The sequence below is a fragment of the Eschrichtius robustus genome, chromosome 12 (assembly GCF_028021215.1).
Source record: "Eschrichtius robustus isolate mEscRob2 chromosome 12, mEscRob2.pri, whole genome shotgun sequence".
In the NCBI taxonomy this organism is placed as follows: domain Eukaryota; kingdom Metazoa; phylum Chordata; class Mammalia; order Artiodactyla; family Eschrichtiidae; genus Eschrichtius; species Eschrichtius robustus.
This window is the reverse complement of record NC_090835.1, coordinates 38,650,175-38,793,131: the sequence shown is the minus strand read 5'-3', so window position 1 is coordinate 38,793,131 and position 142,957 is coordinate 38,650,175. Positions and strand designations below refer to the sequence as shown.

Sequence of the window (142,957 nt, the reverse complement as noted above, 5' to 3'; positions counted from 1 at the left end):
CTTATGTGGAGGCCCAATCCTAGCTCTGGTCTGTCCACTGCTGCCTCAGTAGGTGGAAGCTGTAGGATGGGGACAATAAAACACAAAATGTTGGCTTTCATTCCTGGCTCTGCTCCAGGGCCTCCCTGATATGAGGGAAACATGGGCTTTGGCTCTCAGGGCACCTCTAACCTGCTCTGTAAGCCATGCTGGGCCTCAGCCTCTCAGTCTCTGAAATGAGGGTGTAGTTCTAACTAGGTGGTTACCCAGAGTTCTCTCTCCAGGCTGTGATATGTGCGGGGCAGGGGTAGGGGAGTCAACTCAGGTCTGTTCTTGCCATCTCTCAGCATCTGCTCCTTGGTAACTGGCTCCCCCCAACACTGGAAGGGGGCCCTGGGGGACATCCTTAGCCTGACATCCCCTTCAGCCAGGTGAGCCTGGACCCTGGAGGGAGGGAAAGCATCACAGGGTGGCCCAAGGCTGAGGTCTGAGGGACCTGTGAACTGTGAGTCCCAGAGCTTTGGAGGGTAATGGGTGGGGGTGGGGAGAGGAGCCCTCAGCCCAACAGGATTCATCCTGACCTTACGAGTATCTCCTCTACTCACCATCCAGCCCAAACTCCTTGTTCTTCCTTCCAGGAACACCCTTTTCCCTTCCTTCTCTTGCAACTTAGGTGGCATCTCCTCCAGGAAGCCTGCCTGATCCAGGCGGTGACAAGTCCATTTTGTGGGTCCCACAGACCCTGTGCTACACCTACCCCAGCACAGTTTACTCTGGATACCTGACTCCCCCCCCATCCCCCATTCCTAATGCTGGACTCCCCTACCCCTTCCAGGCTGGAGCTTAATGAGCATCTGGTGACAGGGTGGAAACAGCACCGGGGGCGGCCACACCCAGTGCTGGGAGGATACCATGCCTGAGGCAACATAAAAGGCACTCCCTTCGCTAACCAGAATTGGCCCGGAAATGAATAAACACACATCAGAAATTATGGCACCATTCCTGTGTTCCTCAGTCAACATGTCTAAAGATAGTCATGCAGGGCAAAACTGATAGGAAACATTCCCTGCCCGGCGCTGAGACATGGGTTCTTGTGACCCCTATTCTGCCTCAGGACATTGGGAGAGACTTCTAGGGGTTGGGAGGAAACTTGAGGGGTCCTCCCCGTTCACCTGTTTTGGGGGTGGGTGTGCAGCAGTCAACAGTTGGTTCTCTGCTGCCATCATGTGGCCAAGCTGTTGGCTGCCCCCAGGCTGGCATCTCCTCTGAGGTAGCCTTGGTCTTTGACAGCAGGCATCCAGAGTGCCCCTTCCTCCCTCGCCATCTGCTTGGTCTGTGGGAGGGGGGCAGGCAAGCCATGTGGGGGAAGTCAGCTAATGGAGCCTTGCAGTGCCGAATACAAGCGCTTTCTCAAGGTGAATTCACAAGGCCTGGCCCAAGTTCAGCTAAGGACCTACCCCACTGCCCTTGCATGTGTCACCTTGAAGGAGTGCTAGCCACTTTGCTCTCTTTGGGCTCTCACTCCCCTCTGAACACTACTCCAGAGAACTAGTGCCAGCCTCTTTCTCCAACGCAAAGAGATCATCCTAGTGACAGCAGGGGGACCTCTGTAACCACAGTATGACCATGTCACTCTGCAGCTTTAAAACATTCTGTGGCTCCCCACTGCCAGACTTTTACCTGGAGTTTGAGAACCCTAGGCTTTAAAGACTCCTCCAGCTTCACTGTTACCCAGTCGGACAAGGTTCTTTACCATACCAGGTTTCATACCAGGTTCATCCCTTTGCACATGCTCGTTGCTCCACTAGGAACACCTTTCCTGTTTGCCTGTTGTCCCTTCCTTGCTCCCCAAACAGGTAAACCCCGCACTCCTAGGTGCCTCCTGTCCTAGGTATACACACTTATCTAATTGTGACTATCTCTTCCCACCCCCACCCAGAATAGGTGCTGAACAGCAAGAAGCTGGAAGCCCTACAGGGATCAGGGTAGCCAGCAGGGACACCTGGAGGCTGACCGCTGACCAGAAGAACACCGGTAGCAGTCAGAGACAGCTAGCCTGGCATCACCCTGGCCCCAGAGGCAGTGGTTTGGTGCACTTTCCAGGATTCAGGGAAGGAACAGAAACAGCAAGCAGACAGAAAAGAGACCCAGGGCATGTGGGCAGTGTGAGCAGCACCCACCAAGCCTGTGGCTGCTCCATAGGGGCTTTGGGGTCTGGGCAGGTGGCCTGCTGCCACACTCATTCTAATGTGATCTGGGGTGGGGCCAAGGGCAGGGGCTGTGCTGCCATTTCCTGGGACAGGAAGTGACTCATTCCAGTGCATCCTTGGCCTACGCCACCTACACAGACACATTCTCCAACATGGGTTGGTTTTAGTGGCAGAGTATCTTGGTCCAGCACTCAGAGACTGCATGAAGGTGATTCACTCTATAGTCTGAAGACCATATTCCATGGACACTATTCTCCCAAACACTTCCTAGGTCTTCTGTTTCCCTGGCCAATGAGATGGTTCAGTTGTGGCATAACTGGGAGAGCCCCCAGCAGGAAGGTAGAGGCTTTCTGCACTGTGCCTTGGGCTCTGTCCTAAGAAGGTCTCATGGTAGAGTGAATGGGGCTGGGCCTTCACTGCTGAGCCTCCTGGGATGTTCATGGTGACCCACGTAGGCTGGGCCATGCCAGGGAACAGGGTGACTGAAAAGGGCATCAGCCCTTCTTAGGGCAGGGTCCATTCCTGCCCCAGAGGTCAGCTGGGTCTTCTTTCAGGTCCTCTGGCTCACTCCTGGGGGCCATCCTGAGGAATGTGCTGGCTGGAGGTAGGGAAGCTGAGGTGGACAGCCTTCATGAGGAACCCTAAGCTGGAATAGTTTCCCCAGAGGTCTACAGCTATAGTGAGGCTGGACTCTAAATTTGTGCTGAACACTGGGCCACCTCACCAAGGGCTCCCACCCATGCCCGGGCTCAGACTCTCTCCACTTGACTGTCCCTGCCTTACTCAGCTCAGCCCCTGCTGAACTACAGCAGTCCATTAAGCAGAGCCACAGTCAGGGCTCCCAGGTGGTTGGGTGGTCCTTCAGGCCATGCAGCTGGGAATCCCATCTAGGAGTGACAGGGGAGGCACCAGGGGCTCAGACTGAGCGTGGGGTGGGGCTTCGTGGGAGGTTGGTCGTGGTGGGGAAGGCCAGTGGGGTCCTAGAGAACACTTTACATGTGGCAGGACTTCAGCTGAATGATAACAGCCCCAGCCCAGGGGCCGACTCTGAGCACACGTGATGCTGCGCATGGGGAAGCATGGGCAGGGCCTAGGGAGGAGGGTCCAGCATCTGCATGTGAGTGAGAGTGAAGGAACCAGTGACAAGGCCCCACAAGTGTGTTCCCCAAAGCACTTTAATGCACACACCAACCCACAGTCCCTGCCTGCTGCCTGGGCCAGAGAGGCCAGCCCCACCTGGAAGCTCCCATGGCTTCCACAGCCTGGTGTGCCTAGGAGGGCCGAGCCCACACACATTCTCATCAGTATGTGAGGGGCGTGAGGATGAAGAGGCGGTCTTCTTCTTTGCGGATCCAGCGCATCAGTTTATGGATGGCACTGACGGCCGACGCCTTGGTCCCCAGGGGGCTGTAGCACATGTAGAGCTCAAAGGCGCCTGTCACCTGGAGGAAGGGGGCACAGGGTGGTCATCCAGATTAGACAACCCTCGTGGCCCTTGCCCAGGACCCCGATGAAGCCCAGCCTATCCCAGGGCTGCCTTACCCAAGCCAGGAGGTTCTCGTTGGGGCCCGTGTAGTAGATAGTCTTGAGTGGGCGGGAGGCATTGTGGGCGCGGCTGTGCAGGTACTGGTAGAGGCCCAGCAGCCGCTCCTGCTCCTCTTCACTGGTGTACGGGGCCTCGATCTCAGGGCTGGAGATGGGGGAGTAGGTTCGCAAAGGAATGACTTCCACTGGCTTCTCTGGAGATCCAGAAACACCTATTCCTAGCCAGGGAGACTCCACCATGTGTCCTACCCTCCAAATGCCCCGCCACCCCAGGACAAGGCATTGTCTCCTCACCACTGAAGACTCCCCAGGACAGAGCTGGGCCCACCCAGACTGGAGCCCTGTTCTCCCCTCTCCCCCAAGTTCATGGCATCTATGGTGACCCTCCCTTGGAGAAGCCAATCTGGGTTTAGGTGTCCTAGACAGAGTGACAGGTCTGAGACGGAGGAAAAGTGAGCCAGGAACCCTCTGGACCAAAAAGGGGTAAGAGGATAGAAGATGCCTCATCTGGCCCCAGCCCCTCTGTTGGAGGAGGAAGTGGAGGAGTTCTGCATCCTGGGCTGGACCAAACTGACCAAACAGAGGAGACCTCTGTTCCAGCTTCCTTCCCTGGGTGTACTGGGTATTTCAAGGCCTTATGGGAAATGACTGTAGAGAGGTGTATGCTGATGGGGAGTAGGGTGATAGGGGATTTGGGTCCCTGGTATCAGAGTCAAACAGACACAGCAGGTCGGTCCATTCCCAGAGGGGTCATCAGCTTCAGGACTGCATCAGAGCTCAGGCCCAACCGGCCGCCCCCCACCACGCCCTTGTCTCCCTCAAGCAGTGTCCCCAAGGCCCTCCCTCACCTGGTGAAGAGTCCTGAGCTCTTTGACTTATAGAGGAAGTGGCGCAGGTCAGGGATGCCCACTTGGGCAACACTGTAGTAAGGTGTGCGCAGTGCCTCCCGCAGCGCCAGGTGCGCTCCGCGCTTCCGCAGGCGCTCCTGAAAGCGGCGGCGGCAGTCAGACACTGCAAAGAAGTCCTCACGGTCGGTGGAGACGAGCAGCAGGCAGAGATCCGTGTCAGGCTCTAGGTAAGAGATGTGTGCATGGAAGAAGCCGGCTGCGTTGAATTTGGGCAGGCACACGGGCGTCCAGGCCTCGCCCTCGCGGAAGGACGAGGAGGAACTTATGAGGTTGAAGAGCAGGTGCAGGTCGATGGGGTGCAGGAATTGGTCCTTGCGGCGCACGAGCGCCACGAGCTGGTTGCGCGCCAGCAGGATGGAGAAGACGAGGCTGCGGGCGCGCGCCTGCTGCAGGCTAGCACTCACGACGTCGCGCACGGCCGCCGCCAGGGGCAGGCAGCGCGCTGCCCCCATCAGGAAACTGGGGTCTCGCGCCATGAGCTGCAGCAGGTTGTCCGTGATGCGCTCAGAGCCCGAGAGCAGGCGCCGCAGGTCATAGTTCTGCTTCTGCTGGAAGATGTGGCTCAGCTGCGCGCCCGTAAGAAGGCTCAGGATCTGGTAGTAGATGTAGAGCAACTCTTGCGCCAGTTCTTGTGCCGACTGCCGCGTGCGGGCCACCGCCACCAGCACCAGTGGGCTCCGGCGCACAAATACTACCTTGTAGCCATCTGATGGGGCGGATGGATAGGGGTGGTGTCAGCTTCAGCACCTCTCCGGAAAGCCCTCCCTGATTGGCTTGCCCTAGCACCCTCAGAGCCCCGCTTTCCCACGCAGCCTTCCACATCCTCTCCACCTCCCCTCATAACTGTGCACACAGAGGGGGCTTCAAGATGAAAGAAAAACAGATGCCCAGGGGCCCCCTTCTCCCCTTCTTTCCCCTTCCCTGCCACTTGCTTCACAGACTGGGACCAGCTAAAACGCAGGAAGCACTTCAGAAAAACACACATTCTTGGGCTAAGTGGTAAGAGCTGGGTGGGGCTCAAGACCTGGGATTTTTTGGTCACCTCCCCGGCTTCTCACCTTCTCCAAGGGCAAAGCCCATGTGCGAGCCACCTTTGGCCCTCACAACAGCCCTATGAGGCAGTCAGTGTTGTTTTCCCGTGTTCAGATGAGGACCTGGGGCTCGCTGAAGCAGAGGGACTACCCTTGGTCACACAGCACATCCCAGCCCTCTAGTCCCTGGGAGTCCGAAACCTGGTATGGTCTCTCCTGGCCAGGGAGACCTCCCGGCACCCCCTTCCTGGTGGCTCACCTGCATGGATGGAACGGATGGCATTCTTGTCAGCCTCCAGGAAGGACACCAGGGCCACCATGACACCCATGGTGCTGGAAAGTGCCTCCTCTGACCCATACCGGGAGTACACAGGCTTCCCCGCCTCGCTCAGCACGAAGACATGCTTCTGGTGCAGGCGCCATGCCTCAGCAGTCTCCTCCTCATCCCCTTCACCAGTGCCCTCCCTTGAGGGCTCTGTGGCTGGTCGCCCAGCTGCCCCTGGGGACTCCGGCCAGTCCTCAGAGCTTCCTGGAAGCATCTCCTCCTGCAGGTCTCGGGCGACACCCGTCAGCTGGGTGCTCAGCTCACTGAAGTCCTGGCTGATCTGGCGCATGTCTGTAGGCAGCGGTGGGGGACCGCCAGCACCCTCCTTGGGGCTCTCCCCAGAAGCTGCCCCATCCTCTGATTCAGTCAGGTCCTCGTAGGAACGGGCATGGACGAACATGGCACCCTCCTGTCCGGCACCTGCCAGCCAAAAGCACTGGTGTTTAGAGCGGTAGCTTCTGGCAGACCACCTCACCAGAAAGGTGCCCAATATAGTACACTGTTTGTCCTGATGAGGCAAGCCACTGTTCCCTCCGGCTACAAGTCATGCTTTGCTGTGACTTACAGCCCACCAGCCTCCTCCCCTCACCCTGGGAATACGACCCCAACCCCTCAAGGCTGCGGTGGTAGCCAGTATCTGCCTGTCCCTCTCACTCTCATCTCACAGCCCTTCGTGCATCTACTCTTTGGATATCCCACCTACCTCAGGGCCTCTGCATCTCCTGTTCCCTCTGCCTGGAAGGCACTCCCACCTCCTTGCATGCCAGCTCCCTGTCACACTTCAGCTCACAGCAAAGATGTTAGTTGTCCCTGTCACCTGACCCCCAAACCCAGGCACTCTATCATATCCCCGTCCTTGACTTCTCTTGGGGCACTTATCAGTTATTGCCCTTCTCCCCAACTGCAGTGGGGTTCCCCCTCATGGGCAGGAACCTGGTTGTTCACTGCTGTGTGCCCAGCACCTCGCCCTGTGCCTGGAATAACTCCTGTGCTCAGCAAATCTTTCTCCCTGGGAGAAGGCTCCCTGACCCTGCGCGAGGACCCATGGCTCCTAACCCCCTCCACTGGAATGCTCTCAGTAGCCTGTGGCTCCCCCAAGGCAGGGACCATGTCAGTTTTCCTTTACTGATTTTTTTTTGGACAGAAGAGTTCAAGAGATATGTTTTGAGTCCCTATTATGAGTTCAGCACTGTACCAGGCATTGGGGATACAACAGCTCTGTGCTCAAAGAGCTCACAATCTTGTGGACAAGAGAGATGGGCAATACATACACACACAAATAAGACTACAAAATAACTAAGATAAAATAACTGCACATGTTCTGTGCAGAGCATGGTCAGAGCAGGCCTCTCTTGTGAGGAGGTGACATTTAAGTTGAGAGCTGAGGGAGGGAGAAGGAGCCAGGGAGGTACCTGTAGACACAGGAAATAGGAGGAGAGCCCACACTGGTGGCAAGACAGCACAGGGCAAGTGGCACAACATGAAGTGGAGAGGAAGGCCAGATGCACACTGAGCCTGGATCCCTGCAGTATCCCCAGCACATGACAAATAGCTAACAAGTGAGTGAACACATGCATGAATGAGTGACAGTGAAAGAGTGGTTGGGAATCCCGATTGCCCTGGAGGCTGCTCTAGCTGTAAGCTGGCTGGGGCTGCGCACCCTGCCCGTACCTGGCTCCATTCCCTGGGCCAGTCCTGGTGTGGGGCTCTCAGCTCTCTCCACACTCTGCCCATCAGAAGGAGCCAACGTGCCATCGGGGCCTTCGCTGCTTCTCTTCCTCTGCATGTCAGCAGCCATCCCTTGGGCTCTCCTGTGGGGCAAACAAAGGCATCATTGAGTGTAAGGGGGAAGGTGCTAGTGGCAGGAGTCACTGGCATGATTAAGAGTGGTTAAGTACAGGAAAGTATCCCTCACCAGGACCCAGCTAACTCAAACCTCTGGGGAATGGGTTCTGAATATTCCCTTCCAAAGAAGCGTGCTGTTCTCTTTCTGATTATAAAAGAATATATGGGGGACTTTCCTGGTGGTCCAGTGGTTAAGACTCTGTGCTCCCAGTACAGGGGGCCCGGTTCGATCCCTGGTCAGGGAACTAGATCCCGCATGCCGAAACTAAGAGCAGCATGCTGCAACTAAAAGATCCCTCATACCACAACTAAAGATTCTGCGTGCCGCGATGAAGATCCTGCCTGATGCAACTAAGACCCAGTGCAGCCAAAGTAAATAAATAAATATACTTTTTTTTTTTTTGGCTGTGTTGGGTCTTCGTTGCTGCTCGCGGGCTTTCTCTAGTTGCGGTGAGTGGGGGCTAAGCTTCGTTGTGGTGCGCGGGCTTCCCATTGTGGTGGCTTCTCGTTGCAGAGCACGGGCTCTAGAGCGCAGGCTCAGTAGTTGTGGCGCACGGGTTTAGTTGCTCTGCGATCTTCAGGATCTTCCTGGACCAGGGATCAAACCCGTGTCCCCTGCATTGGCAGGCGGATTCTTAACCACTGAGTCACCAGGTAAGTCCCTGTGTCAGGTCTTAGTTGCAGCGCTCAAGCTTCTCTCTAGTTGTGGTGTGCAGGGTTTTTTTCTCTCTCTAGTTGTGGCACGCGGGCTTAGTTGCCCCGCGGCATGTGGGATCTTAGTTCCCCGACCAGGGATCGAACCCACATCCCCTGCATTGGAAGGCGGATTCTTTACCCCTGGAAGTTCCAGGGAAGTCCCAGTCCCTATGTGGATTCTTATGTAATCCTGATCACTCTTCTCTGAGGCAGGCACTCTTGTCAGACAAGCTTTATAGATGAAGAAACTGAAGCTGAGAGAGTGTAAGTACATTGCCCAATGTCACGACAGGAAAGAAGCGCTGGAGCTGGGAATTGAAACCATTCTGTATCCTGATATCTTCCACTGTACATCCTACCATGAACATTTCTCCATTCAAAACTGAGTTGACAAATCAGTTCTTTTTGATATTTAGACATTTACTATGAACGAAGTGAGTCAGAGTAAACAGGCCTAAGCCTTGCTTTTCTCCTTGCATTCTGTACCTTTTGAATTTGGCACCAAGGCTCGCCTTTCCAGTTAAAAACAACTATGGACATGTCAGTTCTCAGTGCCCATTTGATGGACACTAAGGACAAACTCAGCCTGATCTCCCAGTCCTTCCACAGCCTCAGGGCCAGGTGGAGGTGGCCAAGAGTGGATGTCAGGGATAACGAAGTTGGGTGGCTCACTTGGGATCAGCCTCTACGGTTCCTTAATGACAGGCTGAAGGGTCTTCATTTGGCAGGCAACAAACAATCCATAGGAGAGGGGTTCCATCTGAGGCACTAACCCTTTAGGGAAGAGAAATTTGGCTGGATGGGCTAGATGGGCAGCGAAGACTAGTCAGAGACTCACGAGGAAGGCACTGCAGGCAGGCCAGGGGCCTGGGAGGGACTGGTGTTACTGTGAGCAAAGCAGACTCTGTCCCTGCCCTCCTGGAGCAGAGTCCATAGGGAATAATTGAGGCTTGTCCCTTACTAGCTCTGTAACCTTGGGCAAATGACTCCACCCTGAGCCTGGCATGAAGTAGGTGCTCAAAAACGTTCATGAGAAGAGTGATTTCAAAACAGTGTCACCAGCACTAGCATTTGTGTGGCCCCCGCTTATCTGTGTCTAAGAACTCTCTCTGACCACAAGCTCCTAGCAGGCAGCTCCTGCAAGTGTACCCAAAGAATTGATTTTCAAGCTCTTCTTTTTGTCATCTTTGTTGTAAGCTATGGAATCCTTTCTTCAAATTAATCTTGTAAAGCAGTTCAATGTGCAAAACAGCCAGACAGGGAGGCAGGGCCAGAGACTGGCCTGATGGCCACGCCCCCACTTGTCCTGGAGCACCACAGGGTTAAGTGGGGGTTGGGTACCACTGGTCAACAGCATCACCCCACACAGAGTGCGCTTCGAATAATCTTCAAAGGAAGATTATTTGGGAGAACATCTACCTTTTGGGATTTTCTAGGCCACCAATCCTGTCCATCAGGACAATCAAGAGTGATGGTTCCCAGCAAGGGCCGGAGCCCAGAAGACCAAGGTGTGGTCCACCTTTTCTGATGAAGAGTAATTAAGAAGCTGCATGCCCTCAACAGGAACCCGGGGAGGCATCCAGAAAGGTCTCCTCTGAGACTGAGACCAAGAGGAGCAATCCAAAACAGGCCAAAACAGCCACCGCAACACCACGGAGCCCAGGGCAGTGGGTGCTAAGGAAACTAAGGCATGTCCAGATCTTAAGCAAGAAGACACAGGCCACACGAGAACCTTGTAGACCATTATTTTACAAGCTAACCTAAAAGCCCGGGTGGGGTCTGCATTGCTGTGTAAAGAGAGAGCGACCCCAGAGAGATGAGTCTGTCCATATACAGGCAGAGGGCAAGCTGCTACTGCCAGTCCCGGGGTCGTGGCCAGGGCTTCTGGACCTGGCTCCTTGGATGGAAGCCTGGATTGGTATGTGCTTTTTTCTGAAGAGAGGGTCCAGAACAATTACTTTAAATGGGAATGCCCTACATTTCTATGTCTACTCACTTTCCCACTCCCCTAGTGGATAGCTTCACATCTTCTCTCTTCTCAAGCTTCCATCATCTTCTCCGATGCTCGCCCTCAGCACTATCAGTGATAACCTTACCTTCTATTTCACTGAGGACATGCAAGTCAGCAAAAGAGAACTTCCAAGATTCCCACTACCACCTCACCTCACCTGCCAGACTCTGCCTTCCTTCTTCTTACTAAAGATGAGCTGCCTGGGCTCCACTAATGCCTCCACTCCAGCCCCTCTCACCCACCCAAGCATATGGCTTCAGCAGCTGTCCCTCTCTCTCTCGGATCATCAGTGTCCCCTTCTGCCCTATCCATCACCAATATACTGATGTTTCTTCCATTTTCAAAACACCTTCCCTTAGATGTGTTTACTCTGTTATAATTCATTGAGCTGTACTTATGATTTGTGAACTTTATGTTTGTTTTATTTCAATTAAAACCTTAAAACAAACCTCCACTTAACTCTACATTCCCCTCTAGGTACCACCCTATTTTTTTTTTTTTTTTTTTGCTGTCCTTTATAAAACAAACAAACCTCAAAACAGTAAACAGTACTTGGAGTTTAATTAGTCACATAAGCTAGGCTATGCTGTGTAACAAATGAGTGCCAAAATGGTAGAGGCTTTACACATAAAGGCTTTTTTTTTTTTGTTTTGGCCATACCACGTGGCTTGTGGGATTGAACTTGGGCCCCAGGCAATGGAAGTGCAGAGTCCTAACCACTGGACTGCCAGGGAATTCCCTAAAGGCTTTTTTTTTTTTTTTTGTAAGCATTTTTTAATTGAGAAATAATCGATGTATAACATTATATTAGTTTCAGGTCTACAACATAATGATTCAATATTTGTATATATTGCAAAATGGTCACCACCATGTCTCGTTAACATCCATCACCACACATAGTTGCAAAATTTTTTTCTTGTGATGAGAACTTTTAATACCTACTCTCTTAGCAACTTTCAAATATACAAGTATTATTAATTATAGTCACCATGCTGTACATTACATCCTCAGGATTTATTTATTTTATAACTGTAAGTTTGTACCTTTTGACCACCTTCACAGATTTTGCAAGCATTTTTAATAATCTCTAAAGGATAATATGTATTAAAATATTTACAAGTTCCTAATTTGACAGGCTGACTCCATTATATACAGCAGGGGTCCCCAACTCCCAGGCTGCGGACTTCTATCTGGGACATGGGCTGTTAGGAACTGGGCCGTACAGCAGGAGGTGAGCAGCAGGAGAGCGAAGCTTCATCTGCCGCCCCGCATCGCTCCCCATCACTCGCATTACCGCCTGAACCAAACAATATGGAATGCTTCAGGAATTTGCGTGTCATCCTTGCGCAGGGGCCACGCTAATCTTCTCTGTATCGTTCCAATTTTAGTATATGTGCTGCCGAAGAGAGCACTAAAGGCTTATTTTTTGCTCACGTACTGTGGGTTGGGTAGCAATTCAGAGCAGCTCCCTTCCGGGCAGTGATTCAGGAATCCAGGCTACTAGCATCTTATAACTCTGCCGTCACCTGGCCATGGAAGACAGGGCTGGAGGGTCATGTACCAACTCTTAAATACTTCAAAGTCCAGATTGGCCAGAACTAGTCATGTGGCCAGAGGGACTGGGAAATGTGGAGCGCTCAGGTGTCTCTCCACTTTTCCCATTCACACTTGAATCCATTCCAACTATTACTCCAGTAACACTGCTCCCTCAAGGTCTCCAGTGACCTCCAGGATCATCTCACTTCACTCAGCAGCCACAATGATTATTTCCTCTCTCTCAAAACACTTTCTTCTCTTGGCTTCTGGCACATCACTCTCCTTTCATGGTTCTCCTACCTCATGGACCACTCCTTCTAAGTCCTCTTTACAGTTCTTCTTACTGTTGAGGGTCCAAGATTTCAGGTCTTGGACCTCTTTTGTCTTCATTCGATCCCTTGGTGACCTTATTCAGTCTCATGGTTTTAAATTTCACTGATACATTAATGATTCCAAATTTTATTCGCAGCCCTAATCTCTCTTCTGACTTCCAGAGGCACACACATTTAACTGTTTACTTGATGTTTGCCCTTGGATATCTTATAGTACCTCAAAGTTATATGTCCAAAACTGAGTTCCTGATCATCCCCTTAAAAAGTTGTTCCTCCCAGAGTTTTCTCCATCTCAGTGAAAGACAATTTTGATACTTCCAGTTATTTAGCAAAAAACCTTGGAGGCATCCCTTATGCCTCTCTTTTTCCTGTAACTAATATACCAAACCACCAGCAAATCTTGTCAGCTTTACTTCAGAATACAGGTACACCCAGAAAAATGTCTCTCATTAACCTTTGCCACATAGAACGCCTCTTGGTTTTTAATACACAGCTGTGGTAGCCAGCCTTCAAAATGGTCCCCAGTGATCCTCAACTCCCAGCATTCAAGTCTGTATACTCCCAACCCACACTGAGCAGAACTAATCTATGTCACCAACAGGATAATGTGAAAATGACAATGTGTGACTTCTGAGGCTAGGTCATAAAAGACATTGTGGCCTCTGCTTTGTTCTCTTGGATCACTCTCTCTAGGTGCAGCCATCAGCCATCAGTTGTGAGGACACTCAAGCAGCCCTAAAGAGAGGAGCTCATGGTAAGAAACTGAAACCTGAGAACAGCCAGTACCAATGTGCTAGTCACGTGAGCGGGCAGTCTTGGAAGCAAATCATCTAGCCCCAGTCATGCCTTTGAATGACTGCAACCTCATGAGAGACACTGGGCCTGAACCATCCAGCTAAGATGCTCCTAAATTCCTGACCCTCAGGAACTGTATGAGATAATAAATATTTATTATTGTTTTGAGCTGCTAAGTTTTCGGATAACTTGTTACACAGCAATAGATAACTAATACAACAAACTTGTACTGATTGAGCTTATGTTTACATAGAAAAAAACTATTATCAACACTTGATCTATATTTTTTAATAAAGGAATGTGCATTTAAAGCCTCAAATTACATTTCAAATAGAACTGATAGAAGATCATTGAGTGCCAACAAAAGGGGTTTAGTTGCATCATGGCTATTTGCAGGTACTGAAAGAGGCCATGATGCTGTATCAAAGCAACACTGTTTGATGAGGAGGAAATGTTTTAAGCATTTTGTATCCTAACATTATAATTTATTTGGCATATATTAGGTATGTATTTTCCTTGTGTTTTAGTGCTATTTTAGAAAATTGGGGATTTGGGGTTGATGAAGGAAGCATTATACTTTTTCCCATTTAAAATAATGGGGAAACACATAAATCAACTATACTTCAATAAAATGTTAAAAAAATAAATAAAAAGTTAAATGACAAAAAAAAAAAAGTGGGAAACAGATACTAAGTTAGTGATTCCAGACAGAATGTCCAACTTTCATGGAACAGATTACTGATGTTCCATGGGGAAATGCCCATATTCAGAATCTGACCACTTCTCACCACCTCCACCACTACCACATTGGTCCAAGTCAACATTATCTCTCTAGCAGATTGTTGCAAGTCTTTTTTTTTTTTTTTTTAACATCTTTATTGGAGTATAATTGCTTTACAATGTTGTGTTAGTTTCTGCTGCGTAACAAAGTGAATCAGCTATACGTATACAAATATCCCCATATCCCCTCCCTCTTGCATCTCCCTCCCACCCTCCCTATCCCACCCCTCTAGGTGGTCACAAAGCAGCGAGCTGATCTCCCTGTGCCATGCGGCTGCTTCCCACTAGCTATCTATTTTACATTTGGTAGTGTATATATGTCAATGCCACTCTCTCACTTCATCCTAGCTTACCCTTCCCCTTCCCCGTGTCCTCAAGTCCATTCTCTACGTCTGTGTCTTTATTCCTGTCCTGCCCCTAGGTTCATCAGAACCTTTTTTTTTTTTTTTAGATTCCATATATATGTGTTAGCATATGGTATTTGTTTTTCTCTTTCTGACTTACTTCACTCTGTTTGACAGACTCTAGGTCCATCCACCTCACTACAAAGAACTCAATTTTGTTTCTTTTTATGACTGAGTAATATTCCATTGTATATATGTGCCACATCTTTATCCATTCATCTGTCGATGGACACTTAGGTTGCTTCCATGTCCCGGCTATTGTAAATAGTGCTGCAATGAACACTGTGGTACATGACTCTTTTTGAATTATGGTTTTCTCAGGGTATATGCCCAGTAGTGGGATTGCTGGGTCATATGGTAGTTCTATTTTTAGTTTTTTAAGGAACCTCCATACTGTTCTCCATAGTGGCTGTATCAATTTACATTCCCACCAACAGTGCAAGAGGGTTCCCTTTTCTCCACACCCTCTCCAGCATTGCGACAGTCTTTTAACCAGTCTCCCCACTTCTGTCCTTGTCCCTGTACAGTCTATCCTTCTCACAGCACTCAAAGTGATCTGCTTGAGACAGAAGTCAAGTCACGTAGTTCCTTTGCTCACTAGTCTGTAACGGTCACAACTCACCCAGTGAGAAAGCCAATTTCCTCACAGTGGTGCACAAGAACCACTCTGTCTACACGCGCCACACCCCACCCCCCAAATTACTTCTTCAGCCTCATCTCCTGTTCTTTCCCCTACTTGCTTTGCTTCAACCCAGCCACACTGACGTTAACGGCTTTCCTTGAGTATACTGTAAATGTAAATCCTGAGTATTCCTTCACTTCAGAACTTTGCTCTTGCTGAACTTTCTGCCTGGACCACATCTCCCTACTTTTCCCCCTGGCCCCCACCTCACCTATTCCACTACTTGGCCAAATATCTACATGACTCACTCTGTCACTTCCTTCAGGTTGCTGCTCAAGTGTTACCTTATCAGAGTGGCCTTCCTGGAATATCCTGGATTCTTATCTCCCTTGCCCTGCTTTGTTTTTCTACATTGAAGGTAACCCTGTGAGCTGTCGAAAATTTCAGAATGTCAGCTCCATACTCAGGAAGACTTTAATTAACATTTGTCAGACAAATAACTTTGTAAGGGAGAAGATGAAAGATCCTCAGAGAACACCCAGCTCCAATGTAGCCTTGGGAGACTCCTGCCTGTAGGGAAGACTTGTCCTTGGTAGTAGTTAAGTGTTCAGTAACAATGGCTCTGGAGTCAGAGGGACCCGGATTAACCTGGCTTGGTTTTATAAATCTCAGCTTTCTCACCTACGAAATGAGGATGATGACAGCACTGATTCATTGGGTTGTGGAAGGATTAAATGAGATAATCCATGTAATTTGGTTACCCTGGCACAGAGTAGGTACATATACACTCAGCTGTCTTTAGCATATCATGATTATTCTTATTCAGACCATGTGTACCTGCACTTATACACAGATTCAGTAATCTCTGCCATGTAAATCAGTCCTTTGAGAGTTTGCTAATCCTGAGCCAGGCCCTTAGTGAACAGGACATGCTTCTGACCTCATGAAGCCAGGTGGGCTCTGGCCTGAAATGACCCATCTGTGATGCTGGGACAAAGAGATGCCTTTGGGCCTAGGGCTGGGAGTTCCTCCAGGCTAACTGGCTATTCATCCTGAAGTTGCAGGACAGACCATTGGTTCCCTGCTGCTCCCAGAAGTCTCTCCCAAGCTGAACTCCTTTCTACCACATGCCCCTGCTCTGTGGCCTTGCGCCTCTGGCTCAAAGACCAAAACAAGATCTACAGCAGCTTACCCCTGAGGGCCCACTACCCACTGATCCCAGTGGGCTTTAGGTAACTGCGCCCAGCATGGCTGAGTACTACCCAACATGGTACCTGCATGTTGTGAGGGCAGGGTCAGCTGGCTGGGGCTAGTGGACATCTCCTTCCGAACAGTTCTCCAACCACCTGAAATCATGTAGTACCTCAATATCTCCAAGGCCAGTATCGGGGTCCAGCCAAAAGCCCTGGTGAAGCAAACAGTTCTCTGGACATTTACACTGGAAACTAGGCAGGGAGGGTGAATGACTCATAGCAAAACCCACCCCAAACCTCACTGGAGCCATAACCTGTGTGGCTGAAGCTCTTGGGTGGCTGGGCCTGAAGCAGTTAAGCAAGAGAGGTCTCTTGGTACCAGTCCCAGATACTCCCTTGGGGCCCCTTCTCAGGCAGCCTCTCTAGAAGCCCCCAGGGCTTGCTATTTTCCCTAGAAGTGCTCTGCTGTGCCTTTGAGCAATGTCACCAAACAAGTTAGCTCAATCAGCCCTTCTGGTATGCCTCCCTCCTCTAGGTGCCTGGCCTGGAGGGAGGAAGGGACTTGCAAGAACCACCCCCCCCCCCACTACTGGGTCCCTACCACTCTTGCTCCCTCTTCCTGCTTAGATAGTGCCCTATCCTGCCTTGACCCTTTGGGGAGTGGGCTATCTGGGAGGATGGTGCCGGGATGCATGGATGTGTGGCAGACAGGGTCCAGGTGAGGCTGTGCTGTAACTGCTTCAGCAGGATGCCTACTCCATACTGAGAGTATAGCTTGGTACTTGTCACTGCTAGTGGTCACTCCCCTCTCTGACAAAGGCTGCTCACCCTCCCCAGCAAACTCGAGCCCAGAAAGTGTGGCTCAACAGGTACAAGAGGCAGCTTGGTTATCTGAGCCAGGGCACCCTTGAAGGCAAAGTCCTAAGCCTCAAGACACTTTCAGGAGCTTCCTGCTCACCCCACAGTCAACCTCTGCCAGTCTTTGAGAGCACTCTGCTGGGCCGAATGTGTGTGCGTTGGGGCTACAGGACTTTGCCCTTCCAGCCGAAGGAAGAGTTCCAGGCCTCGCCTTTTGTATTCCCCAGCTGGGAACCGGCGAAGGGACGCCAGAGAGACCCAGTCCTTCTACCGCAAATGGCAGCGTAGACGGCAGGCGCCCCTAGTCTTCAAGCCCCTCCCTTCAAAGATGACAGCTCTCCAGTCTCTCGGCGCCCCCAAGCCACGTGGGTTGGCAGTCGGACTCACCTGTTTCTCGGGGAGGGGGAAGGGGTCAGGAAGCACAGAGATTGCCGGTCACTGCCCTCTGCCGGACCCCCGGGAGGGCACGGGTGTCCGGCTGGGCCCGGACTGATGGTTCAGGTTCGCGGGACCACGGCCCCCTGCGGACGCAGACATGGCCACAGCACAGGCCACCGCTCCCTCCCACCGCCCCTTGCCCGGCTGCCGACTCAGGAAGACAGCACTCGCCGGGCTCTGGCGGCGGAGGCCCGGCTCCAGTCGCTGGGCCTGGCCCTGCCCGCCCCCGATGTGCATTATGGGAAATGTAGTTCGCAGTGCACGGCCGCCGCGAGGTGGGGCGGGGCGCCAGGTCCCGGCAGAGACCTGGGCGGGGCCTGACCCGGGTCAGCGGTGGCATCATCCCGCACCGCCTTTTCCAGAGTCCCGGCCAAACTCAGGCACCTCCCCAAACCCAAAGCCTGGGGTGGACCGCAGGCCCAGACTCCCCAGCTCTTCCGCCCGAGCCAACAAGAGGTTTATTTAAAGCGAAAGAAAGAGACTGGCATTTTTTCCTCCACTAATTGTGGAAGGACAGTGCAAGTTTGCGGGCTGGATAAATGTCATTAGTGGACCCGGCCACACTGACTGTAAAGGATGTAGGCACACCAACTGCTGCTAAAAGAACACCCTTTTATTTTTTTAATATATATATATTTTTATAAATTTATTTATTTTTGGCTGCATTGGGTCTTCGTTGCTGTGCGCGGGCTTTCTCTAGTTGCGGTGAGTGGGCTTCTCACTGCAGTAGCTTCTCTTGTTGCGGAGCACGGGCTCTAGGCACACGGATTTCAGGAGTTGTGGCTCACTGGCTCTAGAGCGCAGGCTCAGGAGTTGTGGCGCACAGGCTTAATTGCTCCGCGGCATGTGAGATCTTCCCGGACCAGAGCTCGAACCCGTGTCCCCTGCATTGGCAGGTGGATTCTTAACCACTGTGCCACCAGGGAAGTCTCAGAACATCCTTTTAGCCACGTTTTAATATATCAGTATGAATCTCTAGAGTGGTATTTCTCAACTCTGCACATAGAATGACATGGGGAACTTAAAAAAAAAGATGAATGCCTGCATACCACCCCTAGAAAAAAACAGGAAAACATAAAATCAACAATTTTACTTTTGGAGAGTAGTTTAAAGAAATAAAATTAGGGATTAACAACAATACTGCTCATGTTTCTCTGAAGCAATTAAATCACTTAATAGCCTCATGGTTAATTCACCCAACAGTTCAGGGATGAAGGAAAAAGTCTGAACTCACTCCTTTGATTCTCTCTGCTGCTCCATCACCCCAATGCAGTGTTCTGTTTCCATCTCAGCCCTACACTGGAATTGAGGGAGAGCTCTGCCCCTGGGCTTTTCTCATAGTCTCAGACAGCTGCCACTTGGAGCCTACCGCCACAACACTGGACTGTGACTGACATTGTGACAAAGCTGTGGCCTTTTACCAGAGATGGCTTTGCACAGGGCTATTAGACCCTCGCACATAGTTTAAGGGGAGCTTTCTCCTCCCTTTTATTGATAGTTAAGAACATGTGAGAAAATGCCCAATTCCTTAACTGTCTGTTCCCCTGGGAAGGAGAGAGGCGGAGTCTCTCCCAGTCTCCACAGGTCACTCAGTATTTTCTCTCCTTACTAGCTCAGGAGGACAAGCTCCCACCCTTAGAGTAAATATCATTTATATAGTTTTACTCTCATTAATCCTGCCATATTACATTATAAGAGTTCAAGCCAAGAAGGTCTCATATTCTCTGGTTGATACAGAAATATCCTGGCTACATTCCATTAACCAGAAGCTGCAGCCCATAGAATTGATCCCCATAGAAGACAAATTTAAGTTTTTTAACATACCTAACCAATCTCCTCAACAGTCTCCATGTGACCTCAGGGCTTATCTGAGTCCCACTCTTGCTTTCAAGCACATCAGCTCTACCAGATAGCACCACTGTCATTTCGAAGTATTGCATCTCCTTAGTCAAGCAAGTGGCCATTTACCCCATGGGCTTCTGGCTAACTCTTGAGCCTAGGACACTCTCTCAGAGCAAACCGTTGTGGCTACTTACGAAACGTTTTAAGGTTGTGATTTAAAACTCTGTTTAAATCAACCTATTGACCTATATTTGAATATTGGGACAACCCTTCATAAAGGTCACTTTTTACTGATAGAATTACCAAGAAATAAATCTAGGTCTTTTGGAATAATAACACATGTCAATTCTGTGATGGCCCTGCTGCCCTGTATGACGCTGCTTCAAGCCTTAGGCTTTGCCACAAACAACAGGCTACCGTGCACCTCCAGGTCAGGGGCTCCTCAAAACCTCAGCTTTCTGTTTTGTCTAGGCCCATGATTTTCATGGACCCAGCATGTCATCTCCACAACAGCAGTAGTGAGGACTAGCTGGAACTGGAGCAAAGGTAATAAGACCTCTGTTCTTCCCCAGATGTCTTTTCTTTCATAGCTTGAGTGGACATTTCAGAACCTGAGGTGCTGTGAAAATGTTGTAGCTGAAGTGAAAAGACCCGATTGTATCCTGAGGCTGGGATCTGTTACCAGCCCTGTTGCTATCTTGCTGGTGTGACTCAGGGCAAATTCTTTAATGACTCTTTCAGCATCTTCAGCAGTTTCTCCCTCCTACAAATACAAGATTATATAATATGAAGTATTCTGAGCTAATAATAATAGTCGGGCTTCCCTGGTGGTGCAGGGGTTAAGAATCCGCCTGCCAATGCACGGGACACAGGTTCGAGCCCTGGCCCAGGAAGATCCCACACGCCACGGAGCAACTAAGCCCGTGCACCACAACTACTGAGCCTGAGCTCGAGCCCGCAAGCCACAACCACCGAGCCCACGTGCCACAACTACTGAAGCCTGCGCGCCTAGAGCCCGTGCTCCACAACAAGAGACGCCACGACAATGAGAAGCCCACGCGCCCCAACGAAGAGTAGACCCCGCTCACCACAACTAGAGAAAGCCCGTGCACAGCAACGAAGACCCAGCGCAGCCAAAAATAAATAAATAAAATAAATTAATTAATTAAAAAAAAAAAAGAATAGTCAGTTCTTCCCTGGAAATTTTGAAGAGGTTTTCCTTCCTGTCTTTATTACTTTGCAGTTCCTGGTAAGGCAGCTGGTTTTCCTGTTCTGCTGGAAAATTTCCTCTGTGGCCCTTGTATTATCTGTATCTCTCCTGGTTCCTGTCTCTCATCTTAACATTTGATCAAGTCCCTACAAGTCCCTACTTTTGATGCTGAAGAGTCATGGCCCCAAGTGTGACCAAGGCAACAAAGAACAACAGGCAGCACAACAGTCTTCCTCTTTGCTGGGTTCTTCCGTGTGAGAATTTAGGGGCTGAAAGTGAGTCAACCTACCTCTGCAACTGGACGTTGTGCTCCCCATTCCGGGTGAGGGCGCTGTTCTGGGTCAGCTATTCTAAATACTCATATTCCTGGTCTTAGGCAATATAAACAATCTTCCAAGTACTATGGGCCAATGTAAGTTAAAAAAAAAAATTCTAGATGCTTCCTCTGAAAACTCAATAATCACCATAAGGAAAAGGGGAAAGTAGGCAGGAGCATGAGCCTTGGAGTAGGACTGACCTGGGTTGGAATCCCCCCACCCTCTACTTTCCAGCTTCAGCAAGTTAATCTTTCTGGGCTTTGGTTTCCATAACTACAAAAGGGGATATCATACAGTTATTGTGAAGATTAAATGAGATAATGAAGTGTCAGCACAAGGCCAGGCAAAGAGTCGTGATAAAGGGTAGCAATTATTATTGCCCAAGGAGCATGGGCATAAGGCAAAAATAATTAGTTCTTTCATATGTTTACCTCCTTTGAGGACAAAGTACTATCTGATAAGGGAAAGAACCACCAACAATGGCCCAGTTTGGGAATCAAAGTCAAAGTACCCACAGCTCTGTGTAGGTATTCCTTCTCTTCCCTGAAACCTCTTAGTGCTGGTGTGCCCCAGGCCTCAGGGCTGGAACTCTGCTCTCCTGTCTATTCTAACTCCTTCATTCCCTAGGTCATCTCATCCAGGCCCATGGCATTAAATACCAGCACCAGCGATATGTTGATACCTCCCAGATTTGCATCTCTAACCCTGGCCTTTACCTTGAACTCCAGATTCATGTAGCCAACTGCCAACTCCACATCTTGTCTACTAGGCATCAAAAACAACCTATCCAAAACTGAGCTCCTGCTCTTCCTACCAAAATTGCTCCTCTGACATTCTTCCCTCTTTCCCCTCATCCCAGTCCATGTTTCCTGTTTCCACTGTGGCCACATAGGTACAAGTATTATCCTTCTGTGGTTTTATTACTGCAACAGTCTCTTAATCAGCTGGCCTGCTTCTGCCCTTCCCACCTACAGCCTATTCTCTACACAGCAGCCAGAGGATCCCGGTTACATGGAAGCCATGATATTATTCTGTTTAGAGCCCTCCGACAGCTTTCCATCTCCCTCCTTACAGAAACCAAACTCATTTCAGCAGAGATTGTATATCTTGTTTAGTTTGTTGTCTGTCTTCAGTAACCACCCCCACTCCCATCTCCACCAGAGCAGCAAAGTTTTGCTTTTGTTTTTTAAAAATATTTATTTATTTATTTTGCTGTGTCGGGTCTTAGTTGTGGCACGCGGGATCTTTGTTGTGGCGTGCAGGATCTTTTTAGTTGCGACATGCAAACTCTTAGTTGCGGCATGCGTGTGGGGTCTAGTTCCCTGACCAGGGATCAAACCCGGGCCCCCTGCATTGCTAGGGCAGAGTCTTAGCCATTGGACCACCAGGTAAGTCCCCAGAGCAGCAAAGTTTATCAGCTTTGTTCAAGTTCCTGTGGCCCCAGCACCTGATACAGTGCCTGGCACACAGCAAGAGCTTCATGCAGTTCTTGAATGACTTCCAGACAAGATGTCTGAAAAGTGGGAAGGTAACTTTAAAGACTACTTAACTCAACAATCTCTTTTCCCTACAGATAAGTCTTGCTTTATTTTAGAATGATTTATAGGCTTTTCTTCCAGCAGACTTCTTCGATTCCATGATGTTGAATTCAGGCTATAAAATCAGGTTACCTTCCCTGAGGGGCCACTACCTGGCGATACCAGGTAGCTGGAACCAGCAAGCATTTCAACAATGTAGACGATCCACCTGGAAGCTTGGAGCTGGCCATTTGAAGAACAGTAGCTGTAAGGAGATTCTGGACGTGAGCTGCAAACTGAAAGTTGTGCTGCCCCGTTTTCCACTAGATTGCTGATTTGCAGATACTTTCCAGTTCCTCTGTGACCTCGCACAAGTCACTCTTGGCCAGATGTATTGCCCGAGCTAGCAAGGCTCTGTGTAAACTGAGTAGATTTTCCTTCGTAGGTAGGGCTATTAAACCTTTAACACAGATGACACCCACCTGGTATTCCTGAGTCGGTAATACCTAACTTGGAAACCCATCAGAAGGAAAAGGAGACGAGCCTCTGTGACTACTGCTTCCCTATCCTATGGGAGGGTCGAAAAACAGGCTCTTGTGTGGGCCAGAAGCCCCTGCCTCGAAAGTCTTAGGCCGGAGACGCCTCCCTTCCATTTCCTTCACATTAACGGAAAATAAGTCGTCTTCAAGCTACGCAGGCCGGGGCCATATGTGCGCTCTGGCGGGGAGCAAAACTCGAGAAGGCCAAGCCACTAAGAAAATGCACGCCTCGCTCAACTCCAAAGACCGAAAAAGAACTAGAACCCGTGGGCCAGAGGCCAAACCACAACCCCCAGCAGCCCCGGCGGACGGCGGGGAGGAGGAAGGAAGGGCGCCCTCCCATTGGACGCCGACGACAGCGTGCCCTTACGTCCCGCTCGCGCAGGCACGCACCCCCCCTCCGCCCCGCCCTCCGCCCCCCGCGCGGGGTACGCCGGGAGTGGAATCGGTGCGACCGGCCGCGGTACTCCATCTCCCGGCGGGCAGAGCGCTAAAGGCGGCGGCGCCTTTGTGAAGGCAGCGGCTCGGCGCGGAGGAAGTTCCGGTCTCCGCGGCGCTGGGTCGGTGGCAGCGGCCGAGGATTAGGAGGAGCGGGCCGCGGAGGCCGCGCTGCCTCGGTAAGGGCTTGGGGCCGTAGAGAGGGCGTGCCGGAGCCTGGGGGAAAAGATCCGGCCTGCCAGGCCGCTTTGGACGTCGCGGGCCCGCGCGGGCTAGAAGCTGCGGCTTCGGTGTCGCGGGGCGGCCGCGGCCTCGCTCAGGAAGAGAGCCAAGTGGCGGTGTGGTGAGGGAGGCGCCGCCCACGGGAGGAACGCCCCAGAATGGTCGCGGGCCCGGGGCGGGGCCCGGCGCGGCGGTGGAATTACCGGTCCAGTCTCGGGGCGGTCGGCTGCGGTGTTTGTAGCTGGCGCGTGGTTGCGGTTCGGTGCTCCTGGTCTGAGGAGCTCCAGGCAGGCGGCCCTTTCTTCCTCCTTTTTTCCTGCTTTTTAAAGATTCTGATACAGTTCCGAGGCATCGTTCAAGAGGGAGCTTTTTTTGTGCTTAGCACGTAGCCTCACCCTCAGACCTGGACAGACCCGAGTGAGCTCAGCCGGACCACAGTGCTCGAGAGCTCGGAGCCCGGCACTCGGGGCTGTAGAACCTGGAGCCGGGGGAGTGGTCTCGTGGGTCCTGCACCCGTTGGGCGCATGTAGGAGGAGAGGGAAGTTTTCTCATATTCGCTCTTTAGGTTCCTTTTGGCGTTGTAAATCTGTGTTTTTCTCTTAATTTTAGAATTGATGTTGTGCTTATGGGCTCAACTCTGGGCGTGCATTTTTTAATAAAACAAAGGGCCTTGTTTTGTAGGGTACATAAACTGTAAGAGTACTTGTATTTTTTGCACATTCCAGGTTTGCTTGTGAAGGTCAGAGTTGCGGGGATCTAGGTGGAGTTCAGTAGACTTAGATGCGCCTGGTCACCTGATTCATTTCTGAACTCTGGATTGTGCCCTAGGTTTGTTAGTTTTCAACTTCCTGTTGAGTAGTGCCACCAATGTGAATGGTTTAATAATGTCAACATGAGCAAACTTGTGAGGACTATAGGAGAGATATCAAGAACTGATAAGTGAGGGTAGGACTGACAATGGTATGTTAGCATTCTGGTGAAACACACAAAAGTTGGACCTGAACCTTGCCTGGTTAACAGGCATCTAACTAGGTACCTAACCTATAGAATAGGTACTAGGTCTCTGTTTCTGGACATTTGTAGCAACCTTCTTTATAGAATTCTGTTACCAGAATTGGGTTTACTTTTGTTGCCTTTAGGAGCCTAGTTTTTTGTAGCCTTTCAGAGGAGAATTGTCAATGGAGAGGTTACTAAGTGAACTCTCCAGTCTTATTGAAGATACATGGGCAAGGTTATACTCTTCTGCCAGTGTTTAAATGTATGAAATGGTGTGTTAATAATCTAACTCAGAGTTGTGTTAACATTAAAGCTATTGGAAAATTCTTCATTTTAAAAAATTTTTTTTAAACTTATTTATTTATTTATTTTAGGCTGCGTTGGGTCTTCGTTGCTGCCCGCAGGCTTTCTTTAGTTGCGGCGAGTGGGGGCTACTCTGTTGTGGTGTGCGGGCTTTTCATTGCGGTCCCTTCTCTTGTTGCAGAGCACAGACTCTGGGCGCGGGCTCAGTAGTTGTGGTGCACAGGCTTAGTTGCTCCGTGGCATGTAGGATCTTCCCAAACCAGGGCTTGAACCCGTGTTCCCTGCATTGGCAGGCGGATTCTTAACCACTGCACCACCAGGAAATTCCCGCTATTGGAAAATTCTGAAATTTTAAAGATGATAAATCATGGACTCTTCTGGCTACGTTCCAAGTGCTTAGAATTTATTTTCCTGATAGACTTCCACAGTAGTTGTTCATCTCATTCACTTAGTTAACGGGGCATCTATTGGGTGCCTTTAATAACCTTGCTATCACACTGTGGGACTCAGTAGAGCAGAGTGGGTAACTGTAGGAGCTCTCAAATCTGGTAGGGTTTGAACCCCTGACTCTTCCACTACCTGAGTGACATTGGACAAATTACTTAACTTCAATTTCCTCATATGTGAAATGAGGTTAAGAAATGTAGCCACCTCGGTAGGTTGTTTTGAGGTTTATGTAACCCTTTTAGAACAGTGCCTGGTGTGTGCAAAGTGTTCACTAAATGTTAGCCATGGTTACCTTTTTAAGAAATAGCTTTGTTGAGATATAATTCACACACCATACAGTTCACCCATTTAAGGTGCTTAATTCAGTGTTTTTTCGTATATTACGTTACTTTTTTTTTTTACAAAGTTGTGATAAATATTTTTTTTTACATACATTGTAACAAAATTTGCCATTTAAGCCATTTTTATGTGTAAAATTCACATAAAATTCAGTGCATGAGTTACATTCACAATGTAATGAAACCATAACTATTATCTATTTCTAAAACTTTTTCATCACCTCAAACAGAAACCCTAACCATTAAGCAAGTAACTCCTATTGCCCCCTCCTTCTAGCCCCTGGTAACATCTAATATGTATTCTGTCTCTGTTTATTTACCTGTTCTGGGTAACCCATATAAGTGGAATCATACAATATTTGTCCTTTCATGTCTGACTTATTTCAGGTAAAAATGTTTTCATGTCATAGCGTGTGTCCAAACTTCATTCTTTCCTTTTTAATTAAAGATTTTTTTAAAAACTGAGATGTAATTGACATCTTCATTCCCTTTTAAGGCTGAACAATACTCAGTTGGTGTGTATAGACCACATTTTGTTTAATCGTTCACTTGCTAGACAGTTGGGTTTTCACGTTTTGGCTGTTGTAAATAATGCTGCTGTGAACATGGGAATACAAATATCTCTTCATGTCCCTGCTTTCATTATCTTTGGGTATGTACCCAGAAGTGGATCATATGGTAATTCTGTGTTTAGCTTTTTGAGGAACCACCATACTGTCTTCCACAGCAGTTGCATCGTTCCCACCAGTAATGCACAAGGGTTCTGATTTCTCCACATCCCAACGCTTATTTTGTTTTTTTGTTTTTGTTTTTGTTTTTTTTTCAGTAACCACCTGAATGGGTGTGAAGTAGTGTCTCTCTCTCTCTTTCTTTAACCATTTTAATGTGTACACTTCAGTGGTATTAAGTACCTTCACACTGTTGTGCAACCATCATTACCATCCAGCTTCAGAACATTTTTGTCTTCTCAAACTGAACCTCTGTACCCATTAAACAATAACTTCCTATTCTCCCCTCCCCCAACCCCTGGTACCCACCATTCTACTTTCCATCTCTATGAATTTGCTTGTCCTAGGTACCTTATATAAATAGAACATAAGTTATACAATATTTGTCCTTTCATGACTGGCTTATTTTATGTAGCAGAATGTCTCCAAGGTCCATCCATGTTATAGCATCTATCAGAATTTCATTCCTTTTTGAGGCTGAATAGTATTCCATAATATATATATACTACATTATGTTTATCTTTTCATCTATTGGTGGGCATTGGGTTGTTTCCACCTTTTGACTGTTGTGAGTAATGCAGGAATGAACATGGGGGTGGGTACACATATCTCCTCGAGTCCCTGCTTTCATTTCTTTTGGATTTATACCCAGAATTGGAATTGTTGGATCACATGATAATTTTATTTTTAATTTTTTGAGGAACTGCCATATGTTTTACACAGTGGCTGCACCATTTTACATGCCCACCAGCAATGCAGAGGGTTCTGATTTCTCCACATCCTCACCAGCCTCTGTTAGGTTTGTTTGTTCGTTTATTTTTGTTTTGTTTAATAACCATCTTAATGGGTGTGAAGGGTATCTGGTAGTTTTGAGTTGCATTTCCCTAATTGCTAATGATGTTGAGAGTCTTTTTATGTGTTTATTGGCCATTTGTATGTCTTCTTTGAAGAAATGTGTATTCAAGTCCTTTGCTCATTTTTGAGTCAGGTTGTCTTTTGTTGTTGAGTTTTAGTTTTCTGTATATTCCGGATGTTAATCCCTTATCAGATATGTGTATTGCAGATATTTTCTCCCATTCGTGAATTGCCTTTTTACTCTGTTGATAGTGTTCTTTGAAGCACAGAAGTTTTTAATGTTGATGAAGTCCAGTTTGTCTTTTTTTTTTGACTCTGCTTTTGGTGTTATATCCAAGAGATCATTGCCAAATCCAATTCATGAAGCTTCCTCTCTGTTTTCTTCTTAGAGTTTTAGATCTTAAGTTTAGGTCTTGAATCCTTTTTTTGAGATAACTTTTGTATATGGTGTTGGGTAAGGGCCCCACTTGATTCTTTTGCATGTGGATATCCAATTTCCCTGTGACCATTTGTTGCAAAGACTGTCTTTTTCCCATTGAATGGTCTTGGCACCCTTGTTGAAAATAACTTGACCATGTATGTGAGGGTTTATTTCTGGGTTCTCTATTCCGTTGTTCTGTATGTCTGTCCTTATACCAATACCACACTGTTTTGATTACTGTAACTTTATAGTAAGTTTTGAAATTAGGAAGTGAGAGTCCTCCAACTGTGTTCTTTTTCAAGGCTATTCAGAGACCTATGAAATTCTATACGAATTTTAGGATGGGCTTTGGAATCAGAAGGTCTTGAGTTTGCATTTTGGCTTTTCCTCATATTAGTTATATTGTTTGGGGGCAAGTCTCTCAACCTATTTGAGCCTCAATTTCATAGTCTCTAAAGTGGGGATTGTAACAGAACTTACCCCATGGAGGACCTGTGATGATTAAGTGAGAGAACCCATGTAAAATGAGCAACTGTGGCAGAGTCAGTACTCAGCTATGCCTGCCTTTATTACTCTTGTTTCAGAGAGTAGGAATAGACATACTCAGAAAGGTCCTTTCCAGCTTAATGTTATTGTCATTTTAAACACCTGACCATAGTAGCAGTAGTAATAATATTTAATACATTGTTGCTTTAAAATTTTTCAAAACTTTTTTTTGGAAGCATAATTTACATATCATAAAATTCATTTATTGTAACAGTTCAGTTTGATGCAGTCATCACCACTATTCAGATTTAGAATATTTCCAACACCTCAAAACATTCCCTAGTTCCTGTTTGTTGTTAATCTCCACTTCCCACTCTTAACTGCAAGTCCTAGCATCCACTGATCTGCTTTCTGCCTCTGTAGTTTTTTGTTTTCTAGAAATTTCATATAATTGGAATGTCTGGCTTCTTTCACTTGTAATCTTTTTTGAGATTTATCCATGTTGCATTCCTTTTTACAAGTATATCACATTTGTTTATCCATCTACCTGTGGATTGACATTTGGATTCTTTTCAGTTTTTGGCTATTATGAATAATGTTGCTGTCAATGCAATTGCTTCTGATGCATGATCTCATTTACTCCTTACAGTCATCATATGAGGTAGGTACCATTATTATTCCCCTTGTGTAGGAGGAGAGCTTTGAGGCATATAGAAGTTAAATATAACTTACCAAGGGTACATAGAAAGCTAAAGTTTTGGGCTTCCCTGGTGGCGCAGTGGTTAAGAATCCTCCTGCCAATGCAAGGGACACGGGTTCGAGCCCTGGTCTGGGAAGATCCCACATGCCGTGGGGCACCTAAGCCCGTGCACCACAACTACTGAGCCTGCGCTCTAGAGCCCGCTAAGCCACAACTACTGAAGCCCGCGTGCCTAGAGCCTGTGCTCTGCAACAAGAGAAGCCACCGCAATGAGAAACCTGCGCACTGCAGCAAAGAGTAGCCCCCACGCACCACAACTAGAGAAAGCCCGTGCGCAGCAATGAAGACCCAACGCAGCCAAAAATAAATAAAAAAAAAAAAGAAAGCTAAAGTTTTGTCTTCCTTTTTTTTTTTTTTTTCTCTTGGCCATGCTGCGTGGCATGCGGGATCTTAGTTCCCCAACCAGGGGTGGAACCCATGCCCCCTGCAGTGGAAGCATGGGGTCCTAACCACTGGACCACCAGGGAATTCCCAGAAGCTGGAGTTTTGATTCAAACCCAGGCAGTCTGACTCTAAAACATATTCACTAGGCCAATGGTCTTGAAACCTTTTCACTCTTGAACCACCTAAAAGGATTAAAAAATTTTTAACCCCTAAAATTTCGAAAAAATTGTTTACCGCCTTGTACATTTCTAAGTTGGCATCTTAACACTTCTGTCATAAATGGCTGCAAAGGATGTATTTTCTGGCATAATATATATACTGCATATGTACTTTAAATATATAGTTGACAAAACCTTGGAACTGCAGATTTAATTTATGGAAAATGTCTGCCATATAGTTTAATTGGCAAATCAAACTTTAATGTCAGTCATTTAGCCAAACCAGACTGCATCAATGGGAACATTCCAAATCCCAATGATTTTTGAAATAAACTCTTAAAAAGAGTAATAACATTTACTGAGCATTTATTTATGAGGCACTGTTCTAGTGAATTTACATTGTCATTTTATCCTGATAATTATGAAGTAGACATTATCTTTATCCTGATTTTGAGAGAGAAGTAAACTGAGGCATTAAGTTAAATAACTTGCTTAAGGAGCTACGTTGTGCAGAGCCAAGATTTGCCTCCAAGCAGTCTAACTGTGAACCCCAGCAGAGTATGTCCAGAGACTGCACTCTTGTCCCTTCACCACCACACTGTGCCTTCTTATAAAACTCACTTTTAAACTAGGAACCTGACTGTAATTTGCTGGTGTAAGGGACCAGGATATAATATTTAAAATCTGGGAAATTTCTATTCACAAGAAAAAGCAGCTCTAATGAAGTATTTAAATGTCTCCCTATAGTAGTAAAGTCTCATTTGTACATGAGCTTGAGATTCCTGTGGGATAGCTAAGTGGCCATTTCTGGCAGGCATTTGGACTTTATAGGGAAGTCTAAGCTAGGGATGGAGATGTGGAAATTATCATCATAGAGGTGGTAGGGATAGTGGTTAAATTGGGAATGGGTAAGATTGCCCAGTGTCTTAGCTTGGGCTGCTCTAACAAAATACCCTAGACTGGGCGACTTAAACAATACAAATTTATTTCTCATAGTTCTGGAGCCAGGGAAGTTTTTTGCTTTTTGGTGGTTTTTTTGGCTGTGTTGGGTCTTCGTTGCTGTTCGCGGGCTTTCTCTAGTTGTGGCGAGTGGGGGCTACTCTTTGTTGAGGTGCGTGGGCTTCTTATTTGTGGTGGCTTCTCGTTGCAGAGCATGGGCTCTAGGCGTGAGGGCTTCAGTAGTCGTGGCTTGCGGACTCTAGATCGCAGACTCAGTAGTTGTGGTGCATGGGCTTAGTTGCTCCACGGCATGTGGGATCTTTCTAGACCAGGGCTCAAACCCGTGTCCCCTGCATTGGCGGGTGGATTCTTAACCACTGCGCCACCAGGGAAGTGCCGGCGGGGAAGTTTAAGATTAAGGTGCCAGACAGTATGGTTCCTGGTGAGATCCTCTTGATTTGCAGACAACTGCCTTCTCGCTGTATGCTCACATGGTAGGGAGAGAGAGAGAGCATCTCTCTTTTGTCCCTTTTTAAAAAAAATAAAATTATTTATTTATTTATTTATTTTTGGCTGCATTGAGTCTTCGTTGCTGCGTGCGGGCTTTTCTCTAGTTACAGCAAGCGGGGGCTACTCTTTGTTGCGGTGCATGGGCTTCTCATTGTGGTGGCTTCTCTTGTTGGAGAGCACGGGCTCTAGGCGCGTGGGCTTCAGTAGTTGTGGCTTGCGGGCTCTAGAGCGCAGGCTCAGGAGTTGTGGCGCACGGGCTTAGTTGCTCCGCGGCATGTGGAATCTTTCCGGACCAGGGCTCGAACCCTTGTCCCCTGCATTGGCAGGTGGATTCTTAACCACTGCACCACCAGAGAAGTCCTCTTTTGTCCCTTCTTATAAGAGCATCAACCCCATTGCTAAGGGCTCTACCCTCATGACCTAATTACCTCCTAAAGACCCCATCTTCAAATACCGTCACATTGGGGATTAGGACTTCAACACATGAATTTTGGGGTAACACAAACATTCAGTTTAGTCCATAGCACCATGAGACGGCATCAAGAACCATGCTGGGGAACAGAATAGAGGCTAGGGGATTAGCAGTATTTGGTGGACATTGATTTATATGTTGAACTAATATTCAAAGGTTTTGTATTGGGTGTGTAGGTGTGTGTTTTGCATGAGAGAGACTTGAGTATGTTTACAAACAAAAAGGAAGTAGTCAGCAGAGTGGTAATATAGGTCAAAAAATGAGTTAAGTGATAGAGCAAGGTAAGGGTAGATTCTTCAGACTATAGTCTTTAATCTATGGGTACACAAAAACATCCAAGAGAGACTATGGGCATGTATATTTTTAAAGGAATCAATATGCAGAACTTGCCTTCCATAAATACTCTTCTTAAGAATGATCTGGGGACTTCTCTGGTGGTCCAGTGGGTAAGACTCCACGCTGCCAATGTGGGGGGCCCAGATTCAATCCCTGCATGCCCGCCGCAACTAAGGAGTCTGCGTGCCACAACTGAAAGATCCCACATGCTGCAACTAAAGATCCTGCATGCCATAATGAAGATCTGGCATGCTGCAACTAAGACCTGGTGCAGCTTAAATAACTAAATAAATATTAAAACAAAAAGAATGAATCTTGCTTCTGGATGTAAGAACGAAAACTCTTAAAACTCTTAGAAGAAAACATAGGGGGAAAGCTTTATGCATTGGATTTGGCAATGATCTTTTAGAGGATATGACACCAAGGGCACAGTCAACAAAAGGAAAAATAGACAAATTGGACTTCATCAAAATTAAAAACTTTTGTGGTCAGTGGACACTATCAACAGAGTAAAAAGGCAGCTCACAAAATGGGAGAAAATATTTTCAAATCACATGTCTGACAAGGGATTAATATCCAGAATATATAGAAAACTCCTAAACTCAACAACAACAACAAAAAACCTGAATCAAAAAATGGGCAAAGGACTTCAATAGACATTTCTCCCAAAAAGGATATACAAATGGCCAATAAGCACATGAAAAGATTCTCAACATCATTATTGATTAGGGAAATGCAAATCAAAACCACAATGAGATACCACTTCATACCCATTAGGAAGGCTGTTATTAAAAAACAAAACAAAACAAAAAACCAGAATAACAAGTGTTGGTGAGGATGTGGATAAATTGGAACTTGTGTTATTCTGCTAGGGCTGCCATAGCAAAATACCACAGACTAGGTGGCTTAAACAACAGAAAATTATTTTCTCACAGTTTGGAGGCTGAAGTCTAAGATCAAGGTGTCAGCAGTTTTGGGTTTTGATGAGGCCTCTCTCCTTGGCTTGCAGAAGGCCATCTTCTGTCCATGTCCTCACATGGCCTTTTCCCTGTGCATGCATTCCTGGTGTCTCTTCCACTGATGCCAGTCCTGTTGGATTGGGGCCCTGCCCTTATGGCCTCTTTCAACCTTAATTACTTCCTCAAAGGCCCTATTTCCAAATACAGTCACATTGGGAGTTAGGGCTTCAGCACATGAATTGGAGGGGGGCACAATTCAGTCCATAACAAAACCATTGTGCACTATTTGTGGGAATGTAAAATGGTGTAGCTGCTGTGGAAAACAGTATGGTGGTTCCTCAAAAAATTAAAAATAGAATTACCATATGATCCAGCAATTCTACTTCTGGGTATATATATCCAAAAGAACTGATCTCAAAGAGATATTTGTACACACTTGTTCATTATTCACATTATCCAAATGATGGGAGTAACCCAAGTGTCCATAAGTGGATGAATAGATAAAATGTACACGCAGTAGAATATTATTCAGCCTTAAAAAGGCATGAAATTCTGATAGATGCTGCAATATGTATGAACCTTGAAGACATTATGGTAAATGAAATAAGCCAGAAAGAACAAATATTGTATGATTCCACTAGTATTAAGAGGTACTTAGAGTAGTCAAAATCATAAAGACAAAGTGGAACGGTGGTTGCCAAAGACTAGGTTAAGAGGGGAGTGGGGAGTACTGTTTAATGGGTACAGAGTTTCCGTTTTGCAAGATGAAAAAAGTTTTGTGGATGGATGGGGATGATATTTGCAAAACACTGTGAATGTACTTAATCCCTCGTAACTGTATACTTGAAGATGGTTAAAATGGTAAACTTAAATTATTTTTAAAAAATGGGTCTTGTTGATTCTCCTTTTCCACTTCCTCTTTCTTACTAACCCTTCTCCCACTTTACCAAAAAGTCACCTTTGCATTTGAAATCTAACTGAAGTACACTGCCCCAGGGAGGATACCCTTTAGGACACCAAACAATGTTTATCTCATCCCCCATTGAAGGATATTTGGGTCGTTTCCATTTTTTTTTTAAGCTATTATGAATGAAGCTGTTGTGAACATTTTTGTAGAGGTCTTTTATTTTCATTTATCTTAGGCAAATACTTCAGAAGTGGAATTGCTGGGTCATAGGGTAGTGTTTCTCAGGCCAGTTTCTAAAGTGGTTGTACAGTTTTGCATTCTTTTTGTGTGTGTGTGTGTGAACTTTTTTTTTTTTTTTTAATTTATTTATCTTATTTTATTTTTGGCTGCATTGGGTCTTCATTGCTGCACGCGGGGCTTTCTCTAGCTGCAGTGAGAGGGGGCTACTCTTCCTTGCCATGCCCGGGCGGCTTCTCTTGTTGCGGAGCACAGACTCTAGGTGCACAGTCTTCAGTAGTTGTGGCTCGTGGGTTCTAGATCGCAGACTCAGTAGTTGTGGCTCACGGGCTCTAGAGCGCAGGCTCAGTAGTTGTGGCACATGGGCTTAGTTGCTCCGCGGCATGTGGGATCTTCCCAGACCAGGGCTCGAACCCGTGTCCCCTGCATTGGCAGGCGGATTCTCAACCACTGCACCACCAGTGAAGCCCTACAATTTTGCATTCTTTTGAGTAGTGTATGAGTTCTGATTGCTGGAAATCTTTGTGTATCTGATTTTGTGAATCTTTTTAATTTTAGCAATTCTAGTGAGTGTGTATTGGTATCTCATTCTGGTTTTAATCTTTTCCTTCTGACTAATAATAGGGAGCATTTGTCAGACATGTGTCGCAAATATTTACTCCCTGTTCTGTAGTTTACCCATTCATTTTTTTAACAGTGTCTTTTGAAGAACAGATTTTGATTTTAATATTTTTCTTTATGGCTAATGCTTTCTGGGTCCTTTGTAAAAGTCTTTGCTGATACCAAGCTCAAAAATATTTTTCCTGTGTTTTCTTTTTTTTTTTTTTGCCGTGCCCCTTGGCTTGTGGCATCTTAGTTCCCTGACCAGGGATTGAACCCAGGCCACCACAGTGAAAGCGTGAAGTCTTAACCACTGGACCGCCAGGGAATTCCCGTGTTTTCTTTTAGAAACGTTACAGTTTTAGCTTCTACATTTATGTAGATCCACTTTTAATGTGGTATGATAGGAGGCAAAGCAAATGCCATCAATGGGGATTTAGGATATGATTCTGGAGAGGAAGCCTGAAAAATCGCTATTACATTTGAGGAGGAATCTTTTTTTTTTTTAATTTATTTTATTTTATTTACTTATTTTTGGCTGTGTTGGGTCTTCATTGCTGCTCGTGGGCTTTCTCTAGTTGCAGTGAGCGGGGGCTACTCTTCGCTGCGGTGCATGTGCTTCTCATTGCAGTGGTTTCTCTTGTTGCTGAACACGGCCTCCAGGGCGCGTGGGCTTCAGTAGTTGTGGCTTGCGGGCCCTAGAGCGCAGGCTCAGGAGTTGTGGTGCACAGGCTTAGTTGCTCCGTGGCATGTGGGATCTTCCCAGACCAGGCATCTAACCTGTGTCCCCTGCATTGGCAGGTGGATTCTTAACCACTGCGCCACCAGGGAAGTCCCGAGGACAAATGTTTTTAAGTGTAATTGAAATGAATACACTTACATTTTTTTAATGGGAATTTGCAGGGGTTGGGGGAGCAATGGTGCTTCCAGCAGTCACTAATTCTAGGTCCAATAGTGCATATTAAAGTTGCTGCTGTTTAAAAACTCATAGTTGGATCATAGTTGGGTAGGTGCTCACACCAATCCTTGCCTGTTGGTGCCCCCTTGATCCTCTTAGCTGAGTGTCCTGTTTGGCCCAAAGCATTTACTTTGGAAAAAATTAAGAGTGTTTAAAGCAGGAACAGGCTGCTATATACCACAGCTAAAACTAATGGAATAGTACCCCTGGTTCTGCTTTGTTGGCTTTTGGAACTGAAGGAATGAGTAAGAGGGGTGGCCCTGGGTATTGGTTTTATTTTGCTGGAGGTAAATTTCTTGGACATGTGCAGAATGGACCAGAGTGAAAGTATTTGCCGAGAATTTTTTTTAAAATTTATTTATTTAATTTATTTTTGTCTGCGTTGGGTCGTCATTGCTGTGCGCGGGCTTTCTCTAGTTGCGGTGAGCGGGGGCTACTCTTCGTTGCGGCAGGCGGGCTTTTCATTGCGGTGGCTTCTCTTGTTGCAGAGCATGGGCTCTAGGCATGCGGGCTTCAGTAGTTGTGGCACGTGGGCTCAGTAGTTGTGGCTCGCAGGCTCTGGAGTGTAGGCTCAGTAGTTGTGGCGCACGGGCTTAGGTGCTCCGCGGCACGTGGGATCTTCCCGGACCAGGGCTTGAACCTGTGTCCCCTGCATTGGCAGGAGGATTCTTAGCCACTGCGCCACCAGGGAAGTCCCGCCAAGAATGTTTTTATTAATCAAGAGTCAAAGGCAGAGGAGGCTCAGAAACAATCAGCTAACATCATCATTCTAACCTTAAAGGCCGCTGACCCTATACAATGGGGAGGCTTTATTCCCATACCCACTGGTTGGTTTCCAGGAAACCAAAGTCTTTATGTTCTGGGGGAGTATAATTGTAAAGCTGAAAATTAAAGGAATTGATGAGAAGGGCATCACTAGGAGTGCAATCCATAGTTTAATGTGATGCTTGCCATCTCTCAAGATTAACTGACCCCTGTTCAACCACTGTTCATGTGAAATTACTTTTCAATTCAGCATTCAAAACTCTCATTTGAGTATTATACAAAGTGAAGTAAGTCAGAGGAAAACAAATATCTTAGCATATGTGTGAAACGTAGAAAAATGGTACAGATGAATCTATTTGCAGGGCAGGAATAGAAACTCAGACGTAGAGACCGGACGTGTGGACATGGGGGGGAAGGGGAGGGTGGGATGAATTGGAAGATTAGGTTTGACATATATACACTACCATGTGTAAAATAGCTAGTGGGAACCTGCTTTATAACACAGGGTGCTCAGCTCAGTGCTCTGTGATGACCTAGATGGGTGGGATGAGGGGGTAGGAAGGTCCAAGAGGGATATATGTATACATATAGCTGATTCATTTCACTGTACAGCAGAAAGTAACACAACATTGTAAAGCAATTATACTACAATAAAAACTAACAAACAAAAGCCTCTCATTTGACTATTTACTACTACCACCAAGATCTACACCTGCAGCAGCTTCACCTGGACTTACATCTCAGCCTTACTCACCACAGGGGCCCTCTTACTCATTGCTGTGTTGCATCTGTTAGGGGTGGGATCTGGGCATTTGAGGTGGCAGGCCTTCTCGTTCTCACTTGCATGTTCACCACCAGGTACAGTTGTGTAATTAGTGTTATAGTACCACTTATTTTCAGAGTTAGGTGGTATGGCAGGTGACGTGTTATACATTCCTTAGTGGATTCTGACTTTCTTGGCTCCTGTCTTGCTGTGTATATCAACCAATATCCCTCTGGGTTCTGATGAGCTTCAGCATTTAAAGCCTTAACCTGACATTCAGTTTATCCCGCAGTGCCAGTTCTGTTTACCAAAAGTAGCCCTGGCTCCATGCCAGTAACTCAAGAGTTTTTACCCATTTAAAGTTTAAGGATAGTTTATAACATCATTTCAGCCCCAAGACCTGTAATCATTTGCTTTGCTGGATTAAACTGTCTGAAGAATTCCAGCTATTCTGAGGAAAATTTTGGAGGGAACCACTACTAGATGTTTTTACATATCTTTGGCCCCATTCCCACCAGCAGCATATGAGGGTTCTAATTTCTCCAGATTCTTGTCAACTTATCTTTTTATTAGAGACACCCTAGTGGATATGAAGTGGTATCTTACTGTGGTTTTTTTGTTTGTTTGTTTGTTTTGGTTTTTTTAGTTTTTTGGCTTATGGGATCTTAGTTCCCCGACCAGGGATTGAACCTGGACCATGGCATTGAAAGCACCGAGTCCTAACCACTGGACCACCGGGGAACTCCCCTTATTATGGTTTTGATGTGCATTTTCCTTATGGGTAATGTTGAGCATTTTTCCTGTGCTTATTGGCCTTTAAAAAGTTATCATCTTTGAAAAAAGAAAAAAAAAAGTATCATCTTTGGAGAAATGTCTATTCATAGCCTTTGCCCATTTTAAAAATTGGGTTGTCATTTTGCTACTGAGTTATAAAATAGTTCTTTATGTATTCTACATAAGGTCCCTTATCAAATATGATTTACACAAGTTTTCTCCTATTCTGTGGGCTGTCTTCACTTTCTTGATGGTGTCCTTTAAAGCACAAAATTTTAAATTTTGATGATATCCAATTGATCTATTTTATTTTTCCTTTTGTTGCTTGTGCTTTTGGTATTCATCTTATCCAAGAAGCCATTTCTTAATCTAAGGTCATGAAGATTTATGCCTGTTCTAAGAATTTTATAGTTTTATCTCTTAAAACGTTTAGGTCTTTGATCCATTTGTGTTAATTTTTATACATGACATGAAGTCGGGGTTAACTTTATTCTTCTGCATGGGGACATCCACTTGTCCCAGTATCATTTGTTGAAAAGACTGTTCTTTCTTCATTGAATTGTCTTAGAACTCTTGTCTAATACACTTGATCCTAAATGTGAGGGTTTGTTTCTGGACTCTCAATTCTGTTATATTGATCTTTGTTTATCCTTATGTCAGTGCCACACTGTCTTGATAACTGTAGCTTTGTTGTTTTTTTTTTTAACTGAAGTATAGTTGATTTACGATATCGTGTTCATTTCAGGTATACAACACAGTGATTCAGTTTTTCGTATACACACACACACACACACACACACACACATTCCTTTTCAGATTCTTTTCCCTTATAGGTTATTGAAAAATACCGAGTATAGTTCCCTGTGCTATACAGTAGGTCCTTGTTGGTCATCTATTTTATATATAGTATTGTGTATATGTTAATCCCAACCTCCTAATTTATCCCTCCCTGCACCCCCCCTTCCCCATTGGTAACAATAAGTCTGTTTTCTATGTCTGTGAGTCGCTTTCTGTTTTGTAAATAAGTTCATTTATATCATTTATACCATTTTTTTAAGATTCCACATAGTAATGATATCATATGATATTTGTCTTTCTCTTTCTGGCTTACCTCACTTAGAATGATAATCTAAATGTTGCTGCAAATGGCATTATTTCGTTCTTTTTTATGGCTGAGTAATATTCCATTGTATATGTATATACTACATCTTCTTTATCCATTCATGTGTCAATGGACATTTAGGTTGCTTGTAGTTAAGTTTTAGAATCAGGAAATGTGAGTCCCCTAACTTTGTAGTATGTGTTCTTTTCTATTTTGCACAGATGATACCATATTACAAATAATATTTTGCACATATTTTTAAACTTAATATATAATAGTTTATCCTATATAAATTAACATAGCTGTTTCATTTTTTGAGAGTTGCATAGCATTTCAGTAGTACAAATATATTCTGTTGATGTAATTTAGATTTTATAATCTTCTGCTATTACAAACAGTGCTGCACTATGTACCTTTGTAAACATGTCACCTCAGATTGTAAGTTTCTAGAGATTGAATTCCTAGAAGAGGAACTAGAATGTCAGAAGTAATATGCATTTAAAATTTTGTGAATTCTACAGTTTATGTAGAAGGAAAACTATGGAAAACTGTAGAATTTTTCATTATGTTATTGATGTCTAACTTTATCCTGTTTTGGTTAGAGAGGATACTTTGTATGGTTATTTATCTTATAAAATCTATTGAGGCTTGTTTGTGGCCCAGCAAATGGTCCATCCTGAAGAATATCCCATGTGCACTTGACAAGATGTGATTCTGCTATTGTTGGGTGGAGTGTTCTGTATGTGTCAATTAGATGTGTTTGGTTTATTGTGCTAAGTTCTCTGTTTTCTTACTTATATACTGTCTGGTTGATCAATTCATTATTCAAAGTGAGGTTTGAAGTTTCCAACTGTTATAGAACTGTCTACTTCTCCCTTCAGTTTCTTTCAGTTTTTGCTTCATATATTTTGAGGGTCTGTTATTAGGCTTATAATGTTTATGATTTATTTTCTTGTGTTTTTTTAACCTTTAAATTAATATATAATGTCCTTTGTCTTTTGTACCTTTTTTTTTAATGCATTTTAAATTTATTTATTTATTTATTTTGGCTGTGTTGGGTCTTCGTTTCTGTGCGAGGGCTTTCTCTAGTTGCGGCGAGCGGGGGCCACTCTTCATCGAGGTGCGCGGGCCTCTCACTGTCGCAGCCTCCCCTGTTGCGGAGCACAGGCTCCAGATGCGCAGGCTCAGTAGTTGTGGCTCACGGGCCCAGCTGCTCTGCGGCATGTGGGATCTTCCCAGACCAGGGCTCGAACCTGTGTCCCCTGAACTGGCAGGCAGATTCTTAACCACTGCGCCACCAGGGAAGTCCCCCTTCCCTCTGTTACTGATGTCACAGATAACATCTTTATAAATTGTGTCCCATTAACCTAGATTAATAATTGTTTTTTATGCATTTGTCTTTTAAATCATGTAGAAAGTAAAAACTGGAGTTAAAAATCGAAGTTACAATAATACTAGCTTTTATAATTGCTCTTGCTTTTTCAATCTTTACTGAATATCTTTATTTCTTCATATGGCTTCAAGTTACTGTTTGACTTTCTTTCATTTCAACCTGAAGAACTTTTGGCATTTCTTGCAGGGCCCATCTACTGGTAACAAATTCCCTCAGCTTTTGCTTATCAGGAAATGTCTTGATTTCTTCCTCATTTTTTTTTTTTTTTCCCCACGCCAAGTGGCATGCGGGATCTTAGTTCCCTGACCAGGGATTGAACCCGTGCCCCCTGCAGTGGAAGCACAGAGTCTTAACCACTGGACTGCCAGGGAAGTCCCTCTTTCTCATTTTTGAAGGAGAGTTTTGCTAGATATAGAATTCTTTTCCTATACCATTTTTGCAAAGGCTATATTCCTTGTTAAGTGTGATCACTGACACCTGTTCTTTTAGCCTTTGTTCATCTAATGTGTTAACCAAGATTTCCTTGAATACTAGGAGCTCAAACAAATAAAACAAAAATGAACAAAAAACACACCAACAAAAATAAGAGAAAAAAAACCCCACCTCTCTTTGTTTTTGCAGATTGGTTCTGTGCTGGGGCCATTCCTTCAACACTTAGCTAGGCTTGCTCTGAACCTAGAGATCAGCCTGAGGTGAAAGCTTAGAGTCTTCTCAGGTTTTGTCTGATCATGTGTCTGGGTATGCTTGTGGTGTTCTAAGTTTTCTCATATACATGGTGCCTTGGAATGTCCTAACTTCCCAAAGTGTTTTCACCCCAACCTCTCCATATCTGTGAGTCTGTAGTCTGCTTTGCAGCTTTTATTAGCAGTGCCTGCCGCTTTTCACCCCGGAGTTCTGAGTTAGGTAGAACAGAGGCAAGTACCTTGCATCAGTCTTCAGATGGCCCCCGTACAGACTAGAACAAATGTACACAATAATTTACAAATCAGGTTTCCCTTGGGTTTAGGGAGAGAGCTGAAAACTGGGCTGCCTTCAAGACAAAAACCACTGCCATGCTGGGGTGGGGGTGGGGCAAGGATCAGTAAAAACACCACAAAACTTTCCTATTATTTTGAGGATGACTTTTTCATTTTTTATTCTTTTTTAAAAATATTTATTTATTTGGCTGCGCCTGGTCTTAGTTGTGGCACGTGGGATCTTTGTTGCAGCATTCGGCATCTAGTCCCGCTGACCAGGGATCGAACCCAGGCGCCCTGCGTTGGGAGCACGGGATCTTAACTACTGGACCACCAGGGAAGTCCTGAGGATGACTTTTTCTTGATTGAGTGTTCACTTGCTTGTTGTAAAGCTTTGACTGTTTTCTAAAGCTACAACAAAGTTGGTTCAGACTGCTTGTTTTTTGATGTTTCTGTGGAGGAATGAGGTTTTGGAATTTCATAGTCTGCTGTTTTGCTGACATGTGGGTTGTGTTTTCACTCTCTTGATAGTGTACTTGGATTCACAAAACGTTTTCAATTTCGATGAAGTCTACTTTATTTTTTCTTTTGTTGTCATAGTAAGAAACCATTGCCAAATTCCAAGGTCATAAAAGTTTGTCTCTTTTGGGGAATTCCCTGGTGGTCCAGTGGTTAGGACTTGGCTCGTTCACTGCCTAGGCCCAGGTTCAATCGGGGAACTAGGCCCCCACAGTCCTCGTGGTATGGCAAAAAAAAAAAAAAAAGTTTGCCTCTTTTTTAGTAGCTGGAGCACAGGTCCTGTGATGATTTCTCAGCCTTAGGTTACATGCCCATCTTCAAAGCAATCACTGTGGTGAGGTAATAGACTATTCTTTTCTTTCTTTTTTTTTTTTAATTTTTATTTATTTTTTGGCTGCTCTGCTTGTCATGTGGGATCTTAGTTCCCCCACCAGGGACTGAACTTGTGCCCCCTGCATTGGAAGCTCGGAGTCTTAACCACTGGGCAGCCAGGGAAGTCCCAGTAATAGACTATTCTGATTGGCCAGGCTGAATAGAGTAGGATCAGCCGCACAGACTGAGAGTGGTGTTTATGCTAAGGTGCTGTTTCCGAAAAGGAAGAGAGAATGGGTGCCAGAAAAATTAGTAAATATATTATGAAGCATTCTTAGTACATTGAGAAGTTGATGGTGCCCTAGAGTGCACATTTTAAATTTAAAATGTATTTTTCTTGCTATAAATTAATATGTAAATGTTTTGTTTTGTTTTTAAAGATCTGGCATATATTTCCTGACTACTTTTTTTTAAAATTAATTAATTAATTAATTTATTTTTGGCTGTGTTGGGTCTTCGTTTCTGTGTAAGGGCTTTCTCTAGTTGTGGCAAGCAGGGGCCACTCTTCATCGCGGTGCGCGGACTTCTCACTATCGCGGCCTCTCTTGTTGCGGAGCACAGGCTCCAGACGCGCAGGCTCAGTAGTTGTGGCTCACGGGCCCAGCTGCTCTGCGGCATGTGGGATCTTCCCAGACCAGGGCTTGAACCCGTGTCCCCTGCATTAGCAGGCAGATTCCCAACCACTGCGCCACCAGGGAAGCCCAATATGTAAATGTTTAAAAGTGACTTCCAGGGCTTCCCTGGTGGCGCAGTGGTTGGGAATCCGCCTGCCAATGCAGAGGACACGGGTTCGGGCCCTGCTCTGGGAAGATCCCGCATGCCGCGGAGCAGCTGAGCCTGTGAGCCACAACTACTGAAGCCTGCGCGCCTGGGGCCCGTGTTCCGCAGCGGGGGAGGCCACTGCAATGAGAAGCCCGCGCACTGCAACGACGAGTGGCCCCCGCTCGCCACAACTGGAGGAGGCCCGCACGCAGCAACGAGGACCCAACGCAGCCAGAATAAATAAATAAAATTAAAAATAAATAAATAAATAAATAAAAGTGACTTCCAAAAGTATACCTGCTGATGTGGTCCCTGATAAGCCAAACAGGAGGAAGTTGGTTTAGTCTTTACTTCATGTTCCAATGTACTCATTTTTTGTGGTTTGTTTTGTACAGGTACTGTGATAACCAGAGTTTGGTAGCAAGGATCTACTTATTGGACCCTCTTGACATATAAAGAGATGTGGGGGGATTCTCGATCTACTAACAGAACAGGACCTTTTCGGTAAGTCTTAAAATTTGAATATTGAAATGTCAGTTTTTAATGATACAGTATAACATTTTTGGCCTACCATAAAGAGGGATATTTTCTAGAAATAGCTCTGATTTTTTAAAAATAGAAACTATTTAAAAATTTTCTAGTCATTTCTAAAGTGATTGTGAGACTAAATACCCAGCATGCCAAGTGTTTTAGCATTTTTAAAAGCATTAACAAAATCCCCCAATTTCTAAAAATATTTTTTGTCTCTTTTAGCAAAGTAATACATATTTGATTAATAAGGAAAGCTAGTAAAAAATGTACATAAATGTTGATAAATGTATATAAATGTTTCATTAAATTCAGTAATTTATGTCTAGAATCCAGAGCTCTGTCTTTCCTGTGACACATTGTGTTTCAGCTACCAAAAATAGTTCTGAGAAAGACAAATTACTCGATGCAATTTTCTAAGCTGCATTTCAATTTTAAATGTTACTAGGTACAAAGATAAGTGGAGAAGGTGGTACCGTTCAGTTGTAAATGGATTATATTTTAGATTTGTGGGGAGTTAATTTTTTATAGCCAGTATAATAAACACTGATGATGGTATTTTAAAACTTTTGCATTGTGTTTACAATTGGAATATGATTGTAATGGCTTTAGTTGGTATATGGCAAAGAAATCTGACCTTTAAAGCTATACATTAAAAAATATTTATGCTCCAGGGAATTCCCTGGTGGTCCAGTAGTTAGGACTCCACACTCTCACTGCCAAGGGCCTGGGTTGAGTCCCTGGTCAGGGAACTAAAATCCCACAAGCCACGCGGTGTGGCAAAAAAAAAAATTTATGTTCTAATTGAAACTTCTGTTACTAGTAAATTTTCTTTTTGATTGGCAGTCTGCAGGATCTTCTTGTGCAAATTCAACAGATGTTTTATTATTTTGAAGCTTGGGGTTCCAATGAAAAATTTAGGGAGAGAACTAAGTTTTAAAAAATCCATATAGGGCTTCCCTGGTGGCGCAGTGGTTGAGAATCTGCCTACCAATGCAGGGGACACGGGTTCGAGCCCTGGTCTGGGAAGATCCCACATGCCGCGGAGCAACTGGGCCCGTGAGCCACAACTACTGAGCCTGCGCGTCTGGAGCCTGTGCTCTGCAACAAGAGAGGCCGCGATAGTGTGAGACCCGCGCACCGCGATGAAGAGGGGCCCCCGCTTGCCGCAACTAGAGGAAGCCCTCGCACAGAAATGAAGACACAACACAGCCAAAATAAATAAATAAATAAATAATTAATTAAAGGTGCTAATAATTTAACCAAAAAAAAAAAAATCCATATAATATTTAGTAAAACTAGTTTCATGAATAAAGGGGTCTTTACTTTTTGCTTAGCAGTCTTTAAATTAAAGCAGTGGTGGTGATGCTGGTTATGTTTTTCCTTTCAAAATATTAAGGTCTGGATCAGTGGTCAACAACAACAGGTTGTACAGCCTGGAGCTTGTTTTTGTTTTATTGGAACATAGCCCTGATCATTCATTTACAAATTGTCTGTGGTTGCTTTCATGCTGCAATGGCAGAGTTGACTAGTTCTGACAGAAACTGCAAAGCCTAATGTAATTACTGTCTGACTCTTTATGGAAAAAGTTTGCAGATCCCTAGTCTAGATTAGTGAGTTTGTACTTTAACATTTAAAAATCTCTCCTTTTTACTTATATTTATGGATAATTATTTGTAAGTAAGGCTGTTTCCTGTAAGCCTTCAGGAATGTTAGGTAACTTTAGCTCTATTGCATCACTTAAAAATTTTTTTCAGAACATTTTCTCTTTGAATTTATTATTTAAAATTGTATTTCCCCACCTTAATTTTAGTTTAAATATAAGTCATTACATGCTATTTTTTAAGATCTTTGACCAGAAAGAGATATAGTTTATATAGCATAACTTTTGGGGGGACTAATTTGGGTGAAAAAGGTATCTTGCAGGAAAATAATTTTGTATTTATTTTAACAACTCGTCTTCTTAAAATTTTTTAAAATTTGGTTGAAAATGATTTTCATAGCCACTGCTATTTTATACTAATAGAAGTGTTTCTTGAATAGTCTACATAAAATACAGTTCTAAGAACCCTAGTACAGTGGTTACTCTAGATCTCTTTGATCTTCTCCACTTAAGAGGGTAAGGTAATCCTTAGGGTAGTATTCAAAGACACTGTTGGATGTGTTCTGGTCAGAGAACATGTAGATTTAGATACCTCAGCACTCAGCCTGTGAGTGTCTGCTGAGGCTTAAGTCTTCCTGCAAGCTAACTATTGGGATTTTTTTTTTATTATTAATTTTTTAATTTTTTGTCTGTGTTGGGTCTTTGTTGCGGTGCACGGGCTTCTCATTGCAGTGGCGTCTCTTGTTGCGGAGCACGGGCTTTAGGCGCGCGGGCTTCAGTAGTTGCAGCGCGTGGGCTCAGTTTTTGTGGCTCGCAGGCTCTAGAGCGCAGGCTCAGTAGTTATGGCGCATGGGCTTAGTTGCTCCACGGCATGTGGGACCTTCCTGGAAGAGGGCTCGAACCCGTGTCCCCTGCATTGGCAGGCGGATTCTTAACCACTGCGCCGCCAGTGAAGTCCCTAACCATTGGGATTTGAATGATTTTAAATATGGGTGACACCAGAATTAGTGGTAATGTCTTAATTTTAGTGTTATATTGTATTATTTATGAAGAACATTTAAAGTTGCTTCTCTTATGATGAACCCCATAGATACAACTAATGTTAATAGGAGCTGATGGAAGTTACCATGTCCTGAAAATCCATTAAATATGCATCATTCAACTGTTTAGGTTACTATTGTTAAATTCCTATTACTTTTTGGAAAGGGTTTGGCATTGTAACTGTTTCTCTTGCACTGAGTAACCCAGAAGCGGTTGTCTGTTGAATCTTTCTATAGCAGTGTAGTCTGAGTTCAGAAGGGTCATGTAATAGAACCTGTATATTCTGGAAGGAGAGAACTGAGTTGGACTTGATCTCTTAATACTTTTGTTTTACTGCTAAAAAGGAGGTAACCATTCAGATCATTTCATGTTTTCCTTTTTCATGCCCTTCTCTCCCCTCCCCTTGAAGCTCAGTATCCTAGGTACCTAATTGCCTATTTAAATTTCCTAATCTTTTACCAAAGTCAAAACATATAAAATGGTCTGGAGCTTAAGACAAAGGGAGGAAGTTAGGTAGTATGAAAGATTGGGCCAATTCTCATTTATCTCTTGAGTTCTGTAAACTGAGAATGCGAATTTAATACTATGCTTATTTTAAAATATATTGTATTACCATGAAAAATTAGATGAGGCATTAGAATCTAGAAAATCAGCTTTTTTTTTTGGGACCTGGTGATAATGCTTGAAGGCCTAATGCTCTCTCTAGGTCCCTTTCAGTATTAAGCTCCTGGATGCCGTTGCTTGGTTTAGTCGACTTAACACATGCTTTGTGGCATGATTCATGCTGCCTTCTGAGATACCCTTGAGTAGTTACAATAATAGGACCCAGGTGAGAGCAGTTCTAGGTGGAGCCACTGTAGAACGAGGATTTAGATGCAGCCAGGGCTGATGCTCAGCTGGTGAACACTGGTGTACTCCTAGTGATTTACAGCCAGTGTTTCTTCATTTTGGGCCTGCATCCATTCTGACTGGGTGGTGTCCATACTGTGGCTGTAATCAAATATTTTGGAATGTTACTCCTGTATGCACCAATGAGAAAGACACCTCCTGAAACCTACTGTATAAAATTTACAGTGCATTGGTTTTTCTGATGTATAGGAATCATCATGCTGATCTTGGAATTCTAAGTTCCCTGGCTATAGGAAATGGAAATTTTTGTAGAGTGTCACCGTTGCTAGCTTATCTGGTGTTGCGGATTTTCCCTGTTGCAGGACTGGGTGAAAGCTTTTTCTGCAACAGTCATGTTGAAAACCTTGTGTTGACTTTCCTCGTGTTCTGAAATGGGAATATAAAAGTTTACTACACCACTTCGTCTTAAAATAGCAAAACATTGCTGTTTTCTGCAGATCTAGGACCTTGTTACAGAACTCTGCCAAAAAAAAAAAAATGTTTGCGGAAGAATGTGCTGTTGATTAGAGAAGAATATGCTGGTGTGTAGATTTCAAACTCTCTGGACAATATGAATAACACTGTCTTTGTTTCTACAGTGGGAGCCAAGAAGAAAGGTTTGCTCCGGGGTGGAACAGGGATTATCCTCCTCCTCCCCTTAAGAGTCATGCTCAAGAGAGACACTCTGGCAACTTTCCTGGCAGAGATTCACTTCCCTTTGATTTCCAGGGGCATTCGGGGCCTCCCTTTGCAAATGTAGAGGAGCATTCTTTCAGCTATGGAGCTAGAGACGGACAGCATGGTGACTATCGAGGAGGGGAGGGACCTGGACATGATTTCAGGGGGGGAGATTTTTCATCTTCTGATTTCCAGAGCAGAGATTCATCACAGTTGGATTTCAGAAGTAGGGACATACATTCTGGGGATTTTCGCGATAGAGAAGGACCACCTATGGACTATAGGGGTGGAGATGGTACTTCTATGGATTATAGAGGTAGGGAGACATCTCACATGAACTACAGAGACAGGGATGCTCATACTGTTGACTTTAGAGGTAGGGATGCTCCTCCACCTGACTTCAGGGGCCGGGGCACTTATGATTTAGATTTTAGAGGCCGGGATGGATCCCATACAGATTTTAGGGGAAGGGATTTATCAGATTTGGATTTCAGGGCCAGAGATCAGTCCCGTTCTGATTTTAGGAATAGAGATGTATCTGATTTGGACTTCAGGGACAAAGACGGAACACAGATGGACTTTAGAGGCCGAGGTTCAGGTACTAGTGATCTAGACTTTAGGGACAGGGATACACCACATTCAGATTTCAGAGGTAGACACCGGTCCAGGACTGATCAGGATTTTAGGGGCAGAGAGGTGGGACCTTGTGTGGAATTTAAAGATAGGGAGATGCCCTCTGTGGATCCAAATATTTTGGATTACATTCAGCCCTCTACACAAGATAGAGAACATTCTGGTATGAATGTGAACAAGAGAGAAGAATCTGCACATGACCATACAACAGAAAGGCCTGCTTTTGGCATTCAGAAGGGAGAATTTGAGCATTCAGAAACAAGAGAAGGAGAAACACAAGGTGTAGCTTTTGAACATGAGTCTCCACCAGACTTTCAGACCAGCCAAAGTCCACTTCAAGACCAGGACAAGGCACAGCTTTCTGGAGGTGAACAACAGAGTTTGGATGCTGGTATGTTTAAAGAAGAAGGTGGTCTGGACTTCCTTGGCCGGCAAGACACTGATTACAGAAGCATGGAGTACCGTGATGTGGATCACAGGCTTCCAGGAAGCCAGATATTTGGCTATGGCCAGAGCAAGTCTTTTCCAGAGGGCAAAACTTCCCAAGATGCCCAACGGGACCTTCAGGTATGTTAATGGAATGGATTGCTTTTTTGAATTTTGCTTTTTCATAAAACTTTTCTGAAGGGTGAAGTGTAGAGTCCAGGACCATTAGTCCTAGGTCTTAACTTTGTACAGCCATTAAAAAGCAAGATTTGTATTCAGTGTACATCTCTAGAGAAAGGGCCCTCAGTTCCGATCATATTTTTGATGTGTGTCTCTTCATTATTTTGCTTGATGGTACTGATCGAAATGCTTTGGGATAATTTAGTTTGAAAGTATTTGTCTTTGGGAGTTGGTTCTCTCTCAACTCTTGCATAGTCAGGCCTGTGGCTGTTTAGGGTTCATTTTCTTATTTAAACTCCTTTAGAGAATACCTAGGATATAGAGGTAGAGAATACCTAGTTATGAGGAGGTGATGTTAATGTTGCAAGTATTCTCTTGAAGCTAACTTAATTGACTTAAATGTTGAATTTCTGTATGTATAATGTATAATCTAATGTATATATAATCTAAGCGAGGAGAATTATGTTTGCAGTTGGACATTGAAAATATTATCTTTTAAAATAGGTATTACCCATCTCTATTGAAGTTTCTGTTATTTTGGACAGTAATTCTAAGACATGCTAACCAAATAATGGATTTTGAGAATGTTAGAGCTGGATGGCCATATAATTTATTGTTCAAGTCAGGACACTTTCAAGAGTAAAAGAGGACACTATTTGTAATTATGCCAGGAGAGTAGGCATAACTGGGAGGTGTGGTCACGTAGTTATAGGAGACTTTTTTCCCCAAAAGTTAAACCCTTTTTATAACTGTTGAAATGAAAGAGAATCAGTTAGAGCTGAGACTTTTGTGAATATGGAAAATGCAGATTTCTCTGAATTGTACTGTTAAGTTATATTGTCAGATGACACCTTTTGACTTTGTTCTGGAATTTGTTATAGATTACATCTTTGATAAATGACATCTGGTTTTATTTATTTATTTGCTGTTTTCTCATTCAGGAAAAGAAAATTTTAGTTTTGACAGTCTAGGTGATTTTTTTCCTGTTTATAAAAGTTGTATTCAGTGTTGTTTCTCTTAATTTTCTGCTTTACTATTTCAAAATTCCCTCAATGAGCATGGATCTTAACATACTTGTATTCTAATGATTTGAAATCAAATTTTGGGGGAATTCCCTAGCAGTCCAGTGGTTAGGACTCAGTGCTTTCACTGCTGGGGCCCGGGCTCAATCCCTGGTCGGGGAACTAAGATCCCACAAAAAAAAAAAAAGAAAGAAAGAAATCAAATTTTGGAACTCAGAAAAATAGAGACAATTATAATTTTTCATATCTTCATATGATGTAAGTCATTTTGATTTTTGATCCTGAGTACCTGTATTTCATGTTATTTCATTTTGCGCATTAACATGTATTTGTTTCTAAAATAATTTTTTATTCTGGATTCAAGGATCAAGATTATAGGACTGGCCCAAGTGAGGAGAAACCAAGCAAGCTTATTCGATTAAATGGGGTGCCTGAAAATGCAGCAAAAGAAGAGGTAAGGCTTTTTTTCTTTTTCTTTTTTCCTTTCCCTTTCTTTTTGTCAATTAAAAAAATTTTTTAAACTTTTTATTTTGAAAAATTGTAGATTCCCAGGAAAGCGTAAAGAAATATTCAGGGAAATCTTGGTTATCCTTCACCCAGCTTTCTCCTGCCTGTCCCCCAGTGTCAACATCTTGTATTACTGTAGTACAGTAGCTAAACCAGGAAATTGGCTTTGGTATAATCCATAGAGCTCATTCATTTTTCACCAGTTACACATGTACTCAACTGAGGTGAGGTTTGTTAAAAAAAAAAAAAAAAAAAATTATGACAAATGATTGCTGTCCTTAGACCTGATAATCATCCTTTAGGGGATGATCCAAGATGCAGTTACATAAAGATGCATAAAGATGCGGTTTATTGACAGTAGTAAATACTGGGAGCTGCCTAACTTCTCAGTGGTGAAGGACTTGGTGACTAAACTATGGATGACCTTAAGGAAGAGTTTGGTCAGAATATACAACAACCAGAGCAGACAGTGCTTTACTCTGTATTAGGCATTGTGTGATGCTTACAAGCATTAGTTCATTTAATTATCACAACATCCTATGAAACAGGTACTCTTTATTCATTCATTCCAAATATTAAGCACTATTGTATTCCAGGCATTGTTCTAGGCACTGAGTGATATAGCAGTGAACATTATGAAGTCACTGCTTCCATGGATAATAAAAATAAGCAAAAAAAAAAAAATCAAGCAGTGATAAATGCCCTGAAGGAAACTAAAGTAAGGGTTTAGAGCATCATTGGGGTATAGGCTATTTTAGATTGGGTAGTTAGGGAAGACATCACTGAGGAAGTGACATTTGAGCCCAGGCCTGAATGCAAGTGAGAGAACAGTCCATTTGAAAATGGGGAGAAGAACTGACCAGGCTGAGGGAGTTCAGGTGCCATGGCCTTGGACTGGAAAGAGCTCAGTGCATCATCTTATGTTTAAAAGATGAGAATCCGGATGCTGAAAGGTTACACAGCACATGAGCAGGAGAGGCTTGGAACACAGGCAGTCTGGTTTCAGAGCTTGAGTTCTTGAGGTTATGCTCTTCTGCCTTTTTTATGTACTTGAGAATTTTTAAATAATTATGTTCTACTTATTCAGCAGTTTTTGAATGCCTGGAGTGTGTATGGCTCAATTTTGCCTTTGTAAATTAATCATAGCTTTAAATTACGTAGAATAAAAGCCACTAGGGGAAATATAATATTCAATATTTGATTATGATGTGTATCATTACTGTACATACCATATTCTTGCAGATTCTTAATGCCTTTCGGACTCCTGATGGCATGCCTGTAAAGGACTTGCAGTTGAAGGAGTATAACACAGGTGAGTTTCATGACTTGCATGCAGCCTTGGGTTAGGAAGAGTCTTTGTCAGATCTCTTCATCTTGTGCTACTCAAAATTTTTTTAAGAAACCATAGTTAAGATTTTCGGAAGTCTCCTGTTGATGCCTTCAAATAACAGCCAGCTTTAGTGTTAGCTGTGGTTCTTTGTGGACGTTTGTCCACACATAGGCAATAAGGATGCATGTTCCAGTTCTTCTGAGTGCCTGTGAGATATAAAGTGAGTGTTGTAGCATTTGTCCCCAAATATATTTTATATAATTAAATCATTAAACTTACTGCTTATGTTCTTCATGGTGGTGGAATGTTTACGTTTGAGCCTGGTAAGATTTTAATTATCTTACTATATGTAAAATTTTACATTTCATTTCTTCAGCGTGGAATTTTCAACTTTCCAGAGAAATTGTACAGATTAGTGGTTTCTTGAAATTTTAGTCTTATTCTGCGAACAGACTCCTGCAACAGCTATTTTGTTGAAACCCATGAATAGATCCAGAAGAGCTTTCTTTTTGACCTCTGTTCTGTGGTCTGAACTGCAGATTAGATTTTCAGAATATCCTCCTAGTATTTTAGAGTACCAAGTTTGGTCAGTTTCTTCAAATCTTATTACAGAAAAAGTAATCAAAAATGAAATGCCATGCACTCAAGGTATTGGACCAGTATTTTTAGGACTACACATATGAAGTGGTTTAAAAACAAAGGTAATATTTAAGTTATCTATTTTGCAGAATTTTAAATTGAAGAAGTAGAGCATTCGTTTTTTCACAAAACTTAGAATTTCAGTAATTCATGTTAAAGAACTCTTCAAGTAAGAGTAAGCCATATTTTTGAGTAGATAGTTTACTTTTATAAACAGTTTACCATGGAATAAAATTTTTGCATTAACTAGATAGCTTCTTTCAATTGGTTCTACAGAGGAAAACTATCCACAAAAATAAATTTTTGTGCTTGAAATAATCTGGTGTTTAAGTACAGAAATTTTTTTTCTGTAATTTGACAACAAACTCAGAAGCATTATTTCTCAGAAAGCTATTGTTTCCTTGTTTTAAATACGTCAACTCTAAATTTGTGGAAACATGACTAAGAGTAGTTATGTTGTTCTCGCACACCACTTTTTTGGCAGGGTGGGGCATGTGTCTCATACAGACTTTCTTGATTTACTATTAACTTTGGGAATTAAAAATAGAATTTATAGGCTGCCGTTGCTTTTTGACTCATAGGGCAATAATTTCAGCTTTTATCTTGTTTCATGAACTGTGCTTTCAGGAAATGCACTTTTCTTGGCATTTTAATATATGAAGTGATAGTATAATAAAAATATATATATGCACATACATATATGTGTGTATATATATATATATACCTTTTAAAATGAATGGATTGGATTACCAGTCCCATGTTATCCATATTACATCACTGTGTGGCAAGTAGAATGAACTTTTAAAATTATCGGTCAGCTCATGTTATTCCCCTGCCTAACACCCTTTAACACCTTTCCATCTCAGTTGGAAGAAATTCCCAACTTCTTGTTTTGACTTACACAGTCCTGCATGAGTTTGCCCTTGGCTGTTTGTCTGACCTCATCCCATACTGCTCTCCACCTTTCTTATTATACTCTAGCCACACTGAGCCTTTCTGTAGTCCTTGGCGAATAAAGACTTCTTTCTCTGTCAGGGCCTTTGCACTGCTCTTCCCACTGATCCTCACTTGTCTTTTGGGGTTTAGTTCTTGGCTTCAGTTTCAACTCTCAGAGGCCTTGCCTCACTATCCGATCTAAAATCACTCCTCAGTCATTTTTTATTGTATCTGGGTTTGTCATCATAGGATTTATCACTTTGATATTTTTCTCAGTGGTTTTGTGTGTCTTATTCCTCTCACTAGAGAGTTAGCTCCATGATAGCAGGAGCCTCGTCTGTCTTGTTCCCTCCTGTTTACCCAGTTCTTGACACTATGCCAGGCCCTGATGGGTTCCCAGCATGCCTGGAATGAATAATGTGGTGTATGTGGAGTAATGTATATGGAGAGCAGCTGTGGGCTCCTTTCAGGTGAGGTGCATTAAAAGGTAGTTTAGGTTTCACAGCCGTGCACTCTTATGTATCTGCTGAAGAACATACCTTGAAACAATCAGATGTTCTGAGAACTTTAACATTTACTTGTTCAAAGGTTTTGAGTGAATTTTAATAGAAATGGTGTCTTTTATAAATGGCAGTCAATTTTTTAGGCTAGGATAACCTGCAGAGACCATGTAGGATGGATGTTGATCATAAGAGGGGGATTGTGGGGTAGAGTTCATCCTTTTAGTTGATGTATTGGGGAGCTAGTCTGTAACAGAGAAAACATTAATGCCTCTTCACTGACTCAAGTAATATCAGTTTAATTTTTGTCTCATTTAGAGCTGTGTAAGTACAGGGCCACAACTTCTATCCAAAATCTGTGGGGTCAGATGAATTTATGAATTTTTCTGAATATAGAAAGGTAATGTGGTACGTAGCTCATACGTGAATTATTTCTCCCAGTGGGATGTGTATCAGACGTAATACTTCTGCAGCAAAATGAATATTCTCACTAAGAAGATGACTATAAAGAGACTAAGTGTAGTATATAGGTCAAGATTTGTCTCCAAATGACTTCACTGAAAATTTACCAAAAACTTGGTATTTAGGGGATATTTGGATTTTGGAATTGCAGATAAGGGACTGTGAACCCACACATATTGTGTACGTTTGAGTTTTTCTATTGCCATGTGCAAATATATAATAACCCTATTAGTTGTAAAAGTACCTTGACTTACATGATTATATTCCTGGGGAAAGTATCAGGAATGAAATGTCTTTTGGTGACTGAGCAAACAAATTCTGGTATACACATACAATGGAATACTACTCAGCAGCAAAAATGATGAAACTATGTGTGCATGTAACAACATGGATGAATCTCAAAGGCATTATGCTAAGTGAAAGAAACTAGACTCAAAAGGCTACATACTGCCCTGAAAAGAAATAAAGTACTGATACATGCTACAACTTGAATGAACCTTGAAAACATTATGCTCAGTGAAAGAACCAGACACAAAAGACCACATATTGTCTGATTCCATTTATATGAAATATCCAGAATAGGCATATCTGTAGAGACAGAAAATGGATTGGGTAGTTTGGTGGTTGTTAGGGGCTGGAGAAGAGGGAAAAGGGGAGTGACTGCTTAATGGGTATGGGGTTTCCTTTTGGGGTGATAAAAATGTTCTTCTGGAACTAGATAGTGGTGATGGTTGCATAACACGGTGAATGTACTTAATGTCACTGAATTGTACACTTTAAAATGGTGCATTTTATGTTCTCTGTATTTGATTATAATTTTAAAAAATACTGCATACTGTATGATCCTATTTATATGACATTCTGGAAAAAGCAAAATTATAGTAATAGAAGATAGTGGTTGCCAAGGTATTGGGGGAGGAGTTGACTGTAAAATAGAAGCATAAGAATTGGGGGGCATAATGGAACTGTTTTATATATTGATTGTGGCAGTGGTGTATCAACGTTAAATTCACTGAAGTTGGTAACTACTGTGGTTATGTAAGAGAACATCCTTATTCTTAGGAAATACACAGTGAAGTTTTTAGAAGTAAAGGACCAGGATGTATGCAGTTTTCTCTCATGGGGTTTAGAAAAAAAATTTGATGAATATGGAGAAGGAAGGGAGTAGATATGACAACATGTATCAATAGATGAAACTGGTAATGGGCATATGAGTGTGTTCTTTGTACTGTTCTTGCAACTTTTTTTGTAACTTGGAAATTATTTCCAATAAAAATGTGAAAAACTGACGTAAATCTGATGTATCCTATTTTTAAACAATCAGCAGAAATCTTGCAAGATAAAGACTACAGTGAACTATTTCTGTCAACAAACTATAGAGCAGTGGTTCTCAGAGTGGATCCTGGACCAGCAGTGTCAGTACTACCTCTGAACTTGTTAGAAATACATATTTTCAGACTCCTTTCTAGACCTTCTGAATCAGGAACTCTGGGGGTGGGGCCTACCAATCTCTGCTTTAATAAGCCCTCCATGCGATTTTTTTTTAATGTCTATTTTATGTATTTACTTATTTATTTGGTCGTGCCGGGTCTTAGATGCGGCAGGCAGGCTCCTTAGTTGTGACATGCGAACTCTTAGTTGCAGCATGCATGTGGGATCTAGTTCCCTGATCAGGGATCAGACCAGGGCCCCCTGCATTGGGAGTGTGGAGTCTTAACCACTGTGCCACCAGGGAAGTCCCTCCATGCGATTTTTGATGCACCCTGAGTTGTGAGAATGATTGCATTAGATTATTTGTTTATAGCCTTTATTCTAGAACTTTTTTGCACCGTTTAAAATAGACAGTAAGCAAGTGGACCTTCTGTAAGTAGAAAAGCCTAATGCATATGTGCCTTAAGAGCCCATGGCAGGGCCTTGTCTACCTGATATCAGTTCTGCTGTACAGAGCTGGGGCAGGAACTGGAGTAGTGTTGATGTTATTTTATGTTCTTAGTTGTTCTTTCTGTTTATGTAGCATACTTCCTCCAGAGGTCTTGGAATGGTTGTAGATGTTCTCATTCTCACAGTATTTCTCTGATATTTGAATGCAGACAGAACTGCTGTTGATTTTTAGATGGACTTGAATACTGAGAGTATAAAGCTTGCTGTGATTTTTTTCCCAAAGGAATTTGTATCATTTAAGTAAAAACAGTATAGCTTATGGATTATGTTTCCTAATAAGTCTCAGACATAGAAAGTAACTCTCTTACAGTAAACTGAAGTGCTACAGAATTGTTTTAGTACTGCTTCATTAAGTAGTGTCAGAAAGTTAGAAGGTTAATAGCGTGGTGTTAGTAGGAAGAAACAATATCTTGCTTTGATTCTGTCAGTGTTCATACAGTGAGTGGACACAGTTTTTGTGACCCTGTGAAGGAAATTTCTTCTTAGGAAGTAAGCATTTGCAGCAACCAAGTCACTTGGTCTCGTACCCTAGCATTTTGGGTATATTGAAAGTGTCAGAGGCTCTCTGCATTTATTAAGGAAGCAGGCTCATATCCTTTCATTTTTCACAATTGAAATGGTTTGAGTTTTTACCTCTGTGTTGATAAAACAGAAGTGCCTTCCTTAAGAAAAGAAAAAACTCTGAGAGGATCTTCCAGTTTAGGGGCAGAAATCCATTGTGAAATGGGTTGACACTGATGATACAAAACATGCATAGTTTATGGTATTCCAGATGGAGTAGCTCAACATCATTTATAAAAAATAAATTATAGTTGGAAAATGCAAATACACATTTTTGCTTTTTTTTTCTGGCACTTACAGAATAGACAAGTAAAACTTTTAGTTCTTAGGGGAAAACTGACCAATCAGAAAATATCACACTTACTTGTCACATCTCTAAAACTACAGAAGATGTTTTCAACCAGGAGACTTAGTGGGTTTGGTACCACATTTGGGGAGGGTGTTTACAGATGAGCCTTAAGGAAAGGTGGCTGAGCTTTAAAAATAAGAATGTCTGGGAAGCCAAGAGGCACTTTTTAGGGCTGTGTGGGCCTTGTGGAGGCAGTGGATGGACTCTATGGCTGAGCGGAGAACAGTACACCTGGAGAAGAATCCTGTGATGCGGTCCTAGAGGGATCAGGTGAACTGGGGAGAGGTGCTGGAACTAGGGTTAATTTTAGTCATCCTTGGCATTACCTGGGGATTGGTTTTGTTTATTTCATTTTTTAATGTTTCCCACCCCAAAGACTTTGAGTAGAAGGTCCTGTTAGAGAATATGGATGTTTTGTGACTCTTACCCTCACTTTAAGGTACCCTCACCTCTCCTGAGAGATTACCTTGGTGTGGACTCTGGAAATGGACAACTTGGCTAAGTACCATAAGCAGAGACATGAGCGAGTTGTCTCTGATGATGATGTACTCTGAACCTCATTAGGTGGTGTGTTACTTACTGCAGAATAGGGGCTCACTGGACTATTGGGAATGATAGCTTGAGGTCCCTGTAGACTTTATAGGAGCAGTAAGGCACTAAGGTTTAGTGACTAAGGGAAGTTTGAGTTTAGGTCTGTCAGCTAGTAAGGGGAGGGGTCGCCTAAGAGGATATAAGTATGTTTTCAGGGCTTGGTCAGGTCTGGGTACTTTTGAGGGTTTGTTGCTGACTTTATAGTAGAATCCCAGTACTGTTTTGGAAAGCAAGACTTTAGAATTTCTGGTTTTTTGTTTTTTTTTTTTTTTTTTTTATAAAATGTATTTATTTATTTAAGAATTTCTGGTTTTACTTAATCTTTTTCTTTGGGGTAGTTAACTTTCCTAACACTTAAGATGAAACTCATTTTCTATTCTGGGAGCTGGCTTATTCTTCAATTTAAGCTTCCTTATTAAAACTCCTTAAGTTAGCAAGGATGGTTAGTGGTAGTTTGCAGCCCTGGTAGGGAAGTTTTAATATTTTTATTGACTTTGTTATTGGGCTCCCTGCATGCTACCTTTCCTTGGGGCTTTTGGGTGTCGAGTCTTTTTTTTTTAATATGGTATTAATTAATTGATTGATTGATTGATTATTTATTTATGGCTGTGTTGGGTCTTCGTTGTTGCACGCGGGCTTTCTGTAGTTGCAGTGAGCAGGGGCTACTCTTTGTTGTGGTGCGCGGGCTTCTCATCACAGTGGCTTCTCGTTGCAGAGCACGGGCTCTAGGCACGCAGGTCAGTAGTTGTGGCTCACGGGCTCTAGAGCGCAGGCTCAGTAGTTGTGATGCATGGACTTAGTTGCTCTGTAGCATGTGGAATCTTCCTGTACCAGGGCTCAAACCTGTGTCTCCTGCGTTGGCAGGCAGATTCTTAACCACTGCGCCACGAGGGAAGTCCTGGGTGTAGAGTCTTAATCTGGATCTGAGAATGGGACATCCTTCGCAGCCCAAGGCATCACTTTATTCAGAAGCAAGGACCACCAGCTTGGCAATTTTTGGTTGGTAGACTATGTAGCATTGGAGGTCTCTATCTAAACCACACAGGACATCTGGAGGTAGAACAGACAGGTGACAGTATAGCATGACAGTGATGAGCAGATGCCTTAATTGGCAGGTTATATTCTCTTCCCTAGAACTATTTGGCTGAGATGGAGTTTGCCTCTCTGAAATGCAGAAGGTGTTTGAACTGTTTATAGCCCTGTGTCGGTTCACTGCCTTTCTGAGTTCCTCACTCTTCTTTAGGTAGAATTGCTTCTGGCTTCTATAGTCCTCACTTGTCTTTTTGGTCAAATGCATAGGTGGCTTTGTCTGAATCTTAGTTTGTATAAGGCTGTATGGGGCTTCCTGTGCCTTTTGGTAGTTAGAAGAATTCGCTGAAGAGTTCCCTCTGATGGAGTAGCAAGAAGAAAAGAGTCATTAATCAGCCTGCATAGTGCAGGAGCCTGCTTGAGTCCCAGCTTCAGTCCAGGGAGGAAAAGTCATTTATACAGTTACCTTCAATGGGAAGCAGATAGAGGCCATCCATAAAAACTATTTATGGGATTTAAAGTACATTGGCTTCTTCCTTTAACTTTCCCCTTGCAGAACATCTGATTTGTGCTCACCCTTTCTAGCTTACATTCTCTACCCTCAGAATGTAAATTAAAGCAATTTTTCCCTACTTCCGTGTTTCTTACTTAGGTTATCACTTAGGTCTTCTATCTAAGTTAAATACAAGCCTCTTAGGAACTATTTGGTGGTAATGATTACACTACTTTGTGAATATACTACTGAATTGTACACTACTGAATTACACTACTTTGTGAATATACTACTGCATTTTATGGTATGTGAATTACATCTCAATTTTAAAAAATAAGCCGTCTTGAAAATTGGTTGACAGCTTTTAGAGGCAACAGGATTAAAAGAGAATAACACCTAGGTGAATGCTTGAAGGTAATCACTGGTCAGAGAGATCAGCAAATAAAGTGATGGCCCCTGAGTTTCAGAGAAGTAAAATAAATCAAGACTTTTCATGGGTATTATAGGAAATGATCAGACAAGAAGTAGAGAAAAATGCATACAGATGGACCTTTTTTGTGTGCTTTCTGGAAGGCTCATTGTACCTCTGTTCAAATGCATATTTTTTAAAAAGAATATTTTCAACCTCTAAAAACGTAATTGGGTTGTAAGAATTTGTAAATTCTCAGAGAGAAGCTGTTTTCTACATAGGAGACCTTTGGAGGCCTTGAAGGTCTTGGTTATTTCGGTCTCAGTATTGAGGAAGTTTCTCTACTATTTCTCCTTACTAAAAGAGGGCTGCTTTGCCTTCAGGGGAGTTGTTTTTTTTTTTTAATAAATTTATTTATTTATTTTTGGCTGTGTTGGGTCTTCGTTTCTGTGCGAGGGCTTTCTCTATTTGTGGCGAGCGGGGGCCACTCTTCATCGCGGTGCACGGGTCTCTCACCATCACGGCCTCTCTTGTTGTGGAGCACAGGCTCCAGACGTGCAGGCTCAGTGGTTGTGGCTCACGGGCCCAGTTGCTCCGCGGCATGTGGGATCCTCCCAGAACAGGGCTCGAACCCGTGTCCCCTGCATTGGCAGGCAGATTCTCAACCACTGTGCCACCAGGGAAGCCCCCTTCAGGGGAGTTTTTAAATGATCTGGAGCACTTTGAGATGTTTAGAGTGGTCTGAAACGTGACTTCCAAACCACCTCAAAATGTACCTTAGGAACCAGGATAGGGGAAATGGTAATATTTCATTTGTAGAACTTAGTCCTGACTCTGTTGAAAGAATGTTAGTTTTGTTGTGGTATTCCCTCTTTTGGTTTTGTGGGGCCTACTGTTTTTTGTTTTTGTTTTGACCACGATTTTTAAAACTAGATTTGGACTGGAAAGAGAAATAAAAAGATATTCATTGGCTTGGTTTATATCTTTCATGGTTCATTCAGTTGTTTTAGGGGCAGGGGGAACAGGAAAAACAAAGTAAAATATGACAAAAAATTCCTTTTGTGTTTATTTGAATGCCCACCAGTGCTTTTGCATTTATCAGAAATGAGTGTTGGTTGTCACAATCGTCAGATACATGTTAGAAAATCCTGTGGTACAGGAGTTGGGGTGGGGGCTGTGGAATAGTACTTCATAGCTCTGGTGAGGGAAAGTGACTAGATAAGATTATTTTGATTTTAATTTTATTTATTTATTTTTTAACTGAAGTATAGTTGATTTACAATGTTGTGCCAGTCTCTGCTGTACAGCACAGTGACTCAGTTATATACATATAGACATTCTTTTTTTATATTCTTTTCCATGATGGTTTATCAAAGGTATTGAATATAGTCCCCGGTGCTATACAGTAGGACCTTGTTGTTTAGATAACATCATTTTAAAAGATGAATCAAATGTCCCTGACAGGGTAGGAAAATCATTGCTTAATAAATGAAGCTTAAGCTTCATTAGGTTTTTCCTAATAACCTAGCAATTGAACTTGTGTCACAAATTAAATGATTTCCTGCCTTTGCTTGTCTTCAAATCAAGGAAGAAAATATTAGTCCTGTTGTCTTATCTCACACTCCAAGCTACAAAAATTCCTGGTAGCAATGTGTGAGGTTATGTGTGAATTGGTGGTTAAATAATATTTGTGTAAGTATTGGGATATGTTTCTTCAACCTGAAAGTATTAGTTAACATTAGTTAACATGTATGTGCTAACTTTGGAAATAAAATATTGGATGAGTAGATCCTCTCAAGAAATTTTTGTCAAAAATTCTGACAGACTTAATTTTAATTTCTAAAACTATGCAATGGTGTTATGTTGAGGGAGTAGAGTGTTCTGTTTGTCTAATTGTAAGTAATTTAAAATTCTATATTTTTTAGAAAATTTTTCATTTTAGCTTTCAGATTAATATCAAGTCCTAGAAAGTGCTCACCTTGTTTATAAGACAATGAGTATGTTTGACAATGTACAAGCATATCTGATGAAAGGTTTTGGTAAATCTTTGTCAAGAATAGTCCTGTATTTTAAAATGGCTGCATGGAGGACAAGTGCCGTCAGTAAGTTAGCTGATTACAGTGGTGTTTGCAGTTGAACTTGGCATGGGGTGGGGGGAGTGGGGGCGACAGACTTCATGTAAATTGAGAAATGGAGGTCTGAACATGTTCTGGAGTGATGTCAGCAGAAAGCGGTGTATGCCTCTGTGTCATATAGGCAGAGAGATGGTGAGAGATTTTTTTTCCTCCTGACACCAACCAATTCTGGCACTAAGTGGGTATCCTATAATTCATTTCAGTTCTGACACTAACTACCCAGAGTTAGCGTCAGACTCCACAGGTTTAAGGGCTTAGTCCCACAACACTGCCTTTACTTCAGATGCCATTCACAGGTATCAGATCCCCAGGTTACCCATACGTCTGTTGGAGGTTCTCACAATCCCCCACCCCCTTCAGATTTGATAATTTGCTAGAATGGCTCACAAGACTCAGGGAAACACTTAACCAGTTTATTATACAGGACCAGGTGAAGAGGTAGATAGGTACTTAGGTCTGGAAGGGTTCCAAGCGTAAAAGCTTCTGTCCCATGGAGTTAGGGTGCACCACCCTCCTGGAATGTGGATATGTTCACCAACCTGGAAGCTTTACAAATCCCATGATTTAGAAGTTTTTATGGCGGTTCCATTATGTAGGCATTATTGATTACCTCATTGGCCATTGGTGATTGACTCAATCTCCAGCCCCTTTCCCCTCCCTGGAATTTAGGGTATGAGGCTGAAAGTTCCAAGCTTTTAATCAAGTCTTGGTTTTTCCGATGACCAGGCCCCATCCTGGAACTATCTAGGAGCCCACCAGGAGTCGTCTCATTAAAACAAAAGACTCATCGCTCTTATCACTCAGGAAATTCCAAGAGTTTTAGGAGCTCTGTGTCAGGAAACTGGAGCAAAGACCAAATATCTCTCTATGATACCACAGATGGGGATCCTAAAGCTGTATCTGGTTGGTACCTGCTACCTTTTGTTGGACCTCTGTTCTCTATTACAGGGCATAGATGACCTAGGCTCATGGTCTGGTCAGCATGAGTCTCACAGAATGCCATCTGTCTGCTAACTCTTCTCTAGATGCTAGTTCACTTCTGGAATAGTTGAGTGGCTAGGCTAGTGTGATCTGCTGTCATCTTGAACAACTTGCAGCTCAGAAGCCATTATCTTTGTAGAACCTTCCCAGAGCCCCTTAGAACATTGGTGAATTGTCCTTTTTGTACTAAGACCCAAGGCAGTGAGGAAAAAATGTTTATGGGCCATACTTTCTTTCCCAGTCAAAATGAAAATAGCTTTGTGACCTATGGGAAAATCAGATATGTTTTTAGTATACACTAGAAATCAGTGAGGAAATTCATCAGTGCTAAAATTTTAGCAGCAACACAGGGGCAGCTGTCTCATCTTTAGTCCCTGAGAGTGCTTTGTAATAGAAGCACAGGGGTACTGAAATGTATTATCTCATGCACCCCTGAAACCACCCTGCAAAGGAGTTACCATCATTGCTACTTGGCATATGAGATAACCCAGGCCCAGAGAGAAGTGGCTTGCCTGAGGGCACGTGGTGAATTAGCTGTAGCTTCTTGCCTATGTACATAACTGTAGAAGTTACTTTCTTGTGTGTTGCTCCAGTGAAGATACTCATTACAAGTGATGTGACATTGACTGAGCGACACTGCGTGCCGGGTATTATGCTAGTGTTGGGTGTACAGAAATGAAAATATCCCCCTCCCCCACTTAGTCTGGGACCTCTGTTGTTCTGGGATCATCTCTCTGCATGGGCAGTTTGCTTCAGCATTGATGCTACTCCTCTCTTGGGTGATCCTTTTTGCCACTCCTGTACCATCTTTCCTGTCAGGTTGGAATGTTCTTAGCTGGGGGGAAAAACTCAGATCTTATTTCTGGTGGTGGCTCTGTAGGTTTTTTTGGTTGTTTTCAAGTGAACAAAAATTGAGCTAGATCATTGACTCTAAAAAGAGTAGTTGTTCCCAGATTTTAAAAAAGTCCTGGGGATTTAATATACAGGGTTGTGACTATAGTTAACAGTACTGTGTTGGATATTTGAAGGTTGCAAAGAGTTGATCTTTAAAGTTCCCACCACAAGGAAAACAAATCGTAACTGTGTATGGTGATGGATGTTAACTGAACTTATTGTGGTAATCATTTTGCCGTATATACATATATCAAATCATCATGTTGTATCCTAAAAGTAATACAGTATTATTTGTCAATTATAGTTCAGAAAAAAAAAATGTTCCCTTTTTTGACTTACATAGCATTTTGAGATGGTCTATGCTTATCTACTTGTCATAACTCTTCCATTAGACTAAGCTCTCTGAGGGCTAGGACACTCCCCTCCTCTGTGCTCACATAGCGTTGTAAATGTCAGTGGAATTGAAATGAGTTGAGTAAGGGTGAGAATTTCCTAACAAATGTTAATCTGGGCCCGAGAACCATTATCAGAATGAAGCGACCCTAAGATTAATTTTGGATTTTGAAAACTACTTGAAAATACAAACCAAAAAAAATATTTTAAAAAAATAACCAGCTGGTGCAGATGGAAAGCTAGATAAAATAGAACCATATGCAGTTTTCAAAAATTTAACAAGTAATCATCAGTGTATATCTTTGTAGTTTCATCTGTTTTATTATAAACCAGCAATCCTTATATGCATAGTTGAAGGAGAGAGAATTGAAAGTGCTTATAAGATGTCAAAGTGATGATTTCATATAGGCCAGTTTCATTCTTCCCAGATGGTATTTTGACATGTAAGTCAGATATTTTCCTAATGAAAGCTGCAGGTACATACTCATTTGAGGTTTTAACATAGCAAAGTATCTGTTGGAAATCTTTCACACAGGCCTCCTTTGTGATGTTATTTCCATTGATGGGAATTCAGATACCTGGATCAGTTCTGTTTGACTTTTTTTTTTTTTTTTTTTTTTAAATGAGGATCTTGAATCAGATGCGTATGTTTGATTGATTTATTTATTTATTTATTTTGGCTGTGTTGGGTCTTCGTTTCTGTGCAAGGGCTTTCTCTAGTTGTGGCAAGCGGGGGCCACTCTTCATCGCGGTGCGCGGGCCTCTCATTATCGCGGCCTCTCATGTTGCGGAGCACAGGCTCCAGACGCACAGGCTCAGTAGTTGTGGCTCACGGGCCTAGTTGCTCCGCGGCATGTGGGATCCTCCCAGGCCAGGGCTCGAACCCGTGTCCCCTGCATTAGCAGGCAGATTCTCAACCACTGCACCACCAGGGAAGCCCCTGTTTGACTTTTGTTAAAATCTCTAACCTGATACTATTTTACTTTTCTTCTAAACACCTATATTCCCAGTGAAATGGAATTAGGAAAACAAGACCGATAGAACTAAGCCCTCTTGAATCTCTATTAATATTTTTCTTGGTGCTTTTTATATTCATAATGCTTTGTTTCCACAGAAATATTACTCCTTGTTTAAAGGGAAAAATCCCTGTGTTTTCTTTTTCCTCAAAGATACCCAATAAAATTTAAAAAATTAATTTTTCCCTCTGCCTATGTCCTTTAAAATTCTGATTCTTTTTTACATTTCATAGTTGGTATGTATATTCTGGCCTTTTTCAAAGTCAACCAGTACTCTCCTAATGGGAGATTCAACTGAACTTGTTTATGTTTAGTTGGGTTTTTCTTGGTCAGTTTGAATATAGGGCTGCTCATCTCATTTGCCTAGATAATAATCTTGGTGTATAACTGTTATGAAAACTGGGCTTGGTATAGACTAACAGTTGGCTTGAATGATCAAGGGCCGTGTTTGTCAGCGTCACTGAGTCAGCTTTTCTAGGGACAGAGACTAAAGAATTAGTTCTGGGATTGGATATTATTTATCAGGGCTTTGTTTTCTGTACCTTGTTTTCCCCTAAGCACCTGGTTAGCTATTATCACAGATACTTTTTTGGGGAATAGGCAACCACATGGTTAATGAAGATGGAGAAGAATTGAAAATTTAATATTACCTTTGTAGATTTCCTTCCTTGGCCTTGTTCTCATCCTTCTCAACTGCAAAAAAAAGTATAAGGAGCATTCACATTTCTATGAGAAATCTATACATTTAGGTTAGAAAATGGAGTAAGATATGCTTTTTAATAGTCATACAAATAAGCCACAAAGACCCATCAGCCCACCAGGTTTCTTCCCAGCATGTGATGATGGAAGAAAAAGGTAATAAAAGAGACTTTTTTATTACTCTTTTTAGGTGAGAATCTGTCTGTGGGACTGTTAACACTGAGTTTACCATCTTGATAATTCCAGATGGTTCCTAGCAATTCTGAATGCAAGGTTGGTTGGTAGTCTTCAGAACATTTAGGTCTCTGAGTGGAACATCTTCTGTGTCTACTAGAACTTTTTCTGTGAATTATAAAATTACATTTGAGAACTAAAGGAAAAAAATTCCAATTATCTCAATACAACCACTGTAATCATTTTTGTTTACAGTTGTGTCACATTACATCATTTTCAGATTTCTGTATATTCACCTGTGCTTGCTCAACTCCTCTCCCCTACCCCACACCCCATTTTCCCTCTCATGGAGTGAGCATGAGAGTTGGGGGTGTGACTCGGCTATGGCTTCAGGTGGTCTCTCCAGTTTTCTCTGAGGATGAGCATTCACTATGCTGGCTGTGATTCTGTTATTTAAAGTGATATATTTTTCATACATTATGGCCCTTAAATGCAAGCCAACCTCTTCATCTGGTGTCAGCCAAAAGAAACGTGATCTGTTGCGACGCTGGAGGAAAAACTGGCAGTGTTGGACTTAACCTATATTGAGAGATGGTATGTTGTTCTTCACCTTGGGGTGTTCAAGTATGATATTGAAAATGCATGGTTTTCATCTCATATGCTGACTTTTGTCTCTAACCTCTGAATTAGTTGCAGCTTCATTGTATTTAATTCTAGTCCTTTTTCCTATACACATTTTATATAATTGTTCTCAATTTTAAAGTTTTTTAAATATACTATATTCAATATACTATATCAAGTATTTTATCATATTGTAATTTTTATAGCCATCATTTACAACAAGACTTTTGGGTTTTTGTCTTTTCAGAAGAATTTTGATAGCCAGTATATTCAATCCATGAAAGTGAATGCTTTCTAACTTGCACAGTCAGGCCCACTCACAATGGTTCTGCCATAGATATTTTAGAATAAAAATAACTGTTGTGCTCAGATTTCAATATTTCTTAACTATAAACATAGTCTTATCTGTGCTCAGGCATGTGGGATCCTTTCTGTGATTGGGCTCCGTGGAGGTTGGAAATCAGATTAATTTATACAGTGTAGTGGTTAACATCAGTTTGAATCTGGACTGACTGGGTTTGAAGCCAGGTATTGCTACTTAGCATTGAAGTGATTTTGAACAAATTACTTGTTCTTTCTTTGACTGCTTCCCCATGATGGGTAAAATGAGGTTAATAATATTTACCTTATAGGATAGTCATGTGAGGATTAACTATATGTAAAATATTTAGAATACAGTCTTGCACCTACAGGTGCTTTGTAAATATTACTTGGTATCATCACCCGTTTTGGCAATTTATGAAAGTCCTTATAGTACAACTCTGAGTCTTGGAAACACAAAATGCTTTGGATCAAGATTGGGTCCTTTTTAATTTTTATTTATGTATTTTTAAAATTTTAGGTATTATAGTTAAACTTTTCTGCTTTTTCTGGCCACACTGCATCGTTTGCGGCATCTTAGTTCCCTGACCAGGGATCAAACCTGGACGCCAGCAGTGAGAGCACCGAGTCATAACCACTGGATCGCCAGGGAATTCCCTAAACTTTAAATTTCTGTTTTTGTTTGATAGCTAAAGTTTCAGGCAGAAGAAGTTGAATGTTGGGCTTATAAATTTAAATATTATATCTGAAGTACGTTGTCAACATATAGTATCTCAGGATTGTATAGAGGTGCTATTAGATGCTCATTATATCTCCTCTAGATGCTCATTATGTCTCCTCTAGTATCTTTTCCTTTGCAGTGACATTAGTATCAAAGTCTGTTTGTTCTTTAGCAAAGTATGAATGTTGCCATGAATCCTTTCTTTTTATGCACATAGATTCTGTGTGCTCCTCTGGGCCACAATAGTTACTTCTTTAAGAACAGAAAGGAAACTCAGGGCTTTGCCAATTTGGTGTTGGTTCCCTGTGTTTTTCATTTTGGCAGCTATGGAGAGGGTTTGCTTTCCACACACCTGGACGCTCCTTTGACAGTGTTCTGTAGAGGTAATCAACACACTTGAGAGTATATCTGTTTGTTCCATGGCTGCCCCTTTCTGATTGTGGACATGAATTTGAATGTTTACAGTAGATACTTGGTGATAAAAGGAACTTTAGTTGCTTCTGCTCTTCTGCAGTGTTTCCCAAGAACACTCAGAGCCCTTTGCAAAATGCAGAATGTTTTACCTATGAGATGTTCACTGAGTTGAATCAAGAAAATCCACTTGAAAGGAAATATGTAACAAAACAATTTCTGCTGTTAATAGGGTATATACAAATGCATATACTGTTTCTCTAAAGTAGTTTCATTTCTCCAAATAGTTACTAATCAGAGAAGACTGATTTTGTTGTGGTAAGTTTAAATAGAGATTCCAGGGGTTAGTTCTAATCTGTGTTGGTCAGAGCTGTGAAATCAGGTACAAAGTCTCTGTCCACCTAAGGTGGTGCTGAGATTTCTAGTAGCTTTCTTTTCTTCCTGGTCATTTCCTAAAATTCAAAGGAAGAATCAAATTATACCATTGTAACATTTCGTAATGAACTTGGAGTATGTAACAGATCTAAAGCCTTACCTATATCATAATAAAACATTTCAGGCCATTCATTCCATGTGACAAGGGATCCAACCCATTTCACCAAGTTTGGTCTGTTTTTAAGTTATATTTTCTCTTGCCCTAGCTTTTTTTTTGTTGTTTTCCTTTTCCTTTTCCTTTTTTTTTTTTTCTTTTTTTGGTCTTTATTACCTTGATTCAATGATACCAGTTTTCTGTTATTATATATACTTTGTGCTCAAAATTGACCTAGGTTTTGTGTGGTTTCTCTTTCCCTGAGTTTTATTTCTTTTTTTTTTTTAATTATTTATTTGTGTTTTTTAAAAAATTTTTGGCTGTGTTGGGTCTTCATTGCAGCACACGGGCTTTCTCTAGTTGTGGCGAGCGGGGGCTACTCTTCATTGTGGTACGCAGGCTTCTCATTGTCGTGGCTTCTCTTGTTGCAGAGCACGGGCTCTAGAGCTCAGGCTCAGTAGTTCTGGCACACGGGCTTAGCTGCTCCGCAGCATGTGGGATCTTCCCGGGCCAGGGATCGAACCCATGTCCCCTGCATTGGCAGGCGGATTCTTAACCACTGCACCACCAGGGAAGCCCCTGAGTTTTACTTCTTATTTGAACAAATCACATCTTTTTCTTGGTGTTCCATCTGCACGGTGTCGCTCCTAAAGATGAACTTCTTTATCCTGTGAGGCAGTGGAGGAAACATGGAAGCCACTTGTGGAGCATTGCTTTAATAAGTATATTTTTGTAGTCATATGGTGGCAGTATCAAGGAAATTATAGGATGGGGTTAGTGTTAGAGTTTATCAGCTTGTAAATCCCATGACTTCCCATCTCATGGGTCACGAGAGTCACAAATGACACTTGCTCAGGAAAATGGTGAAGGGTGTTTTGAACTCTGATGGTACATACAATTCTTGAACATTGTACTGATTGCTAACAATTCCTGTCTCTCCCCCAGCCTACCCCAACTTTGTGCATAAGCACAGTTTTGGACCCAGCCATTTGTACTTACTTATGCTTTTACACCTTCTTCCTTTCATAAAGATTTTAGCTGGCTTATGACTTGAGTTGAAACAAGGAAAAAAAGAGGAGACCTGATAATGGTCTGTCCCCTGCCAACCAGAAGCTTCCTGTGGTATATAGTTGCCTCAGTCTGTCAGCACTTCTGTCTTTGAAGGTGGTTTCTGCTTGATAAGTGGTGACTATTAGCATAGCTTTGAGATAATTGCTTCTCCTTCCTCTCTCGGGATACATTTTTTTTTCCAGATACTTTCCTGTTCTTGTTGACCTTGTTTTTCCAGAAGACTCAGCCTGTGGTTAAAATGTTTCGGGTCCCCCTTTGAACTTTCTGTGGGATTAACCAATTCTGGGGCACCCTCACCAGATCATCAGTGCTAAAGAGGGCAAAGAATCTTCTTGGTTAATAGAAAAGGCCATTTTGGAATGACTTTCTAAGTCCACAAACATCCAGACTTTCCTTCAGTACTTTTTTCTGTTTGGGGTAGCAGCTTTGCCTAGTACAGGGGAGGTGGGGGGCTATGGGGAGGGCTTGTGTTTAAGGGGTTCAGAAACAGGGGATTTAAGTGTGTCTTTTGTGTTTTCAAGGCACTAACACCACTCCCGTCTGTATTTAAATGCTGTCCCCAGGTTACGACTATGGCTATGTCTGCGTGGAGTTTTCACTCTTGGAAGATGCCATCGGATGCATGGAGGCCAACCAGGTTGCTTTATACTTCGGTCAAATGATGCTGGAAGGATATATTTTTTATGTATGGGGAGGGAGGGCTTCAAATGATTAAACTTTGGAAAGGTACCAGAAATCTGTATTTGGAGCATACCACATTCCAACCAGGAGAAACTTTAAAAGAAGCTGGGAAGGTTTCTCTAGAAGAGTTCATGGGCACAGAGTGTATTTTAAAAAATAGCATTCAGTTGTAGTTGCACCATATTCCAAGGACAGTAGATGGAAAAAAATGACAGGTCTGGAGTGCTTCCCTTTGGAATGTGACTGAGCTTGGGATCCAGATGCAAAGAATGATCCTTGCCTGTCTGTGATCAGAAGGAACTTCCTGGCACAGGAATTCTAGGTCAGTACTTACACCCAGACCTAGGGTGAAGACCACTGATGGCAATTCCTGTGGCACTCAGGTCCTGCCTGCGTGTGCTACTTTTGGAAGAGAGCCAATGGGGAGAAGAGAGTTAGTTGTTGATTGTTGGGGTCTTTTGCATTCATCATTGTTCTTTGCAAATTGGGGTTTCGTACTCAAGTTCTTAGCTGCATATAGTCAGAGCTGGTGAATCTGAATCTGTACTCACCTTATGTTTGAAACACCTAGATGTATTTAGCTTGCCATCTAGAACTGTCATCTGGGTCTTTAATTGAACGCTGCCTGGTAGTTTTGGGAGGAATTATGAAATTGATAGAATCCTTGTCATCGTGTTTCCTTGGGGAAAGTTGTTTTCTTTGTGGTGTGTTAGTTCCTCCATCTGTAAAGTGGGAGAAAGAAGCTTAGTGATACAGTTTGATTTTTATGTACCCACTGCCTGTGCTTAACATTGTGATTACGATGCACCCAGAATCTTAAAAGAAGGCTCTGCCAGAGAAGAGTAGTATTGCATGGGAACTGTTCCTCTTTCATAGCCTAATGCCCTTTCATCAGCTTTGTTCCATTCAGCATGGCTCATCACATTTAACTTTTTCCCTTCTTTGACCATGTTCCCCCTTTATGGCAATGGAGATGACATGCTCTAAATCCTCTGGGATCAAGAAGTAATTAGAGGAAACTTGACGTATCCATTCCTATTGTTAGTAGTATAAATACTGTTAGATCCTCAGAAGATGACTGCATTAGGACCATATCCCCTTGACAGAATTCTTGTTGCCTGATTTGTTCAGTGTCCATCATTGAGTCAGTCATTTAACAGATACTAATTATGTGTCAGAAAATGCTATCTGCCAATATTTGGAGAGAGGAATAAAAGTCCTAGTCTGTATGCTTATGGTTGATTCCATTCTAACAATCTGTCCTAATTTGAGAACATTCATTTAATTCATAAGCCTCTTGTCTTTATCAGTGAGTAATCTTTAAATCCTTTGCCACTGTACTAAAGAATATTGTGAGTGGTAGAAACATAAATGGGGAGCCATGGCAGATGCCATTTCTTTTGTACCATTCTCCCAACTGTGTGTTTCTCCTAGAAGGATGTTGCTTTTTATCAGAGCTATTTAATCTTAAAAATAACCATATTGTGTCTTAACTGCCTCTTCCTTCTATCCCCCAAAAAATCCTATCTAAAGTATCCAGCCTCCTAAAGAGTAATGTCAAATAGAACTAGGGCAGCCTTCTTTAAAAATAAGGATTATCCTTATGCTGGATTTCTGTTAGAGGTACATCTGGAAAAATGTTCATTTACACAAGCAGTGTCAAGGGGGTGTGGCCTATAGACATATCTCCCCCCACCCTTCCCACCCATTCTTTGAACACTCTTAGGACTCCCAGATCCCTCATGAATGACCTTTGCCCAGTGAATGGGACACCAGAATAAAGCAGGAGCAAGGCCAGAATTTTTCTAGATGTGAAATAGAATGTTTTGACGGGTAACCATGCTCTTGCATAGGGTACCATATGTCACTCTGTGCAGGAGAGCAAGTAAAAGACAGCCTCTGTCTTCTAGGACCTTATAATCTCATACTGAGAAAGGTGACAGAGATTATGTGGTACTCACGGATTCCATAGAGTGTTCTCTCAGATAAACTCCAAATTCTGTCTGATAACATTTTCAGTATTCACTGGAGTTATTTCTTAATAAGGCATCACCATACTCTTATTCAGTCAACCCCATTTCCTAGATTTTTATTCTTCCCCTAGCCGTGGGACAGAGGTCACACTGCTAACACCGCCATGCAATAGAATCCTCTCGCTGAACTGCATAGACTTCATGACCCAGTCAATATTCTTTTAATAACCTTTACCACAGCTCAGATGTGTACAAATCATTCTGATGAGAAAAATTTTGAGAATGGAATATTCAGGGGGATATTTGTAATTAGGTAGTATAGCATAGAAAAGAGGAGTGTAGGTTCTATAGTCAGATGTTACTTCCTAGCTGGGTTGTCTCTGGCAAATTTCTTAACCTCCCTTGGCCTCAGTTCCCTCTGTTACCCGTACCTCATGGGACCCTGGAGTGGATTAAACGAGATCATGCATTCATGAGTGCCTGCTGTGTACTAGGCACCTTTCTGGATGCTGGAGATGCTGCAGTAAATGAGACAGATTATATAACTTCTGTTTTAGTGATAGAAGTCAGAACATAAGCAAGTAGACAAATTTAAAATAATATATGATAGTGCTAAGTGCTATAAAGATGATGAAGTAGGGTATTGAGAGAATGCATATGAGGGCAGTTTTAGATGAGGTGGTTAGGGAAACTTCTTGAGGAATAACATAGAATTTGAGTAGTGACTCTTGGTGCATAATGTATACAGAACACTTAGCATAGCATCTGATATCTAGTAAGCACTTGAAATTAGACAGTCATCTCCTCCTCCTCCTCTTCCTCTTCTTCATGTCAAGTAATTTCCAATCATAATTCCGGGAAAAAAATTTTTATATCTGGATTTTCCTTAAGGAAATGGATGTGGATCAAGCTCCCAATAACACAGCAGTTTAAAATCTTATGAGAGACATAAGAATGTGAGGGAAGAAGTCCTTACTCCTTGGAGTAAGGTGCAAGTGTTTGTGGAAGATGTCTATTCATCCATTCTCCTTCCCTCCAAGTTTTACTTATAGACCAAATTAGTATGAATTCTGAGTCACCATCTACAGGGCACCTTTGAGTAGTCTGTGTATATGCTTCTGAGGAGGGTTCTATGAAATGCTTTGGGTTGAGATTTTTATAACTCTTCACTATCCTGACTCTTGATGTGAAATGTCTTTTATTTATCATTGACTGATACTTATAAGTCTGGGGAAGGGGATAAAGGAGGTTTCTGCCAGCTTGCTTTGTCAGATATTGTGGGGTATGTGTGCATAATGAGGTTGTTCAGGATGATAACTAAGGCCCCTCTGGCCCTTTCCCAGTGCCTTAATGGAGACATCAAACTAGTAGGATGCTCTGCAGCAGTACTGAGCATGGTGGCCAAGGGGACTCATCAGGGCATCACTTAGCCAACAGCTGTCTGTCTGGGAAAGTAATTTCCTGCAGAGGTCTGTCAGCTCATACTTTCACCATCTCTGTCTAGGAGAAGTAGAAAGCCAGCAAACACTGTGAGATGCAGAACCTTTTATTCTATCCCTTCCTGGGAAAGGTATTTCTAGCAGTGTCATATACCCTTGGCTTTCTTTATTGTCCAAGTCCCTGGGGATTGAGAGTGACTGTTATCTCCTTTCTCTTTGTGTGCCATTGCACTGGGACTTGGGGAGGGGAGTAAGAAGCATTGTGTTAGAATATCTCTCAGTGGTTGCCCAGTTGTGCTAGTTCTCTCAAACTGTTGTCATTTGGTCTGCAGCATTTTATTTTCTCAGATTTGCAGGTATGATGTTTGTTGCCTATTTCTGTTCGACCAAATAGTCACTAAAGTGCCCTTATAAAAGGGCTCTGGGAGAATAATTCATTTCTCTGGAGTTTTTACTCAACTTTATTAGCATCAGTGACCTTCTTTAACTAAAGATGACTTGGCTACATGACAGAATCAGCCTGACTTTATAAAGTGCAAGGGAAAAGGATGCTGTTATCACCTAACATGAAAATTCCTTCAGACACTGGCTTTTTCTAGTATGTGGGATGAAGACTGTAGAATACATGAAGTTTTCTGAAATAGTGTTTTTTTGTGTCAACAAACTTAAGAGAGTTTGAGTTTTTGAAGATACCAGGATGGCCAGGGTATTTCTGAAGGTATGTGAAGGAAGCCAGATCTTAAATGGGATCTGTCCTTGTGGTTAAAATGAGATGAATAGGGAACGCTTATGTTTTGGGGGATGGGAAGACTTTGTTGAGGCCATGATGGAAAAAATGAGCTGAGACTCAGTTTGTTGGAATCTTATTTAAGTTGTTAGCAATACTGTATGAAACATTTCAGTACTTGAATTGTGTGCTTTCCAAGTAACAAAAAAAAAATAATCTTTATAAATTCCTGCAAGGCTGTGGCGTTGCCTAAACCCTCACCCTAAAACTACTTCACTGAAGAGAATGTGGCATCCTGGCCAGAGCTCAGCTGTATAACTTGTGGCTTGAGTCATGCCATTCTTTCTGGAAATTTCAATTTCAGTACCGTCTCCTGAGTGCCCTCAGTAGAGTATTGGTGGGAAACAGAAAGGAAAATGAATTCTAAAATGTGTGTAAATCAACAATTATTGAAGATTCTCACTCTCCGGAGAGTTGGGGTATTCTGGAGAATTAAAAATGATTTTAAGGGGGACTTCCCTGGTGTCGCAGTGGTTGAGACTGTGAGCTCCCAATGCCAGGGGCCCAGGTTCAACACAGGGTCAGGGAACTAGATCCCACATGCATGCTGCAACCAAGAGTTTGCATGCCACAACTAAGGAGCCCGCCTGCTGCAACTAAGACCCGGCACAACCAACCAAATAAATAAATAAATAAAATATTTTTTTAAAATGATTTTAAGGATTGATTATCTGATTATGCAGTTTGGTTACCTGTCCAGTGATTGAGTCTTGGCTGGGCACCAGGCAATATATCATAGTAGTTAAATATATGGACTCTGATCTCCATCCAGCTAGCTCAGTAGGTAAATACATGGACTCTGGAGGCAGACTGCTTGGGGTTGCTTCTCAGCTCTGTCACCTTGTACTATGTAACTTGGGCAAGTGGCATAACATAACATCTCTGTGTCTCAGTGTCCTCTCATACTTCTAGGGATTAAATGAGTTAATGCATGTAAGGTGATTAGAACTGGGCCTGGCACGCAGTGAACATTGAGTGTTTGTTATTAACACACAACTTCTCATCTGACTGGACAAGAAAGTCCTAAATTATAGCAGCTCCAGTTTTGGCTTCATGGAGTATATGGTTAAAAAAGGATTTAGTGGCAGTGTCCAGGGGATTATTTTTACATCAACGATACTTCTTATTTAGCCTGTTGATTGGGACTGATTATCAGGTCTCTCTAGGTGTTTCTCCTGCCTCAGTGATCAAATCTTAAATTTTCTCAAGAGGAAGTGCAAGAGACATACCACATGTGGGGCATGGAGTATGGTTATACCACACTGGGAATCTAGCCTGTGACCTTAAAACCCTAAACTCTGGTAACTAGCCACTGGCGTTGCCTCTCTCAGATTTTTTCCAATAATTGTAAAAGGTACTCTGAACTGGAGTCAGTTTAGTTTTCTTGAATTTGAAAAGTAAACATTTATCATTTGGCAGTTTTAAGGGAAATTTCCAATGTGTCTCCTATGATGAGATTTATGATTATTTTTGTTACACATGGTTCATTTCTGTGGATTGAAATAATTTAGTTCCTAATTGGTTCTAAATTGGACATGTGCCTGTATATTTTAACCTCGTGCTCTGATGTTGCCATATTTCTTTCAGCTTGTATTTTTTTAAAATTTATTAATTAATTAATTTATTTTTGGCTGTGTTGGGCCTTCATTGCTGCACGCAGGCTTTCTTTAGTTGCAGCAAGCCGGGGCTACTCTTCGTTGCGGTGCGCGGGCTTCTCATTGCAGTGGCTTCTCTTGTTGCAGAGCACGGGCTCTAGGCATGCATGCTTCAGTAGTTGCAGCACTCGGGCTCAGTAGTTGTGGCTTGCGAGCTCTAGAGCGCAGGCTCAGTAGTTGTGGTGCGCGGACTTAGTTGCTCTGCGACATGTGCGATCTTCCCGGACCAGGGCTCGAACCCGTGTCCCCTGCGTTGGCAGGTGGATTCTTAACCACTGTGCCACCAGGGAGGCCCCCAGCTTGTATTTTTAGTTAATGTTTGACTTTTTATTTATTTATTTATTTATTTATTTATGGCTGTGTTGGGTCTTCGTTTCTGTGCGAGGGCTTTCTCTAGTTGTGGCAAGTGGGGGCCACTCTTCATCGCGGTGTGCGGGCCTCTCACTGTCGCGGCCTCTCTTGTTGCGGAGCACAGGCTCCAGACGCGCAGGCTCAGCAATTGTGGCTCACGGGCCTAGTCGCTCCGCGGCATGTGGGATCTTCCCAGACCAGGGCTCGAACCCGTGTCCCCTGCATTGGCAGGCAGACTCTCAACCACTGCGCCACCAGGGAAGCCCCAATGTTTGACTTTTTATAAAAATGAGATTGTGCAAAGTGCTAATTTTGGAACTTGATTACAGACAGTTATTGAAAAAAAAAAGCAGAATTTGTATAATTCTAATTAACTAGTTCAGGGGTTATACAAAGGCACAGTTCCCTTTGTGGTCTTGGTTATAACTTTGGTTTATGACTTTGTATACCTCCAGACAGTATAGTGTTAGGAGCACAGACAGGTTTAAGATTCCAGCTTCATCAGTTCCTAGCTCTTTTGTAACTTCTGAAGCTCAGTGTCCTCATCTATAAAATGGAGGGATAATCACAGTACCTACCTCAGAGCAATTGTGAGATTAAAGTATGTAATGTATGTGAAGTGCTTGGTATGGCAGCTGGCATGTGGTATATACTCAGTAGTACAGGGTGATTCTATAACACTGGACTCTACTTGGTTGCCTTCCTTTTTCTTGGCTGCTTATCTACCTCTTGGGACTCAGAGATGCCTGAAAAGTGGAGGCAGTGCTTTGGGTAGCAGCTAGATCTTTGACAGCCAGTTCACGTGGTGCTGTTGCACAGTGTCTCTCCCATGAAACTTGGGGTGTCTGGACTGAAAGTGAAAGAAGCTGGGTAGCACCTGTCTTGACAGTGTCTGAGGGATGAGTGCACAGGCATCCAGGCATGTGAGGGCAGACGATCATGGCCATTCCAGCACTCATACGGTGGAGAGCCTTGTTTCTGAATCTAGCATTGCTGGTAGTTCTGTCACAGAATTCACTTAGGCCACAGGTGGCATTGAATGTTTATTGGGTGTCTTCTCCATTCAAGTTGAACTTGGAGGTTATCATGTGTCTTGTGTCTCCGTTCTCCACAGGGCTAATTGTTCAGATGTTGTCATTCCACCCTCTAGCTCATTTGTATGTGAGCTAGATACATAAATACATGTCTATGTAATATGTATTATATATAATATGTACATATTTCTTGTTAAGAGTATTGATGGTATGACTTTGATAATCATGGGTAAGCTTATCTAGATTAATAATTATCTTTGGGACTTCCTTGGTGGCGCAGTGGTTAAGAATCCGCCTGCCAATGCAGGGGAAAACGGGTTCAAGCCCTGATCCGGGAAGATCCCACATGCCATGGAGCAACTAAGCCCGTGCGCCACAGCTACTGAGCCTGCACTCTAGAGCCCGCGAGCCACAACTACCAAGCCCACGTGCCACAGCTACTGAAGCCCGTGCGCCTAGAGTCTGTGCTCCGCAACAAGAGAAGCAACCGCAATGAGAAGCCGGCACCACAATGAGAAGCCGGCACCACAACGAAGAATAGCCCCTGCTCGCCACAGCTAGAGAAAGCCTGTGCACGGCAATGAACACCCGATGCAGCCAAAAATAAATAAATAAATTTATTAAAAAATATTATCTTTAATCTCTCATGGTGAGATTAGTAATGCTGATGTTGTATACTATGATACATATTTTAACAAAGTCTGTGACCAAGTGAAATTTGTATTTAATCTGTATGAACGCTGTTTCCAAAGGAAAAGGTAAAAAGAAAAAGAGGTCTATCACAGAAAGTAGATAATTGGTTACCAGGTTCTTATAGAGAGGGGGAAAGCAAGAGGGAATAGTGAGTGACTGTTAATGGGTAATAGGGCCTCTTTCTGAGGTGGTAAAAATGTTCTAGTATTAGTTGGTGGTGATGGTTGACCAACCTTGTGAATATACTAAAACCCACTGAATTGTACAAAGTACTATAAAAGAGTGAATTTTATGGTATGCGAACTATATCTCAAGTTTTTAAAAAAGTCTTTAAACTTATCATGGAATTTAGTTCAGGATCCCAGCCTGACGGGAATGAATCCGGGTCTAAAATAAAATACAGATTCACTTACAGAAAAAAAGGTGGTATGTCAGTTTGTCTGGAAGCTAGAGATTTAAAGCTTTGATCGTAAAATGTCTGAAGAATTTCTTTGTTAATGGTATCTAGATGCCACAGAAGAACATTTAAACTAAATGTCTGAAAGGTGATGGATGGAATTGGTAACAAGCCACATTTGAAGTGGCCACGTAGCTTGTGCACAGTAGTTGCTCAACACAGTAGTTGCTCAGTAGTTGCTCAGTACAGAGTGGGCTTTCTGTTTTAGTGTCCACACAGTTAGAAATAAAGGAAAGGGGAATTCCCTGGCTGTCTAGTGGTTAGGACTCAACGATTTCACTGCTGAGGACCTGGGTTCCATCCCTGGTCGGGGAACTAAGATCCCACAAGCCTCGCGGCACAGCCAAAAAAAAGAAAAAAAAGAAGGAAAAAAAAGAATAAAGGAAAGGACTATTTTGAAGTATTGATAGATTTAAAATGAAAGTACCACTGGGAAATCCTTGGGCTTTTTTTTTTTTTTTTTTTTTTAAAGAGACAACATTCCTGTAACCGAATGCTTTGTAGGTACCAACATGGAACTTTCCTGGTTTCCTGGAATTGTTAACCAAAGTTCAAAACTGGAATGTGGGTAGAGAAGACCAAATCACTGCTGAGGGAGGTTCCCTCCTTGTATCTTTCTCAGAGGCTTCTTTTCGGCAGTATTTTTTTTTTTAATTCTTTTTTTTGGGGGAGGCTGCGTTGGGTCTTCGTTGCTGTGCAAGGGGGGCTACTCTTTGTTGCGGTGCGCTGGCTTCTCATTGCGGTGGCTTCTCTTGTTACAGAGCACGGACTCTAAGAGTGAGGGCTTCAGTAGTTGTGGCACGCGGGCTCTAGAGCGCAGGCTCAGTAATTCTGGTGCATGGGCTTAGTTGCTCCACGGTATGTGGGATGTTCCCAGACCAGGGATCGAACCCATGTCCCCTGCATTGACAGGCAGATTCTCAACCACTGTGACACCAGGGAAGTCCCTTTTCAGCAGTATTGACACTGCAGCTGTCATCTTTGACCTGTAGTACCAGAGGGACACAGAGGTTCTTTTTTTTTTTTAAAGAAAAAAAATTATTATGATAAATTAAGTATCATAAAATTCACCCATTTTACGTATATAATTTAGTGATTTTTAGTAAATTTACCAAGTCGTGCAACCATAAAGTGATTTCAGACTTAAAGAAAAGTTGTAAAAACAGTACAAAGACTTGCTATGTGCTTTGCACCCAGATTCCCCAAATGTTAACATTTTACCACATCTGGGTTTTTTTTGTTTTTGTTTTTAAAAATTTGTTTATTTTAAAACATGAAACCCAAGCTGAATAGAGACCACAGAAATTACATTGATGAGATTTTTAGTATTTGCCAAGAAAAATAAAGCCCCCAGAGAAATAAAAATCAAACCCCAAACCCAGTTAAAAACAAAAACAAAAAAACAAAAACAGAAACACAGCGACAGCACATACAGCCATGGCCCTACGGAAGCTGGAGAACGCCAAGCGATTCAGGCCTCAGTTCCTCGCTCAGGATGCTAAATCACCTTGTGGAGGGATGCAAGGGCCAGGAGAGAAACCCGGGAGGGGGAGTCTTAACAAATGCAGAGATTTTTGAATGATTCCTTCTCTTGAAGAGGCATCATTTAACTTGTCTTCCCATCATACTCCCTCCCTTGGTGGTTGGAGGTACTCTTTGGTTGGGGAAAGTAAGTAAATTTCTGGTGGGTTGAGTGGATGCTTTGGAAAGTGATGAGGGCTTAAGCTGTCTTGTCAGCGCTCCCAAGAGGGTCGGTCCCCTGCTGGGCAGAGCTGAGGTTGGGGGTTGGGGTTGGAGGATGGGAAATAGGACCAGATTCAAATCTCCCACTCCTGCACAGCGTGCGTTTAAGGTTTTTGTGGGGCTTAAAAAATACCCAACAAATGTTTTCCCCCGTGAGAGAGCTGGCATTTGGATGCCTGATACACAAAGAAGGACTTGCGTGCTAGCTAGCATTAGACCGAGAAGCAACAGCAGCCAGGGGAAAGGCGAAGCAAGCTTACATCCACTGGCCTCATGTTTTTCTGTAATACTGTGGTTCTTAACAGTGGGGAGAGGGCGGGGGGAAGGCAGTTTGGATATCCTTTTCTCCTCTCCCCAGCCACTGGACATTTGGCAATATCCAGAGACATTTTCGGTTGTCACTACTGGCACTAGTGAGTAGAGGCCAGGGATGCTGCTAAACATCCTACAACACACAGGACAGCCCCCGTAGTGAATTATCTGGCCCAAAATGTAAACAGTGCCAAGTTTGAGAAACCCTGGTATAAGTTATGGTTAGCCATAGAGAGGATGACCCAACTTGCCATGGGTTGACTTTTGATGAATCACCTTTCTCTTTACCTTCCTCCTGGTCCTAACAGAATGGGGAGTGGTGGGTGGGGTTAAGAGTGTAGTGATAGAGTGCAGACATGGCTCCTGCCCACCCTCCAGACTGCCAGTCACAAGCCTAGCCTGTGCCCTTGGGGTAGGAGCTTCAGAATGAGACCTACTTGATATATTGCCCAGAATAAGTTCTTTAAAGAACCAAAGGGTTTTTTTTTTTTTTTTGGTTTTTTGTTTTGGCCATGCCGCGCACCTTGCAGGATCTTAGTTCCCCTACCAGGGATTGAATCTGGGTTTGGCAGTGAAAACTCCAAATCCTAACCACTAGGCCACCAGAGAACTCCCCAAAGGTGATTTTTAGAATCAGTCTGAGCAATGACTAAGATATTCTGTTATCCAGCAGACATACCAGCTGGATATGGGGCTTGAGGGTCAGCAGATCACGCACATTTGACAGCAGTTTCTAGAAAAACGAAACAAGTTGAGAATTCCCTAAACAGAGTGTATTTCACATGTCAGTTTTCCAGGGAGTATTTAAAATATGGGTGCTGATTTTCGTAGCCCTTGGTTATAGTGTATCAAATATTGGAAGCCAAATGAATATCTTTTCATTTGGCCTTATTTTGGAAGAAGGTTTCACAGAGCCTTATAACTGGAGCCAGCATGTTGAACTAGTTATAGAGACTCAACTCAAAGTAAAAGATGCATATATTTTATCTTAATATAATAGCATTTTACTGTAAATGGGATATACCCTCCTGTGCAAAACTGGTTGGTCTGTCTGGAATCATGTTGGATATATCAGAAACAACTCATTTTAACTTTTGTTAACATGGTGAATACTGAGCACTTCTATGTGTAAGACCTTGGACTAAGTAGTATACATTTATTAATGAAAAAATGGACATGTCTCCTTATGGTCTAGTGGGGTGAGACTTTAAAATTTTTTAATTTTTAAAACTTTTCATTTTGAAATAATCTCAGTCTTTCAAGGGGGTACTCAGTCTTTCAAGGGGGTACAAAGTAGTGGAAAGAATACCAATACTCTTCAACATTTCATAATCATTAAGTTAACAGATATAATATTATCTAATATACATAACTGTTCAGATTTTGCCAGTTGTCCGCTAATGTCGTTTCTCTGGTTTAGTATGCAAGCCAGGATCATATGTTGTATTGAGTTGTGATATCTCATTTTATTCTCTGTGACAGCTCCTCAGTCTTTCTTTGTCTTTCATGACCTCAACACTTTAGAAAAGTACTGGCAGTTATTTTGTAGGACATTTCTCTGTTTGGATTTGTCTGTTTCCTTGTGATTAAATTCAGGTTATGCATTTTTTGGCAAGAATAACCCAGGAGTGATATGTGTCTTTCCTTATATATCATCAGGTAGCACATGGTTTTGTCCTATTACTCATGATATTAACTTAGACCACTTGGTTAAGGTGGTGTTTGTCAGGTTTCACCACTGTAAAGTTACTGTTTTAGGTATAATTAACTTACTAATTAATTATAATTAATAAGTATTTTGTGGGGGCATACTTTGAGATTATAAATATCCTATTTCTCAGCATGCCTTTTTCACTTAATAATTTTAGCATCCGTTGATAGCTCTTGCATGTAAAGTTACTACTGTGGGTTTTTGTCTAAGGGCAATTTTCTATTTCCATCATTTCTTACACATTTGTTAGAATTCTACTGTAAGGATGAACCATCCCATCTCCCTTATTTTATGTAGTGAATAGAACTAAAAAATATGGTGTATACACACATATGCATTTTTATATCTATCTGTGTATATATATTAAAAACCATGATTTCATGATGTTATAAATTCCAATTCCAATCCAATATCACAGAGTTCATTCTAGCTTTACCTCATTCCTTATCTGTAATTCTTTTTGCTAATAGTAAAAATCCTGGCTTTCATTATCCACAATATGTTTACTTATTTGCTCAATCCCAGAGTATACATAAAGTAGTTTCAGATTGTTAATTCATCCCCCTGTGAAAAACTAGAGTCCAGTATTTGGGTACAGTTCTTTTTGTCTTTAGCCTGAGAGTATATAGTCAAAATACTGTTTTCCAAAGTTAGTTAGGGTGCTTCTTCACCACCTCACCCACTCTTCTGTGTGGTTGTTACTCATTTTACTGTAGAAAAAGTAGAAAACACAGGTTAAAAGAGAAGGGTTAGTATCTCCAGTGATCTCTATATTGCTTTTTATTTATTTATTTTTGGCTGCATTGGGTCTTCGTTGCTGCACGCAGGCTTTATTTAGTTACGGCGAGTAGGGGCCACTTTCCGTTGCGGTGCACAGGCTTCTTATTGTGGTGGCTTCTCTTGTTGGGGAGCACGGGCTCTAGGCACGCAGGCTCAGTAGTTGTGGCACACGGGCTTAGTTGCTCTGCGGCATGTGGGATCTTCCTGGACCAGGGCTCGAACCTGTGTCCCCTGCATTGGCAGGCGGATTCTTAACCACTATGCCACCAGGGAAGCCCTATATTGCTTTTTTAAAAAAGTAAATTAATGGACTTTTTCTTTTCTCCTCTTAAATAGACTTTGTTTTTTAGAGCAGTTTTAGGCTCACAGAAAAATTGAGCATCCCACCTCCAACACCACACCCACAGCCTCCCTCACCATCCACTGTGGTACGCTTATTACAATCAGTGAAACAACATTGATGCATCATTATCAATTCAAAGTCCGTAGTTTACATGAGGGTTCACTCTTGGTGTTGTAGATTTGTGAGTTTGGGCAAATTGATAATGACATATATCAACCATTATAGTACATGCAGAGTTGTTTCATTGCCCTAAAAACCCTCTGTGCTGTACCTGTTCATCCTTTCCTCAATGGTTGCTGGGTTGCAAAACTCTAGCTACCATTTTCTTTTTACTGTCTCCATAGTTTGTTCCAGAATCTCATGTAGTTGGAATCATACAGTATGTAGCTTTTTGCAGATTGGTTTCTTTCACATAGTAGTATGCACTTGCTAGTAATTGTCTTCTTTCACTTAGTAATATGGATTTAAGTTTACTCTATGTCTTTTTGTGTTTTGATAGCTCTTTTTTTTTAAAGCTCTGAATAGTACTTTATTGTCTGAATGTACCACAGTTTGTTTATTCATTCACCTAAAGGGCAACTTAGTTGCTTCTGAGTTTTGGCAGTTATGAATAAAGCTTATAGGATATATCCATGTGTAGGTTTTTGTATGGGCATAAGTTTTCCATTTATTTGGGTAAAACTAAGGAGTACAATTCCTGGATTTCATGGTAAGAGTATGTTTAGTTTTGTAAGAAACTGCCAAACTGTCTTCCAGAGTGGCTGTAGCATTTTGCATTCCCACCAGCAGTGAATGAGAATTCCTATTGCTCCACATCCTCACCAGCATTTGATGTCAGTATTCAGTATTTTGGACATTCTAATAGCTATGTAATGATATCTCATTTTAATTTGTACTTCCCTGATGACATAGGACGTGAGCATCTTTTCATAAGCTTATTTGCCAGCTCTAGGGTTCTACCCCACCCCCCTCCACCCCCATTGTTCTTTAGCAAGTAGAAGAGGTTCCCATCTATTCTAGTTTGCTGAGAGTTTTTATCATGAATGACTGTTGGATTTTGTAAATGGTTTTTCTGCTTCTATTGATATGACCTTGTAATTCTTTTTTTTTTTTTAGCCTGTTGATGTGATGGATTATGTTAATTGATTTTTCAAAGTTGAACCAACCTTGCATTACATACCTGGAATAAATTCCAGTTGGTTATGGCATATAATTCTTTTTATACATTGTTGGATTTGCTTTGCTAATACTTTGTTGAGGATTTTTACATCTACCTTCATGGGAGATATTGGTTCTTTTCTTGTAATATCTTTGTCTGGTTTTAGTATTAGGGTGATGTCTGCCTCATAGAATGAGTTAGGAAATGTGTCCTCTACTTCTATCTTCTGGAAGAGACTGTAGAAAATTAGTATAAATTCCTTAAATGTTTGGTAGGCTTCATCAGTGAACTCATCGGGGCCTGGTGCTTTCAGTTTTGGAAGATTATTATTGATCCAATTTCATTAATAGATATAGGCCTATACAGATGTCTTTTTCTTCTTGTGTGAGTTTTAACAGGTTGTGTTTTTCTAAGAATTGCTCCTATTCATCAGGGTTATCAAATTTGTGGGCATGGAATTGTTCATAATATTCCTTTGTTATCCTTTTATTGTCCATGAAATCAGTACTGATGGCCCCTATTTCATTTTTGCTATTAGTAATTTGTATCTTTCTTATTTTAGTTAGCCTGGTTAGACGTTTATCCATTTTATTGATATTTTTAAAAACCCAACTTTTAGTTTCATTGATATTTCTCTATGAATTCTCTGTTTTCAGTATCATTGATTTCTGTGCTTATTTTTATCATTTCTTTTGCTTTTTTTGGATTTAACTTGCTCTTCTTTTTATAGTTTTCTAAGGTGGAGGTTTAGATTTTTGAGTTTAGATCCTCATTTTTTCTATTATGTGCATTCAGTGCTATAAATTTCCTTCTGAGCACTGCTGTCCCTGCATCCCACAAATTTCAACAAGTTGTGTTTTCAGCTTCATTTAGTTTCAAATTAAAAAAAAAAGTCCTCTTGAGAGATTTCTTCTCTGATCCATGTGTTATTTAGAAATGTGTTGTTTAATCTCCAAGTATTTGGAGATTTTACAGCTGTCTTTCTGTTATTGATTTCTAGTTTTATTGTGTTGTGGTCTGAGAACATACATTTTATAATTTCTATTTTAAATGTGTTAAGGTGTGTTTTTTGGCCCAGAAGGTTGTCTGTGTTAGTGAATGTTCCATCTGAGTTTGAGAAGAATGTGTATTCTTCTATTTTTGGATGAAATAGTCTGTAAACATTGAATAGATTGTTGCTGTTATTTTGATGTGTGCCCTTCCAAATTTTCCTATGTACATGTCATCCTTAACCTTTGTATTTACAAAGTAGGATAATCTTGTACACATGATTTTATAACCTTTTCTCTTCAAGTATTGTGGGCATATTTCCTTGTCATTAAATACATTTTTATCATATCACTTTTAATGGCTCTGTAATGTTCCATAGTATAGATTACCATGACTTAATGAGTTCTTCATTTGATATTTTGAGATTATTTCTTTATTTTATTAAAGAATGCTATGATGAATCTCCTTGTAGCTAAATAGTCATACATCCTTAATTACTTCTTTAAGTTAATTCCTCCAGGTAGACTTGTCAGATTAAGAGGTAAGCATATTTTATGAGTTAATAAATATAGTCAAGTTGCCATCGAGAAATTTCCCGATTTATTTTTTACCAACAGTGTTTGAGAGTACCTGTCTTCCCTGCATCCCAACGGGTGCCAAGTGTTAATAACAAAATATTTTTATTGAGTGGTGGTACATGGATGTATGTTATTGTATTCTCTAACTTTCTGTGTGTTTGAAATATTTCATAATTAAAAAAAAAAATGTTGCCCGTGTAGCAAAGAAGGGAGTGATTTAATTTTCTGTCTTAGGTTACTAGTGAAATAGAATGTTTTTTCATTTGATTACTAGTTATTTGTATTTCTTTTGTAAATTGTTAGTTCCTGATGAATATTCAGCTAAAAGTGAAAAAAATAGGACATTTTAGTTACCCTGTCTAGTCTTAAGGGATATCTATTAGACTTTTTGAAATGTTGAAAATAGGTATATTACCTGAATATGACATGGAGTTTCCCAAAACTTTATCACTCAGAAAAGAGAATCCTTTTTTTTTTAAGCAGGCAAAGAAATTTAACACAGTTTTGTTGATTATTCCAGGGTTATAATCTCAAAAATAAAAAGTTGGATAACATATTTAATAAAACAAGTATTCAAATTCACTTACAGGACCATTGAAAGAATTGACTATTGTAGTTTCATGCCAAAAAGTACTCCTGGCTTATGATAAACTTCCCCACAATAACATTATTCACAGATTCAAAATGTGGTATATCTTCTTAAAATTTATTTTATTGAAGTTTAGTTGGTTTACAATGTTGTGTTAATTTCTGCTGTACAGCAAAGTGATTCCATTATACATATATATACATTCTTCTTCATATTCTTTTCCATTATTGTTATCACAGGATATTGAATAGAGTTCCCTGTGCTATACAGTAGGACCTTGTCGTTTATCCTTTCTATATATAATAGTTTGCATCTGCTAATCCCAAACTCCCAATCCGTCCCTCCCCCACCCCTCTTCCCCCTTGGCAACCACAAGTCTGTTCTGTATGTCTGTGAGTCGGTTTCTGTTTCTCTCTCTCTCTCTTTTTTTTAATTTGGTTGTGCTGGGTCTTAGTTGCGGCAGGCGGGCCCCTTAGTTGTGGCATGCGAACTATTAGTTGCAGCACGCATGCAGGATCTAGTTCCCCAACCAGGGATCGAACCTGGGCCCCCTGCATTGGGAGTGCAGAGTCTTACCCACTGGACCACCAGGGAAGTCTCCCAACATGTTTTGATTGAAGTGAAAACTTGCATAAAGCATTTATTAGCATTATCAGCAACTCCAAACAGCATGATCTGTATGTCTTGGGCTTAGTTTGTACAAATGGTTCCCTTTTTAGAGCACATCATTTTAATTGCCATCAAATTTGCTTAAGGTATACCACATTTTGTGGGCAGAAGACCTAAATAGACATTTCTCCAAAAAAGACATACAGATGGCTAACAGGCACATGAAAAGATGCTCAACATCACTAATTATTAGAGAAATGAAAATCAAAACTACAATGAGGTACTACCTCACACTGGTCAGAATGACCATCATTAAAAAATCTACAAGTAACAAATGCTGGAGAGGGTGTGGAGAAAAGGGAACCCTTCTACACAGTTGGTGGGAACATAAATTGGTGTAGCCACTATGGAAAACAGTATAGAGGTTCCTCAAAAACTAGAGTTGCTATATGATCCAGTAATCCTACGCCCGGGCATATATCTGGATAAAACTTAATTCAAAAAGATACATGCACCGCTATGTTCATAGCAGCACTATTCACAATAGTCAAGACATGGAAACAACCTAAATAAGTGTCCATTGACAGAAGAATGGATAAAGAAGATGTGGTACATATATATAATGAAATACTACTCAGCCATAAAAAAAGAATGAAATAATGCCATTTGCAGCTACATGGATGGACCTAGAGATTATCATACTAAGTCAGAAAGACAAAGACAAATACCATATGATATCACTTATACATGGAATCTAAAATATGACACAAATGAACTTATTTTTGAAACAAAAACCGACTCACAGACATAGAGGACAGACTTGTGGTTTCCAAGGGGGAAGGGGAGTGGGGGAGGGAGGGATGGACTGGGAGTTTGGGATTAGCAGATGCAAACTATTATATATAGAAAGGATAAACGACAAGGTCCTACTGTATAGCCCAGGGAACTCAGTATTCAATATCCTTGATAAATCATAATGGCAAAGAATATGAAGAAGAATGTATATATATGTATAATGGAATCACTTTGCTGTACAGCAGAAATTAACACAACATTGTAAATCAACTAAACTTCAATAAAATAAATTTTTAAAAAATGATGTGCTCGGATTTCCCTGGTGGCACAGTGGTTAAGAATCCGCCTGCCAATGCAGGGGACATGGGTTCAAGCCCTGGTCCGGGAAGATCCCACATGCCATGGAGCAGCTAAGCCTGTGCACCACAACTACTGAGCCTGCGCTCTAGAGCCTGCGAGCCACAACTACTGAGCCCATGTGCCACAACTACTGAAGCCCGTGTGCCTAGAGCCCTGCTCCACAACAAAAAGAAGCCACCGCGATGAGAAGCCCACGCACCACCTCGAAGAGTAGCCCCCGCTTGCCACGACTAGAGAATGCCAGCGCGCAACAATGAAGACCCAGCGCAGCCATAAATGAATGATGTGCTCTAGAAAACTGCTAGATGACCTAAAATGGCTCTGTTGGTGATTAAAAATGCAGCATGTAAAAAGCTTGAATAAAATAGAAGTATACAAATGGAAAGGGTACTGTGTCTGAATCATTATTTCTTCTCTCTCTCTCTCTTTTCTTTTTGAAGTATCACATACTTACAGTAAAGAGCAGAGATCATAAGCGTACTCTTCAGTGAATTTTCACAAGTTGAATACACCTATTGTCTTAGTTCGGGTGCTATAACAAAATATCATAGACTGGTTATGGTACTTAAATAGTAGAAATTTGTCACAGTTTTGGAGGCTGGAAAGTCCAAGATCAAGGTGCCAGCCAGTATGTTTCCCTGTGAGGGCCCTCTTCCTGGTTTGCAGATTGCTGCCTTGTTGTGTATCCTCACATGGTAGAGAGAAAGATTCTCTCTTGTTTGTCTCTTAGAGTACTAATCTCATTCATGAAGGCTCTACCCTCATGACCTAATTACATCCTACCTCCACATACCATCACATTGGGGATTAGGGCTTCAACATATGAATTGGGGTAGGGGGGTGGACACAAACGTTCTGTCCAAGGACCTATGTAACTGCAGCCCAGGTTAATAAACAGGATGCTGCTCCATACGAAGAAGCCTCTCCTGGTCATTAATCTTTCTACCCTTCCCAGAGGTAGTCACTGTCCTAAGTTGTCATTCTGTAGAGTCCTTTGACTTGCTTTTGATCCTTATGTATATGGAATCACACGTGATGTATTCTTCTACCTGACTTTTATACTGAGTATTGTTTTTAAAATTCATTTTGTGTTTAAGTGGGATGTGTTCATTTTCATTGCTGTACGGTCTTTCAGTATAAGAACATACCACAGGGATTTCCCTGGCAGTCCAGTGGTTAAGAATCCCCCTTCCAATGCAGGGGACACAGGTTCTATCTCTGGTCGGGGAACTGAGATCCCACATGCCACAGGGCAACTAAGCTTGTGTGCCACAACTACTGAGCACTCAGGCCACAACTAGAGAGCCTGTGTGCCACAACTACAGAGCCCACGTGCTCTGGAGCCTGCATGTCGCAACTAGAGAGCCCTTGCACTGTACCTACTGAGCCCGCGTGCCACAGCGGGGAATCCTGCATGCCACAACAAAGATCCTGCCTGCCGCGACTAAGACCCAGTGTAGCCAAAAATTAAATAAATAAATAAACAAACAAATATTTAACCAAAAAAAAAAGAACATACCACAATTTATTCATTGGTTCCACTGTCAAAGAACATGGAGGGTTGGGTTTTGTTGTTTTTTTTTCCATTTGGGGCTATTTCATAGTTGTTACTTCTCCTGGTGAATAGGTACACTCATTCCTGTTAACATATACCCATCGGTGGACTTGGATTTTGAGTGTATCCTCAGTCTGTCACCTAGTAGTTTAAACTTCATTGATTGCTGCCTAGATAAGTCATCCAGTAGCTATTGAGCTCCTTGCTGTGTTTATATGCCTGCCAGTGTATAGGTATTGGGGGTACAGTTGTAATTCAGACCATGTTGTTTTATAATGTAAACATATAAAACTAATTAATTAATAAATTAAGTAGACATTTGGCTATTTCATATCCTTAAAGTTTATTCATTCAAGGTTGGTCAAATTGGGCTTCCCTGGTGGCGCAGTGGTTGGGAACTTGCCTGCCAACACAGGGGACACGGGTTCAAGCCCTGGTCCAGGAAGATCCCACATGCCGCGGAGCAGCTAAGTCCATGCGCCACAACTACTGAGCCTGCACTCTAGAACCCGCGAGCCACAGCTACTGAGCCCACGTACCACAACTACTGAAGTCCGTGCACCTGGGGCCCGTGCTCCACAACAAGAGAAGCCACCACGACAAAAAGCCCGCGCACCGCAACCAAGAGTAGCCCCCGCTTGCCCCAACTAAGAGAAAGCCCGCGCACAGCAACAAAGACCCAATGCAGCCAAAAATAAATTTATTTAAAAAAAAAAAGTTGGTCAAATTGCCTTTTGCAGCCAAAAATAAAGACCCAGTGCAGCCAAAAATAAATAAATAAATTTTAAAAAAAAGTTGGTCAAATTGCCTTTTGGCCATCTTTTTGTTGGGAAAATGGATGTTCCCTTCTAGTTAGAGTTCTCTAATTTTCAGTTATGTATGGTCATTGGGAACCAGAGCTTTGGGCAAGAATTGAGGTGTGCTAAGGAGGATGAGTGTGGCAGTGGTATGCACAGTTAGAGAAAAGGCTGGGGGCAGAGTACTCACTGAGAGGCTGTGGGGTGGGGACAGGTTAAGTGGGTCAGGGTATGGCAAAGAGAGAGGAATGAAATAACTGAATGTCTTTGTTCTGGCAATAGTCTTGCAGCCCTGAAAGCTTTTTTTGTTTTGTTTTGTTTGTTTTAATTAAGATATAGTCCACATATCTTAAAATTCACCATTTTAAAGTGTTCAGTTTAGTGGCATTTAGTATAATATAGTCACAGAGTTATGCAGCCATCACCACTATCTAACTTGTGAACATTTTCATCACCCCAAAAGAAACCTGCACCCATTAGCAGTTGCTCCCATTTCCCTTCACCTTCCCCCGTTTCACGCTTTTAACGTCCACTGATCTACTTTCTTTTTTTCTTTTTTCGGCCGTGCTGTGCATGGCATGCTGGATCTTAGTTCCCAGACCAGGGATCGTACCCACGCCCCCTGAAGTGGAAGCATGGAGTCTTAAACACTGGACTGCCAGGGAAGTCCCCTAATCTACTTTCTGTCTCTATAGATTTGCCTGTTTGAGATGTTTCATATAAATGGGATCATACACTTTTTTGTGACTGACTTCTTTCACTTAGCATAAAGCTTTCAGAGTTCATTCATGTTGTAGTATGAATTAGTACTTCATTTCTTTTTATAGTTGAATATTCCATTGTACGGTTGTAACACATTTTCTTTATCCGTTAGTTAGTTGATAGACATTTGGGTTGTTTCCACTTTTGGCTATTATGAATAATGCTACTATGAATATTCATGTACAAATTTTTGTGTAAACATACATTTTCAGTTCTCTTGGATGTATGTCTAGGAGTGGAAATGCTAAAGTTTTCAGGTTTTTTTTTCAAGGGCTTTCTCCAAATGGATTAGGCCCCATATTGGAGTGGTGTGGTATTGAAAACATGGAATACTCACAGTTCCAATGGCCAGGTTTCAGTTCTGTTTTGGACGCCTTTGGGCATTCATGCTGCCATTTTGAATTCTCCCTGGGACTATGGATTGTTTTTTTGTTGTTGTTGGGTTTTTTGTCTTGTTTTGTGTTGTTTTGTTCTGTTATTTGAAGCCAGATGCCTCAGGGCACTTGTTGCCCTGGACATAGATCAGCCTTTGTTATTTGGGTTTTGAGCATATCCAGGATTTGCAGTTGATGGTTGAACAGCTAGTTTTCTTCTTTCCATTCCTTATAGGTTCTCCTTCTCATAGTCAACTGTTAAATGGCACATTTATTATTTCTGCCTATGCATCTGATAATGCTCAGGTTGTCTAATTCCTGAAGTATTTTAAAGATATAAAGGTTTTTTTCTTTCTTCTTCTTTGATGTGATTCTTGTGCACTGTGAATCCAGAGCAATGCAGGATATGTTCGGTTCCCTATAAACTGGAGGAGTGCCAGCTCAGAGAAATGTTTGTGTTTGTTCCTATCTGGTTTCTAAGCTCAGCTGGACCTCTTTAAGGTAAGAGAACATTAGTTTGGGCACCTTGCCTAGGAAAATGCTTCTTGTGGCTCTTTTGAGTGCTTGGGAGGAACGGGACTCTGTGTTGTCAGGCGTTTGCTTAGGTAGTTTCAAGATAGTACTGGAACCCTGAGAAATACGGAATAAAGGAGTAAATAGCTAAACCAGACAAAGTGCCCAGGTCATGACTAACAAAGATCTATGTACAGTAAAGCAGGTGTTACCAGAAATAGATATCTCTGGATTTAAAGATCCAAGAGGGCAGAGACTGTTTCTTTTTTTCACTTTCATTTCCTTCACTGCCTAAATGGTTTAGACCTATAACTGGCAACACATGGTGTGCTAAATAAATATTTGTTTCTGGATATTAATACAACTTAAAAGTAGTTTCTGACTCTGTATTCCTTCTTCATAAGACTTTAGTGATCTTTTTAGTTTCTGCATAATGCAGAAGTCTCTTGTCCTCCCAACCTGAGTTGCCGGATTCTGGTACTTCTATTAGGCTTCTACCTTGTTATCTTTGATAGCAGATAGTAATATACTATTTCTGTTCTAACAGAGGTTGCCACATCTTGTTTGTTCTAATTTCCAAGTTTCTGTTTGATTCTTGTCCTCATACTCCAAGAAGTAGTGAAAAGAATAGCTTGGAAAGTGCAAGGTAGGTTGTCAAGGGCCTTACATTTAGTCTTTAATTTAAAAACATGAGGGAACCACAAGAATGTAACAAAGTCAAAATGACACTTTAGGGAAACTCTTCTTGTGGTAGTATATAGACTTGACTAGAGGGGTGAAACTGAAGAGGAAAAGGTCTGTTAGAATCTGGAGCAGAAATTGAGATGTGAGGAGACGATGGCTTCCACTAGGGGCTGGGAGCAGGTATGTAATGAAGAAGTCAGGTTTGAAAGAAGACTCTCTGAGGTTTGGTAACACTGGGTATTGGACAGAGGGGCAAGAGGGAGGGCAGACTCAGAGGCCACTCAGAGGTTAGAAGAACGGTAGTACCTTGAACAGAAATAAAACATCTGGAAAAGGAAGGTGTTTGGAAGGGAGGGACGAAGATGGTTGTTGAGTGTGAAGTGACAGCAGGACCTTTAGGTAACTGATAGAGATACAGGACTGGTGCCTGGCAGAATAAACATGCAGTTTTTTCACTGTCATTTTTTGTATCTTTTGTTTCACTATTTAACTAGTTTACAGCTTTCTTTTTATTTCATAGTCTTTATGGCAAAATACCTACCTCTGCCTATCACCAATAATTTCCAAAAGCATCTATATCAGTTAGGATTAGATTTGGTGAGTGACAAAACACTAGAAATAACAGTGGCTTAAAATGAGGCGATTTATTTCTCTTTACCGTAAATGAAGTCTAAGCCATCCAGGTTTTCTTATGGTGGTATGATCATCAGGGACCCAGGCTCTTTTAGTTGTGTAACCCTATCATCCTCAACCTGTGACTTCTACCTGCTTGTCCAAGGTGGCTGCTTGAGTGTCAGCCATCACTTTGACTTGCCGACGAGTGGAAAAGAAGAAGGGATGAAAATGGACATGGTTCTCCCTTTAAGAATAGTTCCTGAACTTTGCAAGTACTATTTCTGCTTATGTCCAGTATATTAGAATTTACGGCTTCACTTAACTGCAGGGAGGGCTGGAAAACTTCATTTCAGGCAGCCATGTACCCAGTTAAAAATCAAGGGTTTGCTTCCAAGAAAAAGGAAGCAAATAGGCATTGGGAGACTACTTGGAGTCTCTTAATTTTCCAGGCTAAGAACCAGATTCCAGATTCTTTTAGGTTATGGAATTTATTTCTTCAAACTTTAGTTATCCTGATAATAATAATAAATATACTAAACAATAATAAACTATATAAATAAAATATAATTAAAATGTATGCTTCTGTTTTTGTATTTTTTAAAATGTCACAAAGACTTACAACTAGTAGCTAAAGCTTATGATGTGGAATAGACCAGTGTTGATATCAGTGTCTAAAATTTGAATATAAGATCAGTAGATTCAGAAGCTAGAGAAGTTATAGTATGATAAAGACCATATTTTACCGAGGCAGCTTTGGATGTAGTTTTTCTGTATGAGTTATTCTACAACTTATTATATGTAAACTGTAAGATTTATAGAGGGCAGAAGTAGAATGCCCCATCCCTGAAGGCGCTAGCATTTCTGCCAGGCCCATCTTAGCAAGAAAAAGAATATACCTTGATCTTATTTATTTCTGGCTCTCTTACTCTTCTTTCTTTCTTTCTTTTTTTTAAGATGTATTATTTATTTATTTTATTATTTATTTCTGGCTGTGTCGGGTCTTAGTTGAGGCATGTGAGATCTTTTGTTGCAGCGCGCGGGCTTCTCTCTAGCTGTGGCATGCGGGTTTTCTCTTCTCTAGTTGTGGCGCGGAGGCTCCAGGGTGCGTGGGCTTCAGAGCAATGTAGGCTCTGTAGTTTGCGGCATGCAGGCTCTCTTGTTGACACGCACGAGCTCAGTAGTTGTGGCGTGCGGGCCTAGTTGCCCCGCAGCATGTGGGATCTTAGTTCCCTGACCAGGGTTCTAACCCGCGTCCCCTGTGTTGGAAGGCGGATTCTTTACCACTGAACCACCAGGGAAGTCCCTCTCTCACTTTTTTTTTTTTTTTTTAATATAAATTTATTTATTTTATTTTTGGCTGTGTTGGGTCTTCATTGCTGCTTGCGGGCTTTCTCTAGTTGCAGCAAGCAGGGGCTACTCTTCATTGCAGTGCGTGGGCTTCTCATTGCAGTGGCTTCTCTTGTTGCGGAGCACGGGCTCTAGGCACGTGGGCTTCAGTAGTTGCAGCACAAGGGCTCAGTAGTTGTGGCTCGCAGACTCTAGAGTTCAGGCTCAGTAGTTGTGGTGCACAGGCTTAGTTGCTCTGCGGCATGTGGGATCTTCCCGGACCAGGGCTCGAACCCATTTCCCCTGCATTGGCAGGCGGACTCCTGACCACTGCGCCACCAGGGAAGCCAGCCTATCTCACTTTTCTTAAATGTGGTTTATCATTTTCTTCTCTCTGGGTCACATCCAGCTTTGTCCATTGTACATGCTGCTCACAGTGCACTTTATACCTGGTGAACTGTGTCACACAGTTGACCTCTTAGCATAAACTTTCTCACTCTCCTTTTGTCCCTCTCCACTTCTGGCAATATTAAAGAACACTTTCCATTCTGTATTTCTCCTGATAAGAATTTCAGATAGAGATATGTGCTGCTTATTTGTTTAAAACTGTACTTGTTTGTTGTCCTAGTGCTTTAAAAAATAATCTTCATGAGACCATTGCTAGGTTTTGTTCACCACTGAACCCCCCCATGCCTAGTCTGCTGTGAGAAAATAGTTGTTCTTGAATAATGAATACATAGCCTGTTCTGGCTACTGATTTTGGGGGATGAGGAGGCGGTAGGGAACGGGTAAAGGCATTTTTTAATCTATAAAACTCTAGAAGTCTTTCCACAAGAAGAAATAATCTTATTGTATTGAACTGAAATCTTTTGGAGAGGAGCCAGCTGTGTTGTAACTTTAACCATCTTCAAACGTCAGATTGGTTTGCATTGCCTGACACATAGCCTTTTGATAGGACAAAACGTGAAGTTGGAACTTTCCTAAAAAAATCTAGATGTGCCTGCTATTCTGTGTGCTAGAAACCTCAAGATGCTTCCTGACACTGCTCAAGGCTCTCCCCTTTTTAATGTGTTTTTTTCCCCAGTTTTTCTTATAAAGAGGAGAAATTTTCAATTATATGATCACTTATCTTGGTTATTTTGGTGGTCTTCAAACAAATATAAGGGATGCCTTTTAATACACGGGATGGTGTATCTTAGGTCTTGAGAGTGTTTCAAGGCATCCAAGGGTTAAGTCTCTGTTATATTTCCAGGGCATACAGGTCTGACCAGGAGGGTTTCTTCATGGCCAGAGGCTGTGCCTTTGTAGCACTTGATAGTACCTCTAGCTGGGATAGTGTTAGAGACCCACTGGCTTTGTCTTCTCCCAAACTCCTGGATTACCAGAGATTTCTGCCCTGTGCAGAGATCATTCCCCCATTCTCTATACATATCTGTTGCAATGGCAGCCATGATATTACAGCTCAGCAGATGTTGCTTCCTCAGTATGGACTAATTTAATGTGGGCACATCTTTCATGTGAAAAGCCATCCCTTGTTTTTATTCGGGGCTGAAGTTTGATAATTCTGTTATTTGCATGTGAGAATGAGTAGATCTAAGAGTTAGGAGGACTTCCCTGGTGGTGCAGTGGTTAAGAATCCACCTGCCATTGCAGGGGACACGGGTTCGAACCCTGCTCCGGGAATATCCCACATGCCGCGGAGCAACTAGGCCCATGTGCCACAACTACTGAAGCCCGCGCGCCTAGAGCCCATGCTCCGCAACAGGAGAAGCCACCGCAATGAGAAGCCCATGCACCGCAACGAAGAGTAGCCCCTGCTCGCTGCAACTAGAGAAAGCCCGGGCGCAGCAATGAAGACCCAACACAGCCAAAAATTAATTAATTAATTAATTAATTAATTAAAAGAGTTAGGGATCCAGCTTGTTCCAGTGGACCTTTTCTGACTTGAAACTTCCATTGTTAGTCTTGTAGCTTCTGTGAGAGTGGCATTGGGTCTATAGCTTTTTGACTAAGAAATAAAGAATGGTGGGTGGTTACTTCCGCTAAAATGGCAGTTGAACAGTGAGTGTTCAGAAGTCTGGCAGCTTTGTATTTTATTCATCTTTTCAAGGCCCTGTTTCTGCAGAAAGTATATTAGCAGGGTTCTCTGAAATGTCTTAGCCCAGGACACTGAAACCAGAGAGGCTAATAGAGACCACCTTCAAGAGAGCTAAGATTCTTGGGTGGGAGGTAGTAGATAAAGAGCCAGGAGAAATAATCTCTTTTCAATGGTGAGGCCAGAAGAATAGCTGCTGGTTCTTTGGGGGATGCCTGGGGAATATTGTGCAGCCTTTGTGGTAGGCTCAGCAGTGTGGCCTGTGCAGTGTCTTAGGACTTGTGGGCCTCATCTGCTCTCGTGGCTGTTCCTGCTACCTCCAGTCGTCAGCTCTGTAAGAAAAAGAAATGAGAGAGAAATGGTTTGAACATTATTCAGCAAACAAAGCAAAATAAGAAGCTGTATATTTTCCGCATTGATTTTAGCAACTTCCTTTTTCTTCCCCTACGGTGACTCAGTTTAGAGACCTAGACAATGAAGCATGAGTATATGTTGAATTTAGGGTCCACTTTTCCCAGAAGAAAAGAGCCAGGGGATCTAGAACAATAGTCGTCTTAAAATATGAAAGAATAAACTGGAGGTTATAGAAACCTGAATTCTGAAAGGAATTCTGAGGATATCAGTAAGATATGTTCAAACCTAATTTTCTACTTCCACTGAACTAGATGATATCTTTATTTGGAAATAAATAATTGAATAATCAGGGAAATCTTAACTAAACTGAGGTCTTTATAAACATTGGCTGAAACATTGTTCTAAAACATACAAAATTATAACAAACTGAAAGTTTCAAAAATATTTGCATTTTAGTGGTTCACAGTTGTTTGATTATTCTAAGCACTGTTAACTGGAGCTTGTAAATTGTTTCTTTATGGTAAGATATTTGTGGTGAAGGAATTTGCTGAGTGCCCCATCTGCCTGGCAGTCTCAGTCTCTGTAATAGAACCTCATTTTCTCACAAGGAACGAAAAGACTTTTGGCTGTTTTGATTATTTATTTATTTGCTTTTTCATTTATTTATTTGTTTGTTTATATTTTGCCTCTTTGTTTTTGACTCAAATGACTCTTAGAATGGAAGTCTCTCATAGATCCCCTGGTAGACTATCTTTCCTAAGTCTTCCAGGACCTAAGCTAATGAAATCATCTCCAAGACTGCAGATCACTGATTTTCTTTCACAATGATAGAGGCATTTTCTGGGATCTTACTTTAAAATACACAAAAGAATGGCAGGGAATGGTGGTGGAGTGGGTGGAATATATTCTCAGCACCAGGTGCCTGTGTCGTCAGCTCCTGTGTTGTGTTTCAGGAACAGAGACCTTACTTCCACCAACTCTGAGCCTGGTGAGTAGGGCCCAGTGAAACACAGGTCAGCCATACTGCTTCAAAGAGCACAAATAAGGTTTTAGTTTTAGCAAGAGGTGGGTTGTGTCCTCCTAGGAAATGACATAAACTGGTCAGGCAGTAAACAGTGTTATTAAGGAGCATTTTAGAAAACATGTTTGTTGTGCTTTTGTCTGGACAAGAAAAGATATCAAGATAAGTAGCCGCCCAGAGGGCAGTGTCTCCTTGCTCCTCAATCTTTTTTTTTTTTTTTAAACATCTTTATTGGAGTATAATTGCTTTACAAGTGAATCAGCTATACATATAAATATATCCTCATATCTCCTCCCTCTTGCGTCTCCCTCCCGCCCTCTCTATCCCACCCCTATAGGTGGTCACAGAGCAGCGAGCTGATCTCCCTGTGCTCTGCGGCAGCTTCCCACTAGCTCTCTATTTTACATTTGGTAGTGTATATATGTCCATGCCACTCTCTCACTTCGTCCCAGCTTACCCTTCCCCCTCCCCATGTCCTCAAGTCCATTCTCTACATCTGCATCTTTATTCCTGTCCTGCCCCTAGGTTCTTCATAACCAATTTTTTTTTTTTTGGTTCCATATATACGTGTTAGCATACAGTATTTGTTTTTCTCTTTCTGACTTACTTCACTCTGTATGACAGACTCTAGGTCCATCCACCTCCCTACAAATAACTCAATTTCATTTCTTTTTATGGCTGAGTAATATTCCATTGTATATATGTGTCACATCTTCTTTATCCATTCATCTGTCGATGGACACTTAGGTTGCTTCCATGTCCTGGCTGTTGTAAATAGAGCTGCAGTGAACATTGTGGTACATGACTCTTTTTGAATTGTGGTTTTCTCAGGGTATATGCCCAGTAATGGGATTGCTGGGTCGTGTGGTAGTTCTATTTTTGCTCCTCAATATTAATTGGACCCTCAAGTGCTATTCTGTTTCTGGTGGAGTTTCCATCAGGGCCTCACCTCCTGGTTGCTCAGAGGGCAACTCGGTTTCTGTTGGGTGAAAGGCCATTCTAAGCAGAGGGTACACGGCAGTCAGTGGACCAAGCTAGAGTTGTTGTCAGTGGACCAAGCTAGAGTTGTCACAGAGCATTCTGTGTACTTCCTTCAGGATTTTTGGCCTCTGCTTCCCTCCTTCCTTCCTTTCCTTTTCTCTTTCTGTCTCATTCTGGTTTTGGCCTTAGGGGATACTGAATTTTACAAGATGTTTGAACTGTAACATATCCTTGTACCAGAAGGAATGAGCCTAGCTGCTTTGCAAAAGAGTTCTATAAAAACTACCCTTTTATACTGAGGGGAATGACATATGGTCAGCCCTCCATATGCACAGGTTCTGCATCTGCAGATACAGAAGACCAGCTATACTACACCATTTTATTTTGTTTTATTTTATTTTATTTTTTGTATAAATTTATTTATTTTATCTATTTTTGGCTGCGTTGGGTCTTCGTTGCTGCACACGGGCTTTTCTCTAGTTGCAGCGAGCGGGGGCTACTCTTCCTTGTGGTGCACAGGCTTATTGCTGTGGCTTCTCTTGTTGCGGAGAATGGGCTCTAGGCGCACGGGCTTCAGTAGTTGTGGTTCGCGGGCTCTAGAGCGCAAGCTCAGTAGTTGTGGCTCACGGGCTTAGTTGCTCTGCGGCATGTGGGATCTTCCTGGACCAGGTCTCGAACCCCTGTCTCCTGCATTGGCAGGCGGATTCTTAACCACTGTGCCACCAGGGAAGCCCTACTAAACCATTTTAGATGAGACTTCAGCATCCTTGGATTTTGGTATCCGTGGGGGTCCTGGAACCAATCTCCCACAGTTACCAAGAGATACATCTGTTTTAAAACTGTTATTTTGTTCCTCTTGCTTTACTCTTTCAGCAGGTCCATTTGATTGCTGTTGGTGTTGAAATTCCTGGTAGTGTACTTACTAGCAGCCCTCTTTGTCTTAGACACAGCACCTAAAGTAATTGTAGGTGCTTTAAGAACATAAAGAGCACCTTGAGCAGGCCTGTTGGAGGATTGGCAGTGCTATCAAGAAACAGAGTCTTTATGGCAGTCTCTCTAAAAACTCCCTGTGGGGCCATTGCCTGTGAATTTCTTTAGACTTACCTTGTGCACCTTTTCATCAGAAACCACCTCTTTTTTTTTTTTTTTTTTTTTTTTTGGCTGCGTTGGGTCTTTGTTGCTGCACGCAGACTTTCTCTAGTTGTGGCGAGTGGGGCCTACTCTTCATTGTGGTGTGCAGGCTTCTCATTGCGGTGGCTTCTCTTGTGTAGCATGGGCTCTAGGCGCACGTGCTTCAGTAGTTGCAGCACGCGGGCTTCAGTAGAGAAGCCACCTCTTTGGTGTGGCAAATATTATGAGTTGGCTGACACCCTGGAAGTTTAAAAACGAAGAAAAGCAATATGGTGAAAAGAAAACCTGACATTCAGTTCCGTGTAAGTTGCTAACTAGCTCTATAATCTTGGGCAGCGTGCTCCATGTATCTCAGCCATACTTTCCCATGTGGAAATAGGTATTATATATGTCCTATTGTGAGGATTTATCAAGATGACATTTGTGAAGAATGCGTTTATAAACTGTAATTACTTTGTGAATAAAGATTACTATCTCTGATAGACAGTACCAGTTCTCAGCCACCAGTAACTTGATTCTCCCATCCTGTGTTTGGAAGAAGCACAAATCTACAAAGAGGGCTTGCTCATTTTTCAGAGTGAGTTGTATTCACAAGGCTCACATACTTTCCCCCTGCCTTTGATCCTGTCTGTCTCCGTCTCTCTCCATACTTGAATGGGGTGATCTGTTATGTCACACGGCAATCATATTCTCAATACAGAGTATAACTGTGACTGTGCTTGTGGGAGATCTTCAGAAAAGATGCAAAGCTGCTGGCCAGAAAGGTTCTTTCCTTTCCATTTTCTCTTTTACCTCCCCAGTACCTTAAGAATCCTTGGGCTTGGTTATAAGCCAGCTGGAAGTTACGATAGAGTCTCAATTCTCTGACCCAAGTCCTTTTCACAGGTTAACAGTCACAAAATGGAGTTATGAAGTCTCCAAGAGCAGCAGATGAAAAGGGAAATGGAAATGTGAATGTTGAATTTAGCAGCCCTCAGACCCAGAATATGCTACTCTCTAGTGTCCCTGAGGTGGAGAGTAAGGACTTGCTTTGCTGTTCAGGAGTGTGATTATCTCTTGCTGCTTGCAGCTTCTTCACATTAAGACCCTTTGAAATATACTTAGGGACGCATATATGTGACTTTGTCAAGTGAGAGCTTTGGGCTTGGGAGGATTCTAGCAGGTTTTAATCTAATTTACGCCTAATCTAACACGACTGAGAAAGGGGGTGTCTTTGGTTTTACTTTCAAATATATGGTGGTACATCTTTAGAAGCCAGATGTGGTTAATCAGACTTGTCTTCATGGTACCTTTGCTTCCAGTGGCTTAATAAATAACCCAATAATTCAAATGATGAATAAAAATTCTAGTGTGTGAAGGTGGTAGGTAATAGACAATTAAAAGTGGTCAACCAAAAAGTTACGAAATCATCCTACCCACTTATTAATCCAACTCCCCACAGGTTATTTCCCTAGGAGACACTGGCATATCTTTACTCTATGAAATCTGAACAAAAGACCTGGCAGGAATGGGGAGGAGTACAGTATAAGTCACGCCTGTGCTTGGTACATCTGGGCAGCCGCTGTATGATAACACCTGGGGAATCAAATCATAAATCAGCCTGATTGTTCTCATTCGAGTTTTTTGTGTCTGTTTATTCTTTTTTTTTTTAGAATTTTTTAAAAAACATATTTATTTATTTATTTGTTTCGGGTCTTAGTTGCAGTACGTGGGATTCTCCACTGCGGCACACAGGCTGCTCGTTGCGGGGCGTGGGCTTCTCTAGTTGTGGTGCGTGAGCTCAGTAGTTGCGGGGCGTGGGCTTAGTTGCCCCGAGGCAGTGGGATTTTAGTTCCCCTACCAGGGATCGAACCTGTGTCCCCTGCATTGGAAGGCAGATTCTTAACCATTGGACCACCAGGGAAGTCCCGTGTCTGTTTATTCTTATTAAAACAGTTGGCTCCCGGGCTTCCCTGGTGGCGCAGTGGTTAAGAATGTGCCTGCTAATGCAGGAGGCATGGGTTTGAGCCCTGGTCTGGGAGGATCCCACATGCTGCGGAGCAGCTAAGCCCGTGCGCCACAACTACTGAGCCTGCGCTCTAGAGCCTTTGAGCCACAGCTACTGAAGCCCGCCGTCCTAGAGCCCGTGCTCCACAACAAGAGAGGCCACCGCAATGAGAAGACCCCACGCAGCCATAAATAAATAAATAAATAAATAAATTTATTAAAAAACAATTGTCTCTGTTCTTCAATAGTGATGGGTTTAACAACCATTTTGTATTCTTTAGCAGTGGTGTCTGGTAGCCTCATGTCTAACTATGTGCAGATTGAAAAGAAAGGGCCGCCTTAGTTGTAGGGGACTCTGAGGAATAAGAAATCAGTGGTTAGGACTCTGCACTTCCGTTGCAGGGGGTACGGGTTCAATCCCTGGTCCGGGAACTAGGATCCCGAAAGCCTCGTGCTGCTGCCAAAAAAAAAAAGAAATCATGCATGCCTTTGTAACACATGAATTGAAGGTAATCTTCTCAAATTGATATGTTGTGAGTACTCCTAGCAGGGGGAGGAGTTCCCTAGCCTCGACAGAAAGTCATCAACGGCTCCTGGAACATCATATTTGTTATCTGATAAGTATGACGTGCTCCTTGCCTTAGGAATTCCTGAATCTACTGATGCCTCCAAGTGGTGCAATCAGAATTTGCAATTGACTGCAATTCACAGTAGTGCCTTGTTCTGATGGCACTGTTCACTGTTCAAGTGGCAACCCACATGTTTTATGGACTGGGTGTACAGGTGTACACGACAGCAGTACGTTCCTCTAAAGCCACTGTGTGCTAAAGCACTCCAGTCTTCCAGGGATAGTTGGATCCATTCAGTCTTTTTTTCATTCCATAACTGCTTATTAAGCTCCTTTTCTGTACCAAGTACTGGGCTTGGTACTGGTAATAAAAGACCAGCAAGATTTAGCCTGGTTGATCAGATTTGGCCCAGCATTTGAAAACTAACACTAAGTGCTGTCATAAAGATACAGGTTCTGACATGCAGTGGCCATTCCCTTATGAAAGCTTAGTCTTTCAGTAGATTGAAATGGGGTGTGAAGTATTATCACCTGACAAGCAAGTAAGATGAAGTGAGTAACTAATCTGATGAATGAGTGACTAGTCCTCTTCTAGCACTTAGGGCTCGAAATACAGGTATTGAGCCCTAACTACATCCCATGCTAAGCACTTGACATGTATTAATTTACTTAATCTTCATAACCACCTTATGAAGTAGGTACTGTTATTCCTACTTTACAAATGAGGAAACTGAAGCTCAGAGAAGTTAAGGACCTTGCTGAAGGTCATGGAGTGGAGGCATGATGCAAGTTTAGGGAACCTGACCCAGAGTCCATATTCTTAAATAACATGATACACTGCCTCTGGGTGGAAGGGTATCATCTTAACCAACCTCCTGTATAGGTAGAGCTTGGCAGAGTGATAATCCCCTGACCCTCCCTGTCTGCAGAGCTTTTTCTCTTTCCTGGATTGGCTCCTAGAGCAGATTACCTATCCCTAAGAGTGAGCAGGAGTTGCCAAATGCAGCAGGCAGTCCCTTATCTACAGCCCCAGAAGTGAATCTGCCTCTGCCTTTCACCAGCTGGGTAACCTTGCCTCTCTGAGCATGTTTCGTCGTCTGTAAAATGGAGATAATGATCATGGGATCATTTAGGGGTTAAATGAGATAACATACTTAACAGTTTCTGGCTCTGAGTAAGCACTTAAAAAATGTTAGCAAATTTTTATTATCATTGTCCTCTAGCCTTGAGAACAAACCATGAAACAGTTTCTCAGAGACCAGATTCTAGGACTTAGGTAGGTGGGCAGGTTTTTTTTTTTTGTTTTGTTTTATTTTCACAAGACAATAATTTTATTCTATGTATTTCTCTTGACTCTTTTGGTGTGAAAAGCAGAGAGGTAAAGCATTATTTGACAGATGTATGGATTCAAGCAAGAAACTGAGGTCCAATTGCAAAGAAATGCCTTGTATAACTCAGAGCCCTGTCTGAGGAGACACAGAGGACCCTAGAGGGCGGAGAATGAACACAGCGCAGGGGCTAGTTCCAGAGTCGCATCCTCGGTTAGTTCACTTGCAAGTGTGGGTGAGGGTCCCTTGTCAGTAGGCAGAGATTTTTTTTTCCTCTGCTCTAACACATATCTGCTGTCTAGTGTTTATTAAACAAAATTTATTTTTTTCTTGATGTGAAAGAACTCGTGTCTTGTCCAAAATGCAGAGGCAAAGGAGCTCTGTAACTGCAGGCTTGTTGAACCCCTTTTCCCACCTATTCTGGTGCCAGGCTTTCCCAAAGTGCTTATTTGCCAATGGTTGCTCCTCAGTTCTCATGGCCAGCTCACTCTGAAGGCTCCAAGCCACAGTGATGCTGCTGCCACCACCGCCACCACCACCACTGCTGCCACTACCAGCCATTCAGTTTCCTGCTCTAAGGATGTGACCTGCCGTGAAGCTTTCACATTCCTCTTTTCTTCCTGTCTTCGGTGTTGTACCTCTTTCTTTTGGTGCTTTTGCCATGCAGCAGTATTGCAAAAAAAGTTTTCAGGCACCAAAGTTAAGAGCCCTTACTACCTTGCCAAGGGGATTTGAGTTAGCCATGGAAAAGAAGATAATGAGAGGGCTCCTGTGCCTCTGTGCTTCAGAAGGAAAGAGTTTGCTTCTTGACAGTGTGCTAGCTCCCTAGCCAGGTGGGGGACGTGCTGGGACTACATGACCTCTGGAGGAGTAGACTGCCCAAAGACAGCGCCCCAACCCACAGGAGCCAAGGCTGAAGACTGATTTCACCTTCTCCCGTTCCCTTTCCCTAAGCTTAAGCTTGCTCTGCCACACTGTCCCAAGTCTGTGGCTTATAACAGCCATTTCCTTTTGCCGATGAATAAGCCCACTCTTTGTAAAATGTTTCAACTTGGGGACTGGAAAGGCTCTCTGTGCTTTCCTGTCTCTTTGTTTCTCCAAAGGTTAATGTTGATGGCTTCTGTCTTTGTCTTTACAGGGAACTCTAATGATCCATGACAAAGAGGTCACCCTTGAGTATGTACCAAGCCTGGATTTTTGGTACTGCAAACGGGTAAGTGCCAAGAATTCCTCTCCTTAGAAGTAAGGATCCAGCATCACAGCTCCTCCACGTCTACAGGAACGCTGCCTGGTGTAGTGTGCATTGCCAAGGGCAAAGGTCTTCTTCCTTGGTTCATTTCAGATGAACTGGAGGCCAGGGCAAGATCATCTATAATTTCTGCTTCCCAGCTACTGCCTGTGGCCATAGAGGGTTCTGGGCCTGTAGTTGGAGACCTTTTCCCAAGGGCATATGCCATGCTTTCTGTTGATTACGAACTGAAAGAAAAACAGTCCCTTGACTTATAACCTCTCCCCAGTTACCCTTCCTGGGGTAAAGAGGATTTATTAGTGTTTGGAATGATGTATATAAAGAGGCTGGTTCTGTGAGAGGTACCCATTTTTTTTTAATATTCAGGGGTTTCCAAGGGTATAGAACTTTAGGTACCATGGTATTTTTCCTCTGTTCAACTTCATATTGTTCTTGAATGGCATATGTAAAGATTTTAGGCTATACTCTTTTTAGAAGTCCAGTTTGATTGCAAATGAGCATGAAAATATATTTTGTCATTTTTCATTGCTACTATTTAGTTTCAAAAATAAGTTTGAAAAATCTATATAAAGTTTCTGAACCAAGATTCATTAAAAGTGTTGTAGAACTTGATAAAATTAAGTAAAAGCTTTAGCTTTACATTTTGGAATACAATTTGGATAGCTGTGATTGTCATTGACCAAAGTATTCATAGTTCATGGATGTAGTACCTTAAGCTGTCAATTTAGGAAAACATTTAACTATTTTTTAAAAGGTGATGAAATACACATAACATTAAATTTACCATTTTAACCATTTTAAAGCATATAATTCAGTAGCCTTAAGTACATTCACAATGAAGTGCAATCATCAACACTATCTAATTCTAGAACTTTTTCATCACCCTAAAAAGAAACCCCATATCTATTAAACAGTCTCTCCCCATTCCCGTTTCCCTCAGTTTCTGGAAACCACTATTACTATTCTGTTTTTTATCTCTATGAATGTGCCTATTCTGAACATTCCATGTAAGTAGAACCATATATTATGTGACCTTTTGTGTCTGCCTTCTTTCACTTAGCATGTTTTCAAGGTTCATCCATGTTATTATGTGTATCAGTACTTCATTTATTTTTAATGGCTGAATAATATTATATGGATATACCACATCTTATCTATTCATCAGTTGATGGACATTTGATTTGTTTCTACTTCTTGGCTATTGAGAATAAGACTGCTATGAATATTTATGTGCAAGTTTTTGTTTGAAAACCTGTTTTCAGTTCTTTTGGAACTGCCCAGGAATAGAATTGTTGGGTCATGTGGTACTTTTCATTTTTTAACTCTTTGAGGAACCAATAAACTGTTTTCCACAGACAGCAGCTGCACCATTTTGCATTCCCTCCAGCAGTGTCTGAGGGTTCCAATTTGTCCACATCCTTGCCAACATTTGTTATATTCCCTTTTTTTTTTTTTTTGATAGTAGCCATCAAACTATTTCACAACCACCAGTGGGTGTGAAATAGTATCTGATCATCATGATTATGATGATGATTTGCATTCCCCTAATGACTAATGATGTTGAGCATCTTTTCTTGTGTTTGTAGCCACTAGTATATCTTCTTTGGAAAAATGTTTATTCAAGTCCATTTTTGATTAGATTGTCTTTTTTTTTTTTTTTGGAGTATAGTTGATTTACAGTGTTGTGTTAGTTTCAGGTGTACAGGAAAGTGAATCAGGTATACATATACTTATATCCACTCTTTTTTAGATTCTTTTCCCATATAGGCCATTACAGAGTATTGAGTAGAGTTCCCTGTGCTATACAGTGTAGGTCCTTATTAGTTAATCTATTTTATATATAGTAGTGTGTGTATGTCATTCCCAGTCTTCCAATATATCCCTCCCCTCTGTCTTCTTGTTAAGTTGTAAGAGTTCTTGGGAATTCCCTGGTGGTCCAGTGGTTAGGACTTGGCGCTTTGACTGCAGTGGCAGTCCTTGGTCGGGGAACTAAGATCCCACAAGCCGTGTGGTGTGGCCAAAAAAAAAAAAAAGAGGGCTTCCCTGGTGGCGCAGTGATTGAGAATCTGCCTGCCAATGCAGGGGACACGGGTTCAAGCCCTGGTCTGGGAAGATCCCACATGCCGCGGAGCAACTGGGCCCATGAGCCACAATTACTGAGCCTGCGCGTCTGGAGCCTGTGTTCCGCAACAAGAGAGGCCGCGATAGTGAGAGGCCCGCGCACCGCGATGAAGAGTGGCCCCCGCTTGCCACAACTAGAGAAAGTCCTCGCACAGAAACGAAGACCCAACACAGCCATAAATAAATAAATAAATAAAGAGGATGCATTTCAAATAGTAAAAAAAAAAAAAGAAAGAAAAAGTTGTAAGAGTTCTTTATATATTCTGGATGTTTATCCCTTATCAGATATGTGATTTGCAAATATTTTCTCCCATTCTGTGTGTTGTCTTTCACTTTCTTGATAGTGTCCTTTGATACACAAGGTTTTAATTTTGATAAAGTCCAATTCATCTATTTTTTTTCTTTTTCTTTTTTTTAAATTTATTTATATATTTATTTATTTTGGGCTGCGTTGGGTCTTCGTTGCTGTGCGCGGGCTTTCTCTAGTTGCAGTGAGCGGGGGCTGCTCTTCATTGGGGTGCGCGGACTTCTCATTGCGGTGGCTTCTCTTGTTGCAGAGCGCGGGCTTCAGTAGTTGTGTCTCGCGGGCTCTAGAGCGCAGGCTCAGTAGTTGTGGTGCACGGGCTTAGGTGCTCCACGGCATGTGGGATCCTCCTGGACCAGGGCTCAAACCTGTGTCTCCTGCATTGGCAGGTGGATTCTTAACCACTGCGCCACCAGGGAAGCCCCTATTTTTTTTTCTTTGATTGCTTGTCCTTTGGTGTCATGAAACCATTGCCAAAGCCAGGGTCTTGAAGACTTATCCATATGTTTTCTTCTAAGAAATTTATAGTTTTGGCTTTTATATTTAGATCTTTGGTCTATTTTGAGTTAATTTTTGTTCCGGGTATGACGTAAGGGTCCAGTTTCATTCTTTGGAATGTGGATATTCAGTTTTCCCAGCACCATTTGTTGAATTAACTATTATTTCCCCGTTGAATGGTTTTGGTACTCTTGTTGGAAATCATTTGACCATAGATGTATAGGTTTATTTCTATAGACTCTCAGTTTTATTCTGTTGATCTATGTTTTTATCCTTATGCCAGTACCACACTGTTTTTTGTTTTTGTTTTTTTGGCTGCGTTGGGTCTTCGTTGCTGCGCATGGGCCTTCTCCAGTTGCGGCGAGCAGGAGCACTCTTCGCTGTGGTGCGGTGGCTTCTCCTGTTGTGGCACACAGGCTCTAGGCACGCGGGCCTCAGCATTTGCAGCATGTGGGCTCAGTAGTTGTTGCTCGTGAGGGCTCAGTAGTTGTGGCTCGTGAGAGCTCAGTAGTTGTGGCGCACAGGCCCAGCCGCTCCACGGCATGTGGGATCTTCCCGGATCAGGGCTCGAACCTGCGTCCCCTGCATTGGCAGGCAGATTCTTAACCACTGCGCCACCAGGGAAGCCCCCCACACTGTTTTGATTACTGTAACTCTTTAGTAAGTTTTGCAGTCGGGAAGTGTGAGTCCTTCGATTTTGTTCTTCTTTTTCAAAATTGTTTTGGCTACTCAGGGTCCCTTGCAATTTCATATACATTTGAGGATCTGCTTTTCCATTTCTGCAAAAAAAGGCCATTAGAATTTTGAGAACATTTTGCATTTTAATAGTGATTGCCTCTACGTCTTGGAATTATGAGTGATTTTCCCCTGTCTCTTAAACTTTCCATTATTAGCTATAATGCACACGTATTGTTTATTTTATAATCAGAGATGGAGGGAGCTAGCATTAAAGGGAAAGTTTTGAACTCTATTTTCTGTTAACCAGCAGAAAAAAATGTTAATATCTGACATCAGAATTATACAGCTGTTGCCAAGGCTGTTGTTTGAAAGAACAGAATAGCTTGGTTAAATTGTTCCCTAAAATGGCAGGCCACTTGTTCAGCTGTTTCAGAGGTACTTTGTAATTTCTGTGCTTTTCTGGAAGAGTTGAGGTGCCAACCCTGCATATGTGATCTTTGGCCTGATGTGAAATGCACTGACTTTTTAAAAAGTTCATAGCAGCATTACTCATAATAACCAAAAAGTGGAAACAACCCAAATGCCCATCAACTGATGAATGGATAAACAAAATGTGGTATAGCCATACAATGGAATGCTATTTAGCAGTGAAAAGGAATGAAGTATTGATAGGTGCTACAACATGAATGAACTGGGAAAAGGCTATGCCAGATGCAAAAGATTAATTCTATAGGACTGGGGGTGAGAATGGGAGATGACTCCACCAGGTTTCTTTTTGGGATGAAGAAAATGTTCTAAAGTTAGATTATGGTGATGATTGTATTATAGATATACTAGAAATCATTGAATTGGACACTTAAAACTGTTGAATTTTATGGTATTTAAATTATACCTACTCAGGTTAGGATCCTGATTCCCCCACTTACAGCTCTGCTGTACAGTCATCCAACGGTATCTGTGGGGGATTGATTCCAAGACCCCTTGCTGATATCAAAATCCACAGATGCTCAAGTCGCTTATATAAAATGATGTAGTATTTGCACATAACCTAGGCACATCCTCTCATGTACTTTAAATCATCTCTAGATTACTTATAGTAGATAATACAATGTAAATGCTATGTAAATAGCTGCCGGCATGTGGCAAATTCAAGTTTTGTTTTTTGGAACTTTCTGGAATTTTTTTTCCCCAAATATATTTGATCTGTAGTTGGTTAATCTGCAGATGTGGAACCTGTGGATATGGAGGGCCAACTGTAATAACAAATAGCCCTCAAATCCTAGTGACTTACATTGACAAACATATTCTTCACTCACATTACATGTCCAGGGACTGCGGGCAGTTGCTACAGTTTGGCTTCATGGCTGCTCAGTCTGGGACCCAGGTGGAAGGAGTTAGTCCCACATCAGGACTCCTGGCCAAGGGAAAGAACAGGACGCTCATCTACACAAGCATTGGCTCTTAAAGCTTCTGCCAGACCTGTGTAGATCACGTTCACTCACGCTCCATTGACCAAAGCAAGACATGTGGCAAGGCTGACAGTGAAGTCCCTCACCCTACAGGGAGGCACCACAGTCACTTGACAATGGGCAGGGCTGTGTGTATGATCTCCTTACAGAGAAGGGAACAATAAAGTAATTGACTTTAATCACCTTGCTCAAGTGACTTAACCTCTCCAGGCCTCAGTTTCATTATCTACAAATTGGGGAGATAATAGTTGTCTGGATCAGTAAGTGACCACATGTAAAGTAAAGTAAGTCCAGTACATGCTGTGTGCTGTTTAATCATTAGCTGCTGCTGCTTTTATTATTATTCTCTCCTCCATTTGGTATTCTTTTACTCAACCTACAAGGCCCTACTCATATAGAATCCTTTTCATGGTTCCTGCTCTTTTGGTTTCTTACCAGTCAACTCCGTCCTTCTAACACTCTGAGCTCAGTGGCAAAAGTTCAGGTTTGGGGCTGTGTTTGGGGTTGGGCAATGATAGACTTGCCTTTTTGTTCATAGGTTCAGACAAGAAGAACTACATTCACAATGCAAAGTGTCTCTTCCCTTGTTCTAGGGTAGTGAATGTAACTTTTCCTTTTAACATCCTCAGAATAGCTGCCAGAGACACTACTTATGGATCTTCTTCCTCCTTCCGTGCCCTTTTTAAAATCAGTGTTTGAAAAAGGAATTTATCACTGGATTCTTCTCAGTTCCAGCCAAGCCTGAATAGGGTTGTCATAACCAGTTCAGGATCAAATTTTGGATGCAGACTGAGTGGTAACAGCTTTAGGGCAGTATATCCTATAAACCACTTAATAATCCAGTTTTCTTAGTCGAGTTTACTTCCTGTAGAAATCCTTGTCCAGAGCAAAAGCATTTGGGGCTGCTCCAAGGTCCATATACCCTGTCAGAGGCAGCTCTCAAACAGCAGCTCATCAGAGTCTATGTCAGCTCTGATGAGTGGAAGACATCAGACTGATTAGGTTTTAAGGTGATCTGGGATATGGCTTATTTCTTTCATTTTTCGGCAGTTGTTGCTGTGTTGGATATACGTAAGATTTTTAAAAAAATTTTTTTTGGTCAATTTGAATTCTTTTCCTTTCCCTTGTAGTGTAAGGCCAGCACTGGTGGACACCGATCTTCATGTTCATTCTGCAAGTGCCCAAGGGAAGGTGAGTGGTGGTAGAGATGGAGGTGGTAGTTTTTATTTTGTGCACTGAGCAAAACAAATTTCATGCTTTCCTTGGCTTCAAAGAGTGATCATCCCTAAATACAGGATGATCTGTAAAGCTCTTAAAAGTGCAATGTGATAGCTAACTTCGTGTGACCTGTTAGTAAATAGTTTTGGATCTCAGAGTTCTGCCAGGGGAATGAGATGGGTTATGGGCTCCTTACCCATAACCCAGCTGACCAGAGGTCAGTAGTATTGTTACTCAGAATACATTTAAGGATATTAGATTGAGAAAGAGTCTACATGGCATTAGTCCATGTGGACACCCCACCCACCCTGCCCCAGCTTCTTTGAAGTTATTGGGAATAATTTGCTTTTGTTATTATTTTCTCATTTACGTTCTAAACATTTGAGGATATACAACACAAAAACATTTGTTAAAGTAACAGTAAAAATATAAACAAGAGACAATAATCAGGGTTGAGGGTATGTGTTATTTTTATAGAGTAATAAACCTAACAGCTTCTCAGTAACTTGGTTTTAAAGTTAATTTCTCCTGAGAACCTGTAGGTAAACAACCTTGAAGAGTCTGTCAAAGGCATCCGTAACAATAGTCCTATAACAATGACTGTTATGTGCCTCTTTCTGATATTATCCTGTAAGGGAAGCTAGTGCATGACCATAACATACAGTTCAGTGCTGGGATCCTGTTAGTCTTCTGAAAGATCTGTTTGTTCCAAGGTTAGAACTTAGCATGCCTACAAAGAATTCCTTAGCTGGGCTTTTGGCCTATAGTGGAGATTCTACTCTCTAGTGAGGGCTGTGAAGCAGGTGTTCTGAAAATCTTTGGGGAAGGCTCTACATGCTCTAGAGACCAAAGCAGCATGTGGGAAGGTGAGTAAATAACTTCCCCGTGGACAGGTTGGAGATCTTTAGCTTGTTGTATTACTTCAATTAGGCAAAATTGTGCTTTTTCCCTCAAGAAAGACTTCTTTCTCAGTCTACTCTAACAAATGAACAGATGGTTTATAAAAACCCTTGAGCACCATACCACTAAGATGGCTGACACAACTTTAACATGGAAACATACATAGCAAATATTCATTGGTCGCCTGTCACTGCTGTTAAGTAATCTCTACACTGCTCCCATAGAATATCTCTTTGAGCCTCATGACTTCCTCTAAGAATGAATTAATTGCAGAAATACCTCCAATTAACTGGACAAATTATCCTGCTTTAGAAAGAGATTTGAAATGAATCATTTACATTTTAAAGGACATTTGCCCATTGTAATTATTTGCATATAAATGAGCTGTGTGCAGGTAGGTCTCTTCTTAGCTTCTCCAGAGAATAGGGTGTCTGGTCTTACAGAATTTGAGCAGCTATCTTAGTACCATAACACTGGAAGAAGCAAGGCCCCTAGCCATACACGTTTGAGATAAGTGTTTCTAGCAAACTTCTAGCAAGGGCCATATCTTTGGTAATTTTGTCCCCAGATCTGTTCTATCATTGGTTATAATAGTAAAGTTCAGGGTCTCATGAAAGATTTAAATGTTGGGGAAGTGATAGAAAACTCTTAAGGTTAAATTTTTTAAATACTGGGTAGTTTCTTCTGTTTAACTATTTTATATGCTGTCTTATTAGCCGTGCTTAAAGTTTGTCAGAGGACTTTTTTGTAGGTCTTTCTTTGACTTTTAAAACTATTCCAGGGAATTCCCTGGCGGTCCAGTGGTTAGGACTTGGTGCTTTCACTGCTGTGGCCCGGGTTCAGTCCCTCGTCGGGGAACTAAGATCTCGCATGCCACATGGTGCAGCCAAACAAAACAAAATAAAAGCATTCCAGTATGAGTATTTGGTGGCAGGTAAGGAGGAATCACAGTGTTTGGGGGGATAAAACCTGTTGGAGATTCTCTTTCTGTTCTGTTCCTCTAGTGACAGAGGCCAAGCAAGAATTAATAACCTACCCTCAGCCTCAGAAAACATCCATACCAGCACCGTCAGAAAAACAACCCAGCCAACCAAGGTCAGCTGATAAGGAATCTGAACCCAAGAAGCGGGAAGAAGGACAAGAACCACGCTTGGGACATCAAAAGAGAGAAGCAGAAAGGTATCTCCCTCCTTCGCGGAGAGAAGGGCTCACCTTCCGAAGAGATCGAGAGAAGGAGCCATGGTCTGGGGAGACACGCCAGGATGGGGAAAGCAAAAGTAAGTGGTTTGTTGGGGCATGTACCAGACCGTGACCACCGTGGTTGGAACATAGATTGCTTGTGTTGTGGCTCTGGACCAGCAGCTTCCTACACCCTAGTAAAACTGCTCGGCCTGATTGAAGAGGCTCTTGCTTTTTGCTGGCCTCACTGAAGTAATCTATATCCTCCAAATAGCAAGTTGCTATTCAGGTGCGGCAAAGCATAACTTTAGATTTCTAAGTATTGGTGAAGAAAAATATGAAGTATTTGACTAGCATGTGTTATAGCACCAGCCTTGGTAGAGCAGGGTAACATCTGCAGTCATCTGCAGTAAAAAAAAAAAAAAAAAAAATATATATATATATATATATATATATACACACACACTCAGGCTCTGAGGACTTCAAAAATGTAAACCTTTCTTACTCTTTCCTTTCTCCTCTCCCATTTGTGCTTGGTTTGTTCAGCAATCATGCTAAAACGCATCTATCGTTCCACTCCACCTGAGGTGATAGTGGAAGTGCTGGAGCCCTACGTCCGCCTTACTACTGCTAACGTCCGTATCATCAAGAACAGAACAGGCCCCATGGGCCACACCTATGGCTTTATTGACCTTGACTCCCATGCGGTGAGTCATAGTTATCCGTCACCACCACCACCACCCCCTGGATCCCTCACCTCCTACCACCTCAGAACAGCCTAGGGATGGCTGGCTATAGAAACCTCAAGAAGGTTTGAAGGACTTTAATCTTGGAATTCTCATTTGCTACTTGGTACCATAACCCCTCTTATTCTTTTCTTGGGGTTCATTCAGGTGAAATGACTGCCCTTGAAAGTTGGAACTCTGAGTGGTTTTCCAGATCCATTTTTGTCTTGTGGCATTTACAGTTTCCAGTTAAAATAAAGTGACAGCTTAGTCACTTGTGGAAAATCTGAGGACTAAACCTTTTCAAGATTTTAGTGAATTTTCTGATTTCTTAAAATCATTTTGCCTGGCCACAGACAGTTTTATGTTTGATGGAAACAGAGCATTTCCTCTTTTTCCTCAAAGTGTTGCTTTAATAGATTTCTTGTGGCTTGAATTTTTAGTTGTGGGGCCCTTTTCTATGGAAGTAATGTGAGGATAGCAATGAAAATCATTGATATTTCTTAGATTTCACGCTCAGAAATCACAAGGGATTTTGTAAACTGAATCTGATGCAGTGACAGTTGCAGACTAAAAGAAGAGGATTTGAATTTCTGAAATTTATACCAAGAACTGATGTCTACTCTGACGGTTATTCTGATCAACCCTTCATTAAGAGTTGCCTGTTTTTGCCAGTGTGCTCTTAGCATTACAGTTATGACCAGAACATAATGTTTAGAAATTTTTCTTTTGAGAAGGAAAATCCATGTTCAGTTTTCTTTCAAGGGACATGTCCTTTTCTCTCTTTGGGTTTAAATGAGTCTTTGGTTCCCCAGGAAGCTCTTCGCGTAGTGAAGATCTTGCAGAACCTTGATCCACCATTTAGCATTGATGGGAAGATGGTAGCTGTAAACCTGGCCACTGGAAAACGAAGGTAAAGCAGAGGGGTGCTACCCCAACTCAGGTTTTTGGGAGGAAACTCTTATTCCTGGCTGGAGAGACAGATAGTAGAACGTGGTGCTTTCCCAGTATGAGTTGCTTCAGGTATGTGTGTATATTTTCTTTTTCTGAAGCTTGCCTTGTTCTGACTCTAGGTTTTTGTTTTTCCCTTTAAATAGCAGTACTAGGTTCTTTTGTTTTTTCCCTCTTGATTCTCTGGTATCTTTGGGTCCCAGGTGATGGTACAGTCTTGGACGTGCAGGAAAAAAATCGCAATATATCCTTGCCCCTTGGAATCCTAAGAAAATGCTGTCTTGACTTTGTTCATACCCCCATAGTGCTGGGAAATCTTATTCTTCTTTACTCCTTCATTTATCTTGACCCAGGAGTGGTAACTGGGAAATGGCTGCATCAGAGAGGCAGGCTTACAGGGATGGGGCAGATCTTGCTCTGGCACCCTCAACTCAATTGCTGTTTTGCTTCAGCCGATAGCTTTGTAGGAGTCCCACTGCCCCTCCCCTCGGGAGTCTCTGCATCACCAGACTTGCTTACTGTCTGGGTTGGTTCCTTTCCGTGCAAAAGGGGGAAAAGAGTTTCTCAGCAAATCTGTAGGGTTGGGCACTCCTCAAGTGGCTTTTGGTAGCAGGCTCAAGACATGTTGTATTGTTTGTTGCAGAAATGATGCTGGGGACCATTCTGACCACATGCACTACTATCAGGTAGGCTTCAGCAGTTGGGGGGGTGCTCTATTAAAATCCTCAAGTGACTGAAAGAGTGATCTTAAATTTTCTCTAGTGGGTGATTGTTAAGGTAAATGGCTATCAGAAGTTCCATAATTTTAACTTGTCTTTCTGTGATAGGGTAAAAAATATTTCCGAGATAGGCGGGGAGGTGGCAGAAATTCAGACTGGTCTTCAGATACAAATCGACAAGGACAACAGTGTGAGTGACCTTTGTCTTATTTCTATTGTTCTTTCTGCCTTGACTACTCATTAATTGAAATCTTTATGGTCACAAAGTTGGCAAGAGATGCAATTGACTAGGGGTTCTGTCTCAGAGAGCACCATCTACAGGTTCTGTACCGTTTTGGGTTGGCCAGCCTCGTTCTTAGATTGTTCTTGATGAGTCCCCAGCAAGGGCTTCATTGGACAGGGACTAACACTGGCTCTGGTTTTATTCCCTCTAGCTTCATCTGACTGCTACATATATGATTCTGCTACTGGCTACTATTATGACCCCTTGGCAGGAACTTACTATGACCCCAATACCCAGGTGAGTTTTTGGCTTTATTATTTTGTCAATGATTCTTTTGAGAAAAGTACCTGTGATTTGTTACTTTGAAGGTTTTATTCCCTGGATTCTCTGGTTGCTCATTACATGAAAAGTGTAAAAGTTTAAATCTATATAAGCTGAATATTTCTCCATTCAAGGCAGCTGCTCTACTATTGTACTATGTGTACCTCATGTCTACTTCTTGTTTTAAAAAGTCCAGGTTTTATATTGAGTTATATTTATTTAGGTGGATTTTAAAGATGATAATCTTCATGTTAACTGTTGCACATATAGAAAATCAATGCCTTGTGGCATTACAGGCAAGAACAGTGCTGTTCTTGGAAAAATGGACAGTGAGTGGTCTGGCTACATCCTGGCCCCTGGAGTGGAGTTTTAGATTGTTTGATATGGTCTCTTCTTAGGCTTGAGAGAGAGAGCTGTTCTTTCCCTCAGAAGGGAACTGTGCTCCTTAGATCTGGAATTACTGGGAAAGTGAAACGTTCTGTAGACTTAACTGTTTCCAACTGTATTGCAGCAAGAAGTCTATGTGCCCCAGGACCCTGGGTCACCTGAGGAAGAAGACATCAAGGAAAAGAAACCCACCAGTCAAGGAAGGTCAAGCAGCAGGAAGGAAACGTCTAAAAGAGATAGCAAGGAGAAAAAAGACCGAGGAGTGACAAGGGTAAGAGGACTTGTGAATCTGCTCCCTTTTCACCACATAATTACAGATTAAAAGAAAAGAGTCATAGACGAGGTCTGGGTTTGAGGTGTAGAGTTACTAAAAAAGCAGGCAGTCCACTAGCCTCTTACAGCCTGTGGTCACTCTCTTTTCTAAATACAGAAACTGTGGATGGTGGAACAAAGTGGCTCAGCTCAAACCCCAATACCTCAGCTCCACACAGTTTCACTTTCCTACATCCCTTTTCAGTGCTTGACTCCGTATACACATTTCTATAGGTGTAATTGTAGCAGGGGATACCATTTTCTATTCTTTATTCACTTTATATTTGGTCATAAGTATTTTTTCATGTTTGTATAATACTCTTTATTACTTCCATGCCTGTATGTTAAAAATTCATAGTAAAACTGTGACCTTGTTTTCTTCATCATTCCTACATTGTTTGTCTCCTCTTTCTAATCTTATTCTGTTATAATATACAGCATTTAGCATTTTCTTTTTTCTTTTTTAAATTACTTCCTTAGGATAAATTTTCAAGAACAAAGATGATGAACATTTTTACATTTCCTGGCATAAAATCAAACTATTTTCCAAAGAATTATATTGATTTACCCTGACACCAGTTATGCATTAATGCAAATGGCTGAATTGGCCTGTGGCTTAATTCATAAATTGTCTTTTTCTTCCCCCGCCCTTCTAATACTACTAGTGTTTATGCAGCTACATATATAGAGAGAAAGAATCTGTCTGAGAACTTTTTTTTCTTCTAATTTTATTGAGATATAATTAACATACAGCACTGTGTAAGTTTAAGGTATACAGCATAATGATTTGACTTATATACATGATGAAATGATTACCACAGTAAGTTTAGTGAACATCCATTGTCTCATAAAGAAACAAAATAAAAGGAAAAAAAATTTTTTTTCCTTGTGATGAGAACTCTTCTGATTTACCCTCTTAACAGCTTTCATATATAACATACAGCACTGTTCATTATATTAATCATGTTGTACACTATATCTCTAGTATTTATGTATCTTATAATTGGAAGTTCTTACCTTTTGACCACCTTCATCCAGTTTCCCCACCCCTACTCCCACCCTGCCTCTGGTAACCACAAATCTGATCTCTTTTTCTTTGAGTGAGTTTGTTTGTTTGGGTGTTCTGTTTTGTTTTTCTTTTGTTTCCCTACAACACTTGTTAGTTTTGGTGCACAACATAGTGATTCAAAATTTCTATACATTACAAAATGATCACCACTGAAAACTTAGACTTTAAAGTTATACTGGCTTGGGCTTCCCTGGTGGCACAGTGGTTAAGAATCTGCCTGCTAATGCAGGGGACACGGCTTCTAGCCCTGGTCTGGGAAGATCCCACATGCCGCGGAGCAACTAGGCCCGTGAGCCACAACTACTGAGCCTGCGCGTCTGGAGCCTGTGCTCCCAAGAGAGGCCGCGATAGTGAGAGGCCCGTGCACCGCGATGAAGAGTGGCCCCCACTTGCCACAACTAGAGAAAGCCCTCGCACAGAAACGAAGACCCAACACAGCCAAAAATAAATAAATAAATTAAAAAAAAAAAAAACTTTAAAGTTATACTGGCTTAATATGTGGGGTTTTTTTTGTTTTCTTTATAAATTTTTTTATTTAATTTATTTATTTTCGGCTGTGTTGGGTCTTCATTGCTGCGTGCGGGCTTTCTCTAGTTGCGGCGAGCGGGGGCTACTCTTCGTTGCAGTGCGCGGGCTTCTCATTGCAGTGGCTTCTCTCGTTGTGGAGCACGGGCACACAGGCTTCAGTAGTTGCGGCACGCGGGCTCAGTAGTTGTGGCTCATGGGCTCTAGAACACAGGCTCAGTAGTTGTGGCGCATGGGCTTAGTTGCTCCGCGGCATATGGGATCTTCCCGGACCAGGGATCAAACCCATGTCCCCTGCATTGGCAGGCGGATTCTCAACCACTGCGCCACCAGGGAAGCCCCTGGCTTAATATTTGGATTCTGCTTTTGGCACTTATTCTTTCTAACCATATTCTCAATCATTTGTAAAATGAGCATATTAATGTCTATTTAGAAGGATTATAGTAAAGGCTGAAGGAGATAATGTATATAAATGCATCACCTGGTGCCTGACATATAGTAATCACTCAATATATACTAAATGTGATGTTTTTTAAGTTTTTTTTTTAAATTTTGGAATCATTATAGTAACATTACAGATATTTCACAAATTAAGAGGTTTGGAAAATCAGACTCTTTTCAACAGGGTTAACTCTAAGCCCAGCTTTTATAAATATCATATAAAAATTATCTGGGATTTTTATCAGTTTCAGGAAAATGCCAGTGAGGGGACACCTCCCCCAGAAGATGTCTTTAAGAAGCCTCTGCCTCCCACTGTGAAGAAGGAAGAGAGTCCTCCACCAGTAAGGCTAAGCTGATGCACTGGGCTAGGGCTGGGGCTGGTTCTGAATGGGAAAGGAAGTTCAAAGGTTGATGCCTCACTTTGGTGTTGGTCCTTTAGCTCTCTGTGTCTCACAGACAAGGACTCTTCTTGAGTATAAGCATGAGGTAAATTTTCCTGTCTGCTAATAGGGGTATTGATGGAGAATCAGAGGCAGTTATCTGTCCTCTTTCCCTCTGCCTTGTGACATTCCCACCAGACTGGCCCTTTTTAAGTTAGAATCTCGGTCTTGTTAATTCTTCTCTTCTAAATGACCAAGGAAACCCATTTTCCTGGCCCCGATGTTTCCTACCTTTTGGTGCTGCATGAGAATCTCATAGGTGTCGAGTGCATGCATGGTCATTTTTATAGTTTGCCTGCCAGAGTGAACAATGCTAACATTGGTACCCATTTTTTAGATGTCTTTAAGTGATAGTGTCAATCTAATCACAAGTTATTTCGATTAAATATAAATATATAGCAATAGAGACCCTCTGTTTGTTTTTATTTTGATTGATCATATGCCAATGATCATGCATCATTATTTAACATTTCCTACAAGCTACTGATAAATGCTTTTTGCCTGCTCTACATTATTGATTCAGTTCACTGTAACATCTATCCTAACCATGCCTTTGTCTTTACCTTACTCAGGAACTGGATCTGTCTACCTGGGTGTTTATCCTTCAGTTGCTTTTAGTCCATCTCCTAAATCTCTTTTGCTCTAGGAGTTACTGTAGCCTTGATGAAAGTTATCTTTCCTTTTCTCCATGGGTTACAGTGACTTGGAGGTGGTTGCTATCTCTGCCTCTTCAAAAGTAACTTGTAACTTTTAAACTCTCCCTGTGGTCTCTGTCAGTTTCCCTTTCTCTTCCTTCTCATCACTGTTCTGTTGCTAGAGTCACTTCTAAGGGAAACTTTCTGGCTTATCTCAGTGGACAAGGAGAAAAGTCAAGCTCGAGCCATGTTGCTTCCATCTGGGAAATGAGCAACATGGTCAGTGGGCCTATTCTGAACCCAGTTCATTATTCAAACTAAAAGAAATGAGATGCCCATATCAGAATATCCAGAAAACAGGCCCCAAATATAGGTTGAGTTTGCGTTAATCCCTGGCCTTCTCCTACCAGCCTAAAGTGGTAAACCCACTGATCGGCCTCCTGGGTGAATATGGAGGAGACAGTGACTATGAGGAGGAAGAGGAGGAGGAGCAGACCCCTCCTCCACAGCCCCGCACAGCACAGCCCCAGCAGCGGGAGGAGCTGACCAAGAAGGAGAATGAAGAAGACAAACTCACTGACTGGAATAAACTGGCTTGTCTGCTCTGCAGAAGGCAGTTTCCCAATAAAGAAGTTCTGATCAAACACCAGCAGCTTTCAGACCTGCACAAGGTATTAGGGGAAGGGCCCTGACCTTTCGAACTTTTGACTCTTTATCACTGTTGAGCATTACAGTGACTAAAGAAGCTTATGCTGTCCTCCTCAGCCTGTATCTTCCCCAACTCCTCTAATTAAATCAGTTTAATTCAAAAATGAGTTGCTGGGACTTCCCTGTGGTCCAGTGGTTAAGACTTCGCCTTCCACCACAGGGGGCCCAGGTTCGATCCCTGGTTGGGCAACTAAGAGCCCACATGCCATAAAGTGCGGCCACAAAAAAAAAAAAAGACAAAAATGAGTTGTTTCTCCACCTTTTGTTCATGAGTTGCTCTGCATTAAGACGGTGCCCACCTTCAAAAAACTTCAGAGTGTAGACCCAAGGCAAGCAGCATGGCTGGGGCTGGGGCACCAAACATGGAAGCTGTGCTGAAGACAGGAGGAGAAGGGGTCGTGGAAAAGGAAACTCACCTGCTGGGTTTCTCATCTTAGCTCTACCATTAACCTAACAGTTGGACTTCAGATAAGGCCCTTTTCTTCTTTGATACTTGGTGGCTTCACCTGTATCTCTTCCATCTAGCTCTGACAGTGTGCGGTTTTCCCCAAGGGTGAGTCACATTCTGCCATCTCTTCATGTAGTGAGTTATTGCTATAAGCCATGGCACAACAACTATTCTTGGGGTGTTAAACTGACATACATTGGTCCTCCCTTGCAGTCTTCTCATTTATATGTACTGGCCAAGGAGCCAAATTCTGGACAAGTAAAGCCCCTAGATGGACTCGTGTTCTCAGTATAAAGTAATTTCTTTCACACTCCTTTTCTAGCCGATGTTGCTAGAGCACATGAGGGGATTAGATTTAGACTTTCTCTCAATATAAAACCCAAAGTCTTAATGTAGCTAAAAGCTGAGAAGCTCTGCTTTGATGATAGGCACACCTCTTCTTCCAGCTGCCTCTGTTGAGGCTCTGCAAAGTTTCTAGGATTCTGAGAGGCTCCTTCTGACAATCCCTGCAACAGACTACCTCCCAAGTTCCTTTGACCTTCTGGAATTCTGAGTCATCAGACAACACATTTAAAATTCAGCTCTCTTATGAAAGTGCTAGTAAATTGCTAAAGAGATTAAAAAGTTGTTGTCAGGAAAGAGGAGCCAGAGGTCTGATGAATCCACAAACTGAACTAGCCCTGGGACAGTGGAATGTGGACTATAGCACTTTTCCTTTCCTTGCAGTAATCCAATGCAAAGAATCTCCTCTCTGTACAAGAGCTGCTCTGGACACCTTAAGTTTCTTATATATGCCAGGGGGAGCCACGCTTGAGGAGTGTAGGACCCTCAAGGAGTACAGGACTCTCAGAGCAATCTGTTCTTTTGTGACCTTGGAGTTCCTTTTCCTGTTTCTCTGTGGGCTTGAATAGTGCCCACAGAGAATAGTGTCTGAGGATGGCAGGTGGTAGTGGTGGTAGGCAGAGCATGTGGGCCTTTGGTTTTCTTCACTGGTGTAGTCAGATTCCCCTCTCCCATTTTTACCTTAGGTAAAGAGATATAAACCAGATTTGTGTCTTCTACACTTTGGAGAGAACTAGGATAAAATTCTGTCTTGTGCCACAACATGTAACTAATCTATGTGACAAGCCAGTGTTAGAACCTGGGTTCCCATTGGTGAGGCTAACGCAAGACCAGTTAGGGATTGTTGCTTGCATGGTGCAGTGATCACTTGGGAGAGTTGGTCAGTGAAAGGAGCTACAGTCCTAGAGCAGCTATCAGGAAAGACCTAGAGCATTTCTAGGACCACTTGTTTTAGACCTACACTCACAGAACTCCCTCTCTTCTCAGCAAAACCTGGAAATCCACCGGAAGATAAAACAGTCTGAGCAGGAGCTAGCCTATCTGGAGAGGAGAGAACGGGAGGTAAGATTTGGTGACTTGTTACTCCCTTGACCCCAACTCTTTTTGCTTTCTGGCGTAGCATTTGTAGGCTGTGCTGAAGATAAAGAACGAAGAAGCCCCAAAAGATGGTGTATACATTTCTCAAAACTCATCAAACTACATTAAAGTGGATGCGTTTTATAGTTTATAAATTATACCTTAATAAAGTTGGTTTTTTTAAAGGTGGTGTTAGGGTCTCTGGGTAGGTGAAATAACATTCCTCTTTCCTGCCCAGCTTTTAAAATCAATGAAGGAGTGTTGGATAGGGCTGCTGAAATAGCATCTTTTACTGTTAACGGCCAAGTTGGAGGAAGTAGCTTAGTGTGAGAGCCAAATGGACTTGCTATCTAGACCAATTAGTCAGACTCACTTACCCAGCTACAGGCTTCACCGGCCCATGACAGGTCTTATGTGATGGTTAAGAATCCACCTGTGGAGGCGTATTGGAGAGCACCTCCTCCTCAGAAGAGGAAAAGATAGCCTCTTCTTCCCAAATTTACCAGTTAGAGAAGCCACTATTTCCTCAAGAAGAATGTTTAAAGGAATGAGAGATTCCAGGAGTTACCAGTTGAATCCCTTCACATTAGAAGAAATATTGGGGATAAAGTGAAGCTTTCACACTCTCCCGCCCCCTCAGATGGGAGTCTCAGATCTGTTCTTCTGCTTACCAACAGGGAAGGTTTAAAGAAAGAGGAAATGATCGCAGGGAAAAGCTCCAATCTTTTGATTCTCCAGAAAGGAAACGAATTAAATACTCCAGGGAAACTGACAGGTAAGCTAGAAACTCTTCACTCAGCCTAGGTCTAAAGCCTAATGATGAAACCATCACTTTCTCCAACATGCTGCCTTTTTCTCTCTCGGGGAGTGAGGTTATCGGGAGCAGGTTCTGTCTGAACTCTTGAGCATGAAGTTCACCCCAGCCTTTTTACCACCTGTCTTAACACGGAATATGTACGTTTGCATGTAAGAATCACTGGCTGCTTAGCTGCTCAAAACCAGGACTGGAGTGGCTATAGTTGGGAACCCTTTCTCTCCTCATCAGTAATGCTGTACCTCCGTATTAGCCTGATAAGAACGTCACACTCTTGGACTTTTTTCTCTAGGGAACCTCCATTCTCACACATTAGGTGCTGAATAAGTGGTTGGCTGCTGATAGAGATATATGATCTCTAGCTTCCTGTGCTTGTTTTTGGTCAGAGAGCTCCCAAGTCGTGAGTCCAGAGTTATACAGAATTTGCTGATAGCCCACTATGTACAGATACTGCACCAAGGGCAAGGAATATTCATGTGGACAAGACACGTATTATCCTTGACTGTCTGAACAGAGAATAGGAAGGCTTAGGTGATACTTTGTCTTGTAGGGCAGACACAGAAATCTGGTGGAGAAGGGGAGGGCATTTCAATTGGAGGGAACTGCATGCTTCATGGATGAAAGAGAGAGAGGTCTTGATGCATTTGAGAAGTTGTAAGTAGCTTGATGGGCTGAACACTGAAGATAAGTGCTTGAGTGACAAGGAGATGAGGCTGGCTCAACAGACACAGTCCCGTTCGTGAAGTTCATGCTCCTTGAACGCCTTGCTAAGACTTTGTCTTAGGGCAGTGGGAGGTTATGAAATGATTTTAAGCAGGGTATTGATCTAGTGAAACTTGAACAAGTCTCTACATTGGTAAGCAAAAGAACTAGTAGCCAGGGTAGAGTATGCCTGTGGGGAAAGGGGAGATGATTGATGGAGAAAGGCCCCTAAGAAGTCTAGATGGGGTCTGGGGCTCTGGCATTCCAACTTATTTGTTCACAGCCCTCAATAAGAGATTATTTTGAATCATGGCCCAGAATATGTGTGCGTGTGTAAATAACTGAAAAAGAAATCTTCATGAAAAATACTTCCTTACTGTGCATTAAACACTGGTATTTTTATTTTAGTCTATTCTATTCGCATTTGTAAGAAGTGCTAAGTTGGGACCACTTAATCAATGTAGCATCCCACTGGGTCATTCTCTGCAATTTGAAATACACTGAACGATGACAAAACTGAAGGAGTCAGCCAGGAGGAGGAAGAGCACCTTAGCCCTGAGTCAGTTGGGTGTAGCTGGGTGTAGAAGGAGATGCCTCTCTATTTTCAGCACCCATCACACCACATTCTACTGGCTCTCCTCCTTCTAAGTCTTCTCTCCTGCTCCTCTTCCTTTTCTGGGTAATTCCGGATATTCTCCAGGACTCTGCCCTCAGTTTTCCTTTATTCTTGCTCCTCCATCCTCTTGACTTAGACTGCCTACGGTACCCAAGGCTTTAGCCACCACTCACAGGCTAACAAGTCCTATGGCTCCATCTCAAGTCATTTCTGTTTTCTGAGCTCAAAATCATTATTTCTGTTTACCTTCTGGGCATATCCTCTTGGCCACTTCTCAGCCTCCTCACACTAAACAATTACTCAATATTATATTCCACATTATTCTCTAGTCCAGTCCTGCTAAACCTGCTGTATTCCTATTTCAGAGTAGTGACATCATCGCATCATGGTCTACCTGGTCTGTCCCAATCTCCCTCCTTTATCCTCTGTATCGTTAGTGGCCAAATCCATAATTAAGCCTTGCCCCAATTCCTAGCTCACCTCCAAACTGGACTGCTTACTCTCCATCTTTGCTCTTCAGTCTTCTGTCCATTCTCTACCCTACCACCAAAATGACCTTTATAAACAGAAATCTCCTAAAACTAGCCTTTTTATGAACATATACCTTGCCTAAAGGGAGGTCTGGGTTCTAGAGATTCTTTGCCTGAAGTATGAAGTACAGAGTCATGATTTAGCATGATGTTCAAGGCTTTTCACAGTCTGGCTCAAGCAGCCTTTTGTCAATTCCTGCCACTCTTCTTCTGGACAAATTGTATTCTTTCACTTCTCCTTGCTTGTGTCCTCCTTTCCTCCCATGCTTTTTCTAGCTCATAAGCTCCTCATTTGTTAAGACCCAGTTCAGGTATGCCCTCCTGTTAGAATTCCTCCTTTTTGGTGATGCCCCTTCAGGTTTGTGTTCCCTGTTTGTGTTTCCATAGTAGATATATACTGTTGCTACATCCATGACTGAGCTCTTCAGTGTGCTGTAAGCATCTGTTGACATATTATCCTTCTCACATCCTTCCCCATGAACAGGGTCAGGTCTTGGTCATCTCTGTATCCCCAGGACAAAGCCGGTTTCATAGATAGCAGGCACTCAAAGATACTGTTTAATATTCTTAAGAGGTGGCAAATTTGAATCAAGAGGACAGAGGTTTTTATTGGGCTCACAAGCATGTCACTTTGAAAGTGCTGGTGTCTAAGTATATATGCTTCTTTTGCAGTGATCGTAAGCCCGTTGGTAAAGAAAGCATCGACGATAGCAGCAAAGGAGGCTGTGTCCAACAGGCCACTGGCTGGAGGAAGGGGGCAGGCCTCGGATATGGCCATCCTGGATTGGCTTCAGCAGAGGAGGTGAAATGGTTTCCATCTTGTTAGGGGTGGCATGAACCTGGCATATACTTAGTTTCCTCTCATTCTGTGGCCCAGAGCTATGTCCTTGCCTATTAGCTGGGCTTTCACCACTGCTGGCAAAGAACGTGAGAGCTGAGAAGCCTGTCAGTCTTGATACTGGGTTGTAGCTAGGCATTCTAGGCTCTTTGCTGTTTGATTGGCGATGGGAAGGGGAGAGAGAATTTGGAATGGGGCTGATTTCACTCTTACACAGAGTAAGACATGGGGCAGTGTGGGAATCAGGCAGTTTGAGATTGAAGAATCATTTGGTGAAAAGAACCAGGGAACCAGCAATAAAAGGTACAAAGGCATCTCAGAGAGGAATTGTCGTTAGAGGTCTTTGATGGCTAAAATTTGAGGAGCATGAAGTTAGTCCTGGGTCCCATGAAGGGCCTCACCCCTCATGTTTAAGGAAAAGAAGAGAAGATAGAAAAGGTGATAAGAGGGATCCCTGTCCATTTTGTGTTGTCTTAGTCCCTGTCTGAAAATGCCACATATAGGAGATTGGCTTCTCACATTTCTGGTGTTGAATCCTGTATCCTGAAATCATGGCATCGCCACCCTCCTTATTCATCTTGAGTGTTTGTTTATTAATTAAGCATTCTTTAAAAATTCTCCTATATCCTTCTCCTTGCTAGTCCAGAAATGCTTATAGTCAAAGACCAGCCGTGAGGCTAATTAATTCATAGAGCCCACTTCATTGTTTGTCTTTGTTTTACAGACTGAAAGCCGGATGAGGGGTCCCAATGTGGGAGCTCCAGGAAGAACCAGCAAGAGACAGTCCAATGAGACTTACCGAGACGCTGTGCGAAGAGTCATGTTTGCTCGGTATAAAGAACTCGATTAAAGAGTGGAGACAAGTCCCACAGGACACAGCCTCCTTCTTGTTTTGTTTGTCCCGTCTCTCCTTTTGTTTTGTTACTGTTCTTGCTGCTAGAACTTTTTTAAATAAACTTTTTTTCAATGTGACTTCTTTTGGTGGTTAAATTTTTCTCCCATGGGTGGGGGGGTGGGGCTAATGGTAGGAGGAAGAGGGTCCCTTGGTGTGGGTCCATTTGAGGTGATGCTGAAATGGCAACAAGGGCTGTAGTGAGCCCTGGAACAGTGCCTGCTATCAGTGTGAGTGGACTGGTTGCAGTGACCTTTGAACTCTGGCTTGTATGAATACTGTCAGATTTTTAAAAATTATTTTCATAATCAGTGAAAATAGCATCACTCATTATTGTAACTGCTAAGGCTGAACATATTTCCATATGTTGGTTTACTAGTCATTAGACCTTCAGAAGTCCTCTTCTGACTTTGTTGGGGGACGGCGGGGAGGCAGTGTTGTGACAGCTCTTTTTCTGAGTGTCTGCTGGGTGTTCACTGCTTCACACATTGTGGTCACCACAGCAAGTTGGCATAATAAGAATTACCACTTCTCTCCAGCCCCTGCCCCAGCTTTTCCTTTCCTCCATGGCTAGAACTCTCCAAAGAGATGTCTGCCCTCTTTCACATCTTTATTGCCCACCATATCACTCATACCATTTCACAGAATTTGCTTCAAAAGTGAGTTTTTTTTGTGTTTTTAATTCTTTGTAGTTAAAAGGACTGCTATATCCTATGCACCTATTAAAACTTTAAAAAATAATTTCTCAAGGGAACATATGGTACTAAGAATTGCACTTTTCAGGTATCTCAGGGGAAGAATGTTTCTTAGAACTGCATGTTCCGAAGAACATCTTGATTGTATAAGGTGGGGGTTTGTAAACTTTTCTGTAAAGAGCCAGAGAATCAATATTTTAGACTTCATATTATAGGTCATATGATCTCTGTTGCAACTACTCAGCTCTTTTGTAGTAAGAAAGCAGCCACAGGCAATACACAAGTGATTTTGGCTGTGGTCCAATAAAACTTTATTTACAAAAACAGGTCACAGGCCAGAATTGGCCCAGGGGTGGTGGTTTTTCCCAACCCTTGGTCTAACGACATAGTCTGGATACATAAGGCAGGACCAAGGAGGGTTTTGTAAAAATTGAGTGGGGGTATTGGCATTTTGGAGAGGATGAGCAGTGAGGGGTGGGAGAGGTAAGGAGAGGTGGGAGTATACCAAGGAGAAAACATTTCTAGCAACAGGAATGGTAAATGTGAATTTAAATTGTTTGTCATGCTGTGTCCAAATATAATCCCTTTCTCTTAATCTTTAATATATCTTTTTACCCCTCCAAAAAAGGAAAACAGGAGTACATTGGCTTAGGGATCAAAAGCCCCTAGTTCCGGGCCTTGCTACCACTAGCGCAGCATTTTAGAAGATGGGCTACTTGGATCTTTCAGCCCCAGACAGATATACTCCAAGAGCCCTTCTGGTCTAACTGATGGTCTGCAGGCACATCTATGGTGTGTCCAATTACTCTCTGTCTGACCTTCACTGAATAGGTCAAAACATTTTTTGGAAGTTTCCAAGTTTGTCCTGAACTGGTCAGACTAGGTTTTCCTCCTGACTTTGTGTCACCCTGTTTGGCCTAACCTGAGCTGTGAAACATATCCAATGCTTCAGTATTGAAGATCCTGTAGAGGCTACTTGCTTGACCCAGGTTAGGCTGCCCAGCAGTAGCATCATCAAGTTATTAAGTGGTCATTGAATGTTTTGAAAGCCTACTTTACTTGTCACTGGGGCTTATAGCAAGATCAGTGTGGGTCTCTGTGACCATGGGACTCAGTCCTCTGGGGAAGATGGACGTTGCACAATTTCTGATGTGACGAGAGATGAAAGGGAGAAGTATAGCAAGCTACTGGGATGGTATGACATGGACTTAATTCTCATTTGGTGGCAGCAGCATCTTCTCTGATGTGTTTAAACTCAGACCTCCGGACTAGTTTAAGCCACTGCCTAGTTTTGTTTTGGTTTGTCTTCTGGTTTTATTTTGCCACTTTAGTGGAGATTTTATGGTTGGAAATAAGGTCTAAAGTATTTCATACATTTTCAAAGCAGTACTTTGGGTATTGTATGATACTCGGAATGGGTGTGAAAAGTGTGTCACCCTAAGATGTCCCTAGGAGGTTCCCTGAGGCCTCTGATCAGAATGCCAGCTACATAAGGGCAGAGATCTTGGGTAATTTTCTTCACTGCTATATCCCTAGGGCCTGGCCCAGGGCCTAACACAGTTGGCACCCAATAAATGAGTGAATAATGCTGAACTCATAGGTCTATGGTAAATACTTGTTGCATTAAGTTTTGATTGCATATCTCTCTCAGCTTAAGCCCATCTCTGACAAATTATTTTGGTTTCTTGGTATAGGCAAGAGTTCTCACATAAGTCTTTTTTTTTTTCCCCCCACATGAGCCTTTTTACTAATTCTAAAGCAGTAGTTCCCAGCCTGGGACCAAATCATGTGAACTAGTTTTTTTTCTTTTGTCAAGTGGTGAGAAATTAAGAAAAAGACCTAAGATCGTTTCATTAAGAGAACTTTTTTTTTTCCCCATCAAAAAAGTAGTAAAGGCAAACTTAAAGGACTGTCTTCTATTCTATATTGAACATCTGTGCTTTCTTTAAAACAAAAAACCAACTCATTCTGTTGTCTTTGTTTTCCTTAATTAGCCAGGAACTTGTTAAACTTTTCCAGAGTCACATCAGCTGCCAGACAGGCCTTTGGGGGCACAGCTCTGGAACTCAACAGGGTAGTGTCCACAAAGAAGGTCAGCTACCAGAGAATTTTGAGGATGGCATTTCGCTCTGGTGGAATCCATCTTTTTTTCTAGACACCTCCTTCAAGTATTTAAGAATGATTTTGTACCATTTATGAACAGCTATATAGCTTTTATGGCTGGTGACAAGCCCAGCCCAGCAGGCACCTCAGGGATGCTCAGAAGTGCTTGTTTAACTGCTTTGGAAATGAGCAGACTTCTAGTGACCATTAAGTCTAGCAAGTTCTGGGTTCTCGGCATCTGCATTATCCATTGCAGGGTTTGCAATGACCCATCTATATTTAAGTTTTAAATATCATTAAACTAATATTGGAGTTCTGAGGGTCACATACATTTACTTTATTCTGATGATAAAAGTTATACATGTGTGTATATATATACATATATATACACTCCCCCATAAGTTGGATATTATATACAGATACATACATACATATGAAAATGTAGAAAAATATGTGTGTGTAGGTAGTCTATGGTCTGAATGCTTGTGTTCCCCCCAACCACCACCAACACCTAAACCCCAAAGGTGATGGTATTAGTAGGTGAAGCCTTTGGGAGGTGATTAGGTCATGAAGATAGAGCTGTCATAACTGGGATTAGTGCTCTTATAAAAGAGATCCCACAGAACTCCCTAGACCCTTTCACCATGTGAATATACAACAAGAAGTTTGCAGCCCGGAAGAGGGCTCTCACCCAACCATGCTGGCACCTAGATCTTGGACTTCGCAGCCTCCGGAACTGTAAGAAAAAATTTTCTGTTGTTTACAAGCTACCCAGTCTGTGGTATTTTGTTATAGCAGCCCGAACAGACATAGGTAGGTAGATAGGAAGATAGAAATAGAGATGAGGAGAGAGAGAAACAAAAGTTACCCATTATTCTAAAATCCAGAGATTCCTACCTTTCCATCTATTGTCATGTTTTTAATTATCCAAAGAGTTTCCAGTGTCAGTCACTTAATGCCCTCGACGTAGAAGGATAAGCCATAGTTAGAACATGTTTAAAGATGCTTTTCCAAGGAAAAGATTTTCCAGTATATCTGAAGCTTCTGGTTTGAAATCTCTTTGACGTCCTTCTACTTATTCTTTTTTTTTCTTTATTTTTATTTTATTTTATTAATTTATTTTTTGGCTGCCATTGGGTCTTAGTTTCGGCACGTGGGATCTTTCATTGCGGCACGTGGGTTTTCTCTCTCTAGTTCTGGCGTGCGGGCTCCAGGGCACGTGGGCTCTGTAGTTTGGGGCACGCGGGCTCTAGTTGAGGCGCGCGAGCTCAATCTGGCATGCGGGCTTAGTTACCCTGTGGCATGTGGGACCTTAGTTCCCTGACCAGGGAACGAACCCACATCCCCTGCATTGGAAGGTGGATTCTTTACCACTGGACCACCAGGGAAGTCCCCCTTCTACTTATTCTTAAAAGATTTCTTTTTATCCAGAAAGAAAAGAGTGTAAGTGTGGTTTTCCACACCTAATATCTTCCTCTGCCTTGTCATGGTCTAATTATTCAATCTGTATATGTGACCTGAAAAATCAGTTCCACTAAATCTATATCTATAAATAATGCCAGTGGGCAAGTTATGCAAACTGGATACATAGAAATACCACCATTTGACTGATGAGTGAGGGTCCAAAATATCTCTCTCTCAATTGCTGAAGGATCCCTGGTTCTTTTTGCCACAAATATTGCACTTTTAGCTTTGGTAGTGGATTCATTTGTTCATTCAACAAATATTTACTGAGTGCATACCATGTGCCTGGCAGCAGTAGAGGCACTGGGGATATAGTAGTGAACTAAACAGACAAAAGTCCCTCCCCTTCTGGAGTTTACATTCTAGTGAATGAGGGCGTGGACTCAAACTTACTAGTTCAAATCCCAGTTCCACCACTATAGTTTGGAACCTATAGTGCGACATTTTAGTGTGACCTACTGTCTCTCTAAAACAAGGACAGTGATAATAGCTTTAACTAAGTGAACGGCAGTTGAGCCAGCTAGAAGTGGTCAGATCCAAGATATAGTTTAAAGGTAGAGTCAACAGGATTTGCTGATAGATTGAGTACGAGGAAAAAGGAGTCATGGATGACTCCAAGGTTTTTGTCCTGAGTAACTGGAAGCAGGGTGTTGCTAACTATGGGGTGGGGAAGGCTGTGAAGGAGACAAGGTTGGTTTTTGGCTGTGTTAATTTTGAGATTGTATTAGACAGCCAAGTAGTAACTGTTAAATTAACCCTGGAAGGACTTCCTGGTGGCGCCGTGGTTAAGACTCCACTCCACGGTCCCAATGCAGGGGGCCCGGGTTCAATCCCTGGTCAGGGAACTAGATCTCACATGCGTGCCGCAACTAAGAGTTCGCATGCCACAACTAAGGAGCCCACGTGCCGCAACTAAGGGGCCTGTGTGCCACAACTATGGAGCCTGCCTGCCACAACTAAGAACCAATGCAACCAAATAAATATTTTTTAAAAATCCTCTTAATTTCCATAAACCTCAATTTTCTTACTTGCAAAATGGATTTAATAACCACCTCATAGGTTATGAAAATGAAAATAGAAATTTGTAAATCATGTAGCCCAATAATCTAATCTAGCATTCAATAATGCAATAGGCGATCGACCTACATTCCTTAAAGCCAGATTAAACGTGATGGTTTACACCGCGTCGGTGAAAGAAAACTGTACTCTCTAAGCCCCTTGTAGCAAAGCAAATAATTACTATGCCTAATAAAGGTAAAAGCTTTAATCCGTATCTGCAAAAAGCAGACTGGAGATTAGGCCTGGGTTTTGAAGAAAGGGAAATACGCAGGAAATTGACACAGGGCGTAGTTAAGTGACAGGTTGCCCTAGCGACCACTCTTCCCAGCAGCCCTCGCGCAGCCAGACGCCTTCGCGGATTGGACACCTCCATAGGAAGAGTGTGGCGGGGGGGAGGGGATAGGCGCGAGGTAGTGTGGGTAGGAGACGGCCGTCGACGGAGGCGCCATTTTGTGAGGCGGCCGTACCCTGTTGGAATCCCTTGGCACAAAACTGCTACTGCTGCTACTTCCGTCCTTCCTGGGGGTAAGTGCGGCGGCCGCCCGTAATGACCGGCGGTTCTTTCTGTTGGAGCACGCCCTGTAGAGCCTCCCTGTCAGCCGCGGGCGGCGGTCGATCAGCTCCAGCCAGATCTCTCGAAGGGCTACCGGAGGCATTGGAGGGCCGCGCCCCTCCTCGCCGCTAGCGCTGTCAGCTTTCAGAGAGCGTTCTCCCGCCCAGCCCGAGGCCCGCTTCTTTCGGGCTCTTGGGTGTGCCCCTGTCGGGACGTGTTTCGACTACCCACCCCAGCTGAGCATGAAGCCGTCGTTTGTCCCTCGGGTACTTCTCAGGGGCGCCCTGACAGTCTCTAGCCGCCATCGCCCCGCAGCTTCACCTGAATCAGCCCTCTCCGGAAAGCTGTTCGGTGAAGGCTGATCTGCGGGCTGGGAACCTCTTGGGTGTCGGGAGGCGGGGGTGCAGGCAGGAAGAGAAAGCCGGACGCCTGAGTTGGTCGCGCAGGCCGTGGCGCCGCCATCTCGGCCGGGACACCCCGCGGAGGTGGGTCCGGGCACTGCCCAGGCGATGAGGGGAGGCATCAGAGGTTCTGCCTAGGGCCTGGTTTCTCCCGGATGCTTCCCTTCCATTTATTAATTCAGCAAGTGTTCGTTGAGCGCCTGCCTAGAACAGGCGCCAGGGACGGCTGTAAGTAGTTTCTCGGACCGCGCACGCATCGAACGCAGTCTAGCTCTGTGATGTTTTATCACCGCCGGTGCGCAGCTGAGCCAGGCTGGCCACCTCAGGAACCTGTGGTGATTATTGTTACCTAGGAATTAAGTCGTGTGGAGGTTTACCCTTGTTTGTGATAGCTTTGGATCAGCCGTTGCGTTTTAAATGGAGTAGATTTTCAATCAACTCAGCATCGGGCTTCTGAAAGGTTTTAAGTTTTTCATAAGTAATTTTTGAATTTCGTTTCGCTCCTTGTATTAATACAGACACTTTGATTAATGTTTTAACGATCAACTATCCCAATGGAGTTGCTTTGATTCAGAACACAGGGAGCTGATTGCAGCTGTGCCCTTTTTGCTTTGTAATCCTACAGCAGGAGCAGGGAAGGAACCTTCTGCTCGTATCCTTTTATGGGTTTGTTATTGAATGTGGAATCTAATATTTTTCACTATGCTTCGCCTTCCTGCTATGCTGACTGTTAACAAAACGTTAGCTTGATTTTAATGTTGACAGTTGGTCCCCACTTCCCTCCGCACCCCCCCAACCTTAGATAATCACTGTTAATGGTTTAATGAAATTCCAATCTCAGTAGTGTTCCAGCTATGGAACAGTTGACTTTCGTGATCTCTCAGATTTGCAGCAACCTATCTCTTTTGTCTCCTAGGAAAAACAAAATTTGAACCTTTTGGAGCAGTGTGCTAGATCTTCAGCAGGACAATGGGTTCAGACAAACGGTAAGTTATTACTGTTACATGCCTTTGATCTCAGCATTTCAATGGGGACTGAGATATTTGTTAAAAATTGTTTTGTTTTTTTTTTAAATGGACTAGTCCTACAAGCATTACATTTTTTAAATCAGAATTTTTTTTTTTTTTTAGTATTTATTTATTTATTTATGGCTGTGTTGGGTCTTCGTTTCTGTGCGAGGGCTCTCTCTAGTTGCGGCAAGCGGGGGCCACTCTTCATCGCGGTGCGCGAACCTCTCACTATCGCGGCCTTTCTTGTTGCGGAGCACAGGCTCCAGACGCGCAGGCTCAGCAACTGTGGCTCACGGACCCAGCTGCTCCGCAGCACACGGGATCCTCCCAGACCAGGGCTCGAACCTGTGTCCCCTGCATTGGCAGGCAGACTCTCAACCACTGCGCCACCAGGGAAGCCCTAAAAATTGTTTTTTTGTTCTTTTGTTTTTTTAATTAATTTATTTATTTTTGGCTGTGTTGGGTCTTCATTTCTGTGCGAGGGCTCTCTCTAGTTGGCGGCAAGTGGGGGCCGCTCTTCATCGCAGTGCGCGGGCCTCTCACTGTCGCGGCCTCTCCTGTTGCGGAGCACAGGCTCCAGACGCGCAGGCTCAGTAGTTGTGGCTCACGGGCCTAGTTGCTCCGCGGCATGTGAGATCTTCCCAGACCAGGGCTCAAACCCGTGTCCCTTACATTAGCAGGCAGATTCTCAACCACTGCGCCACCAGGGAAGCCCTAAAAATTATTTATCAAACAAATATTTGAGTGTCTGTTTTGTATCCGGCATTGCTGTGAGCACTTTCATGATACTTGCTCTCACAAGCACACAGTTTAATGAGATAATTAAAATACTGTGTGAACTGTGCTATGGTAAAAGAAGTTGAGGGTGCTGTTAGAACACTTAGGAACATGTGTTTTCTTGGAAACGGCCAGGAAAGCTTCCTGGAGAAAGTATTCTCTAAGGTGAAGCCTGAAGTGTAAGAAAGAATTAGGCAAAGGAGGGCTGGGTGGAGTAGTAAGTCATGAGGGTTCCTGGTGTGGATAACAAACAGCCTCTGGAAGAAGCTAGGAGATCATACTGTCTGTCACTTTGCACAGTACCTGGGCTGTAGAAAGCAATCAGTGAATGCCAGTTCTCGTTATTGTCCCCTCCACGACAAGATAATCCAGATTTATAGAGCTGAGAAGCTTTGGACCATGGGTTACATTTTTTAAAAACAAGAAGAAGAAAGAAAAACTGCTAAAGAATTAGTAAAGAATTAAGATGAGAGCATTTGACTCCTGTGTCATCTGTGGATTCTCCGACTCAAACCATTTGATTTAAACACACAACCTTTATTTATTCATCCAGCTGCCTCCTTAATATTGAGTCCAGTCCCAGTGATAGATCAAATTGATGGCCCACTGGGACTCGTGAAGTGTTCATGTCACATGATATTGTTTTAATGCTTTGTCAATAGTCTGGTTCCAAATAAATTAACATTTACCGTTTTAGGGTCTCTCATCTACATACTTAACATTGCGAAATAGTCCTAGACTACTTGTTTCATTTGTTTCTTTTTATGAAATTTGTATACTCTAAATGAGGCCCTTATAAGCCTTCTCTTTGTCTTGTCCTTACATAGTAGTTTTATGAACCTGGTAAACAATTTATGAAAGAACTATTTATATCTGTGGTCAAATGGGTTTAAGCCTTTTGTTATTAGGTTTTCCTGTGAAGCCCAGTGCTGCTCAGTAATCAAAAATAAATCAGGGGCTTCCCTGGTGGCGCAGCGGTTAGGAGTCTGCCTGCCAATGCAGGGGACACGGGTTCGAGCCCTGGTCCGGGAAGATCCCACATGCCGCGGAGCAACTAGGCCCGTGTACAGCTGCTGAGCCTGTGCTCTAGAGCCCGTGAGCCACAACTACTGAAGCCCATGCACCTGGAGCCCGTGCTCTGCAACAAGAGAAGCCACTGCAGTGAAAGGCCCTCGCACCGCAGCAAGAAGTGGCCCCCGCTCACCGCAACTAGAGAAAGCCTGCGCACAGCAATGAAGACCCAACGCAGCCAATCAATCAATCAATCAATCAATCAGATGTTATAGGAAATAGTGTTCTCTGATGGTACTAGTTATATCTAACAAATGAACTTGGTTAACTGCCTATAGGAGAAAAAAGACAGGTTATCCAGTTTGTTGGTCCATTTCTCAGTAGTGAGATACCCTTCAGAGTGGATGAGTCAGGACATGTCCTCCTTTGTAATTGAGTGAAATGCTAATACAGTTGACCCCTGAACAACATGGATTTGAATTTTGCAGGTCCACTTATAGGCAGATTTTCTTCAATAAATACAGTACTACATGATAAGTGGTTGGTTGAATCTGCAGATGCAGAACTGCGTATACCAGAGGGCTAACTGTGGGGCTTGAGCATCCATGGGTTTTGGTATCTGCAGCAGGTCCTGGAACCAGTCCCTGGCGGGAACAACTATAATTACATTCTTCCAGTCTAGATTGATCACTAAGATCTGAAATCAGGGATGAAAGGAGTGATGTGTAGACCACAGGCTTGGGAAAATGCAGGAGGAACTTGGGCATCCTGACTCTCTCAAAAATATTAAACCCATACATTTGATAGCTATATTTTTACATTTATTATGAATTCCTGAAAACTACCTTTGTACTTAGGGATATAGCTGTTTTCCCAGTCATTGTCTTTGTAAATTGGAATTTGGTGATAAATTTTAAGGGATACACTGAACCAGTTGGATATCTTATAAACTGAGATGTGGGTTGTGTGTTTTTTCAACCATGTTTTCTAAAGGGCCAAAATGTGATTTACTTAAGAGTAAATGAAAATTATTTTCCCTGGCAGAGTGAGTAGAACAGAACGCAGTGGAAGATACGGGTCCATCATAGACAGGGATGATCGTGATGAGCGTGAATCCAGAAGCAGGAGGAGGGACTCAGATTACAAAAGATCTAGTGATGATCGGAGGGGTGATAGATATGATGACTACCGAGACTATGACAGTCCAGAGGTGAGTGACCAACAACTGTTTATAGAGTTGTTAGAATTATGAATTATATGCACAGAACCTCCAAGATTCTTGAAATAAGTATACCAAGTGTGGAAATCTCTCAAGAGGAGTATTATATTCAAACTCTTTATTATTCTGAAATCTGTTTGAGTCGACTATAACCCTCAAAGACAGACTGAGCCCTGTAGTCATAGAAATACTGGGCAGGGTTTACTTAGGGCTCACTATGCACCAGGCACTCTTTTGAGCAATTGACTTACATGAACTCATTCAGGTCTCACTACAACCTTATAAGGTAGGTGTTATTCTCATTTTAAAGATGAGACAATTGGGGCATAATTATATACCATCCCTTTGCCTCAGATGGTGTTTCTAAAAGTTGTAGTTAAACATTGTAGCATAGCTTTTTTCACATTTCTTTCAATATGCATTAGCTTTGTTTAGCAGTAATTGTGCTGCCCACATAATTTTGCACTGTTTTTTTTTTTCTTATGCATATAATCATCTTATTTTAACAGGTAATAGTGTTTCATTGTGGGTTGTTATACTGTTTGGTGAGTTGTTAAACCATTCTTCCTGAACTAAATGATTGTTGCCAGGTTTGGGGGTTTCTGTCCTTGTTTTTGTTTTTGTTTTATGCTGTTTTAGAAGACACTGCAGTGAACATCATTATGGAGTTCTTGTATTATCTCTATGCCTAAAGATAAATTACTAAAAGCAGAGAGACTGGATCAGAGGGTATAAATAAGCCCAGTGTGATTTGAATTACAATTTTCTTTATTGTAAATCAGAGAGAACGTGAAAGAAGGAACAGTGACCGATCCGAAGATGGCTACCATTCAGATGGTGACTATGGCGAGCATGACTATAGGCATGACATCAGTGATGAGAGGGAGAGCAAGACCATCATGCTTCGCGGCCTTCCCATCACCATCACGGAGAGCGATGTAAGGGAAACCAACAGTTCTAATGAGCAATCCAATAGGCACGATGAACTTTGAGCTTCTACCATTACTTTCTTGTGTTACTATATCTCAAGCTAATATCTAGTGAAATACATTTCTATAATTAGGGTGGAGTTCTCTCAACTTGGTTCACAGATAGATTATCATTTGTATTTAGGCTTTGAAGCTCAATGTAGAGTTTTCAGAAGAACTACAGGGAGCAGTTCTTATTCCTTCAATAATAGCTATTAGAAGGTAGCCAGTACATTTTTATTGAATTGGTTACTTACTCAGTGAGGATGTATCTGTAAGAACATTTTATGATTTGGCCATCCTTTGATTTAATGGAAATTATATTATCCATTTGAAACTTCTGAAAAGCCTGTGGAAAAGCCTGGCTCCCCACTTCTCAGACTGGTCAACTACGGCCTTGGTGTACTGGGCACTGCCTGATTTCCAGTGGTATCTCTGACCCTCACCCATTCCTTCCAGCCACATCCACCACTTGCTTCTGCTGCAGGCCACTTTGGACATGTCCATCATTCTACCAGTGTGCCCTTTTTTTCTCCTTGAAGCCCTCTTTCTTTCTCTCTTCCTCTCTTTCTCTCTTTCTCTCTTTCTCTCTTTCTCTCTCCCTCTCCCTCCCTCTCTCCCTCTCTCCCTCTCTCTCTTCTTTCTTTCTTTTTTTCTCTTTCTTCCTTTCTTCCTTCCTTCCTTCCTTCCTTCCTTTCCTTTCCTTTCCTTTCCTTTCCTTTCTTTCTTTCTTTCTTTCCTTCTCTTTCTTTCCTTTCTCTCTCCCTTCCTTCCTTTCTTCCTTCCTTTTTCTTTCTTTCTTTTCTTCCTTCCTCCCTTCCTCCCTTCTCTTCCTTTTCTTCCTTTTCTTCCTCCCTCCCTTCCTTCCTTCCTCTTTCTCTCTCCCCCCCCCTCCCTCCCTCCCTCCCTCCCTTCCTCCCTTCCTCCCTTCCTTCCTTCCTTCCTTCCTTCCTTCCTGTCTTTTATTTGGGAGGGCAGCTCTCTGCGGCATGCAGGACCTTAGTTCCCCGACCAGGGATCGAACGCGTGCTCCCTGCGGTGGAAGCACGGAGTCTTAACCACTGAACCGCCAGGGAAGTCCCTGAAGCCTTTCTTGACCTACCAGGCGGAATTTCTTAAGTGTATCCCCAACCCTTGAATGCAGGAGGCTGCTCAGCCAATGTTGTTTGTGAAATGAATGTGATGTTTTGAAATACATTTATAAAACATGCATTGTGCCAGTATCTATTTTCTTGGAGTATTCAGAGTAATATTCTGACTAATGTTTAGTGAATTTTAGAGCTAAAGATAACTGCTGAGTTCACACAGCCTTGGTCTTCTAAACACTGGAAGTGACAAATGTGAGATGGGATGTTAGAGTTAATAGTGGGTATTTGTGATCCACAGCACACTTGCTACACTGTGTACTGCTGTGCTGTAGTGATGCAGAACCATGGATCCTGCCTCATAAAAGCTTAAGGATGAATAGCTAAGGTCAGCAGATAATGAAGACAATGCAGAGTAGAAAGGGATAGGTGTTGGAAGAGGTCCTGTTGAAAGTGGTTCTGTGGAGTAACTCTGGAGGATTCTTTAAGGGAGCTGAGTTAACTGGTCGAGGGCAAGGAAGAGCTCCAGGGAGATTTTAGTTGAGCTGATTCTTGGGGGATAGAAATGTTTTGGTCTGGTGGAGAACTGAGGATAAGATGTGGACTGGCCCAAATCAGCTTGATTTGACTGAAATCAAAGGCTTTTGGCAGGAGAGAGGTGGATGGGAAGGTGCTTTGGGGGTCAGTGCTGGAGTCTTTGAAAGCCCAGCTAGGTATAAAAGAAAGCTACTGAGGTTTTTACCTGGTAACAAAAGCTATGTAGGTTAGAATGGTAGAGGGAGAGAATGGTAGGGGCTAGAAAGAAGGCAGAGCTGAGCTCAGGTAGCAGCAGCCATGGGCATGTGGAGTAGGGGAGGAGGGGATACAAGAAATCTTGCAGGAGTCAGTTGAGGAAAGTTTACTTGTTGATCATACTGTCCCCTTGAGTCTTTTAGGCCTGTGGCCCTGGGAGCGTGCAGAAGAAGTGGGTGGCATGGGGAGAGCAATGCCTTAGCTGACTCTGGGGGCACTCCCTTCTGGTAATGAAACAAGATTGAAATGCTTATTTATTTCAGGCTTCTCAGAGAATTAGAAGTGCTTACCTTGAGAAGGCAGGTTTTCAAAGTAGACTTTCTGAGGTTGCCAAATTTTGCGCAATATTTGTAGAAAATTTGCTTATTGGGATCTTTAAAACATTTAAAAATTATAGTATTTAATCTTCTCCTGAATTTCAGTTTATCACTTTCAGTATTGTCATTTTATTTTAGTCCCCCCACTGACATGTGAACTCTTAGAGTAACTGTCTTTAGTTAATTATGTTACTATGTATGTTACTGTATCGCTACTTTTATAGAAACTGTTTTTAGTTACTCTCGTGACTGATTTTTCGCTTACTGTGTTACCAGGCAGGAGCTTGAGTCAGGTGGTTGGCTCCCGCTCAGTGTAGCGCTTCTCATGCATACTCTTTGTGAAAAAATAGTCGATTTTCCTTATATTTGTGGTAGTTACAGTCTATAAAGGCACTGGGGGTACGGAACCATGCTCTTAGGGGAAATACAAAGTTAGGTTCCTGTGAGCCTCTGGTCACAACATTTTCATTAACAGATCAATATATGACCTTGTTTCGTGTGTATTTCTGTTTAGAGGTGCCTTATTTAATATATACTGTTGGTTCATTAGCATTGAACTCACAGCCAATAGCACTGTAACTTATGTCTGAATGAAGATTTTCTAATATATTTTCCCTGTAAGGGACATCACAGCCTTCCTTCTTGCATTAGGAACACTAGACAGCACTTCAGCACTGCACTTGGAGAGCCATTTTAAACAGTGAAATCACCAACAAAAAGTACAAAAATGTGAAAAACTTGGCACTAAACAGACTATGAGTAGGACACTTGTTTACAGTATGAAAGCTGAAACAAGGCAGAGCATCACCTCTGCCTGGAACACATACATCAGGTGACTCAAATTTTTTACTACTCTGCATGTGTCTGCAAATGGCCACGAAAGCACTACAAGTATTGATTTGGAGTTAACGAATTTTAATGCGTAGGCAAATCCACAAGTGCAGAATCCCCAAATAATGAGGATTGACTGTATATAATCCTGCAGCCTTTACACATAATTATGGAAAGTGGAGGCCACTAAGAACCTCTGTTTCACAAATTTGGCCCTGGTTTTCTCCCTGGGAGTATGGCTGCCTGGTATGATTGATAAAGAGACTAATGTATTTATTAATGTATTTTGCCTTTTGCAGTAAGGGTTTGATCTGACATCAATAACAAACCTACCAGCCAGAAGTCTTTCTTCAGGCCCAATTAATGTTTATTTTGATTTACTAGGAGCCGAAGAACGTTATGAGCTTTGTTAATTTTCACCATTAATGTAAATGTAATGAAGCTATTTCTTTAAGATATTGTGCAAAAAATATTTATCTTAAGGGAGTTCCTCATTTTTTGGCATTGATACTTGGTTGCATACTTCAGAAGACAGTGACATATCTTCTGCATTTTTTAAATCTCATCTTTCTCTCTGGTCCTTTAGCACAAAGAACAACAAGATTAGACTAAAGGAGGGAGGCTTGAGGGACAGCATACTATGAGCAGGACTGTGTATCACAACATAAATAATTGTGCCTGAGGAAATTCCCAGTCAGCATATAAAG

General features: G+C 42.5%; 3 protein-coding genes and 2 non-coding genes across 12 annotated transcripts in view; 2 read left to right on the top strand and 3 right to left on the bottom strand.

The window, feature by feature from the left end:
* Positions 1 to 3,346: 3,346 nt before the first annotated feature.
* Positions 3,347 to 17,723, bottom strand: MON1A (MON1 homolog A, secretory trafficking associated). Of its 2 annotated transcripts, XM_068559041.1 has the most exons (7): positions 17,458 to 17,723; positions 16,294 to 16,424; positions 7,670 to 7,809; positions 5,933 to 6,418; positions 4,583 to 5,348; positions 3,732 to 3,879; positions 3,347 to 3,631 (listed from the first exon to the last, which is right to left on the bottom strand). In XM_068559041.1, the coding sequence occupies exons 3-7, from the start codon at positions 7,794 to 7,796 to the stop codon at positions 3,491 to 3,493; spliced, it is 1,668 nt and encodes a 555-aa protein (XP_068415142.1). In that variant the 5' UTR covers positions 7,797 to 7,809; positions 16,294 to 16,424; positions 17,458 to 17,723; the 3' UTR covers positions 3,347 to 3,490. The 2 variants fall into 2 exon arrangements, with proteins under 2 accessions (XP_068415142.1, XP_068415140.1); XM_068559039.1 differs by lacking the exon at positions 16,294 to 16,424.
* LOC137774356 (U6 spliceosomal RNA) lies at positions 11,856 to 11,962 on the bottom strand. Its single transcript, XR_011075877.1, has one exon. It is a non-coding gene; the product is annotated as a U6 spliceosomal RNA (small nuclear RNA).
* Positions 17,724 to 23,377: 5,654 nt separating the features above from the next.
* RBM6 (RNA binding motif protein 6) lies at positions 23,378 to 128,024 on the top strand. Of its 4 annotated transcripts, XM_068558129.1 has the most exons (21): positions 23,378 to 23,550; positions 43,189 to 43,297; positions 47,453 to 48,731; positions 50,157 to 50,246; positions 51,542 to 51,611; positions 70,069 to 70,142; positions 105,773 to 105,847; positions 112,084 to 112,144; positions 114,076 to 114,348; positions 114,797 to 114,957; positions 115,791 to 115,888; positions 116,570 to 116,612; positions 116,754 to 116,835; positions 117,080 to 117,165; positions 117,701 to 117,847; positions 120,169 to 120,264; positions 121,409 to 121,669; positions 123,484 to 123,558; positions 124,251 to 124,348; positions 126,908 to 127,037; positions 127,798 to 128,024. In XM_068558129.1, the coding sequence occupies exons 2-21, from the start codon at positions 43,254 to 43,256 to the stop codon at positions 127,921 to 127,923; spliced, it is 3,369 nt and encodes a 1,122-aa protein (XP_068414230.1). In that variant the 5' UTR covers positions 23,378 to 23,550; positions 43,189 to 43,253; the 3' UTR covers positions 127,924 to 128,024. The 4 variants fall into 4 exon arrangements, with proteins under 4 accessions (XP_068414230.1, XP_068414232.1, XP_068414233.1 ...); XM_068558130.1 differs by lacking the exons at positions 23,378 to 23,550; positions 43,189 to 43,297; positions 47,453 to 48,731; positions 50,157 to 50,246; positions 51,542 to 51,611 and adding an exon at positions 104,681 to 104,847; XM_068558131.1 differs by lacking the exons at positions 23,378 to 23,550; positions 47,453 to 48,731; positions 50,157 to 50,246; positions 51,542 to 51,611; positions 70,069 to 70,142 and having other exon boundaries at positions 43,220 to 43,297.
* TRNAG-CCC (transfer RNA glycine (anticodon CCC)) lies at positions 87,302 to 87,374 on the bottom strand. Its single transcript has one exon. It is a non-coding gene; the product is annotated as a tRNA-Gly (tRNA).
* Positions 128,025 to 133,707: 5,683 nt separating the features above from the next.
* The window catches only part of RBM5 (RNA binding motif protein 5), a 25,693-nt gene continuing 16,443 nt past the window's right edge, over positions 133,708 to 142,957 (top strand). For all 4 annotated transcript variants that reach the window (XR_011075784.1, XM_068559327.1, XM_068559326.1 and 1 more), the window contains exons 1-4: positions 133,708 to 133,811; positions 135,157 to 135,226; positions 138,083 to 138,248; positions 139,040 to 139,195. Coding sequence is in view for 3 of the 4 variants with exons in the window: in XM_068559327.1 (XP_068415428.1) it covers positions 135,210 to 135,226; positions 138,083 to 138,248; positions 139,040 to 139,195 (339 nt within the window). In the remaining variant the exon portion in view is untranslated. The remainder of the gene's footprint in view (positions 133,812 to 135,156; positions 135,227 to 138,082; positions 138,249 to 139,039; positions 139,196 to 142,957) is intronic.

Excerpts from the sequence above, each read along its gene's own strand:
- RBM6 (XM_068558129.1), top strand. The coding sequence starts at position 43,254 with ATGTGGGGGGATTCTCGATCTACTAACAGAACAGGACCTTTTCG. Across the intron at positions 43,298-47,452 it reads AACAGAACAGGACCTTTTCG|TGGGAGCCAAGAAGAAAGGT; the intron begins GTAAGTCTTAAA and ends TTGTTTCTACAG. Across the intron at positions 105,848-112,083 it reads ATTTTTGGTACTGCAAACGG|TGTAAGGCCAGCACTGGTGG; the intron begins GTAAGTGCCAAG and ends TTTCCCTTGTAG.
- MON1A (XM_068559041.1), bottom strand. The coding sequence starts at position 7,796 with ATGGCTGCTGACATGCAGAGGAAGAGAAGCAGCGAAGGCCCCGATGGC. Across the intron at positions 5,349-5,932 it reads CATCCGTTCCATCCATGCAG|ATGGCTACAAGGTAGTATTT; the intron begins GTGAGCCACCAG and ends CCGCCCCATCAG. Across the intron at positions 3,632-3,731 it reads ACGAGAACCTCCTGGCTTGG|GTGACAGGCGCCTTTGAGCT; the intron begins GTAAGGCAGCCC and ends CCCTTCCTCCAG.